The sequence below is a fragment of the Molothrus aeneus genome, chromosome 2, assembly GCF_037042795.1.
Source record: "Molothrus aeneus isolate 106 chromosome 2, BPBGC_Maene_1.0, whole genome shotgun sequence".
NCBI classification, from domain to species: domain Eukaryota; kingdom Metazoa; phylum Chordata; class Aves; order Passeriformes; family Icteridae; genus Molothrus; species Molothrus aeneus.
The window spans coordinates 72,279,877-72,424,055 of NC_089647.1; positions in this window are offsets into that span (position 1 = coordinate 72,279,877).

The window sequence follows — 144,179 nt, forward strand, 5'->3', positions numbered from 1 at the left end:
AGTCAGCATATCACCAATTACAGGAAAGGACAATTGTTCTGTAATATAAACCAGCAGTCTATAACAAATGACAAATATGCTGTTCCAGAAGGAAAGCACTGACTTACAGTAGTTTCTATTATTTTAAGTGTCATTTTCATGGCATATTCAGAGAATTGAGAAACTGCAATAACAGTTTTGCAGCTTTGAAACATTTTTAACTCCATTTTTATTCCATTTATAAAATATTTTTGTGTACTATGATTTTCTCTTGAAGTACACAATATATTAAGAAGCTGATAAAATGCTGTATATCTAGACTCGGTTGCAACTGCTGTTTTCAGAATAAGTGTAGTAAGGCACAACATTCTGAAAACAATGTTGTCTTCCTGGGGAGCAGCCATCTACAACTATGGTTCTCAGACACTACATGACTCTATTACTGTGAGTGTTGCTTTATTTCTCTAAGTTTGTCCTCCTGGTAATATCTGAGGGTTGCTGATCTCCATTACTTGCTTGTTTCTTTAATTTGTCTTTTCTGAAAAGGCCAGCATGACTGTGATATCTGGCTGTTTCAGAGAAGCAGTATCTGAGAATCTTGAGAAAAGTGAAAATTAGCTCTAGTTCAGAATGAACTATAATTAACTTTACTATGTGTAATCTTAAATATTTTCTTATGTCTTCAGTTGTTGCTGAGATTACTGCATTCTAGAAAGGTACCACTAGGACATCACATAATGGCAACAGAGCAACAAAGACCTTTTCATGGCCCATGAAACTCCCTGAAAAAGGGGTGGAAGAGGCACTTGGGCTATAAAACTATCCTGAACCCTGAATAGCTTTAGTGTCATTGCTGTCAGTATCAATACAAAATTTACATTTACATTAGTAGCACTTACTGCAGTGAAGGTGCAGTCCTAGATTAGTGTTTAACTACTTGAGCTACTGAAATTTTCACATGGAATTTCATCACTGTGTTCTAAAATAAGGTACATTCCTACCATAAGACTTATATTTTAGATCATGGTACTTTGTTTTGCATTGGTCAACTATATTTCTTCTGCCACCTTGAGTTATGCTCCTTACTTTTGGACACATTATTTTTAATATGTAAATGTGTCCATGATCTCCATGAGAATCTCATGTGTGATGAACTCAGAGCTGAATAGATAGTAAGATTCACAGAAAGTAAGATTCACGTCAAGTTGGGTAGCAGTGTTGATCTGCTGGAGGGCAGGAAGGCTCTGCAGAGGGATTTGGCAAGGATGGATCAATGGGACAAGGACAACAATACAAGCTTCAATAACATCAAGTGCTGAGTCCTGCACTTCTTCACATCCGCCCCATGCAGTGCTGCAGACTTTGGGCAGAGTGACTGGAAAAATGCCCAGAGGAAAAAGGCCTAGGTGTGCTGGTCAACAGCCCCTGGATATGAGCTGATAGTGTGCCCAGAAAGGCCAGCAACTGGACTTAGTGCTGTGGCTAATTGGTATGGAGGTGTGTGTTATGGTATGTTGGCACACTAAATCTTTGCCTCACTCTCAGGATGTTCATTCAGGGTTACTAAGACAGACTGGTTTGTTACTAAGGCTAAAATTATTATCTGAACATTTTATTAAATTAATTGTAAGTGCCAAAGACTATAAAAGAGACCCTAAATGAGAGTTTATCCAGGCTGAACTGATGAGTCTTATTCATATGTTGTCAACTGTGCTATTGGCTGTTGCACAAAGATGGTGAAACTCTTCAAACATTAAAGATTCAAATAACACTCTGAGCAAATATCAAACAGATATTGTTTCAAAAGTATCAATTGTGAATTAAATATGTACTTTTACAACCTTTATCTCTGCAAACATGGAACAAAGCCACTTGTCTTTTTTCCTAATGTATCATTATATTTGAATGGATTATATTTGAACTGATAAGGAGTTGGCAAGGTCTTTGATTTTAAAAGGTGTTAAATACTCCACTAATTCACCTGCCTTCTGGTATGCATGCCTATCTAACTAATCCCTCAAAGAACATTTATGCTATTATCAGACAATTAGCCATATTACTGTCAGATTTTTTTGGTAAGGATAGAACTCCATAGCATTGCCCTGTTTCTCATACACTGGAAGTTCAGACAGGCTATTAAATGATTTAGAGATTCCATGCTCAAATTTCCTTATTCACCAATTTGTGCAACTGCTGAAAATATATACAAAATATATCCAAAATATTTATTTTGTGTTTGATATAAAATTGTAAACAGTGAAACACATGCTTACTCTACCCTAAAGTATGTTGCAATATAAGCAAGGAATTTGTTTTTAGATTGTTCTGTGGAATATTGAAAATATTCACAGAGGAATGGAATTAAGAAAGAAAATGTAAAACAGGATGACAGCTTTAACTTTCTATGCATTTTTCATCCTTTCTTTAAGAACTATTTATTTAAGTCACATGGTAAATGACTACATTTTCTGTAGTCTGGTTTGACATAATGAGGTGATTAACACCTAAATGTACGTACATAAATATAGATGCCTACATGTGAACCAAAGTCAAAACTCAGTTGTATAAAAAATCTTCCTGTGGACTCCATTTAAGATACATTAAATGAGGGATCTCACCTCCATTCCACATGTCAGGTCTCTTATCTGCCAACTTTGTGCAGCTGCCTCTGATACACTAACATCTAAAAAAAGAAGTAAAAAGCAAAAAATAAACCCTGTTCCTCTTTAAAGGAACCCAGAGTTATTCCACTGATCAGATGTATTTTCTGCTTTAGCTGAAAATTCAGCTTCCCACACTCTCGTTAACTCTAGGAACAGGATCTTCATTGATTGTTGTGTCAGCTTAGTAACATAGCTCATGTTTAGACATCTGCAAATAAGCACTGATAAGGAAGCACCTGAATAGTGATCTGAACCCAGCCCTTATTTTACTCATGGTCTCCACACTTTCCCTTCCTTTCCTATCTTTTAAATGTCTTACTTCTCCTTTATGGATATTACTTCTCTTCTGTAATTTACGACTTTGGTTCAGTTACTCTTTGGGCCCTCAATAGCATCTAAAATACCCTGGAATGTCCATGACATTTCTTTGGGACTGGCGGACTTACAGTGGACCAAAGTCCTGATCCAATAGCTGGGTGCCAGGACAAGCGTTTCTGGACTACAAACCCAGTATCAGGCTTTTATGTCATACAGATGCACTGAACTCTGCTGCTGACCTAGGGCTGCTTATATGCAGGTATCATCAACTTTGAATATGCAACAAGAATCAACAGAACATGCCCAATAAGCAAAACTAAATGCTTGTTAACAATTTTGAAATTGTCCAATCAATATCCATTGATCTATTACACACTTAGATTCTGTTGCAAACTTCATTGAAAATTGATTTATATTGCTTACCTAAGTGGTTTTGCAAGAACTATCAGAGATTTCAAAAGACTACAATATCTAGTTATATCATCTGGTTAGCCAAGGGTTTACCAGTAGGGTCTTTGAGTCATAAATGACAATACAAGCTCAGGAATATCGTGTATGGTACTTAATGTCTCCTGACCTCTTAATATCTCCTGAGCCAATAATCTATGGCTACACAAAATAGGTATCTTGCATTATTGTGCTTTTGGCAGTTTTCAAACCACTTTGTAAAACTTAAGAGAGGTGAAAACAACCAACAGAGAGGGAGACACTTTTTCGTTGTGGGATACAATAAATGTATTGAGATATTTATATGTACCCCATATTTGAGACCTTCCAAAGTCATTTATGAAAAGTCTTTAATAATAAACTGTTAATTCCTTGAATTCACATCTCAGATTTCAGGTGATAGTTATTTAGCAAAAATAAAACAAAGACAGAAAAAATAGCTACATTTAAACAATACCAGCAGAATTTTGTTCCTTGTCTGTCCTTCTTGTTAATCTTCTTTTATTTTATTCAATTATATTTCATCTCCAAAACCATAATAATATTGTATAGTATTATGTATAATGTTTACAATGTTACAATTTTTCATGGCAATAATGCTAGTTTACCATTTACATGAGAAAAATATAGAGGCAGAAAATTTAAGTGTTTTTTTTGTTTAAGGGTTTTTTTAATCTAAAAAAACTATATTTGTGTTTTTAGCAGTAAAAAAAAGAAACCTGATATAAATTTAACTTTTTGAATTTGATAAGAGATATGCTCCAACTCTAGGGTATAAATAATTTAAAACCACAGGATATAATTAATTTGAAAGCACAGGAAAGAAGGAAATATTTTCTTTTTTTTTCCTGCGAAAGACTTCTTAGGAAAAATTAAGCACTATAAAAAACTTATTTGGGGAAGACTTCAACTTGGACTGATTTGCTTTGAGTTGCACCTTAGAAATATAGGGAGGAATATGGTTGACCATGGACTGGTATCTATCCACTTTGATGCATCCTAGTATTCTCCAGAATAGGGAGCTGACAAATGTGACCTAGGACCTATCTGTCTGGAAACTTGCAAGTAAAGATCTATGGGATACCTTAGGTCATGTCAAATAGTAGAAAAACCTATAGTGACTTACCTGGATATTACCTTTTGATATGCTGAAATCTTCTATATCCCTGTTCAAAAATCTTTACTGTTTTTCGGGATTTTTTTTTCAAACATAAACGGAAAATCAGCAACTTGGTTTGATCCTACTACTTGTCAAATGAGATTAAGGCACATGTAGACTCTGACCATCATTAAAGTCAAAATGACATATATATTCTCTAAGTTATGTTGTATAAGGCCTTGTTGGAATTTTTGACTGCATCTTTTGTGACCTGGTCTATATCTGAGTAAAAGATGCTACTAAAACATGCCAGAGTGTGTAAACGTTTGTATGAGTCTGAATGTTAAGACAAAATACCTGTGAGACACCAGTCTTCTTAAGTAGCTCATTGAAGCCACCTGGGCTCCACCCAGTCAGGAAATCTCAAATTGCTGGAGACATCTGTGCTTAGACAACTGAACTGTGTCATAACATCTCTTCTGTTTTGTCACCTAATGACTTGTGATTTAGATTGCTCTTGTCACACTAAGGAAGGTTGGTTTGTCCTTCTCATGAGATCCAAACCTTGATATAAAATATACAATTGTATTCAATACAAATGCTATTTTATTTTTAATTAGCTTTCTGGATGTATTGCTGTTTAACTTATGAGCATTATTACCTTCTATTAGCACTATTAATATACAATATTTATATTGTTAATGTGTCCTTGACAATTGTACTTTTTTTTATCATCAGTATAGCAGTAGCCTCTGAGTGTTACAGAACCTCATGACACTTCAAAAGTTTAACAAAAAAAGTCTACCTTTAAAAGTATATATTTAAATTGCAAGTATTTGTTTTGTATACTATACTAATAATGATAATGTAGTTAATTATTTTTGAAATTGCAAGTTTCTTTTCCTATGGTGCACAGTTAGCACAAGAGTTTTTTTATCTGTTTTGATGTAGTCTTGTATCCTTTATAACAAATTAGCTGTACAGATACAATTGCTTTTTTTTTTCTCTTTTATATAACCACTACTGTTAAGGTTAAGATGGTTTAATCCTAAGACTTTAGATAGGTTAATTCTAAGGTCATTTTCACTTTAATGATGTTTAGAGTCTACATGTGACTTAATCTCATTTGACAAGTAGTAGGATCAAACCAAGTTGCTGATTTTTCATTCACTTTTGAAAAAAAAAAGGAAAATCAATAGATTAAGATTTTTTAACAGGGATGTAGAAGATTTCAACATATCAAAAGACTGGTTTAAGTTCTTGGGTGTATTTTAAATTGAGATTTGTGCAAAATTACCAATGAAAAAAATCAACCCTAGTACTGCTTCAACAAAATAAAAGTAGCAGATATGCAACCATTATAGTACAGTTTCAAGATCAGAAATAATTTTATTGGCATTTCTATGTGTGTGTGGCATCTCAATGTATGTCAAAGACATGTTATATTTATCTGACCTAATTTCAGGATCAACTCAGCTGAAGCTTCTGATTAATGATTTCTGTTATAACTCCTGTTAGAGCCACTTTTCACTTCTTTGTGTACAATACATATCATATGACAAATCTGAAATTAATTCAAAGAGGAGAGGGGGGTTTAACATTGTATTATGAATGATATTTATGTTGCATGAAATTAACTATATGCTTCTCCTTTGTTTCCTGGGTCAATTTTTTGCCAGTTTGAGGTCCAAAATATTTAACTTATAAAGACATCACTTCTCTGAATTCCCTCACCTTTCTGGATCTGACTTACACAGATGGATCATGTGGTCATACAAAGTCAATGGAAACAATGAAAGAGGCATTTACATCTCTAATTCTGATAAGATTTCCCTAATATTTATTTATTTATTTAATTATAGACATTTGTGATGGTTCCATGAAGAGCATGTTTACTTTGATCCAACACCTCACTAATATGGCTTTCTGTCTTCTGCACTATTGCTGGCCTGTAGTAATCAGCTTGATCCATGGCTGTGTTTCTCTCCCCACAATATCTTTGGTATTTTTAACAACTTTTTTGTTTTCCCCTTCGTTTTGAAAAGGAGACAGGTAGTAGGGGAAAGATAAAGGCTTTTGCCAAATGATGTATGTTCTTTTAAAAATCTGGTAAGAGCAAGGATATTTGGTTCCCAGTTTAAAATTATTTTATGCTAAACAAAATACTTTTAACAGATGTGAATTGATGAATATTTAATATGAAGTGCAAAATCCCTTTTGATAGTGCCTTCTCTGGGGTGTTACTGAACAAGCTGGCTTGTACTGAGCAATTAATCATATTATTAATATAATTTTATATTATATAATTATTAATACTGAGCAGCTATAAATAAGAAACCCAGGTGGCTCCATAAAACTGGCCCCTGGACTGAGAGGAACTTCAACCAATTACGTTCCATCCTCAGCTGCAGACATCTCACTGGTCTGGGAGCTGGGCAGTGTAAAAGATCAGATCAATGAGCTATCCAGACGAGGTTTTTCAAATTCCATTTATAAAGAGAACGTCAAGAATAAACACTTTCTGTTGCCACATGAACAGCAGGTGAGTGGTTGTCTTTTTCTCTGACCCACTCCCCCTGCATTCACACTGGGGCATCAAGCTTTGTCAAGTTTAGCATGTTTATGTTGGCCAAACATGAAAATACAAGGCAGTATCTGCTCAAAAAAGCTTCATAATAGAAAGCTAAGACTAATAACTTATAAATATGAGTTTTAATATTGTCATCACCTCCTGAAAGACACCTTAGGAGTTGAGCAGACTCTTGCTGGTAAATCGGTTGCACTTTGTTGCAACTAACTTACCAGCATTGTTTGAAATGGTCTGATGTTCAACGTTTCTGCGCTTCAGGTTCCATTTTGTTCTTTTTTAGGTTTAAGTAGTTTCATATCTTTTCATGTCAATGTTTTTGCTCCTGAATCGTTTACTTACCAGCTATGCACAGCTCAACATCCTTACATCTGTCATAAATTTTTTGTTTGTGCACATCTATTTGATATACCTTTTATTTAATTTTGACCTGAAGATACCCATGGAAGATGCACAATATTTCTTCAAGGAAGCACATTTGCAGTACTCCCTGTTGTGACACTGGCGTCAAATTTCTTCTTTTCTTGACATCAGTACTTTTGTAGTTAATTCAAAATATTTCTGACATCTTAGTCTTTGTGGCTTCTGTCTTTGCATGAGAACATTTCAAAATATGTTCCAAAGTCTAATGAATATGCTGGATTGAAAGCAATGTTTTTGAGGTTTAAAAAGCAATAAGAAAATATGCCCTTGCAGGAAGATCATACTCAGAAAGGCTTTGATTTTCCTTAAGCCTTTTGAGTTCATGGCAAAGAGGAAATTAAATACTGTCTGGCTTCACTTGTCTTGTGTAGTTTTATCCAGACAGACAAGTTGTTAGAGTATACTGTGAAGTAAATGCATTTTATTCTAAGGAAATTGGTTAATCTATTAATCATAAGTGAAATATTTTTAAATAATAATGAAAAATTTTTTAAAGTGTAGTGGAGTGTTGATGTTTATGTTACATGATTTTATTTGCTTTTCCTAACTTACCTTTAATTACATTGTAGTAAATATGGCAAAGTGCTCTTAGTGCCACAGCACCCACAACTGTATCTTCTGTCCAAGAAAAAGGAAGCACAGATAATATTATGTCAGTGGAATTTAAGCATGAAAGTTTCTTTTTTTTATGTAGACAACATGAAGTGATAAAAGTGAGATAAATAGTAAAAGTTAGCCTTATTTTTTAAATAGGAATCTATGTTTTGTTTAGATGTGAATTACAATAAGTTAAGTATTTACATCAATACATTTAGCTCTGTTTTGGGCTACTTGTAAGTTTCGTAATAAATTCAATACACAAATTTTCTTGGGCTGCTTCTACTCTATATTTTTAACTTACCACTATTTCTTTGTTAAACACTGTTATATTGTATTCATTTACAATGAAAGAATTAAATTGCATCAAGCCCTGAGGTCCCCAGTACAACATATGAACCTGTTGGAGAGTGTCCAGGGGAGAGCCATGGTCAGAAAATGACTGGAGTCATGGTCAGAGAAAATGATCAGAGAGCTGGAGCACATGTCCCATGAAGACATGTTGAAAGAACTTCCAGGTGGTTCAGCCAGGAGGAGTAGGCTCTAGTGACCTTAGTGCAGATTTCTGGCAGCTTCACTTCTCTTGTGAAGTGAAGGGGGACTTTTAAAAGGGCCTGCAAGGACAGGACAAGAAGGAATAACTTCAAACTGAAAAAAAGGGAAGCACTAGGAAGAATTTCTTCACTCTGAAGGTGATGAGATGCTGGAACACATGGCCAAGAGAAGTTGTGATGCCTCATCACTGGAAATATTCAAGGTCAAGCTGGATGGGGATTTTAGCAACCTGATCTAGTAAAAGATGCCCATGGCAGAGAGCTTGGGCTACCCAATCTTTAGGGTTCCTTTCAACCCAAACCATTCTATGATTCCTTCTCTTTTTAGAATGTCTTCAAACCAGGTCTGCTTCTAGGTAAAACTCTTCACCTTGTCTGAGCCAAGACTTTGATATAAAGTTTCCCTTCTCTTGAGAAGTCAGATTGATATGATGTATTCTATATTCTATGCTGAACAGAAGAAACTAAATCGAAATTCTACTATTCATAGCTGAAAGTACATTATCATCCAGGACCAATAAGCTTAATTCAAAGTCAGAAATGTGCATTATCTAGAATGTCAGCTGCCATAAGAGGGAATGCAAGAACGATATTTCTCCTCCCACACAGTAGCAAAAAGCTAGAGTTATGCTGACAATTAGCAAAACAGATGAAATAGCAGGAGAGGTTAAATTGACTCATATATTAGGACAAAGTAATAGGATAATGCAATTCTCAAATATTTTGACCAGATTTCAAAATAAAAAATGCACAAAGAAAATAATTTGGGGGTTTTTTGTTTGTTTTTTTTTTTTTTTTAATAGGAAAAAAATTTGCTTTTAGAAAGTATGATATCTGTAGTGGATGGTCACAAATGATCAAAGCTAATATTGCACTTTACATCTTTAAATTTGCCTGGATGCTTTTACTGCAACATAGTCTTTAGCTATTTCATGTGCTGTTCTTTTCATACATAGATTGTTAAACTTCTGCAGAGTTAAAAATTCTTGAATACAGTGAACAGTACTTCCAACACAGAAAAGAAAAAAGTAGAAAAACTGAAAAAAAAAGTCAAGGATAACTGAGAGCTGACTTCTGTATAAGGAGAAATTAAACTAACATGCTTGAGTTTGGAAAATAAATGATTAGCAGGGGAAAAGAAAGAAAGACAAGAAATAGGAAAGAGGAAACTGTTTGCTTTTTCAACAGAAGATATGTTTCAATGAACAAGAGCTGACAAATTCAAGATGAAAAGGAAAGCAGATTCTTCACAAAACACACAATTAAATTATGAAGTCCTTGAAGAAAGAAAGTTAGAGCAGTTTAAAACCATTTGAAACCATTCACAAAAATAAAATATAACTAAGGTTATGACCAGAGCACACCATCCTTTGCTCAAAAGGTTTCTGAACTGCCATTAGCTGGAAGCTAGGAAGATATTCTGTTGAAATGTCACTACATGTAAGTCTTTTATTTTTCAGAATCTGCTCATTCATTTGTATTACCATGTACAACAACATTGTCTGTTGTTGGGATTCTTTTTTAATACTGTCCTTTGTTAGTACAGAATTTACCACTTGGAAAAAATAAGAATTTGTGTGTAAATACATGAAAAGTGCTTCAGAATGCAAAGACACCACCGTTCACAATAACTAATCCTTTGTTTAGCTGTGCATGGGCTAAATCATAAGACCCATGGTTACAAAACATAGTATAGTTTCCAAAATAACACGGCCAAAGCAACCTCAACTAGAAATACAAGTAATTGTGCTTTACCATTGCATTGTTACCTCTGTGCTGTATTTAGTATACTATCTATATAGAACATTCTGTAAAGTATTACAGCCAAATAATGTCTGACATTTTCACTTTTTCTATCCTTTATACATTGCTTTCTTCAACATGCAGAGTTAATTTTAAGGAACAGAATGCGAATTTGAATCAGTCATTTTGCAATCTTTAATTAATAAATTGTCAAGGACTTCAGCATTGTGTTTATTTATTATTTTCCATAATTATTTTACATGCATCAGTATTATTTCTGAGGTTCTTGTATTTCAAAGCTCTAAGTATGTCATGCTTCATTATTCTTCACTTGATCTTTGGAGCTTGCTGCATTGTCTGCAAGAGAGAAAAGAAGAAATGAACAATAAATTCCAATTTTAATGTAACACAGTAGAAGTGATAAATTGTTTTGGCATGCCATAGAAACCAAATGAGTTTCGGAAGATAAACATGTGTTGGAATTTATAGGGTATAAACTTCATTTTGTATGGCTGTTATAAATCACTGGACAAGAAACTGTAACATAATCAGTATCACACTTTGTTCTACTCCACCTTGGAGCATTTATATCCATCAAAGAAATTACAGCTCAAGTAGGATTTAAGGTGTCATTTATTTACAGGTGATGATAATGACAAATAAATCCTTACCTAGTGCACTGTGCATGCTCAGAAGCAAAACTGAAAGACACAGAAAAACATGTAAACAAAATAAATGCAACTCTTTTTTTTAACTTAGAAGAATTATAAGTTTCATATGGGGTGTTGGATTCTGTGGAGTTAAAAGATGATGGACAGATTTTGAGAAGATGACTACAGTACCTACAGTCTGCTGTGTGTTGGTGGACCCAGTCTGATCACAGAATATCTGCTGTTTCTCATGAGGAATTATTCCAGTGGTCATTTAGAACATCCCATAATCTGTCTTTTCCTCCAAAGCTTTGTGGTGTTTTTTAGCCTGCTTTTAAGGGATGTTCTATTGATGTTCTGAAGTTCTGTGAGGACTGCTTCAATGCCTAGTGTGTGGAACAAAAACATGGTAAAGACTCTTCAAATTCCATTATCGTTTATATTACTAATATATACAGCCCTAAAGTAACTTTGTTGTTTCATGTGGTGTCCTTTATGTGGTACCAATGAAATTCTCCTATACATGACATATACAGATGTGTTTATTACAGGTGTTTGGCAGATAAATTCTGGTTTTGTAGTACATGCTATAAGGTCTGTCTTTGTTTATTCATACATCATCCTCACATAAATAGTTTTGTCCTTCATGGCTGTTACCAAGCCTATGGCAATTTTTCGGAATGATTTTTTGATTTTATTTTTGTTTGGGTTGTGGCTTTGTTTTGGGGTTTTATTTTTTGCAAGGCGGTAGAGGGTTTTTGGGTTTTTTTCCTAATTACTTAAAATCTGAAAATAATATCATCTTAAACATCTTAAGAAGCATTTTTAAAACTCAGTGGATTATTCAATTTTTTTACAGGTGCTTCTCCTCACGACATGTAATGTTTCTTAATTTGTGTTATTATTAACTCTAGAAGAGCAAGACTGTATCCTTGCTGAATCCAGTCATGAAAATTTTAAAATCAGTCATCAAAGTCATCATGGACACAGACAGACATAAAAATACTTATACATACTTAGAGAAAGACAACTTAGTATTTTCTCTTCTAAGTATTATTAAAACAAAAAAACCAAACAAGATTTCTTAAGATTAAGAAAACTGATAAGCTACTCCAAAGAGGCAAGTTTCTGTAAATTTTTTGACCACACAGATTGTGTAATATGAGCAGACATTTCAGCCATAATGGCCTGGGAGGACTTCAACAGCTTGTTTTTATCTTATCTCTTGTTTTCATCTTGTAATGGCTGTTTTGAAGTGTACTAATCAACTGAATTAATGGCAAAGATAAGCATAAACATTGCAATTCAACAAATTTTTTTTAACCATCATGATTTATCAACTAACAGCAATTAATTTTAACACACAAATTTTCCTCTTTCTTGCTCCTTTCTTCATCTAAATCTCCACTGTCCATAAAATGAGGAATAAAATGTTCCCTAAAATTGTGTTTTGAAGAGAAATTAAAATTTATTGCCAGAAGTCTCAAGGGAGGCAGTATTTCTACATCAAGGTAATGAAAACTTCTTCTATAACATCACAATTTACAGTCTAAATTTATAGTTCATTATCTAGGATAATTATAATGAGTAGTAAAAATGTGGGTTTACTGGGTATCATACCAAGGACTCCAAGTTTCTAAGTATCTAATTCTAGTCTACTGCTATTAGAGTGTTAGATAATGAACTTAATTCCTTAAGAGGCGGAATTCTAGTCTACATAATTTTTGTAATTTTGGTCTTTTCCTTTTGACTAGAAGCAAATATAAGTGAAAATGTTTCTTTAATGAGAGATTCAGAAACTCTTGAATCTGTTCTCACAGCTGTTTGAAGGGCAGTGGCTTATTATTCAAAATCAGGAAAGCAGAAGTAGATTAACTGGTAGAAAACCAACACACTGAGGAGCACAGAACAAAAGGAAGAGGTAGAGGTAGAAAGAGGGAAGAACAGAATTATAGATGACAAAAGGTTTGAGGACAAATCTCAGGATTTTTAACTGAATTTTACTTTTTTAATTACTTACTGGTTGAACTACAGGCATAAGGGGTATAAAGGATAAGTAAACTTTTATGTTTTGGGGTGGGGAAGGAATTAGATCTGCAATTCTATACTCAAAGGCACTGAGGTGAAAAAAGATTAAGCTTGGTATATTACTAAAAGGAAGGAAGTTAAGTGAAACATAACATCAGAGCAGAACAGAATTCATTAAAAGTAGATAGCAGGTACTAGTACGACTGAACGGAAATATAAATTATTTCAAAACTCTATGTCCTTGTTCAACCCATAATTTTTTTTCTTCTGTGCTTTTGAGTTATGACAGTAAGGATCTCTTTTTTTACATTATAGCTTAATGAAACATTTTATTCAAATTGGTATATTTAAATTCATGAATATGTAGGAATCCACTCCAAAACACAGTGAGTTATAGCTGAAAGGACAACAAATTTTCACAAAAATTGCAGTACAGAGAAGAGCAACTAGAAAAATTCTCACTTACAAAACATGTAATTAGGACTTCCATGTAATTGCAAAACCAAATCCTCGAGGGTATCAAAGACACCCCTGCTCATGTATCTGAAATTACCCTTGTAAAATTGTTTGTCTGTTCAAATTTTTCCTGCCTATTAAATTGTCACATTATAATAAAAAAGCTAGAAGGGGAACATCTTAATTAATATCTATTGAAATGAGAACTGTTAATGAATTCTTTTAGAAGGTCATTTCTAAATTTTCACACTAGGGTGGTGGATAGAGACAAAATAAAGAGACATTGACTTCAGTTTGTCAGTGGAGCCTCTATTTCAGGGCTCTGCTGTTCAGGGCTCATTATGTCAAATATGTCTATGTTTTGAGATGAGGAACTAAACCTGATTTTGCAAAGAAATATGTTGAAAAAATATTTCAGGCTTGGAAATCAGAGACTTTCATTATGAAAATTTGCATCCTCTGCAGTCCCAGATTAATATTTAGGAAATCTGACCTGAAAGCTATGAGTATAGTGCTGAAATGGTGAGCTACTCCTCAGGTATGAGTGTCCAAGCTGTATAATGTTAGTATGGCCTGTAATACAGATTTGCCTTCTCCAGGGATCACATGTTCCCCAGTTATTCCTGGTCAGTTTCTCACAGATGTCAAGAGTAAGAAACCAGTGCAATAGATGGCATAGAAAAGTCTTTTTTGGAGAAGGAGAAAGTTTATTGAAGTGGGTAAAAAGAGTGCTATGCCATTTCACAAGGTCCAGAGAATGGGCTTTGGCCCTATTTAATTTGTGATTATAGACATGGTATTCACATAGCCAAACTAATTCAATATGACCGTGTATATTAAACTGAGGTATAGTATGTACCTTGTTCATAAAACTAATTTTCAGCCTAGACAGCATAGATTAGGCTGACCTAAAAAAGGTTAATGAGCCCCGGGGTACCTTTACTGTTCAACCAATTATATAAAAAAAAAGGAAAAAAAAAAAAGGTAAAAAATTAGTCCAAGAATTTGACTGCTTTCTTAAGATAATGCACTGCCTTCATTGACTCCAGAAGCAGCCTAAGAACTTCCTGTAAATTTCTATCACTGTCAATTTAGGCACCTCTAATAATGGTCTGCTGTTGCATGGTATAAATCAATATTGACATCCACTTCTGCAATGTTCAACCATTAAAATAAGCTCAAGTTTTCTTATTTTTCAAATGGTTCTGTTGGTCCCAGAGACATTTCTGAGTTTACTCTTGAGGAAGCTGCATGAGTAAAATATCAATTTTTGCTGTATCAGCTTATGCAGCTGGTGACAAAAAGCAAAGTCTTTGCATCTGGAGGGCTACAAATCTGAAGTAAACTCAGAGGAAGTATAAAAATATGAAGTTCAGCTCTAAATGGAAAACTTATGTTATTTAACAGTTGAAAAAAGAAAAAAAATCCCTCCTTTTTGTTTGAAATACATAGCAGAACTCTTGCTTCTAGTTTCATAAAAACTTTGTCTTGTGCCAAAAGAGATAAAAACATCAAATCTAAAAAAAAAGAAACAAACAAACCACAAACAAATAGCTTTTTGCATTGAGAAAGAAGGAAGGGTATTCAGTGAAGTTTTGTGGATGTTTCTTCCTTTTGTTTTTTCTGAACCTACTCTGAGGCAACAAGGTGTAGATAACCCTTCTTGAACAGGGTGTTGGACCAGGTGACCTCCAGAAGTTCCTTTCGGCCTCAACCATTCTGTGATTCTTTAACTTGTTACAAATTATGATGCAACTTTATTTGTAGTTTTGTACCAACAGCAATATTAGTAAAAAAAGCTGTACTTTCATTATCTGATGCTTGTTTCATTAAACTCCGTCATAGCACAATAAAATGGTGGTAATTTTGATGGCAAAAGGAAGTTGATATGCTTAGAAAATCCCGTATGATAATATAGAAAAGTTTATATGTTATCATTATTCCATTGAAATATTTTCTTAATGCCCAAAATAACATAAGACAAATGAAAAAATGCCTGCTTATGCTCAATATTTATAAAAAAATACTTCAAAAATACTAAGCATTCAAAGCTACATGAATTTTTTAAAAATGCAATAGAACTTAAAATGTATTTAATTATTTTGACATTGTTTAAATGTATTTGCTCAATTGATTTATTATTTTTTCTAGAATAAATTTTTTTCTGGAAAAAATTATTTTTGCCTAGGAACATTTGTACACAGAACTTTTAATTTCAGAGAAGAGTAATTGCTCTATCAGTTAAAATACAGAGGACACAAAGGAATCTTTTCCCAATTATCAGAGCATTCTGAGATGAAAAATACTGTTCTACATTTATCTAAAGAGTTTTCAACATATCACTTTATATTCACAGTTATCATCCTAATTTTATGTACTAATAAATTATCACACTTAATGCAAACACCGTCACCTACCCTAAGTAGTGGCAGGTTTCTATGAAAAAACAGAAATGGTAAAAATTTTGGTTTTTACCTAAAACCACAAAATAAAAACAAAGCAAAAAATGAAAACTGTTTTGTTTTTTTTTTCTACCGTGCCCATAGCAGACACAAGAAATGTCAATCATCAAATTTGGCTTAAGAAACCTAGATTTTTTACTACCTGCATCTGCAAATATATCGAGTATTAAACGACCATTACTTTCTTTTTTAGCATCTGAAACATTGCAACAGGAAGTTTTCCAGTTAGGAAACTCCTAAATATGAGTGAAAATATATTAATATTAATCTGGTACTAACATAATCTCCTAAAAATGTTATCATCTTGTCCAGATTAGGTAAAAATGTGAAATCCATTCATAGTTTCATAGATTTAAACTCTGGTCTAATGCAGCCCCACAGATTCACTTTCATGTAGTGCTATTGTAATTTGTAAACCTGCCTTCTTCTAGAAACAAACACTATCTCTAAGTATTATATACATTCTGTCATAGTTATGCAATTATTGACTTCCTCCTCTGTAAGAAGGGTCAGTTTTCATTCTCTTGGTGCTTGACTAAGTCCTAAACTACTTGTAAGGCAGCTGAAATTCTGAAATTAGGTTTTTCACAATGTGGCCTTTACATTCTATATAAACACAGCTTAGTGTTTTCTAATAATTTATAACTGGGGTTAAAGCATAGAACTTGTTCTTTGTGAGCAAGTAAAACTAAATTAATCTTCTGAGACAGTAATAAATGTGGACGTATCTAGCATAAATTCTGTTTGTCAGGATGATGATGACAGGAGCAAGGAGAAAGGAAGATCTCTCTTTAGTGGATTACACAAAGGTATTCAAATAGAAGAACATGTTCGATTTGTTTATTCTATTTTTCACCTTTTTATCTTTATTATACTTTTTACCAGAATAACAAAATAATTTTTTCCGGTTATGTTTTGAAGGACTTTAAGAAATATAAATCTGATGAGACGTACCCATGCCACTATACAAAAGAAAGATCATTTTGATTCTCCAGCTTTGCGGCAGGTGGCATGACCAGTAGGTAAGGGGTGTTCATTACAAATTCTTATCAGGCTGAACAAATACACCAGACCATGTGTCAAGGACTGTTATGCTTTTGTTATGCAGTGTACTTTGGCAAGTTCTGAGCTCCCACCACAAACTCCTCAGAGGCGCTGGCTCAGAAGCCACAACAAAATACTCAAAAGGTGCTGCCTAACAAGCCACAGCACACACCTCCACAGTCTCCTCATTCCCACAGCAGTGCTCAGTAGAGAGAATGCACTAGAATATGACAACCGTTCTTTGTCCAGGAGATCCCCAGGGAAAAAGACAAATGTCTCTAGTCCTTAGATCCCATGTTGGTCCTGCCATATGGATGGTCTGGAACCGGGGTGGTGAGACAAAGTGACCCAGGCATTTTTCCACCAAAGGTTTTATAGCACAAGACTCTTCCAAGGTGCTTTTACAGCATTAAAATGCTTCTTGACACAATGACTGAAATTGCAGCACGTTATATTAGCCATTAGTGTGCCCTTCAAAAAATTTAGAAGTCAATCTTTTAGGCTTTTTGAGGAACCTTGGAGAATACTCACAGCCTTCAAATAAAAAAAAAAGGATAGATATTTTAGTCTTTTGAACTGAAACTTGATGTACCAAAAGAAACAATAAAAAAATGAAAGTTCCTCAAATAGTATCTAAATGTGGAATATTAATTTAGTTTTGAGCTCATAGTATATAAAATGTCACGTATTCTTTTGGTAAGTAATGTTTCTAAGAAAATTATGTTTCATAGGAGTGTAGTCACAGATCAGACACAAGACTTAATGTTCTTTGTGGTGAGAGGGGAGAGCAAATCTAGAAACTGTGACCTAGGCACTGTTTATGAACAAATTGGAGTTTATATTTTTATGTCTTTGCTGCACTAGCTCAATGGATACATTTTAAAAATTCTTCCCAACAGAAGCATAAAATGCTACTTGCAAATTATTTTCATTGTTAATTCCTTAATTGTTAATATAACTTAGACTACATAAAAAACCTAATACAATAATGAGCTATTAGTTATTAAAATTAATTTGATACGTATCAAAGTATCATATTAACATTAATACCTTGTGCTTTAATTAAGCTCATGAAAGCCAGTACAAGATAAAGATGAAATGAGCAAACAACATTATCTAATAACATTCCTGTTGGCAATCTAATAGCATTTTCTTCTGACCATTTAGGAGCATGTTTTCTATAGAAGTCATTCTAATTGCTCCGGAAAACTGAAAAGTTAGTTGCGAAAATCAATTGGTAAAATCCTGCAACCTGTGCAAAATTTTGTGCATCAAAATAAAAGGAAAGCTCATATTTATATCAAATCTCTATTTTATGGTCTTTAGCACTTTAATACATAGTTTTCAGCATTTCACTGTCATGAGAAATTGCAGTAGTTTTTATTATATTGCTTGGTTTGAAACATTTTTGTACTTTTTTCATGTTGTTTGGAGCATTTTTTTGACATGATTTGAAAAAAGGATAGGTAAATGAGACCCAGATCAACATGACACTTTTCTAACAAGCATTTTACCATTTGTTTTCTTTCTAGCATACAGCTTTCCAAGTACAGCTAAAAGGGCAGTCAACTGAAGGTGAAGCTAAAAGAGAAGGAAATGCTGAAGATAGCTGGTCAAGGTACAGTATACACACTGAGCAAAATTGTTTAAAAAAATCTCACTTTAGAAATTTAAACGTCAGCCTATGAATGGAAGAAAAAGTATACAGCAGCTTTTGTATGGTGTTCAGCAAAACCAGGACAAGTCTAGGGACTTAAAAATCATTCATTGTTCAAATTCTTTTCAAGTTCAACCTCTAAAATTTTTGGAAGCCAAAGCTTAATAAAAAGCCAGTAGAGGACCAAGTACCCCAGTTCTTCTAGAGGTCCCAAGTCCTGATAGGCTTCTGTCATTACTTATTCCTGTTTTGCAAGACTAAAAAAATCATTTTAGTGCAACACATTTTGAAAGCTGCCAGAATTGTTGCTAAAAACCATCTCATTAGCACAAATAAGCAAAACAGGGATAGAATTTGATATGGAATCTTACAGAGAATTTAAAAGTCTTAAGAGACTCTCTTGTCAGATTTCTTCCATTGCTTTGCTGTCTGGTATATTTGTATACAGACATGCACACACTTGCACACACAGAGATATTCTTCTAAGAAAGTTTTGATTATCTAGTCTCTTTACTTCTTTGAAAATCTAGCTGTATAAAAAATAATCTTCTAACTGGTCCAGAGATTGTAAATGAAATGTTATTCTTTTCTTTCTTTTTTTTTCAATTTCTAAAAATTCATTTCTATAGGAAATACAATCTTTTGATTATTTTGGACAGAAATTATTTAATTCAAATGCATATACTAGAGCATGACTAATTAATTTTGGTTGACATATATTGATAAGATATTTTAACTATAACAGTGTTAAGAACAGCAAAGTACATAGTTATAATTCACTCTAAATTATCTATAAGAAAAATAGAGTTTGGTGGTAAAAGGCTTCCTGATTCTGTACTGGGCTTCATTTTAGTGAGAAGTTACAAAAGAAAATTCCTAAAAATCTCCAGCAGTAGTATTGCCTGGGCATGGTTTGAGGTTACAGAGTGATAACCTGAGTGAAGTTACGCTGGAAATACATGAACACATGTCACTTTTGGGGGTAAATATTTGATAGCTTGAGAACACTGGTATTGCCATCCTCCCAAGATGTGTGTGTCACTCAACTGAACTGGACTTTGAGCAATGGATCATTAAAAGGAGTGTTCTGAAGGCTTCCTGAGAACTCAAAATGCACTTGGCCAAGTGATTGACATAGTTTCCTGTCAATGTCAGAACTATCTGTATGTCAGTGAAAGGGATAGGACATATTTTTGATCTTTAGTAAAGCAGGAACAAAACAGAAATCTTTCCAAGCCCTTTAAAGTGTTACAGTTTAAAGTGCTTAGATGTTAACAAATGTGCATTAAGCAGAAAGTTCACTTGGATACCTCTTATTATTTTTAAGTTAAAATACTTCTGTAGCAGAAGGAATGGGGGTTACCTGCACTGTAAATTTATCAGTTTCTTCTCCTTTCCTAAGGTGCCTTCTCTACTCCAATGGGTCAGTCATTGAGTACTCCAGTTTTCTAGAGATGAATCTCTCATTTTTCAGTGCTCAAGCAGTTCAAATTTAATGGCTTCCTTATCTAGATGGATGAAAGCAGAACTTTTTTAAAAAAAACCTTTTATTTATTATATCAGAGCTTTTGTGTACCTAATCCTTGATTCTACCAGCAACAGCTTCATTCATAAAACCTGAGGTGTGGGATTTGTCTTTCTCTTATTATTGTCCCATTTCTTCTATACTAATAAATTCAGTCACTACTTTTCAAAATTATTTTTCTTCTACTTACAAGTAATTTCTCTGTATTCATGGGCTAGGTTATTTTTACTGCCCTTTTTTTATGTCCTTATTAATAATTATAATTTCATCGACTGTATTTTTCTTTAATATGTCAGCATGTATAATGAAAATAAATCTATTCAGGAAGTAGAATTTTTGTTAGAAAAGTTTAATTTTTTAAATTTCTTTTTTTTAATTCAGCAGGTGCAGCTTCCTTTACGTACATATTCATGCACATATATATTCCTGTATGTACATACTTCAGCCAAGAAACTCTTTAAATTATAAATACATATTTTCAGTAAGACTAGAAGAACGCTGAGGGCCTGAATAAACCAATTAATATTTTTTAAATTTATGCTATTTCTGGATACATGAAATTTTTTCTTCAGAAATGTTCTTATGGACATACAGATACTGACAGGAATGATTAATGCAGCCACTAATTATTTCACCTTTAAAATCTGGAAATTTTAATTGATTTTAGGTGTTAAAACATGCCTATCTACCTAGGTTACACACTAAATCCCTATATCTCTATTCTTTACATCCCTGAGGAGAGCACTTACACGGAATATTAAAAAAGACCTCTTTGAAGATTTCAGTTTTACTGACTATATCAGACACTTCACTCCAGGTCTTCCAAGTTCCACATTATAATATATTCCTGAAGAATCTTTCCTAAATATTTTTTTGCTTGCTTGTTTGACAAAAGCTCTTCTAATTTATGTAGATAAGAATTTCAGTCTACCTACGTATCTATGTGTCTACCTATCTATCTATCTATCTACCTATCTATCTACATATCTATCTACATATCTATCTATCTATCTATCTATCTATCTATCTATCTATCTATCTATCTATCTATCTATCTGCCTATCTATCTTTAGCCAGAAAATATTTTTGTTGTCTATACAAAGTACAACAATTTCAATTATGAAGTCTCTAGAGCACTCATAGGGCACAAGTTCTTTGATTTGACATGTTTCTCCAAATACCCTCTTCACCAGAAATGACCTTTCAAACTTTTCACTGGAGTCTTCCCAGAGCTCTCACTTTAGATCAGGGGCCACATGGAGACACATTCTTATACTATTCCTGATACTGTTTTATCCTGGTTTTACAGTATCTGAGATCCACTTGAAATGCCTTCATACAGATTTCCAGCATCTGCCAATACTTGTAATCAGTCCCTGCAACAAGCCACCCTGTCATTTTATTTTAGCACTTTCCTAGGAATGTGCATTGATAAGCTCTTCTAGGCTCATTCCATCTGTCCAGGATAATGTTTTGTTTCTTTCTTCTTTAAAAGGTTATTAATTTAATGATGGTCCTCATGGCTTTTCAAAGTTTGCAATACTTAGATATGGAAAAGAGATTAGAACAGATCAGCAGGCACTTGAAATTATTGTCTCTTTATGAATGGTAAAAGGTAATTTGAAAAAAAAACAAACCACATTTTCAGTTTAATTTGAAGGAAAATAAATAAGTTACAGGATCCCATGACATGAAATTAGAAGTAGTGTAATTTAGACTCAGCTTACATACTTTATAGTGAAATTATTTAATGATAATTAATGAACATATTATGAAGAATCCCTTTCCAAGGGAGATTTTGAAAATTGTGTTTTTCCCCATAAAGTATTCTAATGAACTTTCAGAACTTGTTGTGTACAATAAAAGATAATTATAGTTGTCCTGTGAAACAGTACTCCAAAATCAGATGGACGTTGCATGGTCTTAAAAGATGCACTCTTAGTCACATTGCTCTGGCTTCTATGTGTCAATTTTAGTAGGGCAAATCTCATTAAAAAAAATAAACAAAAAACCACCAAATGAACAACCCCCCCCCAAACCAAAATAAATAATTTAAATTTAATCAGTGTGTATTAAACAACCTGTATGAACCATAAGCAGAATGATACATAAACTAAGAAATTGGCTAATTAAGATATATTTAGCCCAGTAACCCTGAAGAAAAAAATTATATACTGGTTTTCAATGCCATGTGATCACAGGAAATGTGAGACAGGTGATTGAGAATTTTCTAGTTAATTAGAAATTTCCTTAACCAGAGAATACTCAGGAGTTGTTTTTCAGAAGCAGAAAATAGAATTCAGCTAAAGTACAATTACTTTGAACACATGGCAATTTTATTTTATGTTTTATTATGTGAGATAATATCCTGAAAATTTCTGAAGGAATATTTCCATTGAATTCTCTCTCATCATCAGTGATCAGGGCAGGTTACAAAAAAGGACGTCAGCTTAAGAACGCTTCATGGTATCATACCTGTTTCACTGGCCTCAACTCGGAGATTGAAACCACTGCTTTAATTCACCTTGAAGTCTAGTAAGTATGAATTCAAATTTGTTTGGATTCACAGCTCTCAGCACACTAAACAGATGTCTTAACTAGGTGATGGCATCCTCTTCAAAAATTGTCTCAGAAGTCTCAACCCCCTAGGTTTTTTTTTTGATTCCTACCTCACCACTTTCATTTAGACACCCTTAACTCTGATGTCTGTACCTCTCAGTCACAAACTAAAAAAATCTTGATTTCTTCATTGATAATAAAAGATATTAATTCAGATGTAAATATCCACATGGGTAAAAGCCTAAAATTAGATGATGTGAAATCCACCTCTAATTTCCAAAAAATCCTGAATTACACAGCTTGAATCCAATTTCAAGTATGTGAATCCCAGCTATATGTATGTTTCATTTATTCTGCCAAATTGCTGGCAACTGTTGATACATTAAATAGCAAGAAACTAAGTTTCTAGACTAATTAAAAAATAAGCATTTTATGATCAATGTATTCCATGTCAAAATTTTGAAAAGTCATTTTTTAATCCTTTTAGTACTTTTGAACTTCCTTAATAAATTATTTAGAGATCTGGAATGTGAAATTATGTCTTATATTTCAAGTCATCAGGCCCACACTCTACACTCTACTTGTGCTCATAAAGCAATTTCTTGGTTTCTCTTCTCAGACACAGCTGAAGTTGACTAATAGTTTCCTTGTCTAGAGAAAAAGAAACTGCCCATTTGCAGTGTGGAGGCACAGTGACATCACCAGCAGAGATGAAAAAAGGCATTTTTTCCTCTGCTCAGTGCTTGTCACACCACACATGCATTACTGTTTTCAGGTTTGGTCCCCACCAAATAAGAACATGTTGGTAGGCTGGAGAGGATTCAGAGAAGGGTCACAAAGATGATCCAAGGACTGAAGCTGCTATATGAGGACAGGCTGAGAGAAATGGGTTTGTTCAATCTTAAGAAAAGGTGGCTTTGGGGAGACCCTGTCACCTTATCCCAGTGTTTAAAGTGTGCCTACAAAGAAGTTTGCAAGGCGTCACCTGGAAACAATGAGGGGTCATGAGCACAAGTTGTTCTTGGGGAGATTCTGACTGGACAAAAGACAAAAATTTTTCATAATGCCATTGGAATAATTCCCTCAGGAAAGTGGTGAATTCCCGAATGCTGGACACTTTTAAGACTCAGTTGGACAGCATGCTGCACCATCTTATCTAGATTTTATTTTTGCCAACAAAGGTTGGATTAGATGATCCTTGAGGTCGCTTCCAATCTGATATTCTATCATTCTGTGTGTCATGATTTGCAGCTACTAACCTTAGCTTGGCTTTATACAAGAAAAAACTGACATTTTGAATCATGAGTCATCTGCTTTTTCTGGCCAGAGAGGGTGTTCTTGACATAGACCCACATCATTCCACTGTGCTGAATTGTAAAGTCTGGATGCCAGCTTTATAGAGGGAAAAATATTCTCCAAGCATTCTTATAGATCTTAACTGAGTCTCCTTTCCAACAGAAAAAAACACTAAAATGTTATCTAATGAAAATGAAGTACTTTCTGTTCTTTGTTTTAAACTATAGTTTGTCTCATATTTATTCCTGAATTAGACTAGTTTGGAGGATCTGGATGGAAGCAATACAACCTTATCCATAACCAATTCTAAGAGTCATGGTAATAAACTAAAATTATTGTTCATTATTTTTTTGTGTGTGCTTCTTGAGAAAATTCTATCAGCTTGAATCATAAATACAATATAAAATAGACTTACAATTAAGAGAGAATTAGATTCACCTCTCTTAACTTTCCTTCCCTTCCTCTTCATAATGTATCCACCAATCTTTGCAAAGACATAATAAATCTGACTCTGTGTTCCCTGGTTCTCTATCTTTTTTGACCTTTTTAGCATAGGAGAATGTGCCTGAGAATGCTGTCTCAGCAGAAAAAGACAGCTTTCTAAAAGACCAAGGAGTTGGCTGAGGAAAAGAGTATTAGTAAAGTGGCTGCTGTATGCCAAGGAGAAAGCAGGAAAGAGAATGAGGCAGGCTTTGCTTGGTCTGCGATTCTTTAGAAGCTGGTGAATTCTGTCTGGCCCCTCTCTGGGGGCCTAGAACAACTCCATAATGACTAAGGAGGCAGTTGCAGTTAATTAGCCCTGAAGATCACAAAGTAAGTTTTTATTGCTCTTCAAAAAAAACCCCTTAGATTCTCCCTAGATGTAACAAAAACTTCTGTCATTGTTCTATTCCCTTTCCTTTACAGTTTTTCTGAGAAATGATCCACTTGTTTCTTGAGTCAGCTCCTGGCTGAAGTGCCCTATGAAGAGAAGACCACACTTTTCTGATTTGTAATAGCTCACACATTCTGCTCCAAAAGAAAAGATCTCCTACCTCTCACCCCAGACAAGAGAAATTAGCACCTTTTCTTCACAGCACATGCTAATTTTGTCTGGGGTAAGGTTAATATTCTTCATAGTGGCTGGTATTGGGCTGTGTTTTGGATTTGTGTTGAACACAGAGTTGATAATATAAAAATGCCTTTATTATTGCTGAGCAGCTCTTACACAGAGACAAGGCATTTAATGGCTTTTTATGCTGCTCATACCCTACAGCTGTCAAGGAAGTTGTACATGCATGGGAAGCTGGTAGGAGACACAGCTGGCACAGGTAACTGCAGCTAACCAAATGTATGTTCCATACCATATGCTCACCATATAAAGTGGGGAAGGAAGAAGAGGGAAGAGGCAGGATGTTTGGGGTGATGGCATCTGTCTTCCCAAGTAACTCTTAATGCACAATGGGGCCCTGCTGTCCTGGATAAGGCTGAGCACCTGCCTGGCCATGGGAAGCAGTGAATTAATTCCTTTTTTGTTTGTGTGCATGGCTTTTGCTTTCTTTATTAAACTGCCAATCTCAACCCATGAGTCTTCCGGTTGCGATTCTTCTGATCCTCTGCTGATCCTGCTGGTGGGGTAGTGAGTGAGCAGCTGGGTGCGACTTGGTTGATGGCTGCAGTTAAACCATGACACATCTTAAGACAGTCTGAGAGATGCTGAAGTGTCATGAAGTCTTACATTCCATGATCCTTTCTGTACCAGCCCATACAACATACCTACTAAGAAGGAACAGGGTAATGGAAAACAGTAAAATATCTGTGTTTAAATCATAAATATATCAGGAATTTTATAAAAAGAATCAAAACTTCATTTACTGAGAAAGCAAAAATTGCCTAGAACTTAATGAGACAAACATGATGGGAAAGCGTCTAGAACTGAAGGACAGAAGGAAGAGATCAGAGGAGATTTCAGGTGGTTCAAAATCATCTAACATTAAAGACTGCAGTGAGTGGGTGAACAGGCAAACAGGATCCTTGAGGGAACAGCAATATAGAAAGAAAGACTTGCCAATACCACCTTACTTTTGTTTCCCTCAAAACCAATTTCCCTGAAGAACCAATATAGAGAAGCTCTGAAGAGAATGCACTACTAGTTACTGTGAATAGTATGAATGACAAAGCTAGGAGTGTGCTGCTGGACTTTCTCTTGTGAATATTCCAAACACAGCATCAAGGCAGAATGCCAGAAGTAGGTGTCCAATTGACATGTGTATTCAGTAAAACTGGTGTCAAGCTGAGATGGAGAAAAGAAAATATGTGCTCAAATATTGTCAGTTCTTTGTTTTTGTAGCATTTCCTGAATGGGGAGACTACAAAGAATTTCACACTCTTTCAACAGCCCAAATACATTGAATGAGACCTTGAGCAATGCACAGGTGTTTTGCCAGTATTTGTCATTATTGTCCTTCATGGTATGATACTGATGATATTCATCATATGATCATTGAATAATTTAGGTTGCAAAGGATCTCCAGGGTCATATTGTTTTCATCTTACTGCAGTCCAAAGCAAATAATGTAGTTCGAATTATCTTCAAAAGTTCCCTGGAACTTTAGACTAAAAAAACTAGGACTCAGAGTCTGTTGGTATTAATCTGCTTATTTAAGGGAATCAAAGCTTTGTAGGAAGCTACAATAATGTTTCAAAGCTGAAAAATATCTGTTTATTTTACAGCCTAACCCTTACATTGACTCTATTGAATCAGTGACAGTATGACAGAAATCTCAGAGACAGTTTGCGTACTCTTTCTTATTAATTCTATTACTGGCATCTGTCAGTCTTGCAAAGCAATATATCAAAAAGCAAGGTCAAAAATTTTAATTTTTTCTGCCTAAAACAGAATGTAAAATGTTACAGAGATATCATAGTGGGTTGACCCTGTCTGGATACCAGGCACCCACCAAAGCTAATAGATTATATTACTTCCTTCCACAAGTGGATAGAGGAGGAAAATATAGTAAAAGGTTTGTGAGTGAAGGACCAGGATTTAGTGTACCTAGTTTTTAACCATAATTATCCTCAGAAGAGATGTTCTCCCCTTGTATTCTTAACATCTATATAATGTTACTATTCTCTTCTTCATTATTGAGAATGAGTGGCATTAAACTAATCACTTGTGTGCTGATTACAAAACATTCTGTTCATTCCTCATTAACCTCTATGAACCACTAAGAAATATTGAGCTGACCTGACATATTTTCTTTATCCCCATTGTGGCTTGTCAGGCACTTAATCACTATACTTCCACAGAAATTACTTACAACTTTTTGTCAGTGTGCATTTTTATTTTCACATTGCTACACCAAAACCATGAAATTTGGAATGCTCACATGCAGGTCTAATAGAATAGAATATTTTTTTTCAAAAGCAATAGTTGCAATGTGGAGCAAATTACAATGATATTGAATATAAACAATACAGAAACAGAAGGTTCAGAAAGAAGCTCATCCTTTTTTAGATAAGGAAAATATTGACTGTGACAGCATTGACAATATTTCAAGGGTTATATATGTTGCTTATTTATAATTAAGTAAATCATAGTTAATTAGGGATAAGCTAAGAGAACCAACCCAAAAGAATTAATAAGGCTCAATTCATAATGATTGATTTACTCTCGTGAGTGTGCTCTTCTTTTCAGGCCTTCTGGTTAGAGTTCATTCCACCAAGATTTATTGCCCACATCTGTACCAACCCACATCTGAACTCTTTTCACAGTCAGTTGTGGTGGGTTGACCCTGCCTGGATGCTGGGTATCCACCAAAGCTGTTCTTATCATTCCCCTCTGCAACTGGACAGGGGAGAGAAAATATAATGAAAGACTCATGAGTTGAGATAAGGACTGGTAGAGATCTCTCACTGAATACCATCATGGGAAAAGCAGACTCTGCTTGGGGATCTTAATTAAATTTATTAATAATAAAAAAATTAGAGCATGATAATGAGAAATAAAATAAATCTTATTAACACCTTCCTGCCAGTCCTTCCTCCTTCCCAGGCTGTACCTTTTCCAGGAACTGCTCCAGCTTGGGTCAGTCTTCCATGGAGTGCCATCCTCCTGGCACAGCCTGTTCCAAAATGGATCCCTCACATGGTCGCAAGTCCTGCCAGGAAACCTGCTCCAGCGTGGTGTCCTCTCCAGAGGTCTGCAGGTTCCTGCCAGGAGCCTGCCCCAGCACAGGATTCTCATGAGTTCAAAGCCTTCTTTCAGGCACCCACCTGCTCCTCCAAGGGCTGCAGGTGGGTCTCTGCATCACCTTTGCCCTCCATGGGCTGCAGGGGCACAGCTGCTTAGTTATGGTCTTCACCATGGTCTGCAAGAGAACCTCAACTCCAGCCCTTGGAGCACCTCCTCCCCCTCCTTCTTCTCTGCTGACTCTGGTGTCCAAACCAAAAGATAACTCTGTTCCAGCTAAAACTGTTACACTACCTCAGATATAAGTGTCTACAGTGTATCTGTCTACACTTGGTGAAAAATCCTACTTGTGTCTGGATGCATTTCCAACTTTATTTAATTACTGGATTTTTGTTTTGTTTTGTTTTTATCAGTTGTTCCTATTTTTAAGCTTTTAAAAATTATTTCCTTTTTTTCCCATTCAATTTGCTTCAAGAATGATACCTGCACATGTATCTGACTGTATCTACTATTGTAAAACTATACACAAATAATTTAACCAGTAGGATTTTTATCTATATTTCCTTTTTTTCATGTTGTCTTAGCTTCTCAAAGATAAAACAATTTTCTTGAAATAAGTGAGTTGTGATGAAGGAAGCTTTTTTTCTGTATCAAGATATACGGCTGCACTCCTACAGATTCAGACTGTTTATACTCAGCTATCTTGATTCATCTGAGAGCACAATACAGAAAAAAATTGAGAAGTGGTGATGAATGATTAAAGATAAGAAATATGTAAGGCTCTCTTTTGCATATCAGCAGCACATTACATCACTGATCATAAGGCGTCATTATCCTGACGTGGAAGAAGACATATCAGAAGAATGTACCAGTCTCCATTTTCCTGGATGTATCATGAAAAAGGAGACATTTCTACAACAGGAACGTCCTTCTGCCTCCAGGACTCACTAAAAATCTGGGTTTTCTCTATAAAAAGCTTTTTTTTTTTGATATAAAATGTCTAAGTAGTTGAGCCATTATTGTATTTGAAAAAAATGAAATGAAGTAACATTGTAGGCTTCCATACGTAATTCAAGCAAATATGAATTGCACTAGGCAACAGTAAAAATAACTTACAGTTCTGGTACAATTTCCTTTAGCAGAAAGCCTCATACAATAAATTTTATCTACAATTTTAGTATACTTCTGAATCCCATACTAGTACATAAAATGAGGTAATATAGCAGCAGCCTGATAAATATTTTATATATTCTGACTGGATAAACAGATTCAGATGCATCCCAATGCATGATGACTACCATTAGTCATAGTCACCTCTTTATGGCCTCAGCCTTCTGGAAAATTTAATCCATTTGTTATGCTCTGAGCATAACCTGACAACCATGAATAGAATAGGCATTTGTTCTTTTCCTGCAGCAGTCAGGTCACAATGTGCCAGTGTTCACAAGGCACATGCAGTGTTGCTGAGCAGAGAGCATTGTGGTCACGCTGATGTCAGATGGGAAGCTGAAGTCATGTAAGACAGGTAACTGCTATCAGTGCCTCGTGGACATCCATTCCCACAGTACCTGAGGAACAACACAGACTCCAACGCCTCTTAGTCTCAATATGAGCAGACTTTGGCCTTGCTCTCTTTAACAGGGCAAAACTGAGCAGGTAGGTTACAGAAAATTAAATCAAACATAATAACTCAGCCCAAACTTTAATTGCTATGTAAATATACCCATAACAAAAGAATTAGAAAAAAGGAGAAATCTGCAAATTGTTGTGCTTTCAAATCATTAGGGTTTTATTAATGCAAAAACTGCACAGATACTCTTAAATTTTGGAAAGAACATACTGCTACCAGTAAGAACAAAACTTTATTCAGTCAGAAAGGGCAAAAGTTGAAGTGAGTATTTTATACCCAAAAAAACCAAAACAAAACAAAACCCACCCCCCCCCCCAAAAAAAAAAGAAAAAAAAAAAGAGAAAAGAAAAAAGAAAACCCAAGCAAAGAAGAGACAGAAAGAAGGGAACAGATGGGAGCAAGTGCCTATCCTAAGCATAATGAAAGCTTTTTACCTAGTGGCAGGACTGGAATAAGGTCCTGTATTCTCAAGGAGCTTTCACCTTTCACCATTTTAAAATCTCACCATTATAAAATCCCTTCCCCAAGAAGAAAAAAAATAGAAAATAGCAGGGGAAAAGCCATGCATATTGTTCTTTCTTTTAAATATTTAAATACAATTTGGACTAAAGAATGCCCGAACTATGTAAATATAATCCTATTGTGAGAATTGTCTCAGTTTTTGTAGTCAGAAAAAATCCTCAGTGCAAATAGCACTTATAAAAAATCACCATATCACTCTGCCTTTATGTAGACCAGTGATCATGTAATTTGTAAATGTGAATTTTAGCTTTTTCTGCAAATAGACTCATTTAACTCCAAATGTGTTCAGTTGGAATACAAGTGAAGGAACTGTTTTTCTTCTCTGAAAGTGACAGGACAGTTACTTTGTGTTTTCTAAATAGGACATATTTCTACTTAGGTGTCACTTAACAGACAGCAGGTTCAAATTCCTTTGTGGTTCTGTATTGCTCTTTTGGGTGCAGGTGTAAAGGTTTTGGTATGTGGAAAGAGCTGCAGGAGTTTTGGTGGAGAGAGCTGTAGGGGCGGCCTCTGTTTGGAGCCACAGGGGCTGCCCTGATCCACAGACATTTCCAGCTGGCTCCGACAGACCCACCACATGGCACAACTGAGCCCAGCAGCCACCATCGTGGCAGCTCTGGGAACATGTATTTTAAAAAAGCAAAAATTTCACATAAAAGAAGGAGAAGATTTTCTGTTCTTTTTACATTTTATGAGGTTAATAACATTTCTAGGCACTACAACACACATACAAGAGAAACATGGATCGAAAGTAATGGTAAAAGTACAGTAGTTAGGAGACTGCTCATATGCTTCTGCTTAAAGAATAAAAAATAGTTACGTAGATAGCCAGTCAAATGGAATAATAAGACTAAGCTTTAAAATCCTTTAAAGCTTCTTTATCAATCTAAATGACCCTTTATTTTCCCTCTGTACAGTGGGTGATTGGATATCTACCACACAGATAGTCGCCTACAACTGCTCATATTTAATCTAAAGTGTCTAAATCTGGAACGGAACCCAAGTGATACTTACAAAACATAGGCTTATTCCAAGGTTTTAAAATAAACTTAATTACAGGACACAAGGAACTTCTATATACACAAAAAAACCCCAAAAACCCAAAAAAACCCACCAAAAACCAAAGAAATACAAAAAAACCCAAAATACCCAAAAGAACCAAACTGAAGCTGCAGAAGCAGATGCATAGCATACTGAATTTATGCATGAAAGTGGACAAATAAATAGACATACACAGAATGACACAGAGATATCTGTGCAAACACTCATATGTTCAAGAAAAGATGTCAGATAACCTTTTAATACTCAGTAAAATCACACATTTTATGATTTTTTTACAATTTAGTGGCTTAGTTTTATCTTATATATATATGTTTATAGATCCATGTGTGTATATATATATATATATATATATATATATATATATATATATATATATATATATATATATATATATATGTATCTATAGATATAAAGCTGATTACTAAGTAATTTCAAAGTCTGGGTACTCCTTCAAAATGAGAGAAGAAATATCTCCATCAGTAGGAGAAGAATATCTTTCTTTTTATTTTACATCTAAAGTTGATGTTTTTCAGTACATTAATTCTCAAGACCAATCTTTTATAAATACAAGAGTTCAGCTTGTAATGAATTTTTAGAACGAGAGATTAGCTAGTTTTATTAACCTAGTATGCTGTAGCCTGATTACAAAAAGAAGAAGGAATTATGGGAGATTCTACAATATTTTAATGGCTCATAATATTGTTGAAGATTGGCATATCTATAATTATAAAAACTAACTCCTCTAATTCAATGCAGACAGGAAAATTCCATTAGCAACCTACAAAATAATGCACTATTTATATGCTCACACATAAAGTAAGAAAACAATATGACAAATTGTATTTCCATTTTGGTTTGTGTTCTCTTCTCAGAATGAAATACAGGTCATAAAGAAGAATGTCGGATCATAACACCAAGTAATGTCTTGAATCACTTGCTGTTTTTTTCTTATTTTTCCTTGTTCAGTTAAGCTACAAATAGTTATTTTGAAATTATCATTTTCTCTGCAATGTCTAGGTCAGTACTGCTCACTTTAACTCCTGAATCTTCTTTACATCAAGCTGAAAATCTTGCCTTTTTCAAACTATTTTGCTGGGAATTCAATAGTCTCTGTTTCCTAGCTTTCCTATGTTCCTTTCTTTCCCAAAACTGCTCGTCTTTTCTGCCCCTTATCCCTTCCATCAAGGCAAGGGAATAGGGGTGGGAAAACATAAAAGAATCAAAACCCCTTTCAGTATGCAAGGGTCATAGAATTCAACTCTTGTCAATCTCAGATTTAAGTTTGAGCTTGTAATTTTATTTTCCTCACATAATCAATAGGGAGAAATAAGCACCTAAAAGGTTGATTGATGCATCAGCTGTTAAAAGCATCTCTTGTAAAGTCAGCTGAACTATGTTTGGAGAATTCAATTTCTCTACAATGACTTTAAAAGATGTTTGAGATGTAATAGTTTTAGGTATCTGATTCAACATGTAAGATTTCCATTAGGTGATTTAGGGTTTTAAAGTCATGGTCTTGGCTTCATCTATTAAGTCAGTAGAAAGATAGAATGACATGGTTGAAAGCGTAAGAAAGAGTCATGGGATTTAAAAGAAAACTAATTGTTTATTGGTACATTAAAATAATCAATTTAGACCATGGTCTCTGGTTTTATTATATTGTATATTCATAAGACCAAAATGTTAAAAAGGGATAAAATTATTAAATGTGGAAAATATCTAAGTCTGCATTTGTTTTGAGTTTGTGGGTCTTGGGCTTTTTGTGATGATTTTTTTGTCATTGTTGTTTGATTTTAATAAACTAGGATACTCAGACAATATTAATGAGTGATGAAGCAAAAGAATTAATGAGGATGTGCATTTGTTCTTATAAGAAAATCCATGAGTCAAATTAATCCTTCATTCATCCAAGAATTGTTTGCAGTAATTGATTATTATGGTAGCTTATAGAAGAGTTCAGCTTTAGCCTATTTCAGCTTTAGCTTCAGTCATTTAAAAAATCCCCAAATTTTGCCATGAGACTTGTGATGAACAAAAAGACACAGGAATAAAGCAGATGCAGTGCAGGCATATTTTGCCACAGGACAGTTATGGGGGTAGCATTTATCTTACTAAGTGTTTGTGTCTTTGTTACAGTTAGCTGGAGTTGTTAATCTGAGACAGATTTATACTTAGGGGAGAACCACTTGTCAAAATATTACCCATGGATGCAGATGCAATCCTGAATTTGCAAAACACAGTGCAAATTAAGGCAAAGTAATTTTCTATAGAGACTTATCAAAAGCTTGGCAAATGTATGTTTGATAGAATTTTCTCTTTGTTTGGGGAAGCCTGTACCTTCTGACCAGATTAATATCAATTTACCTTGGTAAACCCAACTCCCTTTGTCCTGCTTTTCAAAGAGATGTGAAATCCATCTTTTTTTAGATGCCAAGTCCACTAGCCCTCGAAAGAAAAACAAATACCAGCTGTACGAGTGTATAGTTTGGGGAAAGTGATAAAAATACTACAATTAAAATTTAGAGATGTATGATTTTACTTGAAAGATGCTCACAACTGAAATGGAGAACAGATCTGAGGATTGTCCATTTGTTCAATGTCTATGATTAGTGGCACACCTTCTGTCACATACAAATGTATTTCAATTATAACTGTAGTGAACTGGGGCTCTAAATGAATTACTTTTATTTCCATTTGAAAAGACAAGAAAATCTTCACTATGTTGATGCTTTCCACGAGGGTAATGACACATATGTTATTTGTATTGACATTAAGCATTTCTGGGTTTTAAAATTTTCAATTATATGTTGTTTGAAACTTACTTCTATTTGTAATTTTGGTGTTGTTGTAGAATAAATGATTATTAATTTTGCAGTATGACTAAAACATACTACTGATTTCACAGATTAGGGAGTAGAATCTAGGTTGGTATGTCTTTTGAATAATTTATTTTTAGTTAAAAAAACCTCCAACACCCACATGCTCTGATACAGGCAGAATTTAGTTTTCCTATTAAAACCACTGGGAATAATCAAATCAAACCTTGCAATATTTCTGTCTTCTATTACATTGATTTAAAATTTATCTGAAAGGCATAGGAAGATTGGGTAAGAAGGAATCTTGTCTGAGTTTGTTTCATTGTATTTTCACTTACAACATATTATTGTCAAATGCTCTCAGGCATAGATGCCCCCAAATTAGAATTTATTACTGAGTTATTCTGTGGCATTCATCAGTTTGCATCTAAGATGGTACTGTTATGGTGATGCTAAAACTTGAAAAAAGTAAGCTCTGGCTTGAAGCCAAAATGAATGAATTTTTTTGTATATCTCTTAAATTTCAAACATGCATGAAGAAATTCTTTGTCCTCTCCAGTTTTTATGGATGATACTTCAAGAAACTTTCAAAAAGGTGAACACTGTTTTGTTTTCACAGTGTTGCTGCCCACGTTGTCCTCCTTGGTCCTGTAACCCATGATGTATTTAATTTCCCACCTTGTTTCCACCTCTGTTCTGCTTCTTCACCCTTGACATGACTCACCTGATATGCCTACCTTACTCCTGTATTAAAACCTCTCTTTATCATATCCTTTTAAATTATACAATTTCTTCTTCTCTTCTGCATCCAGAGTTTCCATGACAAAGTAATTGATAACAAAGTTTAGAGCAATAGTGTCTGCACATGAAGAAACACCACAGAAAAATACTGGCCATCAAATAAGTTCTAAAAAGACTAGATATGTATAGCATATTTAATTTATAGATTAAAATTAAAATCTATTATTAAGTACAAATAAATTATATAAGGAACAAGGATCCTTTCCTTATACAGCAAAGGATCTAAAAAGGAGACTGAAGTGGAGAACCCTACTGCCCTCTCCTCAACACCAAGAACAGATAAACTTTTCTTGGAAAACTTGGATATTCATAGAGAAATACATATCTCTTCTACCCCTCTGTAGAGATAATCTTAGAATCCTCTTTTCCAAAACTACATTTTCAAACCTTCCTTCCCATCCACTTTTAAAGGAAAGATGGTTCCTGCTGTTAAAAAAAAACAACCAACCAACCAAAAAATGTCTCTTGATCGAAGTCTACCAATAAGCACTTTTGCCTGCATCAAGTTGCCAAGTCCTTTCCTCAATTTCCGTACTATAAAGGACTTTCTTTTACCGCTTAAAAATATCTGATTTACAAGATTGATACGACAGTCTAAGTTTTATGGATTTTCTGGGACACCTTGTGTCCCAGAAAACAATGCAGCAAATTCCAGAGTAAAGGCATTTGTGTGACACATAACATGTAGAAAATCTGTCTTCTGGAGCTTCAAGGGTGCTACATTGCTTTGTAGAGGACATCTATTAGTGAAATGTTACTTTCACAGGGTGATGTGGGGAGTTTTCTTAACAATTTTTATTTCATGTGTGTAATGATTGTTTTACATGCAATGCTAATGGGTCAGATCTTCTTCCCTAAAAAGAAATAATGAATATGCACTGTGCTGTGCCTGTAATGGTTAGTGAAAGGAACAGGGATCTGCTCCAAGGCCATGTGACACTGAATGATTTATGTCAATGCTATTTGGGAATAATCCCATATACAACAGACACTTTTTGGAAAAATATAGCTGCAGAATTTCAGAATGAAGCTGGAGAGGTCCCCTACGTTAAAGAAAAATGAACTTTCAGGGGTCCTCTGAGTACTTTTGTTCAGGCTGAAAAATATGAGGAAAGCAAGATACCTTAATTACGAAACATTTTATAGTTATGTTTATTTGAGTTTTTTCATGTACATTTTTTAGAGAAAAAATAGAGCAACTTAAAAATGAGTGTTAAAATAACCCATCAAGAAGAATATGGAATCAATCATCACTATGTTTCTTAAGATGTTCTGGTGCTTCAACTCTCTTCCCCAGTCCACCAGGAGGAGGAGGGAAAGAGAGGGGGGTTGAGTGAGTTGCTGGCTGGTTTTTTCATCTCCATCTAGGCTTTAAACTACAACACAAGAGGAAAAATTACATTTTTAATAACAGTCCACAATTAGTTCTCAACCCTCTTACCTGAACCAACCAACTAACCAACCAACCAACCAAGCAAAAAACCCAATGTTTCTAGCATGTCCAAAATGACACCATTGTACAAATGAATGAACACAACAAGTAATAAGTGAAAACTATGAATATTTCTTCACATATTATATGTACATACTCTGTTAGAATTTAATAGTTTCATCATAAGTTGTCATCTTCTGAAGTTCTCTACCATAGCTTTAGAAAAAATCTTTCAGAAAAGGACAATTTATTCACTGATACCTATATTGTATTTCTGCCATTTCTGTGTTAGCCTTGCAGTAAGTACAGAGTTATTTATGCCACAGTTTCAAAGTTCTTCTGGCAAGTTTTCAAAGCTGCTTTATTGTTACTGAGCACCGTGAAGCACTTTTGCATCATGTTCCTGTGATCTAGCTTTCCATTTCACTCAAGTTTCATTTGCTGATACAACCAAGCTGTACACTTACTCCACATTCAGTTCTAGTACTTTGAATAAAGGTGTCCATATAGTACAAGGAAATCAAAGAATTATTATGAGGAAAATAGAAGAAATACACTCACCTCCTCAACAGTCCTCAATTTATAAGTTTAATCATAGATCAATTTGCATTGTCTTAAAGGACTAGAAGAGAAAAGCAGAAAGTCTTATTTTAATTCCAGAAATTACTGTGAAATATTCAAATTTCTGATTGTAAAAATCTTGTCATTAAGATATCAGAAATTACATTGTTTTGTCTTAAAATCTAATTATAGACAGGAAGTTTAGGTTTACAGACTTCATACCAATAAAACAACAAAATATAAAACAACCAATTTGCATAGAAGCACTGTGATGTTTCAAAACTGTATCCAGTCTACCTTGATCTCATAGACTATTGGTTGCTCACATTTGGGTCTTCAAATAAGTTTCCTAACAGTTGAGAAGGAGAGTGAGGAATTACTGGACTGAAAAGTGGCAGCTGGAGAAGTCCCCCTGGGTTGTAAGAGTTTGCAAGATGTAACTTCCTTGTACATTCCTTCTCTATTTAGTTATTGATTCAGTCTAATTACAGCAATCATCACTTCAATCTGAGATTCCTACATATCCATAGGGAAGGGTAACAAGAAGAATCGCCTTAAAGTGATGATGTGTAGTGCAAAAGTTGTTGTTAAACATTTTATGTTGTTAAACATGAAAATGTTTAGGGATAGTTCTTTTCTATGGAAGAGTAGATAAATGCTTTATAAAAACAAGAAAAATAAAGATTTTTTTTTTTAACTTATATGTGAAATGGGGTAAAGAAATAAGAATTAGATTCCTCACACTTTAGGCAGTAAAGTCAAGAGAAGCAGGAATGTAACCTTAAATATTTTAAGCAATAAAACCATGTTTATCTCACTATAAAAATGTAAGATCTTGTCATAGTTTTCTTCCCTCTCTGACACTCAAAACCATTGGATTTTATCACACAATGGTGGAGGATTAAAGTTCTGAATTTAAAGGCTCTTCTTAAACTTTTCTGAAATGGAACAGTACTTTTAAAACAACCTTTAAAAATCTTTATGTTAAAATATGCAGCATGACTTTTTACAACTCTGGAAATTTATTGCAAATAAAAAATAGCGAGCATTTTCAGAAACTTGTGCTGGTCTTCCATAACCACCAGCACTTTAAAGGGTTCAATCTTATTTATATGGATTTCTAAGAAAATGCTGCCTAAGCTGCCCATTATTGAAAATGCTGTGTGCAGAATTTTAACTCACTCCAAGCAATTCAACATGTCACTCCAGTCTTGAGGGAGAGCCACAGTGCAACTGCTTGTCAAATATCAGATTTATTTTAAAATTGCTTTAATGACTTCTACAACATCATACAGTTTTGGATACAACCAGGGCACAGGAGTGGTAGTGGGGGTGGGAGAAGTGAGTGAGCAAAATATGTGTTGTAACAGAAATAGACCAGTGTAATAAAGAAGCTTGAATCCAACATAATCTGTACAGGAAAATAAAAATCCGATTTTTTTTTTAAAGAGATATTGAGAGATTTAACCTTTTTGCATAGCTGAATCCTGAAAGAGTTGTGTCTGAAGAATCCTAAACAGAGTATCTAAGTATGGTTGTAAGCAATAAGAGGCGCCTCTGGTTGTGTATCCCAGAATAGATTACTCCTCTACTAGGAAACACTTAAAGAAACAGATATGTTTCCAGAAGAAATAGACAAACAAGAGAAATGGAAAAAATATCAGGAAATGAGCAAATATATAAATGGTTGACCCATCTTCTTGACATATATATATATATATATATATATATATATATATATATATATATATATATATTTTAAAAATATGTATACAATAAAATGTATATATGCATGTGTATGTACATATATATGAAAAAATGTACACAGATATATACATATATACACACACATAACAGCATGTATAGCAAGCACATTCTAGACAGATCCTACATTTATTTTATTTTTTTATTAGTTTTGTAGTGTTATCTCTTCCTTAAATTTTTTATTTTTGTGTCCTTTTGTCTCTGTTCCTTTTTCCAGTCACTCCAGTGCTATTATATCCCTTCTGTACATTATTATCTTTCTTTTTCTGGATGTACAGATGTTAGTCCTCTTTCAAGTGAAGGCAATGTTATCTTACTTTCTCAAAGAACTTGTACAGAAATATATTAATCCCTGAGAACCATACAACTACTTCAAATTGTTTTGATTTAGTGATAGACCTGAAATACAAAATTGTGCCTTTATAGAATAAAAAACATTCTGAGATAATTTTCCACCTTAGAAACCTAAGATGGAACCTAGTCCATTAAATTTTTTTGGCCTTATTAATAGTATAAACACACTGTCTGAATCAAGATTGTAATATTACTTAGCAGAGGTTGTATAGTGCATTGTATGTAACATATTTTGCATACATTTCACTAAAGCTCAGCTGTAAACTACCACAAAATTGTTGCTTTTTATGTTTATTTGTAGATTTTCCCATAACTTTAAGTCATCAATGACTTTTTTCTTCGTTGTTTTGTTGTTGGGCGCATATATAAATGCAATGGCATATGCATGACCAGAGAGTAGCTGACATACTGTACACGCATTCTTTAATCTCCCTTGCTTTGTTGAGCACTGCCTTCTCTATTGACCCCATTTTGCTATGCAGTGAATGCTAATACGCAGTTGAGTAGAAGAGTCAGAGGGCAATCAGATACTTAGGAGACAAGAAGGTAGAGTCAGGCTGACAGGAAAGGGTAACTGCACCAGAACTGCAGTCTTTTCCATGGAATGAAGAAGATAAAGGAAAAAGGCCATCAATCAAGTTTATGTTTGGCATGAGATTAAAAGTTTTTTGTGTTACATTATCAAAAATTTTATATACAAAATTTCGATTCACACCAGCAGCTCAGTGTGTCACTCCATTTTTGACTTCATCAGGCTTCAGAAATTCTTTCAATGGCAGAAAATAGCAAGCTTTCTACTTTAAGGAATATAGCCTTCTGTGACATCTATTTCAATTTCAGCTGATGTATCACAGTGCTCTTTAGACTGAGAAACACCAGTTTAACTAAGCAACAGAAAAATCTTATGCTTACTTACTGCTAATCTTGAAATTATTACTAATCTTATACTTTCCCTGATGTTTGTATGATCAGGTGATGTAGAACATGATTACATTTCGGTTTTTATTTTATATGTGAACAGAACTATTATGAAAAAAAAAAATACTACAGAAATCATAGACCTATTTGTTAAATACAAAAATCTTTATTTTGTGATGAAAGGAATCTTTTTTTTTCAATAGACTCAAAACCTAAGGAAAATCTTCCTTTATCATTCTCTCTTACTTTTCTTACTTGCATAACTTTCTCCATATTTAGCTGGTTTATACAGCTTCCCTTAAGCTTATTCATGAATAAATTATGAGCCCATTTTATCTCAATTTCCATATTTTTGTTTTTAATCAGTTTCTTTATCACAGTTTAGGGATGCATTTAGGCTATTTCTTACCACATTCAAACTGTTGCAGTGTGAAGTGTATATATTTCATCCCTGTCTCAGTGCAACTTTAATTTAAAAGTTAACACAATTTATATCAGTTTGTATGAGATTATACAAGTATTTTCATACTACTATTCCACTAGCTGAAACCTTAGTATTGATTCTAACACTGTCTCCAGTGATGTATAGGTTGTCTCTACTAAGAACAGGAAAGCATAGATAAGCAAAATGACTCTCTAAAACTAGAGTGTGAGTCAAGATTAGAATGAGCGCTAAAGTTACCACACATTTTTTAGGCTGTTTTAATCATAAGAACGTACGCTTATAGAATTGTAAAGGTTGGAATGAACCTCTGGAGATCATTTAGTCCAATTCCAATTCCAAGGCAGGGTCACGTGGAACAGGCTACATAGGAATGCATCCAGGTGGGTTTTGAATGTCTCTAGAAAGGGAGATGCCATGACCGCCCTGGGCAGCCTGTTCCAGTGCTCTGCCATGCCCAGTGTAAAGATGCTCTCCCTGATGTTGAGGTGAAACTTCTTATGTTTTACTTTATAGGCATTGTTCCCTGTCCTGGTGTTTGGCACCACTGAAAGGAATCTGGCACTGCATTCCTGACAGTTGCCTTTGAGATATTGGCCCCGCACAAGTCTAGTCAGCCACTGTTGCATAAACTGTGGGCCCCTGACCACTCCTGAATCTTATGAGGCTTTCCTGATTGAAGAAATCCCCCTGTGCACTGCACTAGGGCACTAAAGTGCTCATCTGCTTATTGTGCTGGCATGAGAAATGCTTACCTTACCAGCTGTCAAGTCCTTTTTGAACATCATATTAACAAAATAGTGAAGTAAAATGAGAAATGTACAGAAAGAATAATTATGGGCTGAGTGATTTTGGACTCAGAACATTGTTGTAGCAATAAGGCCACTGCCAGCCTGCTCTGCAATGGGCAGTCTTTGAAGTGTTTATATCAGCCATTTAAGCAGTGAATGAAAGCTGTATTCCTAGGGCTGAGGATTCATTCCTGATCTTCTTGTGTTTGCAGTTATAAAGAGCCAGGAGAAGATTACATTAAAAATTACTTTCATTTCAAACCAATTTGATTCCTGTAGTTTGGTATAAAACTTGTTTATTAAAACATACAGATTGGAATGTAAATTCAGAATAAATAGAATTGTAGAATCATAGACTATCTTGAACTAGAAGGGACCCACAAGGATCATTTGAAAGTCCAACTCTAGGCCTGCACAGGACAATCCCAAAAATCACTCCATGGGCCTGAGAGTATTGTTCCAATGCTTCTTGAACTGTCAGGCTTGTGCTGTGACGTGGGCTCTGATCCAGTGCCCAACAACCCTCTGGGTGAAAAGTCTTTTCCTAATATCTAAACTACACCTCCTCTAACACAGATTCAGGCCATTCCCTTGGGTCCTGTCACTGGTCACCACAGAGAAAAGAGCAGTGTCTGTCCCTCCTCTTGCCCTCAAGTAAATTGCAGACTGTGATGAGATCACCCCTCAGTCTCCCTTTCTCCAGGCTGGACAGACCAAGTGGTCTCAGTCATTCTTCTTATGGCTTCCCCTCCAGACCCGTCACCATCTTTGTTACCCTTCGTTGGACACCCTTCTTTGGACACCCTTCTTTGGACACCCTTCTTTGGACACCCTTCTTTTCTCCAGAAATAAATTTTAATTAAATGTCTTAAAGTTTTTGGCAGTGCTGCATATTCAACACAATTGTTAATGAAATGTATAACAAAAATAATATTTTCACTTTTTCTTTTCTTCCTCTAAGATGAGAGCAGATCTATATTATTCTTAAAATCAGTTTTATATTTCCATGTGTATAGAACACCAGTAGATAATTTATGAGATTTTAAGATTTGGGTGAGAGAATAAGGAGAAATGTAGGGTGTTTGAGGGCACTAGTAAACCTAAAAGTCCCTGAGCAGCAAACCTGGGGCCTTCACCTACACACCTATGGGCTCACAAGTCCCGTTTCAGCTTAGGTCTTCCTATATTATCTAAGTGATGTTTTAGTCTCAGTGATCTCCAGCTCAGCTGTAGCAGTACTGGATCCCATGGATCCTGATCTGAAGGCTGTTTTCCTGGCTAGACATCTGCTCTTTCTCGTCACTGTGGTCTTGCCTCAACATCCCAGGGCTGTTTCTGATCTTCACTCACCTCATCAGGATTGATCTTATGCTCTCTAAGCCTGAATATTACTATAAACCTGTCTTTTTCAAGTGTCTGTGACCATGGTTTTAAATCCAAATTAATTTCCATTGAAATTATTTTGTTTGCTTTTCTGATTTCCTAATAATTTACTTGCATAGTAATATTATGCAGGAACTCTATTATTTGACTAGAAGCAATTGGGAGATATTTAAGTGCATACCAGTTGATATCAGACCAAGAAAGCCTGGAAAATTTAATGGAAAGTTACAAAGTGTGTAGCATGACAAGGGTGGTGAAGCATGTTCAGACTAAGTATAACTGGCAGCATAAATAGCTTTTAAATGGATGTATAACCTTTTTAAAGGTTAGCTATCCATTCTCCCTCTTTCATTTTTATCTGACTGAAATAAAGGCCTCTATAATTCCAGTGAGATGCGAGATACTGTGGGAAATTGACTGAAAAAGGAAAAGGAGTGTATTCCTCAGTACCAGAAAGACAGATTTTGACTGTCTGAAGTTTGTTTTCAGGTGTGTCTTTTTTCAAGACATTGGTTGATTTCTTTCTCATCCCACTCTTTCCCTCTTTTATATATCTTGCCACTGTATATATTCTTTGAGCTTTGCTCATTTCAGTGTTATTCTGACCTCTGTGGCTCTCATACTTTCAAATGCTTCCAAAACTTCAACTTTCCTTCACATTGAAGCAATTCGGTAAAACATTACCATGTTTTACACGCATTGTTATAATTATGAACCTCAAAAAAATATTTTTTTCTGTATTTATAGACATACAAATTATCTTTCAAATCATCTTTATGCGCGTGTGTTCTATGCTCTGGATGAGATTTAGGGTTGACCTCTGAATATGCACTATACAATCATCCTCTCCATTATACCTTTTCCCACTCCTCAGCTTTTTCCACTTTTCCTGCCAAGTTCTAGTTTCTTTCTTACCAAACATAACATCTTGTCAAGAGCTATGTAGCGGGACAAAAAGCCAGGGGATTTGCCCTTTTAAAATTATTAGGGACCTCTCTATTTTCCATCACCTTTCAAAGATAGTAGGCAATAGCTGCACAAAGACACCTTCCACCTCTGTTACCAGAGGATGCTGTACAGGTCTGTCAATTGCAATGTGTTTTCATGAGTAAAGGTTGCTTAAGTCGTCCTTGATCTTCATCCACTGCTGATGTTTTCCTCCACCAGAAGGCCTTTCATTAATCACAAAAGCCTGAGACACCTTGTTGGTGAAGACTAAGGAGAAAATGGCATATCTAGTGAGGCTTACAAGTCCTTTTTTTTCTTTCATCTTCTACATTTAGCAAGCAAACTTAACAAAATAGCTTCACTTAAGTTTTCAGGGTTCATTTTTGAGCTAATAATTTTCATGATTAAAATTTTATTGGAATACTTTTTTTTTCCCCTCCTTGAATTTGATTTGAATACACATTACATATAATTTCACTTACAGAGGACTCTGTTGCTTTCAGGCAAAACAAATTAATTTTGTTTTCTCACGATGCAAAAGAAACTGCAAAACAATGCCTTTATTTTTTCTGTTGTTTTATTCTGTATGTATTTTGTTTATTATCATAATTCAGATTTGAAAGTATTTTGCAAATGCTTAATTAGCAGCAGTTTTCCTCTCCATTATATTGATTACATATGTAATATGTTATTTATATTGCTCTAATTATGCTAGTATTTCACGACCCTATAATTTAAAATTTTGCTTGGAAGGAGAATAGTCTTAAATCTGTATAACAAAAAAATGCAAGGGGTTCATTACTGTTGATTTAAATTTCTGAAAGATGTGGCCAGGGAGAACATTTGCATAAACCTATGTATATGTGCTATGAAAAACTAAAACATTTTAGGGATGTAGTTATTTAATTACAAAATTATATTTGATCACTTGAGAGCCTTAGGACTAGCAATCTGGAGAAATGGAGGAACAGTCTCATCACATGATCATTTCCAAATTTGACATGACAGGATCTAAATTTCCATTACTGAAATAAGTATAGAATTATTATATGAATGCATCATGTGGTATTTTATTGTTCTGCTTATTCATGGTAGTTTCATGGATATCATGTCCATTACTGGCACACAGAAGTTAATTTTGACTACAGTTCAAAGCTCAGTTAAATAAATCTGAATTTTGTGGTGTTTTTCAAGAGTATTCAGTGATGGTACTGAAATTATGCTATGCCAACATTGATACATGCTTGAAATTACTGAATTTGAGCTTCATGTGGCATCCAGCACCATTAATCAACATTCAACCCCACATTTTTTTGCCTTTTTGAATCCTTTTTAGATTTTAATTATTCATTTTTGCTACTTTTTCTTGATCCAGAACTATGAAATAACACTGAAGACCATTTTTCCCCAACATATGTAATTTTTACTTTGCATGTATCTGAGAACTCATATTTTCACCAGATCACTAGGCAGCCTTGACATCCACTTGCTGCAAAACAGATATGAATTTGAATATGTAGATTCTCAATCAATCACATTTTAAAAGGGTTTAGGCATGTAGCTATATGGTATTAAATATTTCCAGAGCACTTAAAACTTGAATTTTTCATGTGACTATAATTTTTTGAAGACATCTTCTGAAGTTAAGCCTAGGTATAAATGATAATTATTACTAGGAGAAGCAGTGTGCTGTAAAAAAATTTCGTAAATAGGACAATGGTTAATGGAAGGTTGGCAAACCTTCTCAGTAAAGTTATGGATCATTGAAATGTAATTATTATGGAGGACTTCACATGCAGATTTCCAGTCTGAAGGTAGAAATCTTACATTTAACAACTAAGGATGTACTTTAGGATGACTCTATCAACTCCACCATTTAGAATATTTATCTTTTTAGATGAATTTCTGGAAGAGAAGTTTATCATTACAATAACAGTTTTCTGGTCTTTACATATGCACAAAGGCACAGAACACACAGGATAAATGCATCTTAAAAGAATAAAAGCATTATTTTTCAGCTCACAGACACTGTTATAGATATACAAAGTTATAGATATGCAAAAGAAAAGTTATAGATATAGTTATAGATATACAAAAGAAAACTAGGATTAATGCCAGAAAGGTTATGGAAGTTAAGAAAAAAACATAGACAAAAGAAGAGAAAGATAAATACAGCTCTAGCTATAATCACAGGGATTCACCTTTCCTCCATAGAAAATCAGAATATGTAGTAAATTTTATCTATATTCAATATCTATAATTTTCCAGGGGTTCATCAGCATCCACATTTCACTATCTAGTCTGTCCTCAACTCTTTCTACACAAAGATAGCAATGTTAAGGCAACCACAGCTTTTCTGGGCAGTTTTCTGATATTGATTCAATATGTATTCACAGTTTTCTCAAGGTGTCTCAAGGTGCCTATGTGTAAAAATGTATCAATCTCAGTGTTCTGTGATATAGTTTACGTATATTGCATTTAATGTAAGATGGTAAGTTGTTTTTTCATCAGTAGCCAAATGCAAATTTTCAGCAAATTAATTCTGCAAATGGTATTAAAGAGAAGCCTTTAATATAATTGAAATACATAAAAATCACAATAAACTCAATTTCATGTGAAATTATTTTATTGAACATCCAGAGTATTTATCTATTTCAGAATGTAACAAAAAAGCATAATCTTATACTACAGGTAACTGCTAGTTATTTTTTCCCTATATTCAGAAAATAAAGTGCAATATTGAGGTGAAATGAGTCTACAATGGCCTGTCTACAATTACAACTTTTATGGATGGTTTACCTGTAGGTGATTGATAACTACGGAGTGATATCATTCTATTTATCTTTACTTTGTGCAATAAATTTATTCTGCCTATAACTGTACAAACACTTAGGCATGCAACATTTTGCACTCCAGAGAGAAGGTGTAAATCAACACCAGCTATTTAATTAATGGCTGGTGCTTTTCTGAACAGCTGAGTACCCTATTGTTACTTGGCAGTCACAATTCACTCACTTCATTCTGCTCTTGCTTTATGTCTCAGTCCTTCACAGTGGACAAAAGTTCCCCTGGTCAAATCAGAAATGGAACTGGTACACTGAGAGAGTAATTTCTTCGTAAGATTAGTATGGGGAGGTGTAAGCAAAATCATTAATGTATTAAAACATAAATTTCTAACAAACTATTGAAAAGAACTTTTACAAGTTTTCATCTTATGTTGTATCACTGTTATGTTGGTGAAAATAAAAATTATGCATCTGATTATAATGGGAAACTTTCAAAAGACTGGGTGTGTCAGTTTAGCTGTTTAAAATGTCCTAAAAAATTTAATTACAATTTCTGACATCATTATTAACCAAAAAAATGACATAATTTTCCCAGGTCTACAGTTTTTCACACAGTTATAGTAATTTTAATCCTGTGATCATCTAATAGTCTCAGTAATAGCCCTAGCATGCATAACATATATACAAACATAAATATATTTTTAAAAATATATGTAAACAGACTGCAATGTAGTGGTGATAAATTACAAAAAGTTTTTTTAATAATTTTCTGAAACCACCAATAATTACTTTCTGAATCAGCTTAGGGCTGAGATGACACTGTTTCCAGTTCCCTACAGCCTTATTGCCTATGGATTCTAGTAAACATACAAGTCCAGCACTCTCAACTCGTCTATTGATTGTGGATTTAAATACTCTCAGCAGTCACAAAGATGCATTATGAGTCTTTGTATTCTGGCATGGTCTCATTTTACTTATGATCACCTTGACATGTATAGTTGCAGCTAAATTTTAATGGCCTAAATTGACTCATGCAAGGGAACCAAAGGAACAAACCTCATATACAAAGCCAAGAATTTCTTAGTAGTCAATCAACATCCTAATTAGCTATTTATGTACATATATGTATGTAATTTACGTAGATATAATTATCACAAAAAGAGAAGGAAAATATAAAACATTATAACAGGAAAAGGATAGTCTCAATAAAATTAATGTTACAATAATTGTACACAAAACTTCTAGTGTCTACTGTTTTTTCAGTGTTGTGCTCACTCTTCCAAAAACCCTTTCATGTCCTTAGGTCAGCACTTTAGTCTTCAAGAAGATGTAATGGATTGTAATAAATCACCAGCATACTGAGTCTTTCTCAGAGAAGATGCAATAATTACAGCGAGATTTTCCTTTTCTTTACAATAACATCTTTTTGGGACTATATATATATTTATTTAACATGCTCTGCTTGCTCCTCAGTGGTTTGCACTTCCACCGAACATGCACATAAATTATGAATGGTGTGCTCCTACATGTATTGGATTCTTTTTTCTCTTTGTTACCACTAAAATCTCAGTTACCAATTTCCCCAGGCTGGATTCCTTTAGTGACCTGTAATTGACCCCTAGTATGTTGTTCAATAATACAAAAGCCCTGAGGCCTCTCGTATTATTCCATGCCCATGCTTTGAAGGCCTTTGTTGTCATCATATGCCTGCACTCTTTAAGTTGCAATTTTATTCTGTCATCGTAGGCAATTTATGCAACAGACAATAACCTCATTGTATCGGTATTATTTTGAAATCTATGATTAATTTATTATATGTTTATAACACAATGATAAAAAGTAAACAAAAAGAAATAGTTCAATTTTCAGTTCCTAAACAGGCTAAAGCAAAGCTCCAGGCAAGCCCAGGCCAGCCCAAATTCAGACAAAGCAGCTCTGACTGGTCTTAATCTTGATGCTTCCAAGAGTTAGCACAAAGCTTATTACTACAATAACAATTCTTCCTTTGCTAATCCAGTAGACTATAATATATTCCCCCTATAGACTTTATTGAATTTATTATCAATTCTGCTTATCAGGAAAAATAGATACAATCTGAAGCTTCTGTGACTCTTATGTGTAATCATTAACAAATTCAGGTGTTCTATGCAGAAATTATTTAAGTTTTATGTTACATGAAGTTCACCTTGTGTAACCACTACTTAGAAGAATTAAGTTTGCACTTTGACAAAACAGACAGAGACTGACACCAATAAAGTACTGCTCACCCAGCTGTATATCATCATCCCAAACCACTATTTAAACAAGACCTTCTTGTTCAGATTGCTTGATCATTTTGTCCATCTGATTTTTCAGGAGAGTAACAAATCCTTTCAGGAAAAGGCTTCTAGAAATGTCATGTAATTGTGGTGAAATCTCTTTGGTAATTTTAGATTTCTAATTTAGAAAATTTAGAAAATTTTCACGTCTCAGTGATTCAGTCTTCTCACCAAGAATTTCACTTTTATTCCTCAAAAAATTTACTTTTTAGGATTCATTTCTGTAAAGACACATAATTGTCTTCTCTAGACTTATTAAAATTATTATCCTTTTCATTGATGTCAACAGCAGGCTGCAGCTTTCACTTGTACACATCCCATCACGGGTGCATTCCTAAAAAGAAGTTAGTCAGAAATTGAGTATTATAATAAGGTGATTTTACTATCATAAGAAATTCTAATGTTTGTTTTGAATCCAGTGATCCTATTTCTTTCTTATATTTACTTTTCAATATAAAATCATTTGATTCATGCCCTTCCAAATTTTCAAGAAGCACTGTAAAATATGTTGAGATAATAAAGGAAGTCTTAGTGGCACATAAAACAAATAAAGCTGGGGAGAGACTAGAGACTAGAGTATATTGGAGTATGTTTATATATTGCAAAATATATCTTTATATATTTATATTTCTTTATATTTAATTATAAATATATTTATATATTTATGTTGTGGGATTTTTAATATAGGCTATGAGTAACACTGTGAATTTAGCTTTTCTTCCTACGCCTGTAAGCACAGAAACACCCAGAAGGATTAACCTGTCATTAAACTGAGATCTTGCATGTGAAGACACTAGCCTTATCCTTTTCTTGTGACTCCCAGTCATTGTGAAGGAACTTGCAGCATTTCTTTGTCATCTGAAAAGTTAAAGATGCAGAGTATGGGCTGGTATAGAACAATCTTCATTTTCCCTGGTTATAGAACTGTGCATCCTTCCTCGCTCTTCTCCCGTTTCAGTCCTACTTTGTTCAGGATGAGTGTTCTACACAGAATGTACAGACAATGAATAACAACTATAAGATTTTGAAGTTCACTTAAGGATCTAGATACTAAAGATCACCTAAGTAAATGAAGCCTTTACCCTTTTTTTGTTCTATATGCTGAAGAAACATTTCTCTATATATTTCAGCATAGTCCTTCTCATTGACTTTGCTGAAGGTTGTCTTTTCATAGCTCCTCTTGAAAGAACACTGCTTCCTATAAAGTCCCATCCATCCTTAGAATGTCTTCTATAAAAAACTACATGCTGCTGCAAGTCATGATATAAAATATAATTTTCATTTTAAAAATATATAAATTGTATTATTAACAAGATTTAGTTTGGGTTTAAAGAAATAATTTTGCAAGATCAGCCCAGTAGACTAGATTGGAAAAATTGTGCTTTCTATCAGAAATTTGTAAAAAAAGTCTGTAACTTTTGAAAGATGTTTTTCTCAAAGAATGATTTGGAAGTTTAAAATCAGGTTTTTGTCAAATTTAATTTTGCAAAATTAAAGTTGGCCAGAAGTGATGGATGTTTTATAAGTTTCACTTCTTCAAAGACAGGAAAAAATTATGAGAAAGCAGCAAATTAAATAATATATAAGTAAAAAATATTAATGTATACATATATTAATAAATACACAGAGAGTAAATATATTATTAAAATTCTTTTAAATACTATTGCTTAGAGTAATAGTGTGCATTTTTGTTTTAATCAGTACTACAATATCATTAATAATGACAATTAATATATCCTTTTCCAACCCACTAAATAATGAAAAAATAATGCTATCCACTCCCTCTTATTTTAATATTTTTTAAAGAAATTTAGTCAAATTATATCTATACGACTAATAAAATAGCAATACTTTGAAAATATTTTGGAATACCTCATTCTATATTCTATTACATGTAAAAAAAAAAGTAAATTTAATTAAGTAAAGTCCACATATCACGCTTTGAGACTTGGTTACCTGTCTATCTAAGCTGTATAAATGAAGAGTTCATTGTCAGGACAGTGTGCAAAAACCTTCTCTTCATTTGGCAGCAGGTTAGAATTTCTAATGAGCACTAATTATCAGCAGCCTCCAAAATAAATCTTAATATGCCATAAAAAAACCTGAACCAAAGTAAAATTCTCAATACCAAGGCTTAGATTTTAATGGTATTACTGTGTCTATTTGTTTTGAAACTGATAATGCAGTTAATGAAAATAATGATCACAAAGGATTGAGGTAGAAAAGAGTTTCAACCTTGAAAAAAAAAATGAAACAATCCAAAATTTGCATATTTTGAGTGTGTGGGAGGAAGGGGGAAAAAAAAGTACTGGATTTAAAGAATTGACTAAAGAAGTAGGAAGAGATAAATGTAGAATGAGTCCCAGTTATGCAATGTTTTCTTCAAACATGTTTTATTCAAAAGGAAATGCAGCAGCAAAGTAATAACAAAAGCCTCTCCAGGAGCTGAGGGGAGTATTAGCAAACATAGTTGTTGATACCTCTGAAGCCCTTAGCTAGGAAAGACGGATATCCTGAAATGAGTCAATAACATACACAGAAACTTTTTTGAATAAAAAAGAACATTAAGCTCAGCCTGTTGAATCAATCTTAACAGAAACTTATATGAATATAAACTTGCAACAGTGTAAAGAATGTCATCTCTTTAAAGAATGCTATCTATTGAAATTAGATTATGCGTTTGAAACTCCAATTTTCATTTCAAAAGCAAAGAAATTTAAACTGTTCGACTACAGTCTTCTCTAGTTTTTCTGGGAAAGGTCATAAAATATATGATGAATCTGGCAAATAAAAATCATTAGCAGCAACAGAAAACCAAAAAGTACACTTTCACTTCTGAATAACTCAATTACTCACTTAATGAAAATAAGTTGTAAACCAGCACTAGTGAAGTCACATGTCAGATACTGTGTTCAGTTGTTTTTTCTGTCTCTAAATTCTTTGGATTTGGTTGTTTTTTGTTTTTTTCGTGTAAGATACTTTATTGTTTGCATCAGTTAGGTACAGAGTGAAGCCAAATTAATGACCTTTTAACTCATTTTTCATTCTGTGCATACAAAAGAGATTTTTTTTTCTTAATTCTGTTTTAGATTCTTTTAAAATAGAAGTATTCCATAAATTCTATGCTTTACAGACACACAGCTTTGTGTATCCATCTAAATTTAATTTTTGCCACTCTCACAAAGGCCCCAAAGAAAACTGCTCTACAGTTAGTAAGTACTTCTAATATTTGTTTTTGTATTTTCAAAATTTAGTTATTTTAAAACCAAAGATGATCAGATTATCATTAACATTAAATTTTTAACAATTATTAGAAAACACATATATTTCTTAATACTTATAAATACCAATTTTTTATTGAGAAAATAAGAATCATGTTACTGGAAACAAGGGAATGCAAAATATAGGGAAGAGAACAGAAGTAATCTAGTATAAAGAACACAACAGTGTAAGGACGATGAGCTATGAATATTTGTTTAGGGAGTTTTTGTTTAGATGTGCTGCTGTTGTTTTAGTTTATGAAACATCTAAACTTCCATTAACTTCAGGTAAGTGGGCTTTGCTTTTTTTGGTTGTTTTTAAATCAAAGTTGGACACTGGTGACCCCAAAACACCTGGGATGTTCATCATAGTTTCTACTTAGATTTGGCCACTTGACTTTATTAAAAGTTGAACTTAAAAGAATCAAAACTGATTTCTACTATCTGAATCTGTTGGTGCTACGAATTTCTGAACAGTCATTCAAACTGGAATTGTAGTCATGAAATTTACAATGAAAAACTAGAAAACAAATAGAAAAAGTATCTAATACGTGAAGATAGGAAAATGCAAATGACTGAAGAAAAGTAAATTGAAATCACATTAAGCATTAACTTTACCAAAAATATCTATATTTTATTAGAATTGCATAGTTTTGGTTTTTTTTTTAATTTAGTGACATATGCAGACTCATTGGGAAATCTGTCTTTAAACAATGGGATTTTCTTGAATTTAATTTCATCAATGTTGCAAGAATTTTTGTGCATTGTAATTCTAATTTGTATTAATATTTTTCCCCTTAGGATTTTGAACACAAAAGTGTATATTCTTTTTCTATTAATTAATAAATCCCATAAACAAACCCAATTTCAAATAAATAGCTCTTTCTTTATAGCATTCCACATTAAAATACTTAGTTGCATTTTCTATTGCAAATGAATTCCTCTAAATGTAACAGGTTTTATAAAAATAAGTATCCCTGAGATGAAATATGATTGGTATTTAGTTCATTATTTATAATGATTCTTAAAGTATTTTAAAATTTATACTACCTATTGAAAAGATTAAAAATATTGCACATATGATAATCAATTTTTATTGTATAATTTTTGAAGTTTTTTCCTTGTGAATGTTTAGTTATTAAAAAACATTGCAATTAAAGAGGGAATAATTTGTGCTATGTAAATATGATTCAGAAAGCATATTATACTTCAGAAAGCAAATATAGTTCAGAAAGCATATTCAAACCTAAACATTTATGGTTTTTTTTTTAATATTTTGAATTATGGCTCAGAAAGGCTTCCTCATCATCCTAAATGGCAGACACCATAAGGAAAATTTGAAGATACACAACAGATGAAAAAGAGATATTTCTTATAGTAATTATCATCAAGTTAAGTTTAGAGAAAAAACTATACTTTATCAACCCTGTATTCTTACCTTTGCTAACAAAGATATGTGTAGAACAATATCTATAGTGTATGCTTGTTCATACCATTACATGGTTGTCATAGTGTTATATGGTTACCTCATCCAATTTTGAAGTAAGAGCATAGCAATAACTCAAGTAAATATTGCAATAAGATTTGGTAAATGCAAGTTTACAATGCATGCATATCATTTTTAAAAACAAGATTTCATTTTCCTACCAGCTATTTCTGAGAACAGCTGCTCCACAAAATATATACTGCACAGTGCAGTTCAGTCACTTGAAGATGTTATCAACAGATGTTTTCAACATACTGGGTTTTTTAATGTAAATTGCTAACTGCTTTTGTTCAAGAAAGTTTAAAATTCCAGCTAACATTGGAAACTATTTATTGAAATCATCTACGCCATCACTTTGGTCAAACAAGGGTTAAATTCAAAGTTATATCATGTTGTCCCCTCTCCCTCTCATTATAGCTCTTGTGTAAGTCCCTAACAGTCTCAGCATAAGTATCTCCTTCAAAGCAAGATGAGTATCTTAAGACTGGATTTCCAATGGCTATAGCAAGACTTGGTCTACTCTGATCTCTGTGTCACTTCATCTGGGTGACATTTCAATTTAGGAGCCTGCAACCGGCCTGGATCATGACCAAAAGACAAAAACCAAGAAACAAAGCAAATTATGAATACTGGCAATAGTATACTTTATGTAATCCTACATGTGAAAAATTCTCTGATTAATTATGTGGCATTTAAAGAACACCCAGTCTTAGGTACAGAGTTTTTGAAAATTTGCAAGAACTGTTCCAGCCTGGCTCAGGATTCATTCTTTTCTCAATCAACAAAGGCACTCTGGAAATTAAAATATGAGTTTTACTTTCCCTTAAATTGTATCTGCCTTATGTTCTATCAGATATTTATTTCTTTTACATTATTTACATAATCTCTCAATTTTATACATATTGAGGATTTAAACAGGTGTCTTCAATGGCACAATATATTCTCACACATTAATCACAATTATAGTATACCTTGAAACAAATGAACAAAATTCTGTGATGATTGACAGTATAATGGGGAAAAGAATTGTTGCAATTTGTATAGTTGCACTTTAAAAAGAGAATTATTTTTTGGCTAAGGTCCCTAAAAAGAGGATCCTGTTTTATAGCATAGCACAGTAATCATGATCAGATTCAGTATTTATCTTATTTTTTGAGGAAGAAGAGTTACTAGTGTCAAGAGCTACAAAATGGTCCATAACTGGACAACAGCTGTACCAGCATAAAAACTGAGAGTGGCTATATGAGGATATATCTGAGTCTTGCTTCCAAAGTCCTTCATCTTCCTCTTGCTAGAGACCCATGGGGACACCTGGGCACCTGAAACTTTATGGGGTTCACCAAGGCCAAGTGCAAGGTGCTACTGTTGGAAATGTGAATTAGAATATATGGACTCACTGATTTAGCACACGTTGAGCAGCTCTGTCACTTCCACTGCAAACACTGCTGCTTTGGGAGGAAGCTCTTCCACTTTGTTTCTTTCCTTAGTCTTTCTGGTCTGCTGACAGCATAGTTACTATCCTATGTTGATATTTTATTCGTTAATCTGCCTTCTGACTTTTAAAATGGAACTTCTCTGCCAGATATTCCCTTGTCCTCACAACACTGAGAGTTTCTCAGAAAGGGGTAATTTTTTTTTTTAAGGAATGCATTAATAATTTGCATGCTAACTGTGCCAGTTTTCTTTCTTTTCTGATATCAAAGGTTAGTATTCAAATGCAAAAAAGCCATATCTGAACTGAAGGTAGTGTATGGAATTCAGGCATAGGTGGTATTTTTCTTTTTTTTTTATTTCTCATATAACAGGACAGTTGATAAAATGAAAAAAAACTATTTTTTTAAGGTTTCCCTCATGCAATATCCTTCATGCTATATGTGGCTATCATGTCTATCACACTTCCTCCTATTAATGAAAACACCTTATTCCCCTCTTAGCTAGAAATGGCGTCCGATGTTTTTCCATTCCAGAAACTGTATTTCTAGGGAAAATAAGTAACAATGGATGCCCTGCAGTTGAAAAATATTAAATTTTAATCCCTACTTACACTCTGAGGACTAACGTAGAGGATCATGTCATCACAGAAAAAAAAAGACGTTTTGCAACTTTTGCAGATAATTCCCTCAAAAGATAGCTCCTTCCTGAGGCATACTTAAGGGAATTATAAAGCTTAGTTCCAACTTTTTAATTCCAAAAAATTTCTATGATCATTCCTAGAAGTTTGTATCAACTCACTGTATCTTTTGAGATTAAATTTTCACTCTCAATCAATTTGTCTTTCTGAAAGCCAAACAGCTTTTATTGAAGAAGAAGAGATGCAGCAACACTCATTTCATCTAGCAGATGAGATAATTCAGCTCTTCTCATATGCACAAAGGCTGTTTCACCACTGTGACAGAGGAGAGAGGGAACTAAGGACTAAAGTTAAGTCCAGGAAAAAGGAGAGGTGGTGCAAGGTGTTTTTAAGATGTAGTTTTGTTTCTCCTTGTCCTACCCTTGTTTGATTGGTAATAAATTAAACTAATTTCCTCGAGGTCTGTCTGTTTGCCTGTGACAGTAACTGCTGAGGGATCTTCCTGCCCCTACCTCAACCTCTGTTTCAGAGGTTTAATGTAATTGAAGTGCAAGGGGTAATCTATGGCTTTGTAAAGAGTGAGCTGTGTGATCAGGTGCAACTTGTATGAATAAATTTTATATCACACTGCAACAAAACATACCTAATTTGTATTACAAGCCTATTGGAAACTATATTGCGTTTGCTGTTATTGTAAATGACTCACTCACAGCTGTGTTCTGAAACCTTAATATTAATATGGACAATCTTTAGATTTGAGCTGCCACATATCTTGACAGAACATTACATATAAGGACAACTGGTTTTCTTTTTAAGAAATGCTGACCAAGGATGTCAACATGAGCAGCTTTTCAGCCTCTTGAGCAACATTCTTGCCAGTCAAGACTATCAGCTGCTGTGCAACCTACCATATTCCTTTGTGTTCCTCCAGAGACCCTGTTATCTCTTTAAATCAGCTGCTAACAGTCAGAAACTTGCTGTCTTAATGGCTGAGTGTAGATTAATAAATATTTTGGGGTTTGCTTGTGTTCTCTCTTTGTTTAATCCACTTAGTTTTTACCTGTCGTTTTATATGTTAGTTACAGATTGTCTTCAGGTCTTTTTGTTCTCTGCCTGCATCACCATATACTGTGGAGAGTAGTGGGAGGATTTTTGTTTGGCTTGGCTTTTGAAGAGTTTACACGTGAACAGAAAAAATAAAAAAAGAAACAAACACTAAAAACAGGTAGTATTTATGGACATGTGGGTTAGATCTACCATATAAAAAGCAGATTACATAATTATATTCTAGTTTGAGTTCTAATAGCACTGTCAGTCTAGTGAAAATAAAAAGGTATATTTTAATAAGTTTATGATGAAAAATCATGTAACCTTATCTTTTCTCTTCAAAAATGATGATTAATCTTAGAAATAACTTCTATTCATCAGCCTCTGAGTGTCTGTCCTCAATTATTAAATTTGAACTTCCTGTGTTTAAAATTGTAATGGAGGATCTTTGTCTGCTGCTTATTAATCACAGACACAGAGCATATCTCACTACTACTCTTTCCAATAGAAAATATAAATTGCTTGAGGTTCTTTTACTGGCTTTGAAATGTTTCCATAGAATTTACAAGTTGTGTGTTTGATAAATTCATGTAAGTTTTTATTATCTAGTAAGGGGAGAGAAAAGGAGGCACAAGCCAGATGTGTGAACTGAGAGTTCTTGTAAGATGATTGACCTACAAAGTAATTAGAAAAGACTAAACAAGGTGAGTGATGAATAAGGAGGATTTACTTAGTCACAAATAAAGAATAATTCTTATTTGCCCTTATTCACTGATGCTATGTAAAAATATAATATTGTATTATTTTCATTTCAGGTAAGACTATGCTACCATTAAATACAATGGTCCTCTCCTGCTATGTGGGGGTGTAGAAGATAGTGTTTAAGAGATAAATTTCCAGTTTGCATACATGACAGAACAAAAAATTATTGAGGACCAAATGATGCAAACAACAAATAGTGGAGAAGAAGGTTGTCTTGCCCTTTTTGAAATCAGGAAATACTGAATTAAACTGTATTGAATCTAGATGCCAAAGTTGTGGTAATAGATGGCTGCAGGGGTGGTCTCAGTGAGGGGAGACTGGGGCTGCCGATGTTGGATATGCCACGTTCCAGATGGCTCCAATGAACTCACCAGAGGGCACAGCTGAGGCTCTCAGCCAAAATAGTGATGCCTCACTTAAACATACTTAAGAAAGGATAAAAATGTCATGAAGATAGATGAGGTTAGAACTAAGATTAAAGCCTGAAGAGAAGGAGGAATTTTTTCCCCCTGCTGTCTGTGCATAGTCCAGCCAGCTCTGGGTAAACTTGTGAGGAGGTAGGAGCAGCAGAGAGCAGATGTTATCAACACAACCCCCATTTTCCATCTTCTCCTGAACTGCTCTGGTGGGGAGAAGATAGAGGAATTGGGGATCAAGGTGTGAAGGCGAACCAGGGAATAGGGGGAGGAAAGAAGTTTATTGCTTGTGCTTTTGTTTCTCACTATCCATATCTTGCTTAATGGGCAATAAACCAAATTGTTCCCAGTCTGAGTCTGTTTCGTCTGTGATAACAATTGGTAAGTGATCTCCTTGACTTCATCTCAAGCTATGAGATTTCTTGTCTTTGTGTTTTTCCTGTTTTTTTGTTTTTTTTTTTTTTTCTCTATTGCCTCTGGCTTTTATATTCCCAAGTAACTATTAGATGTGAAGAAGCCTTGTTTTCCTGGAAAAGGCTGAATAACTGTCTGCTGATTTGAAGAAGCAAATGAATTAGTTTGATTTGCTTGCATATTCAGCTTTTGCTTTACTTATTAAAAAGTCTTTCAACCCACTAGTTTTCTTGCTTTTGCCCTTCTGATTTTCTTCCCTGTCCCACTACTGGAGAGTGGGATGCTGCATACATCTATTAAACCTGTTCTGATTTAAAACACTACACCACACTCTGTCAGATAAGTCCCAGCTTCAGCCCTTTTAACAAAAACCTAGTATGTAGAAACTAACATTGACATAGACTCCAAAACAAGAGAAATATGTGGTTGTGTTACTTTAAAAGAAGCTTAGACATCTCTATAAGATAAAGTCATTCCTTCCTGTAGGACAAAAGCTGATTTGAAATCTGATGACTTGCTGCAGCACCAGGTTGCAATTCAGGTATGCCGACTCTTTCTTATGAATTATTGGCTCCATGCTCTATCTGCCTCTTCAATGGACAACTCAAAGCAATACTGTATATTCAGAGGCATGTTCTTGCTCACAAGAAAAAAAAAACAAAAAACACAAAAGGTGATTTATCTGTCTTTATTGCCAATTTATAAAGTTGAACAAGAAATCCTCTTCTTTGTACTTTATATAAAGAATTCATACCAATTTATGAAAAAAGCAAAAAGATTTTGTACAGTTTAATATGAAAGAAAGAGAGGAAGAACATAAGAAAGAAATTTAAAAAAAAGAAAAAGAGAAAATTACAGTCAGACAAAACCAGGAATGTTTGTCTTTTTTTTTGTTTTGTTTTTTTTGATAACCCAAGAGGAATTTAAAGGAAAAAAGTATTTGAAGTCTATTTAAGACGTAATTCTATAGTAGAATTGGAAACCAAAATCTTTGAATCCTAATGGAAGTTCCATTGCATTTTAAGTGTGTCTCTGGCTACCTACAAAGTTGCAATGCACATATTAAGCATGAACAGAGCCCATGGCACAATATGGTATGAATTCAATTAATGTAGATCATGTCTTGTGGTCTTTTTCATTACTCAAGTGCTCTCAGGATGCTTTTGGTGCTCTTTGTATTCACCCATGCTAATAAAATTCTCTGTGGTTACATATTGGTTACAAAGCATAGTAATTTTCTAAGTGAAAAAAAGGATCTTATTAAGCTATATATTGCTGTTAGTAATGTGACTTTTACTGCAGGTGTCAGAATGACTCAGGTAACTATTCAATGAATCAGGCCCCAAAGGAAAATGTGAAGTATCACTGAATTATTGCTGTCAAAACTTACAGAGGCTTTATATTACACTGACAGTATGTGCCATTAAAAAAAAAAAAAACAAAGGAAAAAAGAAACAAAGAACAAAGAAATTGTATCAGGCAGAGAAAAGAAAAAAGCAAATCAACTACAAACAAAAAGAAACCCAAACAAACAATAAAGCAAAACCACAGATCTTACACAAATATTTTTTCTGCTTTCCTGTAAATCTTACAGTCTTCCTTTTTTTCCCATTTGGATCTCAAACATGGTATTGCATCTGATTGCATTATTTTTTTCCTGGTTTTGAGTTATTTCTTCATTCATTAGAAAACTCTGTAGAGGGTAACTACTTCATTCTTTTATAAAAATGTGTATTTTTTAAAGGTGGTAAAACATTACAGGTGACATTTGCACAGACACAACCAGTCTTGCTACAATTGGATTTACACTGCAGTTTATTGGACACATATTGACAAGTACTGGCAGCTGTTAAAAATCTTATTCTGTAATACGGTAAGTTAATAATAGTTCACAACTGAAAATTTAGTTGGACAATACATGCTGGATCACACAAAGGACTAGGAAACTAATAAAAATTTTAGTTGCTTTCTTTCACAAAATCATGACGCATAAAAAAGGATATAAGTAATAAAGAACTTTGTCTTCTAATAGCATAAACCAGTGAAACCATTACAGGTGGAGTTGCCTTTAAGCAGAATTCTCTGTCCCTCTTTGGTCTCTGTTGTAGATGGTAATTGATAGTAACATTCTCATCTTTGACCCCTCTTTTAAATGCATGTAGATGTTATCAGGTGTGTTAAGCAGGTGTTGCTTATAGAAATCTTTTGCATTTTATATCCTGCTTGGCAATTGTTTAAGAAAATGTAGTGCTGGAGCTGTAGGTCACATCTTACTTGGCCATCAGTCTTGTAGTCTGTGTGTCCTGAGGTGAACTTTGAAATCAAGTAAGGCCCACCTCCCCATGTGACCACCAGAGACCCCAAAGAGGCCCATGCAGGCTCAGGTATTGCATAAGGTCGCACAAACTGAGTGATTATGCATCTGAGTGATTAGGCAATAGCTATGTACAAGATAGGTGGGTTTATGTAAACCTTACTGTGTGTTGTCTTCTGCTTTCTCCTTGGTATGCTTGATTTGTGGAAAACTTCCACCCTGTGCGGATTAATTCGTGTCTCATTTTTTAACCTGACTCATTGTCTGTATTCAGAGAATTACCAACATTCAGCCACAACAGGAAAGCTCAATTGCAAATGAAGATTTAGGGTTGAATACATCAACATTTTGCCCTAGTATAATATATGAAGGAAAAAACACATTCAGGAGTCTTTTGAAAAAATATGGATTTCACTTTTAGTACTTCATATTTTAAAAACAAAAAAAGAAGTTTTCAGATTCTGAGACTTCTTAAGAGAAATTCAGGTTATGGGTTTGGGGGTTTGGTGACTTTTTTTTAGATGAAAGATCTGAAAGGAAATGAAAATTTCAGCAGCTCTTCTCAAGTGATATTCATTTTGTACGAATATTGTAACTCTCAACTGAATTAGACTATGGAGAATTTAATACAATAACCTGGCAACACAAAGCATTATAGTTTAATTTTGTGTGTATATATGTGTTTTCTACTAGTTTGCTTTTTCCTGTTCAAGCATTTTCATGTGCCCTAAGGCAATCCCAACACATGCAGGATATATCCCTGCTTTCATTCTATAAAAATACTGCACTACTGAAATATAAAAAAAAAAAAAAATCCTCACATTATTTTAGACACATTTCACAGAAAAACAACATAAACCAACACATATGGTTGTTTTTATTTTGTTTATACAAAGTTATATAACTACAACCCTCTGCTAGATGGATGTGCCCTTAGACATAAGCGGAAAAGTGTTTATTTAAAATATATTTAAAAGATGTTTATTTAAAGTCTTTTAAGACATTCTTTGGATGAGTAGCTCAGCCTCAGAAAACTTGCTTGTTAAAGCTTAGGTTAGAAAAGGTCTATTATGCTTATAGAATCTTAGTTATTCAAAGAGAATTTAGCACACTAAGCAGACTAAGGATTTGTGGGCAGAAGGAAAACAAGAGGCTGCCTCAGAGAAAGGTTCACTCTTGTTAGGAAACATCAAATGAAAAAGGAAAATAATGAAACAGAAAATGATAATTTGTTAGAAAAGCCATGCACAAGCTATGAGCTCTTAAATTCTGCAAGAACTCAGAGTACCCAGAAGAACAATTACAGCTATAGCACTACAAAACAGCAGATGTAGGTTCTTCACAGTTCTTAGCCCATCAGAGTTCTTTTATTTACTTAGGAATAAAAGGGCTAATAGCTTTTCAGGACTTTATGGATGTGTCCAGTCTTGAGTTTGTTTCAGTTTAGTTTTAGCTGCAACACCACATTGCCCAGCAATCTGATGACTGTCTTCTAACTTGCTTGTAGCTTCAGCTTAGATTTATGCAACTGTACCAAGGAATTGTACCACATATGGTAGGGGTTTAATAAAACTTAATGGTCATTGAAGGTAAAATCCTGCATCAGGGAAAAAAGAGTAGTGTTAGCAACAGACTGCTTGGAAACATGAAAGGAAGAGAAGAGAAAAGAAAAGAAAAAAGAAAAAGAAAGGAAAATAAAAAAAGGAAAGGAAAGGAAAGGAAAGGAAAGGAAAGGAAAGGAAAGGAAAGGAAAGGAAAGGAAAGGAAAGGAAAGGAAAGGAAAGGAAAGGAAAGGAAAGGAAAGGAAAGGAAAGGAAAGGAAAGGAAAGGAAAGGAAAGGAAGAAAACTATCACCACTACTGACACCATACTACCCTTGACAAAGGGCTCTGGGTGCTGGCAACTCACAGAAGAATTGTATGATAGGAAAAATATCCTTTGTCCTTTGACTGTAGGTGCTTAGAAAGGTGAGTATTTCAATGGAGAAAAGGGGAAGATGCTAGAATATCTGTGTGCACAATAATTTTAATTGCATTGCTAGTTATGATGCTATGATTTAACAATTTGACTGAAAAGTGTTAATATCAGTGTAATTAGATTAATGATATCTGCTTGTTGCATTTTTATTACACTGTTAAACATTACTTAGACTATGAATAAATTATTTTATTTTCATAAAAGATATAATCCCTGTTTGGTCACATGAATATTCTGAGTGTGATAAAAGTTCATTCAGGTATGAATACTATTGTAATAAATAAATATTGTTATAATAAATACTGTTCTTTTTTACAGGTTTGTATGTGTCTTGTACAGCCTGAATGTGGTTGTAATTGGTCTTTAAGCTCTCTCAGAATTACAGAAGAAACAAATAAAACATTAATGTGTTTCTGAGTGCCTGGAAGGACATACTAGATGAAAGGATATTTATGCCATTTAGTTTATAAATCTAAGTTGTTTAAAAGTTACTTTTGATGTATAAAATATGCATTTCATGCCCATGTTTGCACCTCCAGGTATGCACCTTAACTGTATGTACGCTGGCATTCAGATGCAAGCCTTCTCCTCTGCACCCAGTTGGAAAATAAAAAAGGCCTGCTTCATAATACAGAGGCAACTGTTATGTTGCAGTTCCCTGCTCTGGGTGATCTGAACAGACTCTGTTCCAGAGCTTCGATGCTGAGCTGTGCCCAAGAAGCATCTACTTCTCCACAGCGATTAAAATGAGAGCATATGCTCTTAACTTAAAAGGAAAACAACATGCCTAGGGATATTTACGCTAAACATTCCTCTGACTTTCTATTCTGCTGGCAGTAATGTTATGAGACTTGTTAGGCTAACAAAAGAGAAAGGGAAATCCATGGAAAAAAGTCTAAATCTGTTTAAGGAAAAGGTTGCTTAGCGAAAAGGGATAAAATAATTTAATAGCAAAGTCTGGTAACATTTCTAAATTGCTTGAAAGAATAAGAATTTGCAGAGGTGTTATGGATCAAAGCTTAGGAACAAAAGGCCATGTAGGAATAATGGTATAAAATCTCTATAAAATCAATTCAATTTAATGGAGCAAACCAACCCGTTAATTCAATATAACAATGTGTGCTGATATAACCAGGTCTAATATATCATATACAGCTTCAAGAAGATACATAATTTTCCACAGATGTTTAAAATACAGTGATAATAATTAATTTTAATTAGTGAGTCAATAATTAGTGATTAATTAGAGACTCCATTATTTGATATGCTAAAGGAAACAGAAGAAGCAAACCCATATATCACATCAGGTAATGAGCAGTTTGCACATATATTTTGTAAAATGAAAAAATGAAAGCATGACACCAGAAAGTGTAGAATAGGAGACTTTTTAGAATTATCGCTTGACATTTTTAGGACAGCAGTCACATTTCCAGAGATATGCAAAATAAAAAATAACTTTAAATGCACCAAATTTCTATGCATATTTCTGTGAGCTACTCAAAACAAGCATCTATTACTCATAATCATAATTTATTCAATTCCAGTCATGCAGGTATCCATGAATATGTACTTCTTAATCTTGAAGCCACTGCCATTAATGTCACCAGTGTAACCCAGTAAAATATGAAACAGTTGTTTAGTGAGCACAATATGGCATTATCATAATAAAAGCTATCATTCACAGATATTGCTGTTTCCTTTTGAAGGCTTGAAATAATGAAAATCACAGTATCTTTAAGCAAAAAGTGTGTTTAATGGCACATTTCTGCATATGATGCAGTTTTCCATCGGATGTTTCTCCACTCATTGTTGAATACTAAGGCTTGAAAGTGCCCTCAATGTAACAACCAATGTCCTCTTCTTCACTTGAGATACGTGTCAGTCAGAATTGGTTTTACCAGTCACAGAAAAAAAAAAGGCATTTGTTGGATTCTGTCCAAAATCTTCCTTCATTCACTTGAAAATACCTCAACATTTTTAATGTGAGACTTATTTATTCCAGGAGCACTGCATGCCTATATGAAAGACTGTAGGCTTGTGAAGAAGTGAAATCAATGGAAAAGTTTATGCAGCTTTCAATAAGGGCAGATTTTAGCAGACATGGAGGAGATATAAGAAATTTTGTTCCTTTTCTACATTCAAACAGTAAAAGATAGGGCTTTATTTTTACCTTGATTTCTTAAACTCAGGTAAATTTAAAGTTGTAGCCAGAGATGTGACATCATTAAGATGTGTATAATCAGAACAGAATAGGAAATGACATTTCAACGGATTGAAGAAGTTTTTGGTTTTAAATGAAGGCAGTCATTATATCTACATATTATATATGCAAGCAGTCATATCTACTATGTACACTTTGTATTCTAGAAATAAACAGATGAGAAAAAAAAGTCTGATTTCTTTTTAACTGACAGGCAGAAATATACAATATGGATTTTAAGCTATACAGAAAGTGTAAGCAGAGTAGGGAGGAAGATATCCTGATGTAATTCTTTATTTGCCTCAAGAAGAATTATTATCTGATAAGAAATACACTGAATAAATGTATCTAAGTATCTGTTAGAGATTTCAATGGTTTCATTTTCTCATTATGCTAATAGTCATCTGAAAAAAATCACTTTCTATTTTCCCTGTTAATAGTTAGAGGAAGATATTAATGTATTTTTGAGGTGCTGTTAGGGAAGCACTGAAGCTGTCTGTACACTGGTATAATTTATGGGAAATAAAAGCTACATCATTAACTGTAGCCAAATATAATTTTTTAGATTAAGACTTTATAAAAATTATAATTTTATTCATACTGGATGATGTAATGCATGCTGAAGGATGTATTGATGGAAATGCATTTTTCAATATTCAGGCATTTCTAAGGGATTTGTTTCTGATAATTACAAACTATACTCTGAATGTCATGTTAACTTAGAGATTCAACTGCTAAATCAGCATAGCTGTATTTTTGTGGTTAGCGTCAGACTTCAAAGGTACATGAGCAGATGTTGAACTTAAAGTACTCCTGTAGACTTACCAAGGTTAATGAATTATAGGGTAATTTAGCACATACTGCATTCTCTCTAAATAACAATGCTGAATCTCATCATTTTCTGTTTCTCCTTGCTTTGACTTGTTTTTTGCATAATCTAAAATATTCCTGATGGAGTCAAGAATTGTATTGAAACAAGGACACGTCTTTAAAGATACATTTAATTGTCTGCAGTGATAAGTGTTTGTTTTATTACATCTTGAATGAGACCATCAGTCAGTATCTGAGCTACAAATTTTGAGAAAAGAATTAGTCATGCTCTGCTTAGTCTAATTTTTTACCAAATTTAAGGGGGACAGAGCATAATAGCGATGTGATTTTCATAAACCAATAATTAGATGTTATGAATAATAAAGTTTGGTAGAAAACTTTATTCAAAAATGTTTGGTAGGTTGTGTGTCTCCATAAAAGAGCAATTTTTCAGTTAGCAGAGGTGTATATGGAATAAAACTGGTATTTCAGCATCACTGTTTGGAACTCAATATTTTGCTATGACTGTTCTAGATTAAATTTATATTAGGGTAAAAATGTATGGTCCTAGGAAATTTATAAAACGAGCCTATGTTTTAATATAAATGCATAATAACACAAATGTAAATTTTCTTAAATTAACTTTTACTGAAGAGAAAGAAACCTTTTTTCTTTCTGTATGAAACTATAAAGTGCAAGAATCTAAATCTTTGATAAAAAATGTTTTATACTGTTTTCAATGAAAAAGACAGCTATGGTGAGAGCTTGCTTGTAATTTAAGTATGTGTACATTTGAAAAATTAATGTCAATTTTGTTTTCCTGTGAAAAGTAAAAAAAAAGGGTCACAACTCACAGATTACAACAACACAGTGTAAAGTGCTAGTATTAACAACACCAAATGAGTCAATTACAAATCACCTGCTGTTCCCATAGTTTCTAGACAGAGGAGTGTTGAAATACATATTTTGATAATATTTAAAGAAGCAGATAAGTAATACAAAAGATTTCTAGAGAACAGATATGTTTCCACATATAGCAGAGAAGCACCTGCTTCTAGAAAAAAAAATTATTGTGATGGAGAAAGGCATAGAAGTGGTGGCTATAGACATACAGAGATATTTTGCATTTCTGACACTGGTGCACTCAGACAGCTGGGCCTACCTGTGCTACACCACTACATGGGGGGGGACCCAGATGACCTGGGGACCCTGCAATGTGGGACACAAAACACTCCCACCACCTGTGGGGATCCAAGCACCCCAAGTCCATTCTGTTTTTCCCATTGTGATAATCACTAACTGATCTCCTGGTCCGTACCATGAGCTTTTTCAAATTACTTGCCCACCTCATCCAGCTGGGGTGGGAGAGTCATAGAGTGGTTAGGTGGGCTGAAGTTTGAGGTCAACCCACCACAGTTCTGTGGCTGACCACTTCTTGCCCCAGCTCACAGAATTGAAAGGCAAATGCAGGAGATCACTGGTGCTTACCTTCCCGATGTATTTATGGAGAAGAGTCTTAGCAACTCTGTTTTGTTTGGCTGAACGCTGCTAATTCTTAGAGAACAAGTCATAGAAAAATACGTTTTGAAAGAGCATACTTTTAAAATAAAGTCTTCTAAAGGAAGAGCAGAATGTACTCCAACCATACTAAAATTGCATATAAGTAAAAAGAAGTTTTAAAAATGCCTTTAAAATTGACAGATACTATAAGTGAATATCAAATTGCTTGTCCAATTACGTTTAGTTGAATGTGGACATTTGACTCCGACAAATAAATTTTATTCATGTCAAGAGGCTTTCATTTCCAAGTAAATCAATTATTCACTATGGAAGCATGAATTAAGTTTTTACAACTGAGGCTCTTAAATATTTTGAATTCATTTTACATTTTGCTTCTTTCCTTGTTATGTGTAAAATTAGTTAAGGGTTTGTGGGTTTTTCTAACTTTTGTGAAAGTATCTTTGTATGTTTATATGCTCTTCAAAATACTGGAAAAAGTTAGATTTTTAAATAAACTTTCACAGAAAATAAATGAAGATAAAAACTTGGCAGGATTCTGAGCCTACTCCCATCTTCTCCAAATTTTTTGGCTTTTATGAAAAGAATTAGAGGATGCCTGAAGAATGGCTTTTCCTTCTCTGGAGAAGTTCTTCTAGGCCAAAGACTTCACCTTGGATGCCCACCTCAGCTGCAGTATTACAGCAATGCTTATGAGCAATCATGGACCCTGTTGGTCTGGATATGCACCCTGGCAGTGACCTGAGGGGCAGTGTCCCAACCCATGCCTGGCCTGTCCCCTGGGAGGGCTGGGACAGTGACATGGGCCTTGGCCACACAGCGCCAAAACTATGGCCACATGGGGGGACCTCCAGCCCCAGGGAGTCGCTGATCCATGCAGACCCCTGGCTGAAATTTACTTTCCATCAGAAAAAAAGAAATTGCATCATGCAAAGAAAAGGATAACCAAAGAACTATTAACTGATGAAATTACTATATTGTCATATGGTAGAAGAAGCATGAACTGTGAAGCTTTCTAAGATTTAATGATTTGATTTCATGTTAATGGTCTGTTGACATTTAAATTTTTACTCTCATGTCCACCTTTTTAAATTTGTAAATTATCCCTTTATTCTCTCCTCAGAAATAAACTCAGTGGGTTTTTTATGTTCTTTTTTTTTGTGTAGACTTTTTGCTGTTTTTTTTTTCTTTTATTCCATTTTAGCTTTTGTCTTTAGTAGTTTGGTAGTTTTAAAACCCAGATCAGAATATTGTGTCAAATATAAGGCAAAAGACAACACTGCACTTCTACATCTACCCATTCAAGAGCATTCCACTGTGAGTCAGAATCAGCAATCATTCTGATAATAGCATGTCTAGACTCAAGAAAAACTCAAATGTGACAGTGAGATACCCACAGGAAAAGTAATCTTGCAGTCCTTAGCTTCTCACCTAAGCTTCCCTCTTCTTCCTGTAAAACTACTCTGACATGAATCCCAGGATGAATGTCGAGATATAAGTACATGCTGTCTTGAAAAGGTGAGCAAATAGAAAGGCAAAGAGTGATTTAGTAGTTCTTCTTCACGCCAGTACCGTGATCTCTGTCATGAAACTGCTTTAAAGCAAAATTCACAGCTTGATTTTCTTATTGCTCACTTTTGAGTAGGAGCATGCAGTCATAAGCAACACTTACTCTTAAAATATTCATCCCAGTTTTCTCTTAATAATAAACACAAAATAAATTCCGTCAGGAAGCCTGACAAAGCAGAATGTTTACCAGATTTTAATACTGGAGGGTTAAGCGGAAGGCTAATAGTTAATTTAATAACTAAAGAATTATAGAGGTTTTCAGTTCACAAATAAACTGGGTAATCTTTAATCAATTAAACTTAAAAAAAGGAAATGACAGTAAAAGACAGAGTGCGTGGTCATCCTTAAAATAAATGCAGTAATAGAACCACCTTCATAAATATTGGGACAAAGATTGTCCAAGGCAGATCTTAAAAATTTGAAGAACACCATATGTGCTTTCAATTCAAATAAATTTCAGATTACCTATAAATGTGTAAACATAATTTGTTAAAGATTTAATGTGCACATTGTAAATGCCCATAAAATAAACAAACAAACAAACAAACAAAAAAGCCAAAGAGCCATACTACTGCATACAAAACACTTAACAAAGGGAGAAAACAAGTAGTCCTATCAGGAGAATGCACTCAGAATTTTTTCAGTAAGAATTTCAATATACAGTTAAGAATTTGCTGCATCCAGCAATCTAGAATAAGTTACTATCAAAGTGCATTAGATCCTCAATATATATAACATAATAATGAATATATTGTCCTATAAAGCAAATCCATAGAGTAAATAATATTGACATCCTTTAATATGAATGTATTACTATTTGCTTAAATATTTTGTGGAATAAGGATCTCTTTAGGCTTTTGTGTAAATGACACTTTACTAAACTGGGATCTATTGCATAACTTTCCATGCTGGTTTATTTTAATAAGAAAAATAAAAGAGTAAAATGAAATATGTTAAATTAAATCTACCTAATGTTGCAGAAAATCCAGAGCCTTTATTTTCTCATTCTGACTATTTGATTTTGTTACATTAATATTGAAGTGCTGCATCTGTGTTCATATAAGTAGTGTAAGTAAGTAGGTCCTTGTGTGTGCTTATATCCACTATATTGCTTATTACTAATATGTTTACTGAAATATTTCAGTATTCAGAAGAGCTCCTGATCCTTTTATGCACACAGATGTTGGAAACTCAGGGTAAGAGTTTTCTAGCATCACTGGGGAAAATAAAGGTCCCAATCACAGAATTTTATTTTATGGCCAGAAAGGATTTCATAACTGTTATAACTGAAATATTAACAGTGTTAATCACAGCTTCTTTCTCTGGCCACGCTGGGTTTTAAATGTCTTTAAAATAAGTTTTCTGCTTGAGAAATTTGAAGAAGAAAGTTTGGATGTCCAGATAGTACAATAACTGATGGTAGTAGGTGTCTGCAGAGAGTACTTATGTATCTCCGGAAGTTCTAGACACCCAGTAGTGAAATTGATTATACCTGCAAGAGTAATGTGCAGACATCCAGAGCAGGAGGTGGAAAACCAAAAACACATGCAGTGAGAGGATGAATGCAGAGAGTGGATGCCTGTGTCTCAATGAATTCAGAACAAGAGTCAGCGTCCTGAGGTCAGTGACAACTGCTGTCCTCTGAATAGTATTTTTTCTTTATTGTACTATTTCAGGCAGAAGAGACTAATTTCAAAGCCCTATTCAGCTTGAAGGAAGGTTGCATGTAAACTAATTTTTCAGAAAATATTTTTAATCAGAAGACTTTAGGCAATGTTGTTGTCGAGTTAGCATCCCTCATTCTTAAAGCAGCACTTCAGAGAATCTGTAAAGAAGTATGACTTGGCAAATTGGATTGAGTGAAAACCATTTTCACTTAAATGTTATAGCATTGAAATTTGAAATATCTTTTAAAAGTTTTTTGTATATATTTGTAATCAAAGTTTATGATAATGTCCTGTGTATATTAATTGTGCTTATCTAGAGATAAAAAGCAGAGAGACCAAAATATTTCTAATTCAACTAACTTAGCTAAACTTTCCAAACAATGCTGAAAATAGTTTTGAGGTGTGAGTATCAGAAATTTTAAACATGAGAATAGGATGCAGCTAATTCTGAAATGTATAATAATATAAAAAGGAGTCACTGCATTGGAAAAGGGTAGTCTGAACTCATAACCTTAGAACAGCAGTTGATCTCTGCTGGTCGATTGACAAGAAAAACATCCACAATTCTTGCTAAACTGCCTGAGCTACAGAAAACCTGTGTAAAAGCTTTGGTAGCAAACTCAGTTTTTGACCTCTGATGCTCACATCAATCGCAAAAATGTTTCAAAAAGAGCCAATATGACTGTCATAGCATTATTACTGATCTCTTTCAAATATGTTACTTGTGTATACGTGCTAACTGGAACTCAGATATCCTTTTTTTATGGAGCAGGTGGCAAGGTTCTCTTCCCCATTCTTTATCTGCATATTTCCTTATTTTGAAATGTAATGCATTATTTACCACATGGTACATTATTGTAAAGTCAATTACTCTGTCAATTTAAATTTTCACAATTAAAAAAAAAATACAGGTAAAAAGAAAGGTCTGTTGCACCTGTAAAGTAGAAATGTGCCAATTAATTATAGCATTTTGCTGTTTTTAATCCAAAAGTAATTATACTAATAAAACTACATGAGAATTTCTGTATTCAGTAGGCCAGTAAGATAGCAACATTCATAGTAAAAAGCCACAACCTTTTTTGCCAATTTTATCTCACACATTTTGCCAATTTTATCTCACACATCTTTTAAATGCTACAATGAAAGCGATCTCTAATTTCCTTAAGCATGTGCATATATCCAGGTGCAAAAACCAAAATGTATGAAACATAAAGGACAGAAAATCTGAAAGAGTCTGGGTTGAAATAATTTCATAATTACTTCACTAAAGGAAAAATAAGTATGGGTGTAGGACTTGAAGAAGCCAAGAGAGCTCAGTTAATGCGTACAACTTTTATGCAAATTCAGTCTTATTCTTTCCTTCCAAATCACTTACTTTAGTCAATCAGTCTTTTCCACAGGATTATTTGCTGTCTCATAACTTGTCTTGTTAAAGCAAATAGGGAGAGAAACTGAGGAGTCTATGAAGGTTTAATCTTCCATACTTAAAATGATATCATCCTCATAGCACAGTAACTCTTCAGTTATAAAGCTAGAAGCAAAAGAGCAAAAGACAGGATTAATGAAATTTATACATGAGGAGCTCCACTCTATGAGTTTTTCACAGAGTAGGGGAATAAACCAAGTGGAAAGAATTGCAAGAAATGCTTAAGGAAAATATGAATCTTGTTCTGTCCTCTGATGGGTGATGATGACCTGAAAGATATATCCATGGAATTGATTACAAGCACTCTATAATTAAGGTCAATACTTTTTGTTTCATGAAGTTTTTTTTATTCAACTGAATTTCAATTGCAAAATGGCTAAATAGCTGCAATATCTTAGTGGGTTTTGGTGCCTAAAGAACTTATTATATTTAGTAATTTTTAAAATTTCTTAATTTTTGTTTAGCTAGACATTTTTGAACAATTCTAATAGACCTTCAGGAAGCTGTCATTCAGCAATTGCTTATTATAATTGCTAAAATCTAAAATCTAAATTAAATTAAAATATTATCTCTTTTTTTTAATTCACATCATAGATAAAATTCTTGTCAAAGAAAATACTGGGAATAATGCTTGAGTTTTATCCTTTCTGATTCATTTCTAGGATATATTGGGGGGGTTTTGGTGGGGGGGGGATGGGGTTTTTTTGGTGTTTTTCTTTTTGGTGGGGGTGTCTTTGTTTTTTTTTTAATGTGAGTCTTCAGTTTATTAGAAGGTTTTTAGGAAAATATTTTGTGGTTCAAAAGGTATAATAATATTTATATGTTCTGTAGACTTTTTTCGAAAGAGATCTATAACATATTGACTTCCGGCAATGAACTTCAGTGTGTTTTCAATCGTGACAGAGTTATAAAATAGACCACAAGACATTTGCCCAAAACAGTACATCATGAAGAAAGGTAGAAAAGGCAAATTTTAACCTCTTGAAAGAAGCACAAGAGAAAAAAAAATGTTGGCCAACCATGGAATCTTTCCTAAAAGTACATTTTTTCATTATGAAAGAAAATCAAATACATTATAACTATTGATTGTGAAATATTTGATGTGCTATTAGAAGTAGCACCTGATTTCATCAGAAACCTTGAACCCCATGAATAACAGTCATTTTGTACTAGAGAAACTGAGCTCCCACAATCCATTTTATTTCTTTGCATGTTTTGGTTCAACAGTTATTTATACAAAATGTTTCTTTATGTGAATCAGTTTCTTGTCACTCATTACCTATAATTAAATGTTGGCCATTTGGGACACAGTCAAGGTGATTGATACTGGATCAGTAATTTGACCTTCTACTAGAGAGTTTGAAAAGAACCCAAACTTACAGCAATTCTAGAGCTCTGTTGCTGACACTTTCTCACTGTCACATTAAATTTAATTGGAATTGGAGAATATACAATGTGTTCTTAGCTAAATCTTTTATACCTACTTTCTGTGTAAGCAGAAAACCAAGATTTTGTCATCAGTCAAAATAAGCTCCCCACTGAGTCTAAATGAAAAGAGTAAATTTATTTTTCTTTAGGAAAAAAAAAAACAGCTTCAATTTTGTTCTTCAAAATGGGTGCAAGGTTAGCCAGGCCTACAGGCTGGCAGGACCATAGGTGAGTCTATATTCATCTTATCTGACAGTTCCATTATTTTCTAAGTAAGCCTCTGTTTATGCCCTTACACATTTACCCCCAAAATGATTATACATTTCAATAAAAGAACAAATTTCAACAAAAATAAATCACAATACAAAATTATTCTAATAAGGCCACATTAAAAATGTGATTTAATGTTGAAATTTTGTTAAGATTATGAAAGGAAAAAAAGTATTACTACTGATGTTAAGTAATCTGGTCTTTTCTCTCTGCTCATTTCCCATTGTTGCCAGGGGAGCACTCCAGAGCTCTTTCATTAGGGCACACAGACTGTCTTCTCACAGCGCTCCTTCCCCAGTGTCATGTAGGGTGCCCCAGCTCCTCTGACTGCAAAAGTTAGGCTCAATTATAATCAGGAAAAATAGGATTATTGTGGTGATATGCTAGTTTGATCAGGCAGCTCAACATGTAACCCAAAGGCCACACAATGTGATTGCACTTGCATGCTTTTTCCTGCCTATTCTGTTAACCTAACTTCACTACATGTTAGTTCAAGTCTGTTTTCTAAGCATTAAAACTTTGTAATGGAATAAAAAAATATTTTTTTATGTTTATGAGTAACTGAGTTGTAAAATTATTTCCATTGAATTAAATGTAGTATTTAATGTGAACTTGCATTTCCTACTTATATGGGCACTAAGCCTTATCTATGGAACCAGAGAAAATTTTCACCATCATGTAAAGCTAGTTAACAATAGCCCAGTGATTTGCACAATTTCACAAGTTAAGGAAATGCACAATGATTAGTTCTGCTGCTTTATTAAATATTTAATTGAACAATTAACAGTTGAGTTTACAGTTTAATACAGGAAACAGATGCCTGTTAGATACACATTAAAAAAATATTTTGACACCCTAAAATATGTGTTTGAATTCCTCATCTTCCATGGCTACAGAACACTTATGTAGTCCAGATACTTTTGTAGTCCAGATACTAAGTGTCCTGTGCTGGCTAGGCAGCAGAATGGCGTGTCAGGTATGTTTTGGCAGGTCTGACACTCCTGACAGAGCAGGAAGGTGACATTATTAGAAGTCTGTATAATGGAGGTCACTTTCAAGTGTGAGGCAGATACATTTGCTTCTTTAAGCTTCCCAGCTGTGACAAAGGATTATGAAGAAAAGTCCCTTCTTCTAGACAGAGTAGTTAACTCGAATTTTATCTCTGAAAATGTAGACATTTTATGTGCAATTCATTTGGTTTCTATTTTCTGTAAAGAAGCTTGTTTTTAAACTGAATATATAAAATTCTATTTTTTTTTTAATCAGCTGTTGGATTTTGTCATCAGCAAAAGAAAAGTTGTTAAGTCAACAGTTGAATTTTAAGATAAAATATGTTCGAAATTTAAAGTACAGAGAGAAGAGGTCAAAAGTGACAGCCTTTACTCTGAGGATAATCTGGGGGCAAAAGTTTCAATTTTAGTTTGAATAAACTGTGTGTTTCTCCAAAACAACCCTATTTTCCCCTTCTAGCTATGCCTTATTTCAGTCCACACTATGATCCTGGAGTACATTAATCAGATTACTTTCAGAAACAACAAAAGCAGAGGGCTTGCTGGGAAGGGGTCTTCAGGGAACTCCAACCACAAATGGACTGTCAGCTCCCAAAACCTGAAGTCAGCATCCCTGAAATGTGCCAGTGTAACATCCTCTGCAGTGAATGCTTTTCATTGCATATCCATTCCTCTTCACTGGGCTATCTCTTGATGTAGATAGCATGGGTGAATGACATTTTAGTACAACTATAGGTTTATACTCTTGTGCTCATTATAATTGAAACATGCCATGATTTATTCTAATTCATTGTAAATTCATGTTTTAGTTTAGAAGTTGCACATTAGTTTGGATTCAACGGCATAATGTATTCCAATATTTTCATACTGTTAGCTTAATAGCTTTGAAACTACAAGAATTTGTGGGACAAGTATCTAAGGCAAACTTCATGCTAAATATCTCAAAAATTTTGAATCACCTTGAAATGAGAAAAGTGTAAGTTCTCTTTTCTATTTGTTCTGGGGTTTTGTACTTATGTATGAATATTTTTAATTTTAGTTACTATATCACCTTCTTACTATACCATCCTCTGTGATAATTAGAAGGAATGTTTTTGTAAGTGTTATGGCTTGATTTTCAAACGAGAATGTTCTAAAATGTTCATATAAAACTTTATTCATAAGGATCATAAAAGTTTAAGGTCTAACAGCCTTTGATCTCTTAGAAGGTCTTCATGTACTTGTTTTTATTTGTTTGTTTTTAATTAGGAGTAAATGATATTCACAACTCAGCAAAAAGATTAGAAAATAATTTCATGATTTTTCTGAAGGAGAAACTTGACGACAAAAGAATAAACCAAGTTTACAAGGTCATTCAGTAGGTTGGTGCAATTACTGTGTTCTTCAATATGCACAGTTTACCAACTCTCTCCTTTCTTCCTTTTTCTTTGCATTCACATTTGTCTTAAAGTTTCAGTCTACCACTGTAGTTCTTTCAGATGAAGAAATGTAGGAATATGTGCTCTAGCCTATTCTTAACAGCAAAACAATTAATTCTGAGTTGTTTGAAAGGACACATAAGGACCACTAATTCATTAGAAATTTAAATTAAAGATTTGAAGTCCAGCTTTCTGGAAATACAGGTATATCAAGACTGAAGTCCTAGGTTCTGGTAATAATATACAGGGTTTAAGATTAGGAGCATGTCAGATTATCTCTCATCATTTCAGAACAGAAGTAGTTAAGATAATACTGCTCCCTATCAGTAGAATAGATACTCTGCAGTTACACTGCAGATAACATTTTTAGTTCTGTTTGCTGGGATTTTTGTTAAAATAATTAACATGTATTTGGGGTACTTTAGTTTTAGAAAATGATTGGGATATACATGTAATTTCCTTTGGGGATGATATAGATGCTATGCTGGATTCTGCACCCAGGATGGGGTAACTCTGGATGTCCACACTGGGGAATGAGACGTGGGAAACAGTGGTGAGGAAAAGGACCTGGTGGTCCTCATCGACAGAAAGTTGAATGTGAGTCAGCAGTGTCCTGGCAGCCAGGAGTGGCACCCGTGTCCTGGGGGGCATCAGGCACAGCATTCCAGCCAGGCAAGGGAGGGGATTGTCCTGCTCTGCTCTGCACTGGGGCAGCCTCACCTCGAGTGCTGGGGGCAGTTTTGGGTACCACAGTATAAGAAATAAAGCAATTAAAGAGTGTCCAAAGGAGGGCAAAAAAGATAGTGAAGGGTCTGGAGGGGAAGCCGTGAGGAGTGGCTGAGGGTCTGTTCAGCCTGGAGAAGGGGAGGCTGAGGGGAGACCTCATTGCAGTTACAGCTTCCTTGCGAGGAGAAGAGGAGGGGCAGGCACTGATCTCTTCTCTGTGGTGACCAGTGACAGGACCCAATGGAGTGGCCCGAAATTGTGTCAGGAGAGGTTTAGTTTGGCTATCAGAAAATGTTTTTCATCTGAAGAGTGCTTGTGGACTGGGACAGGCTCCCCAGGGAAAATGGTCCCAGCACCCAGATGACAGAGTGCAAGAGCATTTGAGCAATACTTTTAGGCACATGGTGTGACTTTTGGGGATGGTGCTATGCAAGGTCAGGAGACCATTAGACTCAATGATCATTGTGGATACCTTCCAGCTCAGCATATTCTGTGATTCTGCGAAAAGTTTTGCTGAACAATGGAAACATCACAACATCTGGAAAATAAAACCAAACTAGGAACCATAACAAGGCCATCTGCCAGGGTCAGCCACCGATGACAAGATGTGGTTTATTTTGCAGATATCCTTAGTTTCTTTCACTGAAATAGTCAAGGGTCTCTTACAGGAACAAAGTCTTGGATAAGGGCTTTAGACGGATCAGATATAGTTGAGTAAATAGTGATGTTAGAGAGCTAGGATGAATTTTTGTAGTACTGCTATGGACAAAAGTAGAGTCATAAGCTATTTCATAAGCATAAACTCTCTGGAGGGTGCTGAAATTGTCTCCCCATGTGGCTTTCTTAGATTTCATTACTCTGATGAAAATGAAGTAAATGCAGAATATAGGTGAGTTGGTTATTTTCTAGTACAATCTTAATCAGAAAAATCAACAGTCTGCCCTTTGCATAAAATTTGTAGAATTTCCTAATTACTGCTGGCAGATACAAAATTGTTTGTTAAGTACTTTTCCAAGAAATAAGCCAGTTTATTAACTATTTGAAATAGTTAATTGAATCTATTTTCAAATAATAAAATTTGATACTTGAGGGAGGTTACAAAATAAAGTTTTCTTGAAACATTGATGGAGAGCAGATCGAACCTTTTGTGGATTAGATCTTTATGCAGAATTCTTCCTCACTCCCCATTACCTGTGTGGGATGCTTGTAGAAATGTTGTTCCTTCTGTTACAGAAAATTAAGATAAATATTAAAAATATAAAGGGAGTAAATCCCCATTTCAAGTAGTTTCCACAATAACAATTGTACACACACAAAAAAAAAAATAGTTACCACATGTTTTTTTGATAAATTCTAAATCTCATACATTTTGTTGAATTTTGCTAGAATGGCCATATGGCAATTTGAGATAATTGCATTATACAGCCTTTTAGCATTTAAAATTCTGATATGTCAACATGTTTGTTGTACTTTTAAAATAGCATCATAATGCATTTCAGGATTTATCCTATGCATAAAAAGTCATTTACTATTTACTACATTGGAGCTTTCCAGAAACATCATATAAGACTTCAAGGCACAGATACTCTTTGGATATCTCATAACATGTTGGGAAATATGTAATTCAAATACAAAAGCAACATGAATTGCTACAGGCTTTTAAGAAAACAGGAATTGTTACAGGATATGTATGATTTCAGAGATCTTCCTTAAATAGCATTTTTGAGACAAGATGGAAAATAAACAATATTTGTTATCTTTTTATTACTCAAGAGAAATAGTGACTGGTTTCATAATTTCTCCTTTTTTATGTAAGCAAAAGATCTAGGGATTTCTTGATTTTGTTTGTTGGTTGGTTGGTTGGTTGTTTTTTGTTTGGTTTTGTTTTGATTTTGTTTCTGTTCTTTTGTGGTTTGTTTTGGTTTTGGTTTCTATATTTTGTATAAATAGCTTTGATTAACTGTTTAAGTTTATGAAAGTTATTGTATGGGTAAACCTCCTGTTATAAACTCTATAATTATAATTTCCTTTCTTTATAATTTTAATTTCCTTTCCAAGAACATATACAACAAATGTTCTCAGGATTAATTTACAATACGTTTTGATATATAGTTAAAAAGAAAGACACTGGGAGAAAAAGAAGTTTAGTGGTAAGCAATGTTCTTAATACACTGCATATTATTTTTGAAATACAAATGAAGTTAGATTTAAATAATTTATTAAGCACCTAGAATTAAGATATACCCATGAAATAAATTAGTGACAGCACAATTTACAAGTGAAAAATCCAGATCTCTCAATCTATAAAACTCAGATCTATTATTCAGTACTATTCAGCAGAATTTATCATTGAAAAACAAAGCTTTTATTCACAAAAGCTCAAATGAGAGTGACTTAATAGGAATAGGTTTTCAATTCATGATAAAGGACGAGCTAGTGAATGAGACAGCACAATTCACAGTTTAAAATGTTCCTTTTTCCTGTTAGATTGGTTTGCTGCATATTAGTATAACCTAAAACTTAGTGTTGTTCAATGCCACATTATATTACTGATTCAATAAAAAAATGTCTTTTTGAAAATTTATTCGAAACTTTTAAAATTGTTCTAGTGAATTTCTTACTATATGTTTTAATATTTTCTTGTTGGCATTTTCTTGCATAGACATATTAATTTTCATATCTAACTTATTTAAAAAATACACATAGCATGGTAACCAGTTTCTTCATAGTATCACATTATGAAAATGGTTTGAGTTACAAAAAAAAATGATGGACCTCATAGTTAGCATTCTAATAGCAAGTAATCAGAAACTCTAAACCAAAATAATTTAAATTTTAATTAAATGAAATGGCAGATATCACATTGTGGAAAAATAGAGCATGGCCATGTGAATGTCAGCTTGTTGCTAACTTACCATCAATGTCAACCTCTTTGAAGTTGGTTGTTCATAAAAGTGAGGTTGGAAATGCTGATATTATCAAGGAAAGAGGTTGTTCGAGGGGCAAATATGCATTTGGATATGTTGGTCTGTCCTGCCAGCTCCTGTGCTTAAAATCTTGTTAAAGTAGGATGTTTCTCTTCCCTGGTCTATCAGATATGCTGGAAGCTGGATATTAAATCCAAAATATCCAATTTTAGAAGACCATGGTCACTCCCTTAATCATCTTTATTTCCATTCTAAGAGGATTTATGCTACTGGATGACAAGTACTTTCACAAAACTGACATAATTTTGGCTTGGATATATGAAAATTGAGATAATTTTAGTATTATGTCTCAAAAAATTTGCAGCATATTTGATTTTTTTCTACGCACATAATTTTTATATTTTGAATAAAATACCATCACATGATGAAACAGATTTATGTAATGGATATCAGAATATGATGTGTTCCATTCCTGATAAAAATGAAAATATCAAAACCTAGGTTTAAAATGCTATGTAGTTTTTTTATAAACAAATGTGTGTGTGTGTGTGTGTGTGTGTGTGTGTGTGTGTGTATGTATACAAAGATAGATTTCTTTAGTGTAATAAAGAGGGTAGCAAAAGGGGCAAACTTCTGTTATACTTTCATAGCACAATTTATATTATATTTGGACAACTTCATTGTAAAACAATTTATTTAGTGTTTCACAGTGGACTTCAAAATAACTCCTACCTTTCTTGATATAGCAACATTATGTTCTCAGCTCATGTTCTGCAGCTGCCTGTCTAAAAGCCTGTGGTCATTTCAGATAATTTCAAATGACAATCATTTTGCCCTCAGTATATATGCAAGGTCAACAACAAAGAAGAGCAAAGAAAAACCCCAATAAGAATATATGAGATGATAAGTCATAAAATGACATTAAGCAGATCTGTGTTGGTAAAAAATATTTTAAATTATAAAAGTGGATATGATGTCCATCAGTTATTTCTGTAACACCTTGAAAATTCCCTCAGAGGAATAAAGGGAAAAAAGTGTAAAAATCCTTGTCCTGCTTTAGAAAATTATGCACATTAGTTCTATGCTCTCTTTAACAAAAAATGTAGACCATTCTATTCATATCTCCAAGATACATAATTTTGTCAATTATTTGGTAATTATTATCCCCTATTATAGTTTTAGTGGGGAAAAAGTCTTGGAACTCTGAAAAAGTGATCTAGAATTCAAACAATATGACTGAACAATAGATCCACAAACAAAAATTATTTTTATTATCACATCTATGCTGATATTAATTCACTGACTTTTGTCCCATAATTCTGGGTTTGTATAGTCATTAAAAATAAACACAGAAAACAAAATATTCAACAGGATGGGTGAAAAAAATGACACAAAACACAGAACAAAAGGCAGAAGTACCCTAAAATAAATTGAAAACATGGAGAGATAATATTTTTGTTTCAGGAGACACATCATTAATGGCTAGCTACAAAGAATTTATACAAATTAAGGAAAAAAAAAAACAAAAACTTGTGACAATCCTGGTGTGTCTGTTATTTGAAAAGCAGGATTCTGCTCCAGATTCAGACTCAAAATCTGCCAGTCACAGAACTAGATGTCTAGGCTCCCTTTTAAGCCAAACAAGATGTAAATGCTGTCACTACGATCTGAACAGCTGTTTAGTGCATCATAAAATAAATAATTTAGACAGCTGTGTCACTCTTTAAGCTTCAATGACTGCATTTTCTACAATGTAATTCAGTTATCCATTCATAAATGCCTAATGCTCTTTGAGGATCCATAAGGCTTTGGAAACATATGCACGAGGTTTGCAGGAATGAGACCAAACCTGCACAAAATCTGATCCCTCCAGGGACAGCTTCTGGAGGCAAGAGAAAAAATGCCAGAGCACTTCAGGCAGTACCTCCTAGTTTAATTCTGCACTACCCGATCAAGTTTCAACTCCCTCTTCAGTCAGAGTGGAATTTGAACAGTTAAATTATCAAATTAATTTCTAAAATACAGAATGGCTTACGGAGAAGATGCAGGAGACAAGGATTAAGGGTAAATTGTGGGATTTGCTGCAAAAAAGAACGTGAAAGAATTCTTTCTTTGAGATTCCACATTAGAAACAAAATCAGCTGCCGACTCTTAAGGGTCCAGTGACGTTACAATACAGTAAGATATTCAGCCTGACTCCTTGGTAACACTTTGGAAGGTCTTGTGTGTGTTTAAGTCCTGCACCCTTTTATTTGTGTCTGGGTCTCTTAGATGCTCGGATGAAACCTATGTGGTAAAATTAAACAAACCATATATGTTTACATCCAAGTCCAGAAAGAAGTGATGGTGATGGAAAATAGTCAGGTATTCGCATTCATGGTCACTCTGAACACACACACACACACAAACACAGACCCTCTCCCTTTCAGTCATCTCTGACAGACAATTTGGTTTACCCTAAGGTAAGAACACCTGGTAGCTATTGCAGGTGGAAAGGCCCTGGTGTAATTAATGCATTCCAGAGATGGAGGAGATGAGATGTTTGTGATTGACTTTGGTACTCATCAACCTGCAAAAGTGTATAAAGGGTTGCTGAAGACTCAGCCAACTGAGCAACCTGGCCTCTGAAGGCTGCAGGCAGCTCCTGGCCAGGTGCCCCACCTGAGCAGGATATATCCTAGCAGGGACAAGGAATACTGACTCCTGTGTGGGTAAGTAAAATAGCCCCAAGATTCAGTAAAATGCAGACATAAAATCATAAAGCTGCCACATGGTGGCTTTCTAATTGTGAATTCTGCAAGGCACCTCTATGTTTCCAGTTGAACCTGTTGATATTATAATACTTTAGACATAAACTCTAGACCTAATCTGAGACTAAGTGGACCAAGCCACACATAGGCTTCTTTGAGAAGTTTAGAAAGCAAGGGCATCTCACTGACACTCATGACACATTGGGAGGGGACCACAACCTGAGCACATTGCAATCCATTGCAGTAGTGCAGGCAACTGCATTGGCAGTGTATAGACATCCTATCAGCAATAATTCTAATCACAATCATCCACATAATCTTTGTGTCCTGCCTCTCATGCCCAGCTGAGAACCTTCTTTCAACTACTCTGCTATATATGGTTAGGTATCTTTCAGACAGCAAGACACCCATTTGGGGTACAATTTATGTCATCATAGAGTAAATATCTTAACCTGATTGGATCATTTGTGCACTAAAGCTTTTATCTCCAAAGGAATTCTGAGATAAGCAGTTCAGATACAGCTGTCAACACTGCAAACATTTACACTGAGATTCATTAATCCAAATGTAGAATTAAAAATATCAGTGTGGACAGTGAGAAATCACTGCCCTTATCACAATTTTTTATCAGGCTCTGTGTCAATGGGAAAGACATTGGTTTTAGGAAAAGAGAGGAAATTGTTGTGTTTAGCTCTATTAAAACTTGAAGCATGGAAATGTTTCTAAAAAATTTATAGGTGATATGTGTGAAAACACTGTATTCTTTCTCAGGCAATAGAATATATGCAACTTGATCTTAATAGAAGAATACTGTATAAATCTTTCTGATTTGTCTAGCATGAAAAGGCTTGACATTTAGAAGATCAAGTAATGTCAGTAACAAAATAAAAAATGTCTGAAAATTACTATTCTATCACACACACACACAAAGCTTGAAGTGCTCAAACTGTAATTTTTTTCTTGAAGAGAAAGGCATGTGTCCTTAAAAAAACCCAAATGTTTCAACCAATCAAGCAACACAAAACAAGATGAATGCATTAATAGATCAATCTAGGTGAAAACTTAAAATTTTCAAATAAACTTCAACTGAAGTGTCAGGTCTCAGAAATTATCTGTCTCCTGAATTACTGTGTAAAACCAATAAAGCAGACATTTTAGAATTCATTTTCTCCTCTAAATCAGATAATAATTAAGTGGTCACCTTGAGAAAAAGCAAGTGCAAATAGAAGGGAGGAAATATGAAGCAAACAGAGTTATAAATGTTAAAGGCACTGTTATGTAAGTAAATATGAAATGCTTGCTAAGTAAAGTAAGTAATTTGAATGCATAATTAATTAAAAGCTATTTAGATATGCTCAGGTTTGTTTGTTTGTTTGTTTTTCATTTGTACTTTTGGATTTCATTTAAATGTGTGGTCATTTTATATAAGTTACTGACAGTTACACTTGATCTGAATTCTACTGCAATACAGTACATGGGTGTAGATCTGGAAGGTTATTTCCTTTCTGTATGTGTAAACACCTTAAATGACTTCTAGTAAAGATATCAAAACATTAAAACAACATTCCCGGCTGATATAAAGGGAGGAAATGAGCATAAGTGAATCTGACAAAAAATCATTGTGAGAGAATGAAGTTTGATAAAGTTAAATGGAGTAGTTTCAAAGCAATGATGCAGTTAGAAGAATTAAAATTACCGAAGTTATTAAATTAAGAACAAATGAGCTGGTAAGTGTAATTTTCCTTTATAAACAGTGTCCCTGGGACAGATAAAGACAGGCAGCTGCAATACTGTGACTTTCTTATTTCTCAGTGAATACTGAGGGCTGATGATGTAATCATTGCTGCTATCAAAGAAATTATCAAATATAAAAAATTAACATGACTACTCACTCTTTGGAAGAATGCTGAAAAAATGTTTGCTCTCCTTATGGAAAAGTGTATAATATCATTCACATGTTTAGATCTCTTCTAACATCGTAATTTAGTATCTTATACAAGGAGGGTGTTTACTCTGCCAAGGTCCTCAAAGACTCTTAATCATCTTTTGATTAATTTAGTGTAATATAGAATCTAAACCCCTTTTTTTTTTTCCTTAATATCTGCTGGAAAATACAGGATGATGAGCTTTGGAAAACTTGTAACTGCTAGCAGGTAATGCATGTGGTTACACAAAGGTTCATAAGACATTTTCAACACAGAAAGATTCATTAGTGGAGTAGATAGCTCATGGCATACATATGATTCTAGTGATTAAATTATTAAGGTTGCTCTTGGGGAAAAAAATAAAAGGAGTGATAGAGTGAGAAGAGGGAGACATATGAAAAAGGGATGAGGAAGGAAAGAAAAAAAGAGAAAGGGAAAATGTTGACACTGGAAAGTGTCAGGACGGAGAGAGATGGGGCCCTGATGAGCATCCTTCTCTGGAGGCTCTCTCCCATGCATGAAAGGTTAGAAAGAAAGTGTGAAGTTCTTTCTTTTTTTTGCCATGCTTCTCGGTTAAGACAGCAGAGTTGTCATTGAAGTCCTTTTAAATTCCTTTGGCTGATCTTAGGTATGATGTTATTAGTTTTAACTGGAGTAAACCATTCTGATGCAAGTATTGGACCTTCACTGGTCTCTAGGTGTCTATGCCTATTCTGTATTTAGTGTATTTAACAAAATAGCATTAATCTCTGTACAGATGCCTGAGGGACACTGTTACTGATCCCTTGTTACTGATCTCCTTCTGGACATTGAGGCATTGACTGCTACTTCCCCTCTGGATGTGACCTTGTCCACTTAACAATCCACTCATCAAATCCATCCCTCTCCAATTCAGAGAGAGGCAGGTTTCTGGGGGACCATGTCAATGGTTTTATGGAAGTCCAGAGGGATAACATCCATAGCTCTTCCATCTGATTCATCTAACAAGCTAAGTCTGAAAATGATTGTTCTGCCAGAGATGGGCAGAGACACTTGGTCTGGACAGGTAAGAAATGCTCAAGTATTATAAAACACCAAGTAGACCTTCCAGCTAAAAGTGCTAGGTAAGTATGGCTACGGTATGGCCAAACCAATTTCAGATTTTATATAGCCACATGAAGGAAAGACCTCACCTTGTTTCAGGATTGATGTACATTAAGTACATATCAGATGATTTCCAAGTACCTGTTTTTCATGAAGTGTATATAGATATGCACACATACATACATATGCAAATATCCATATGTATTTATATGCATATATATATATATATATACACACATATATATATGTACATTTGAAAGTTTGAACCACATAACTTACTAAGCTTCTCATTTAAATTTAGATGGCCCTGAATTATGCAAAAATAGTGTGTACACGTCTCACTGGTGCGCACATAAGGCTCCTGAATTTATCTTTGTCTTCTATCATAGCTATAAACACATGTTGTGAATAATCCAGCTAGAATTTATAATTGCTCCTTCTTTCAAATGATTTTTAATACTTTCATGTAGTTAAACTCAAATCCTCTTCCACTCAGATATTTATCAATTATTTCCATTTATGAAACTAATTTTACAAGTTGGGCGACACTGTTGTGAAAAGAATTCTCTATTAACGAAATCACGTTAAAACCAGAATGAATTCTGAGGTATGTTTCATTTCTAAATTGACAAGAAATATGACCTGTTTATTAAAACATACGAAAAAGTCCTTTTTAATAATATTTCAAAACATTCACATGACAACTGTGTATCCTCTCTTAATATACGTATGTTATACCTCACTGTGTTATTGCACTGATTTAAGCAAATAGATAAACAGAAGAAACAAAATTAGAGGCTATAATTTTTAAATTGTTCTATAATTTTTTAGTCCAGTATTAAATTTTTAATGAAGTTATTTATGGACAATACATAGTGTCTTTTTGGGAGGGCAGAATGTCTACAGTTGTAAATGTCTTCCTAGTATGAGATAAGAGCACAGTAGATTAAAAAAATGTTTGTGATTGTTTCTTTTTTAATAGAAACACTGTGTTCAGTTGGCTATAATAAAGAAATTGCCATATTATAGCTAAAAAGAACTGTAGTAAAAACAAAGAAGGCATTCAGCAAAATATTTGCTAATTCCAAAAGTTTTAAAAGTTTACACACAAATAGGTTTCTAAATGTTTCAAATCAAAGTACAATACACATCATTTTTTTTGTAAACAGAAAATCAATCTACCTAACAGGGATAAGCAACAGCTTAGAACATTATTGGCATCATTATTGAAAATACTATTTGAAATCAACAATATGTAGGTACACATGTAAGTCCTGCTGTATTTATTGCAAGCCCTGTTTAGAATGATGGATTTAATCCTGTACTAGGATATCTTTTGAAATGAGGCCCTAAGTGAGTAGTTGCAAAAAGGCAAAAATTCTTCAGCACAGACATGCCTAGAGCATGCTATTGTGCTGAATGCAGATAACTCTGAGTGCATGCTGGACCTTCATTCATGTCCTTGAAACACGGCACACAGTGAAAGAGACTTGCAAAGCAGGTGTGCCTAGTGGACACTTAAGGTTTAATAAGCTTTTCCATGAAAAGATTAAATTTAATTATAATATGTTTACATGTTTAGTCTGAGTACATTTGTCAACATGAAGAGTGTATTCATATTACTTCTTTGCTGACATTATTTATACTTTTTATTCTTCCCTTCCTTCTTTCATTTTTCCCCTTTATTTCCTTTTTTCTTTCCTATTTTTTTTAACGCTTGATCTTCTTCCCTATCTCCTGAAAAGGACACATTCCTATATCCCATTTTTGTCTGTCTCAAGCCTCCCCTGCATACAGTGCATAGTTATTCTCTTTTTTTCTGAAGATCTAAAATTGACTTGTTTTGTCTGGCTTGGATTGTTCCAGAATTCTGGATCATAATGTCCAACTTCCTCAAATTTTAGTGGAATACAGTGCATTCAGTTCTAACAGAGAAGGGAACAGAACAATGTGCAGTACAACAACAAAAAATACTCTTTGTTTATTTCTATAACAAATGATATAAAGGAGTGAGCAGCATAAATCTGATATGAAAGTCAATATAAAAACTTAAGGTCAAGACGAGAGATCCTAATATTATATGAGAATATTGTTTTAATGATTTCTTGTCATCATTGGTAGTCATTTAAGACATTTACACGTACAGGTTGAAAATTAACTTCCAGACCCACACCCATGCACAATATTGCATTAAAATTAAGATAGAATGTATCTATCAGTAACTTACATAAAACAGGCATCAACAAACCACAATTAAAAAAAAAAATACAAATCACAAATTTAAACAAAATCCAAATAGGACAAAGGAAAAATATACACTGAGCATATCTAAATAGCTTTTAATCCATTATGCCATCATTTCATAAAGAAGGAAATAAAATAGGAATATATATGAACCTTATCAGTTTTTAACAAATGTAATTTTTAATAATACAATTGTATTATGCACTTAAGTAAAACATGATTGTTTCATAGTGCTGTGTCCTATTTCCATCCCCGCATCTGGGTATCTGGGTTTTTTCTTCAAATTTTTTGCATTATTTTCTTTTCCTGTAGATTTCAAGAGTGCTAAATTAATCCTGAAAATACAGGATAGTGCAATGGTAGGTTTTTGATGAACCTCCTTCAAAACCTATTGGATCAGCTCAGAATATCAATATGCTCTAAATATCAGAGCTGTTAACTTAATTCATATGTCTAAGACAAGTAAGGGAGGACAAGTAAGGGAGGAAAAAGATTCACATGAAAGATTGTACAGGTAATGCATCCACAACTGCTTACCTCTATTCTGAAGAGTCCTGCCTATGTGACATTTTCTATATGGAGTCCAGTCCCCTTAGGACATGCTAACCTAACCACTCAGAACATGACTCCTGACACTTTCTATATTATCCATGATTAAGCTGTACATAGAGCTGTCTCTGATCACATTGTGTAGACGTGAATGTCGAGTAAGCAACATCTACTTTATTCCTTTTCTCACAGTCAAGATGGTGCTTTTTCCTGTATTTTCTCCACTCTATGGAGTGCATGATACACATGGGCATTGGCAAAAATGCTTACAAACAGTTCAGCTGCATGGCAATTAAATCTGTGTCAACATTTTTTAAGAGTTTTGAATTTTAATGTCCTATTAAACATTCAATCTCTCCTCTCCCTTTTTTACAAGATTACCAGGACAAATTCTGAGATGTTTGCTCAAGAGAGAAGTGGACAAAAAAGTGAATTGTTAAGAAAAATATTGCTCACAAAAGGGAAACTCTGCTGAACTGTTTTGAATGTGCAGAATAAGTGAAGTCCTTTAGAAAACGGGACAGTGGAACTGTTTAATATCATGTGATATGAGCAACAAGCAATGAAAATCTGAGAAGGCGCAGCATGTACTTGGGCAATACAGAACAGACAATGAATCATGCCAAAGAATCTGGACATTTCATATTTTGAATATTTCTTAATTTTTCTCTCTGTTAGACTTTTTTATTTGAATCAGGAAGTTTTTGTGTTTTTCAACAGTAGAAAGTACTGCTCGAATTAGCTCAAATTTTATACTTCTATATCTATGAATTATATTTTAATAGTTTTTCTTCAGGGTTTATGCATTTTGTAGTTAATTCAAAAGTTCATTAAACATTTTTAGTCATTTCAGAGATGTTAATGTTAGTCAAATCACATTGGGACATGGCAATGAAATCATATACAAACATTCACTCCACCCATCTAAGCTTTAAGGTTAGACTAAGTGAAGCAAGGGCTAATCCTGAGATGAGGCTTTAGGATCACTATAGTCTCCCTGGCTGGAATTTGAAGTATGGGCTAGGTTAGTGCACAGCTGTTCATATATGAGCTTATAGTGATATTCAAAGACCTCTCACATTGAACACAGTTCCTATTGTTTTGCCTGTTTGTTTCTTGTTTCAAACAACTGCAGAAAATTTACCACTTGCAAAATATTTATCTCAATGTGAACAGCTGCCTCTAAGCTTTACTATAATATACTGGATACAGCAACACAAAATTTAACAAAAGAAAAAGAACTTTTGCAGGTTAAACTGTGAGATTTTATGTAAACCTTCTGGATGCAAACAGTGTTTTGATCGCCATCCCAAAAAGCTGAAGACAAAGAAGGACTATTGGTCATGTAGGTAATTCTTCTGAAGACCAATTTATGCATATGCAGTGACATTGTTTGATCACAGGAAAATAAATAGAATGAGTAAATAATTTTGGTAGGAAATAAAATTTATTGTTGCATAGACATAGCTGTTCCACAAAGCTAAGGAAGGGAACACATATTTTTCCTGTGAGGTTTTCAATTCTAGCCACATAAGCAGGAAATAAAAATGTCCTCTATTTTCTGCCCTATAAGGTTGTTGCTAAAAATGACAGGCTTGCAACTCCCCCTCTTTTGTCTGTCTCCCCTACCACTATATTAGTGTGGGTGAGTGGGTAGACTGCAAACTGCAAAACCTCAGACTGATCTTTCTTTTCTAGCAAATGCGAATTTCATTAATTGCCATATTTCAGATCCTTATTCTTGCCACATTCCTGGTCTAGTTTCAGCAATGACAGACATGTTTAATACATACAAGATCAAAACAAAATAATAATTATAAAATATTTCAAACTATTTTAACACTTCATTTCTTATTTAATTGAACTTTCAATGTGTGTTCAGAGGTATTATGCACCAGACCCCAAAACAAAGACATTTAATCAAGGTAACTAAAAAAAAAATAAAAGAGTAATTAGAAGTACTCTGTTTTGTTACAAGCACTGTAAAATTAGAAGATAGTTAGACCAGAGTATTTATATTTTATTTTCAGTCTCTTTACAGAAGTAATAGCGAGAACACATAAAGAAAGTGAATTTCCAGGAATTTTTTTTAAAAGAAAAGATGGATATTTTGGTTATGAAAGTGAAAAACTTTCCCCTTGGAATATCTGGAATTACTCTGAATTTGCAGTTTTATTTTCTAACTGAATAAAATGCAAATATCAGATTTTGTTTCAGCTTACTCAGCATATGTTCCTTTCTCTTTATTATTTTTCACAGAAACATAGAATCACAGAATAGCTGAAGTTCAAAGGGACCTCTTTAGCTCACAGAGTACAGCACCCTTCTCAAGCAGAACCAGCTAAGAGTTGCCTAGAGTTGGGTTTTGAATGTCTCATTGGTGCAGACTTCAAAACACTTCTGGGCAATCTATTTGAATTGTTGGTTGGCCACACATAAAAAAAAAAAAAAACAGCTATTTATTTTAACATGGTGGCACAAGTATCAGACTGATGTTTGAGCCCATTTCCTCTTGCTTTATCATTAGATTCCACTGGATAGAGACTGGTTACATATTTTTTGGTCCCTGCAGGATGGCCATTATGCATATCTACAAGATTCCCCCTGAACCATCTCTTCTCTCAGTTAAACAGTCACAGCTGTCTCAGCCTGTTCTTCTATGAGAGATGCTCCCTTCATGGCACTTTGCTAGACTTACTCCAATACATCCACGAACAGTTTGTTGTATCATATCGTAGAATCGTAGAAACAGAGAATGGCTTGTTTGGAAGAGACCTTAAAGATCATCCAGTTCCAGCCCTGGGCAGGGACATCTTCCACTAGACAAGGCTGCTCAGAGATCCATCCAGCCTGACCCTGAAAACCTCCAGTGATGGAGCATCCACAGCTTCTCTGGACAGCCTGTTCCAGTGCCTCACCACCCTCACAGTAAAGAATTTCTTTGTGATATCTCATCTAAATATAGTCTACATAGTCTCAGTTTAATCACCCTGGCCAAATGTAAGGTTCTTTCTTTTGTGGCTTTTAATGCTTTTTGTTGTTTTAGTTAGGTATTCCTGTTACTAAACTCCATTAATTTATATAACAGTTTTAGAAGAATATCCAGAAAGTAGGATATATTCATAATACTAACGCCTGAAAGACAAGTCTTCATTTTACCTGTCTCATGAAGACTGCTGAAACAATTGCTTGAACAAGAAAGCCCTTAATGACACAAGAGGTATAAAAATGTTAGTGAAATAATGTTGGTTTTGGTTTTTTTTAATAATGAAAATAATTAAAATTTTGTAAAATTATCAAAAGTAAGAGTGTTTGCTTGCTTTTGGGGCATTGGAAAAAAGTTTATTTTTCTAGAAAAAGACAGTTATATCACTTGATTTTATTCTTTCTGTTAATAAAATGATTAGTAATATAGAACTATTCTGCAGAGCCTGTTGGTTCATTTTTCATTCATACACACATGAAAAGAACTAGTTTGTCAAAATATTAATTAGGTTTCTACTTGACCCAAAGTTAGATACCTCCACATATCCTAGGAGATGGCAAAAATAGTCACAGCAGGGGAACTTACCTCTCAAATGTTACTAGCTGAAGAGCTTTGCTTCCTGTTATACAACAGAGGCATTAAGGGTTTATTAGATAAAAGCAGCAAGACCATGCTGTTAACAGTATGAGCAAGCAGCAGCAAAGTGAACAAATTACAGGCCCTCCTGCATTTAGATTCTATATTTTTTTATCTTTGTTTTTTTCTTTTGAATCTCTCCCTCCTCTTGCTGTTTCTGAACAAACAATCTCAGTAAGAGCACCTCAAGATGTTAAAATATTTCTTTCTCCTGTCAAACATATGTTTTTCTTTTCAGAAAAAGTATGCTGAATCTCTCTTTATTTCCCAGGAGCTTGGGGGCTCTGCTTTCTAATTAGAAGACTTCTTCCTTTTATGGTTTAGACATTTGAACTCAATGTAATTTCCATAACTGAAGACTATTTCTCAGTGTATGAACACCTGCTAACTGCATGTATGGCATTTCTATGCAGAAAGGGGTTTGTCAAAGGGACCACAGCATGGTCAGTACAAAGTCAAGAAAGGAGGCTGTTTTGATGATTTTAGTTTGTTAAAAACAGATATCATCTGACTGGTTAGCATTTTTGGATGCTAGTTTATACCACAAGAATGATATAAGTACCTAAAAGGAAGATGATAGAGGTAGAAATGGCTGTTACAAGAAAATATTCTTATGTAAATATGTAAAATCGATTAATATTTGATTAATAAAATTACCAGTCACATATAGTATAGATCAGCAATTATGATTAATTTATGTAACATCATCATGGCACAATTTTGCTTTTAAGATACTTAACTCTTCTAAAATGTAGGTAGTCTTAGCATATTGAATTTTGCATAACATTGAAATTTGACATAGCTTTTCTTTTAATGAAGCATCAGAGATTAATGAATTAAATAAAGATATTAAATGAGTAATTGACTGAGCAAATTAAATTGAGTTATTGTTGCAAATAAGCTAATGCTAAGTTTATCAATGACGCTGAGAAAGATACTTGATGACAAGAAAAATATGAACTTGCATCAACACAGTTAAACAGCTGTTGTCAAATAAGTGTGAAAATATTGCGAAAGAAGTTTCCGTGTCACATTTGTTTTTTTCAGTCTGGCCTCTCTTGTGACTAAGCCTTCTGTTAATTAAAATCCCATTTAGTTTTCTCTATTGAGCATTTTCTATATAGCTTAAACTAATCAGGCTAGGTCAGTTTCTTAATAGCTTCTAAAAATGAGGTTGAATGAACACTATATTTCATAATCTTAATCTGCAAAGACTCCTCATTAGCAAAGATCTTCCTGAGCTAATTCGTTATGGGTTATTCTCTTTGGTAATTATCTTAACATCTAAATACCTTTAGACCACTTTAAGTGAATACTCCCTAGCACTTATGCAGATATGTAACACTTCCCTTCAATTTAGTGAATTTTATTTGGACTAATAGAATTATTGCAATTTCTTTTTAATATCAACTTGTAAGATTTGATCAGCTCTTCATAAATATTTGAAGTAGTTAGTTTTTTCTTCAGTTTTCTTCTGTCAGCATCATCTCTACTGCTTTTTGATCATGACAGAGAACACTTCCATAATTACTTCTTAATGGTAACTGATTTCTTTTGCTTGGTTATATCAAGGGATACAGTGTTATTGCCTTCATTGTTCCCTTCCCCTCTGTTTTATATTTTATGTCTTCTCATCCAGTTTCTATTTATTTAGGCTTTAATGGTAAGCAGATATATTCATTAACTACTATCAGACACTTTTTTTCAGTTAATTTTTTCATTTTTCCCTATATGCTGAAATCATTGTATGTTCATTGACTCAAATAACTGTCTACTGCTATTCAGTATCCAGGTTCCAAACTGAGAGACATTAGAGGATCCAAAGCAAATGAAAATAAAAATAAAATCAAACTCAAAACTGTAGGGAGTTTCTTCTTTTTCTTTTGTAGTTTGAGATCAGGACAGGAACACTGTAGCTGCTGCAGAATAATTCAAAATATAAACATCAAGGTATAGTAGAAGTTACTGTGGCTAAGCAGCTAAGAAATTATTTTGTCAGTCTCATAAGAAATAAAAACTTTACAATTAATCTCATTTTTAAAAGTATCTATATTCATAGTTTTTGCCCCAGAAAATATTTCTTAGAAAAACATTTTTAAGACAAAGTCAGTGAATGGCAGCCAAAGAGATATTTTGGTAAGAGTTTTATGAGAATGAATGGGACAAAGGAGCAGAACAGACATGCAGATCTTTAAGGATATCTTTCAGAAAGTGCAAGATTTGGCAATCCCCAGGATCAAGAAATCAGGAGCGGAAGACAAGATACAGCCATGGCTGAGTAGGAAATTGCTGGTTACACTAAAGGGAAAGAAATAAATGTGCAGGCAGTGAAAACAAGGACAAATAACTTCTGAAGAGTGTAGAGATGAAGTGCAGCTGTATAGAGATAGGGTGAGGAAGGCCAAGGTGAAGCTGAAACTGAACTTGGCAAGGAATGTAAAGAATAACAAAAGGGCTTCCACAAGCATGTTAACCAGAAAAGGAAGATCAAAGGAGGTGAATCTATTGATAAAAATTCTGCTAAACTGGGAGCAACAGATGAGGAGAAGGCTGAGGTACCCAGCATTTTTTTGCCTCAGTCTTCAGTAGCAACCTCTCTTCCCATACCTATTTAGTGGATGGACAGCAGCACAGGAATTACAGGAGCAAAGTTCCTGCCACAGGAGGAAGAGAAGTAAAAAAAGATCAGGCTTGTGGCCACCTGAGGAACCTAAATGTACATAATGATGAAATGAGATGCATCCCTGAGTCCAGTGGGAATTGGCTGATATAGTTGTCAAGGCACCCCATGATAATTGAAAAGTCATGGTAGAAAGGTAAGGTCCCAGGCAGGTGATTAGAAAAGGGGAAACATTGTACCCATCTTTAAAAAAGGCAGAAAGGAGGACCCTAGGAACTACCCACCTGTCAGTCTCACCTTTGTGCCTGAAGATCATGGAACTTACCAAAGAGATATTTTATACCAATATGAAGTCATAAACAATAAAAGGTTAAGGGAAAGGAGGCAGGGAGCACGCATTCATTATTAAGGCACTTGTCTTGAGAAGAAATGACTGCATTTACTGAGGCCCTACTTTCCAGGAAATGGCTGGATGTTGTCTTGTGATGGGAAATAGAGAATAAATTTTTGTGGTTTTACTTTTGTCCATCTTTCTGTATTTAACTGCCTGTATCTCAATCCATGTTTTGTTTTTTGGTTTTTTTTTTTTCTCCCCCAAGCATGCTGAGGAAGGAAAGAGCTGCATGGTTAGCCAGCCAAGCTCAATCCAACACATTTAGTCAGCTTTTATTTGATGGAGAGAGTGCCTTTGACCTCTTCCTGAGAAATCTGTCAACCTACCCAGCCTTCTGTGCTACATGGGAGTTCTGGGGCATGGACAAAGCCTTGTCTTTGATTTGCTCCCTGAAAGTGTTCCACCAACTCAACTCTTAGCCATTTTCTTCATGTTAATGCTACCCATACCTTCCCCACCCAGGAAAATACCAGCTAAAATTTTCCTCCACTATTTGAGCTTTGGGCAGACATCAGACACTGAAAATTGTAGCTGATGTAAATAAACACTTTGCAATGCTCTACAGCTGAGAACAAGATGCTATAATAAGTGGGTTTAAAAAATTGAAATGGTAATCTCTCTCAGTAATATATACATAGAAATCTATGGTTTTGTATTTTTCTTCAATAATTTAAAGTACATTGTAATGTACAAATGGAAATCTCCAAACTTTTTAGCACATAAATGAAAGAATCTTTCAATTACTGCAATTGAAAACAAGCCAATGTTTTTCAGAAGCTGCTCATTTTACAGTGGAGTACTTGCTTCTTGTCCCTAGTTCTGTCTTCTCATGATGGTAGAAAAAAACCCCAAAAACTAAAAATTACTGCCAAAAAATTATTAAATATTACTAGAAGTCAGGCATTTAAAATCATCAAAACTGTGCTGCATTGATACTCTCAAGTGATTAACAATTCTAGCCTCAAAGATAATTGCATACATTTTTTATGGTATTTCTCTTAGCTAGGTTTCGTACTCTTTAAGTTTGGGGTGGAAGAAAATCATGTACGTGTGATGACATGCAAGTTGAAGTGACTTCATATGGACTGCCACAAAAGTGGCTCAATTTCTTTGTTCTTGTAGTGGGGTAAGGAAATTATAAGAGGAGACTAATACTCCTTTCTCAGGGAGTGAGATCAATTTCACTTCCTGGCAGTTTCTAAATTGTGTTTGCCAATTGTGACTGAAATTATGGAGACAGATGATTGCTGCTCTCAACCTTTCATTTATTCCAAGGCCACTGAGTGAAGTTGTGCACTTCTTTTAGGCTTTCCTGCTTTGTTTCAATTTACAGGATCTCAAGTTTCATTTCTCAAAGACTGGAATGGAGAAAAGTGCTTCTGAAATCTTTTGTATATACAGGGTTAGCACACTAGGGATCTTGGTTTTCTCCTGTGTCTTCTTTTTCGCCTATTTATTTTGAAAGTACAATAATAAATGTTCTATGGAAGACATGATCAGAAGGAATATTAATCATTTCCATAGACTGAAACTTGATACTTCATTGTCTTTACTAAATGATTCATGCAAAGTATGTGTGCTATTAGCTGTAACAGACTGGACCTAAGTTGCATTACTTCTATTTGTGCTTTCGTGCTTCCTTTTTAGCAAGATCAGTTTAAATTTTAAAAAGTTCTCAAAAAAATGAAATTTTCTCAAATTTAATGTTGAATTTTAAATTGAGATTTTTATTCTATAAAGATCTTATTAAAATAAACATATATGATTCAAAAAGTCTCTCCTGTAAAGTTTTTTATAAAAGACAATTACATCATCCCGAGCAGACAGCTAGAAAAAAACCTGAAATTATTAAGCCCCTCATCAAATTTCAAAACCTTATTGTTAGAGTGTTTCCCCTTGAAAAGGAAATGTAGAAAAGTTGTAACAACATTAAAAAAAATCCACAACCAAATAAACCCAAAACGGTCAACATGAGGCAGTTGCTACAATTCCTGGGGCAAAAAAAAAATGTGGAAAAGAAAAGATAAATAAGAAACTTTTTTTTAATTTTATTTATTTATATTTTTATTTTCAGCAATGCAAATATACAGTAAGGTCATTACTGTTAGGCAGCTAGAAATTTTCACTAGTTTTGGTCTTTGTAAGCAGTTTTAATTTGCACTGGAAAAGCTTAAGGGGCCTTCCAAGTACAGAAAGATTAAGTCACTCTTCCACTTTCCAAAGGAGACTCAGCCTTGTTAAATTGTCAAATAGGGAGGACTAAAAGAGCTGCTCAAGCTAAACGGGAAGTCAGTGATGATGAATTCTGGTCATCTCATTCAAATTTTTAGCCAGGAAGAGAGCAGAGTGCATCTATTACAGGTGTTACTGTAAAAGACTACAAATTAATTCAAAGGAAATTACCTCAATGTATGCACAGAAATGTTCAAGGACTGATTTTTTTTTTCCTAAATACTGTGTTTAAATAGCAAATAAATTTTATTTGTAAATATAGTAATTTTAATCAGTTAACTGCCACTGCATACCTCAGATCTTAAAAGAAAGGAGAAGCTATTATGTTGATCAAGAAATATGTAATTGTCCAAGAAAAAATACCATAGGAATGCATGCAGATCTTACACAAGGTTAGTTTGTTTTCTATTGTTAGTATTACTATTATTAGTTCTTTAAATTTAGATAAGCAGTTTCAAAAATCAAAATGATGGGAAAAAAAACCCACTTCACAGAGTTAAGCTTGAGTGCATTGATTTAAATCCTAGCTCATCAAAATGAGAAGACAACTTTAGCAATATACAGCTCTATAAGAAAGCCCATCAGAGAGGGACTAATGGCCAAATCTGCTCTGTCCACAGCAGAGATTTGAAAGGCTTGGCCTGCTGCTATCAGCAGGAACAATAGTGCTTGGGATATTAGGTAGTGCTGGAAAAGAAAGGTACAGAGAAAGACAGTAAGAACTGCCAATCTTCTGGTATTTACCCCACTGTTTTTTCATTGTCTGAATTTTACATTTATCATCCCTATTGCAAGCTTGATTCTAGTCCTCCTTCCTTGGGACACCTACTGATACATTTAGGGTTATGTATAGGCATTTCTTTTCTTGTTTGGGTATTTTTTTGGTTTTTGGGGTTTTCTTTGTTTTTTGTTTTGGTTCTTTTTTTTTTTTCTTTGCCACTGCTGAGAAGCCTTGTTCTTGCTGTCTTGCAGAGAGAATTTGTCTGTTGAAGAGATGAGACAATCTGTCTTATGGCTAACAGTCCCAAAAGGACATGGTGGTTGTAGAAAATAATGAGCATGAAGGAAGAAGAATATAAACAATCCTACTCCCCACAAATGTGGCCTGAGTCATCCCTTCCTGGGACAGCAAGTGAAAAAAGAAGAATACCAAGGAGACATAAGGAAATCTTGGAGATTTGTTTTTCACATGTTTGTTTTTCACATGTTCCTCAGGAGATATTTTTCTCAGTTATAAATGACTGGTAGCTTTTGCTCATCTGAGCACAAAAAATTACAGAAAATGAATGTTACAAGAGACTACGGTGAGATATATTGGGGGTCATGAAAATAAAAGTTAACTGAATATAATTTGCTTGTCATTACTGGGAAGAAAAGAAAAAATTCTTTTCTAGATGTCTCCAAGTTTAATCTCTGTTTACAGCTGTGTTCAGTATTTTGAATCAAGATGACTGTACTACTAATATAGATATTGATCATCTCTTATTTTTAGAAAAAAATTTCATATACCTTATGTAATAAATGTGTTTCACACAGATAAATTTACAATAAAAATTTATGCATTTGGCATTTCCCAGGTTGTGTGTTATTTATATGTTCTACAGTGTTTACTTCCAATCACAAAATTCTACTAAAATAAAAATGGAAATAAAAGTGCATAAATTCCCACTTACACCAGTTATCTATTTAACTGATTTGGAAATATTGAGATGGCAATTTTTTACTGTTATATTTAAATAAACTTAAAGGTGTTTTCATGCTGCCAGGGAAATCTAAAAAGTCAACATTTTATAGAAAGGAGTTGGTCCAGTAGATATACTCCATGTAAATAATTGTTAGTATCTCTGATTAAGGAGGCCAAAATAAATTTATCCTGACGTTAAATAGGATGATGATAACTCACAGTGGAAGAAAATATGCTGCCTTTGTATTATTTTTAACAAACTTTGTTATTATTTGAGTAATTAATTTTAAATCCTCAGATGGTTACTAAACTCAAGTGAACTTTATTTAAAATGTATTCATTAATTTTCATGATGAATGCTATGTATGTGAAAATATAACATCCCTCCTGAGCTTTATTATCAGATAAAATTAGATCTGAAATGTGTATTTGAAAAAATCTGAAATTATAACATAAAGTAGTTTTTAAGATGTACTTGCACACAGGTTTTATGGAAACTTGAGGAACAATAGCTGTTTTTGTCCTCACATGATCATCCAACCCAATCAGTTATGCTCCTGTTGTAACACAAAATAGATACTTAATTCAAGCATTCTCTTGCTGATACCTCATTCTTGTTTTACCTCAAGAAGATTCTTCTAGCTTTCTCCCTTCTTTTAATCTTGTGCAAATTGTATTAAGATGAAATCACAATCACCTTAAAGAATAGTTGCAGCTGAGTTGTTTTCAGTCAGTACTTTTAAATGTATTTTATTGAAGACATGAAAAATCCAGAGAGGAATCCCAGTGGAAACTTATCACCAGTAGCCCTGGTTTGAGTTAGAGCTGAACAGGTATTCATGGGATCATCAGCTGCCACATATTCAGCACTGCTTCTGCTGGTTGCAGCTTAGTTTCGGTCTTTTAAATACTTCCCTTAGAAATTCATGCTGCTGTCAGCTAAAACAAGCAAACAAAGTGCCACAGCTTTCATCATCTGGCTATTTGATAAATATTATCCCCAGAAGATATCTACTTTTGTGAAATTTTTTCACAGTTTCACAAATGAGGTTTGCCTGTCTTTTTTTTTTTTTTAATATGATAGTGGCTATGATTTTCTGTGCTGAACATCTTTGAATCATTAAAATGAAAACTAGTATTGCTTCAGAAAAAGTTTCATGAACCCCGGCAATTTTCAGAATGAATAGAAAGAAATGTGTATGCTTTGTGGAATTTTACATGTGTGGAATTTTACACAAACATGTAAGAAATTGTGAAAGAGATCGAACCATGTTATCTACCTCCAGGGCTAGGCAGTAGGTGAAATCAACTTTCCATGGTTATATTGTGGATGAAGTTCTTAGTGGGAGATACACAGCTGTAGATAGTTACCTAACTCCTAAATGATTATACAAGGCACAGAATCGTTGATGCTCTGTGGATTTACTCTTAAGACATCAGAACAAGAATGAACAGTAATGGGATAATATTTTTTTAAAGATACTTTTCCTGTAATGTGACTTCTATTAACACACTAAGCAAACTTTGCAGTAACTTCCCTTCTATTCCTTCCATCTAATTTTTTTATTGTAAACATGACAATAAAAAAAAAATCAATGTATATGACAGCCGTGTTACATTTAGTCTTCATATTTGCTTGCTTTTAAAAAAAAAAATTAAGTCAATATTTCAGTCTCAATTTTTGTTAACCTTATATACACACATAAATCTGTAATTGAAAAAAATGGAAATAAAATCTGAGAGGATTTTGTTCTGCTAAAATTCAAAATTAACAACAGAGTTATGTTTAGCGACATTTATAGACAATGCAAAATTTAAAAAAAAAGCCAAACAGTTTTAGGGCACAGTTCATTTTAGGGATTCAGCATCTTGAACATTTTAGGGACTTTGAGGTATATCATACAGTCTCCAGATGCACTAGAGATTGTGTGTCTCAGAGGTCCTTTTTTCATGCCTACCAGTCCTTCCTGTCTAAGACAACTAACTCTGAACTAGATATGAGTATTTTGCAGTTTTTCTAATTCATAACTAGATAGGTTATTGGGGCACCTCACTGCTATGGTGAGCATACTCGTGCTCAGCCTGAAGATCACTATATCCTTGATATTTGTTATCTGCAGTAACCAATGAACAATTGCTTTGTAATTGCAACTTGAGCATATTCTACTTCCTTATAGCTCTTTGAGCTTGGCTAAAGATGTTCCAACTAAACTAAGAATGGTCTGTAGCAAAACACATGATGCTTTCTCAGAAACCATAGGATACTCATTTTGGCTTTCATCTACCTTTTTAAATGAGTTCAGCTATCCCATGAGTCCTGCAGTGCCTGCCAGCACTCTGTGGGTGTCCTAGATGGCATAATAAAATATCAGTAAAAATCACTAAAACATCTACATTTTAAGAATAAAATCCTATCTTAAATTCTGTATCTGGGCTACTGATTCTGACATACTTTTTTCTTTGAATAAACAAGTTATCACTAGTGTATTACTCACACCCTCTTAAAGGGAGTTATATAAAAGAGAGAAGAAGAATCACCTTTTATACAATTATCTGATTAATTAATTTTCAACATGTGCATGTTTATGAAGTCACCTGAAGAAGTCTAGCTCAGGCTTACACATTCAGGAATTGATTATACAGTAATGCATTGCAAAACCATTATGATTTCATAACCATGTCGTTTTAATTATAAACATTATAGTGAAAGTAATAAACATTAAAAAGAGGAATATGTTGTGTGCCTTTTCTCCCTTAAAATAATAAAAAATTCTTTTAATAATTTAACAAATGCACCTATAATTTGCCAAATGCTAGTAAACATGAGAAAAGTCTTTAGAGCCTTTTCTGATAGGAATATTCAGTTTTCTCATGTATAAAATTCCCAGTCACTGCCGTGCCAAGGGCATTGAATGATCTTTACAGTTGCTTCCAACTTAGACTATTTTGATTCTATTATTCCTTTTAGCAAGTGAATTCCTCCAGCTCTGAATTTGCTAAAGTACTATCTCTTGAGGAGTTTCAGATCTCATTAGAAATCAGTAGACTCTTGAGAGACATTAACATCTCACAAACACTATAAACAATGCCTTTTCAATCTTTATCGAAGTTGTGTTCCCTGATAATGCTTGTGCACTGAGATAGATTAAGAATATAAAAGGGAGAAAAACATTTGAATACACGGCCTTTATAAACAAGTTCTTTCAAAATGCTTTGCAACAAGTGAAATTTCTGTCCTTTTTTTTTTCAGTTAAAATAAGTAAATCTCTAAACCATCTTCACTGATAGATAAGACAACATGAAATGAAGGTTAACTTTTAATGAATAACATTTTGTAATAAAATTTGTACATGTCATTGAAATATGCTAGCATAGAACTTTACCTCCAAAAACTGGTAAAATTTTTAAATTTTAGGAAGGGATCCTGAATATTTTTATGCCATTCATAATGTTGATCTTGGCCCATTAAGGGGATCAGCTTGGATCAAACTTCTAGCCTCTTTACCAGAAAGAAAACACCACCATTCTTGCAACACGACAGAAGAACTGGATATTAAATAAATAAGACAAATTCTGCAGTGGTCTTACTATGTTACAGCAGTAGGGAAATTTCAACATATTGCTGGATGGTAGATGGCCTCTGGAGACAAGATCTTCAGCTTAAAAAATTATCCCATTAATATACTCACCCTCGCCAGAGCACAATACTTATTGTAACAGTAGGATTTGTTTTTTTGGGTTTTTTTTCCAAACATTACAAAAAAAAAATGCTTAAGGCTTCACGGAATGTTGAAAAACATGTGTTGTGTTTGTGCTGCTGTGCCCTCAGGTAGTGTGCAAGGACATGCAAACCCAGCTGCACAGCCTGAAGCTGGCCTCCGGCAGAAGCTGTTAGAACTGTGACCTCCGTATGGCAGGCAATCCCAGTGGCAAAAAGGGCTAGTGGATGCAAGAGAGTGAGGGGCAGCTAGAGTTAATGTCAGAGATTATTTTAAAAGACCTGTTTAAGCTTCTAAACAGACCATATTGTGGAAAAGACGTGAGCTAGCTAAGACCTGGCTGAATGAAAAAGGTTTTTATACTGACTGACAAAGGTAACATGCTGGTAATCAATACCCAGGAGGAAAGACAGCTCAGAAACGGAAAGGTGTGTTGCAGTTGTCAACGAGAAAAATGTAGGTTTCATCACTATACAGCAGAGTGTGAATTGGCTTGAAACAAAGAGGAAGAGGAATTCTAAATCATAGTTTAAAATTTCAACAACTTTAAGCTTATCCCTAGACAGAATATTTCAGTCATAAGAAGACTTCAAGATAAAAAAAATGTGTGAGCAGATAATATTTCTTGAATTCTCTAAAAGAATAGACTTCACTACAATGTGATAAAACATTGGGAAAAAATTATCTATGTTTTTTCAATTAATTATTTTTCAGTTATAAATATGATTCTTTTTTGTTAGAAATCATCCAACATCTCATCCTAATCCTTCTTCCAGTTCAAATATATTTCTTATCTGGTTTGTCCACACACACTTTCATTGTGGACAGCAAAGGAGTTGCCTTTGCTAGGTAAGCAAAAAGAGCTGAGGATTTATATTGAGCTTATGTCAGCTATCATATTTATACATTGACTGTCATAAGAGATGATTGACAGGAATGATTCTGTAGTATCCTTTGTTATGTCACCAAGAAAAAGAGAAAAGCAATTGTGTAGTAAATCTGTACTTTCCCCTGTGCAAAATACCATGAGATGGATGGTAGATGGTGACAACAGCTTTCAACAGGTCTCACAAAACTAATATAGACATTTAGAGGCAGAATGTTGCCTAGGATACGTTACCATTCTTCCACTGCAGTGCGTTGACCTCTGACATTTAGACAAGTTGAGGTTTTGCCCCTTCAGTTTAATGTATGTTTACAATATCTTTGAAAATTAATTACTCTTAACTATATAAAACATTTTCTCTGAAATTTAAATTAAAATTCAAATGTTTATGAATTATAGCCAGCAATTTATCACGCTTTTTCCTCTCTTTTTGTTTTACGGTTTTGTGGGGATTTCTTTCTGCAGAATTTCAGTACTGTGAAGTGCCATATCCAATACATTTTAAAAAGAAAATCCATGTAGAATGCCCCCATTTAGAAAAACAAAACAAAATTTTAGAGTAATAAATTAAATATCATGTTCTAACAACCTATTTTAAAATAACACAAATGCTCTCATTCTATGCTCCTTTGCTGTTATAAAATGAATAAATGATATTTGAACTTTTTCATGAGTTTTAGCATAGAAAAAATAGCATATCCTAAATGAGGGCATCATGTAATTTAAATACAGAAGCCATTAAATATCTGAAAATCACAGTTTATTCTCCATTATTCTTATTTTTCTGAAAAATAGTGAAAAGGTAAAGAACCAATCTTAGTACTTATTGATTGTTCTTCCACTGCTTCATTTATGGATATTTGCCTGAATTTTTACATTTCAGGAAAACACCATGCCATGATACATTTATGATTCATAATCTTGACTTTCATGGGCTAATTTAGGAGTTCAAATCAGCCTAAACTAAGTAGTTTAGGACCTAATTTCATTTAAATGTATTACAGCATTAATGAAAAGACAGACACCTTTAGACAGTGATTCAGAAGTGTTAAGCATTACTTCAACTCTAAATTACCCTTTAGTCATCAATGATTGCATTCATAGCTTAACTCCCATTTTCTACTTCCTACTCCCTAGTTCAGGCATTTCAGATAATGTAAATTCAGAGAAATTAGTCCTATAGTTTAAAGCCATTGCACATCAATGCATCTGAGCTTATATTCTATGGAAATTCAAATATCGTGGAATGGGACGTGGAATGCTTAGATCTCACTTAATAATGAAGATCTGAGCTGCTCCATTCCTGAAACAAAGAGGTTTACAAGCCATATTTAAATACCTTTCTTTGGAGGTTAATTGCTTGCCTTTGAATACTCCTAAATTTAGTCATTAATATTCATAAAAATGAAAATATGATCATCAGACACATAATTTTATATATACACCTGCAATAGGTAGCTACAAAATTTTAATCTGGAAATGCATTTTGGTCTACCTCAAATAATAAAGTATTCTAGAATTTTGGGATCTCTCTTTCCTTTCCCGTTAGAATGCTATAAAACTGAAAAAGACTCTTGATCTTTAATTTTAACTGGAAAGACCTTTGGATTTTCAAGAAAGTAATGCAGAAGGAAGAAGAGTCCTGGAGAGCTAACAAGAAACAAGAGTTAATAAATTTAGGACAATTAAACAGGATTCTCAGTGCATGGTTATGACTTACTGAGTTAGTTCCAGTTAAAAGGCTTAGTATTTCATTTTATATAATGCTATTCTGTAATTAAAGGCCATATAATCCAGATTTTCTCGTAAATAAATCAGATCCTTAAAACACTTGAATAGATTATGTTTTATAGTTATGTTTAACTGAAAACTGAGAAAAAAAAGTATTGCTGCTTTCAGTACCAACTGAAATATTCATTTGTCTTTTTCTTGTTATCACATTATAGAATACTGATAGCCAGAATACTGCAATGGCCAAACAACAATAGTGAATATAGGAATGATCAATCAGAAGTGTCCAGAGCAAATCTGCTCCAAAATATATGAATTTTTGTGAATTTGGTTATTTCTTATTTTCTCTGATCTTGGAACTGACCAACCAACTACCCACAAAAACTTCTAAAAGTAATCGATTTTTGTTACATAGCATACATCCTTTACTTTTTGGTTTACAGATAAGTTTTCCTCTCAGTCACATCAGTGAGCTTTATCTGTTCATTGACAAATTTGAACCCTCATCTTTTGTTTAATTATTTAATTTTCATTACATTTACCTCTAATAAATTGAAAACTTAGGATAAAAGATCACTAATATCCACATTTGAAAGTCAAAATTATGTTACGGACAATTTTCTAACTGCCTGATTTCATTAACATTATTGCTTTTGCCACTTTGACAAATATTTGGGAACAGTGTGAAGATCAGAATTAGTAGTGAAAAGTTTTGGTGTAGACTAGATTTCAATTTGTTTATTTTAGATGTGTGAGAAATTATTTTCTGACAGAAAATTCAATTTGATGTTTCAGGACTTTAGCATGTATCTGTAAGATACATTTATTATTTAGCAATTTTTGCAGTGGTAGTAAAACTGAAAGGTGAAAATTAAAATTTAAATGACAGAGCAAAACTAAAAGGTAAGGTATTTTATTCATACTAAATAGAGAAACACTGGCACTCTTTCTACAAGCTATGGTTCCTTATCCATCTTTTCTGGTCAGTTTCACCAGAAAAAAAAAAAAAATCAAGGGATACAGATATATGGCTTAACCTTTCTGTCTCATTTCCTACACCAAGGAGACTCATTGCCTTTGCCCTTTCTCAGAAAGATATAAGGTTATAAAACCAAAGCATTTTTATTAACAGGAATTGGTTTTGGAAAAAATTGTTCTTTTTCTTTAATTAATACCATTTTAATGTAATGTAGGATTTGAAAGTTGCCTAAGTTTTGATCAACCTAATTTTCCCTCTGAACTCTCTACAAACTTCCTTTGCAATACATCTTTAAGGGAACATTGATAGATAGAGGGAAAAAACGGATAGCAAGAAAAAATGCCTTTAATAAAGAAAATTAGTTTATGATACTTATTTTTGAATTGGCTGTCACTGAAATAGAATATGAAAAAATACCTATGAAGTTCATGTAGTCTGGCATTTATCTTCTTGAACATATTTATATGCTATTTGTAAGTATTGCTTTTTATATTCTGAATCAGGCCACCAAAAATATGCATTGACATAAGAAATTGTCATATATATAGAAATAATAAAAAAGAAATGTGGATTTAAAAAAAAAAGCTGTTTTTTTTAACCTGTATAATAGACTCAATTTTCCCTACTATTATAAGAATATGACTTTCAGATCTATCTAATGAAACATGGAATTCATACTGTTCATAAATTTAGTCTCTCAGGGTTGACAACACTGTAATGTGGATGTTTCTTTGCAAATGGTACAAAAAGTTAAATCAATAAATTATCTAAGTGCAAAGATCTTCCTTAAAAGAAACTAAGATCAGTATATTGTCCTTAATGCAAGGAGGAGAAGAAAATATTTGTTTCAAGCAAGACAATATCTGTCTGATAACAAAGGAGAAAATCCCTTTGTGAAATCAGCAATACAAGTCTTGAAAAGTTCTAGAAATAAAGTATTTGAAACAGAATTGCTTTTAACAAGGTCTGAAAAGCAGGACAGATACTGGTGTGAAATTCAGGGAACGTAATAGACAATCATAAAAGAACAAAGGTGCAGAGAGGACATAAGGTTAGCAAACAACTGGAGTTACTGTTATGATAAGAACAGAAATAAGTCTTTGATACAATACTGCCTCCTCTAAGAAAATAAGTGCAGAAATATTGCACAACTAGGCATCTAGAAATGGTACTATTCAAGACATTTATCCATGTTGCAAAGCTGTCAGTATCCCTGCATTTCCGCACTAAGGGGCACCAGGTTCATCAGGATTTTCTCTCACTATCACTCACTGACCAAGGATGGAAAAATGGGAGTGCTCTGCTACACTTTTCCTGTTGCAGTTGAGTATCCAAGAAGCTGTGGGCTAGGGAACATTGAGGAACAGAAAGTATTCATTTGTTTGGGTGGGGTTTATTTTAGTTTTGTTTTTTTGATTTTGTTCTTATTTTTTTTTTTGTTCTGCATTTTTCTTGGAATTTTTTTTTTTGTGAGGGGCTTTATTTTTTTATGCTGTGGTTTTTTGTGGATTTTACATGAATCTCTGCCATTTGTTTGACATAGTCTAGTGCAATCTCCAGAAGGTTTTGAAACAATGGTAAAAAAGCAGTTCAAAGTCATGAATTTTTGCATGCACAATAATCAAGTACTTATATGCATTATGATATTTAAACTTCGCACAACTTTGATCCCATACCACTTGCCAATTCCTAATTTAGAATGTGCCCTAGCCTCAGCAAAAAAAAGCAATGTGTTAAGTGTATTTCAAAGAGTGAAATACCCACTGATTAGAACAGGATCTGAACTTAAAGATTTTGCTTTATTTTAGTGCTTAAAATTTGAGCCATTTTAAGGTACCTTTCATGTATCAGAGACATCTAATAAACCAGTCTGATAAACCTTTTTTTTGTATGTTTGTAAGGCATTGACAAACATGATGCTTCATCATCCTGGGACTTTGAAAATACTAGTTTATACTTAAAATGTCTTTATTGCTTCAATTAATATTTACTCTCACTATAAGAATATGATTTTTTTAATATTTTTTTTCTGGTTTGGCTTCTAACTATTGAATCTAGATATAGATTCTAGGCTGTTAGTGTCAACCTTCCTACATTTTTGTTCCTTGGTAATTATATATGATCACCATATTCTGTAAATACTATTCTGAAAACTACAGAAATTTAAATTCTTGCATATTTAGAGCATGTTTTTAAGTGTTTTCAGGATACCAATAGGGGTTCTGTAAACACTGTTTCATTTCTTCAGCATCTGGAAATGCAGTTAAGGATATACTAACAGTTTCTTAATTAAAGTCCATATAATTATGACATAAATATTGAAATATTGAATAAGCATACTGAGCAAGGTTATTATATGTAGGACAATCTCTCTTTTAAGAAGAGGGAGCATGTCAAAGGCTTTTACTGCCTGAGGCAGAGATCTGTAGGAGCAGACAGAAATGTCTCCTGAGTTATCCTATTTAAAGCTGCCTTGAAGAGCAGTAACTCCACTTTTGCTTCCTCCCTGCTGGAAAAAAAAAAAGCACATATACCATGTATGTATGCTGTAGAATCAGCTTAGAACTAGTCTTGTGGTCTGATTTACAGAAGTAAATCTGGATTCTTGTACTATCAGTTAATACTGTTTAAGTTCTCTCCCCTCTTGCCTAGATCCTGCTTAAATACATGCTGCTGTCCTTGTCTTTGCTTTTATAACTTTTCCTTCTTCCAAAAAATTCTGGCCTTTGTTTTACCCCTGCCCTGCCTTGATTCCTGATTCCACCTCTGATTTTACTACAATAGACATGTAAGCATAAACAGATACACACATAAAAGCCTCTCCTTTCACATCCCACAAATTGTTTTAAGTAGAAATTTTAGATAAGATCCAATTAATCTATGTAGAATTAAAATGAGAAAGGATAAAGAATGTGTGTTGTTGTTCTATTATTTCTAGAGTCTCATATTGTTGTTATTAGATTTCTAATGTCCATACCTCTTTGGTGTGTTCTCATGGCTGCAGATCTTCACTGACTCCTTCTTCTGCATGCTGTTCTCTCTCAGGTCAGGGCTCCTCCAAGGCTCTCCCTGACTGGCTATCTCACCCCCTTTTATCCCAGTTATCTTCATTGGTCACAGCTGCAGCCCAATTAAGGACATTGCAGCTGCAGCCCATCAAGGGCAACTGGGACTTCTGGGGCAAAGCCTCTTTACAGATATTTAAATACATTTCCTCTACTATATTTCCCCCTTTTCTTTTACATGAATTAACAGTTGTACAGATGTTCAATTACAATACATACATTTCCCCATGACTCACAGGCCATGTACAACCCACATATTTTCTCATGACTCACAGGCCATGTACAACCCACATAGCTCCTTGCTCAAAGGCCATACTCTTTCACAGCTTCTTGACCCAAAGGCTATGTTCCATCACAGCTCTTGGCCGCCACAGCTCTCAGCTGTCTTATCTTCTGTTAACTATCATGTCATGGTCACCAATTGTTGTTCTTCTATTATTTCTCTAGAGTCTCATAATGATATTCTCAGACTTCTAAAGTCCATACCTCTTTGGTGTATTCTCATGGCTGCAGATCTTCACTGACTCCTTCTTCTACATGCTGGTCTCTCTCAGGTCAGGGCTCCTCCAAGGCTCTCCCTGACTGGCTAACCCGCCCCCTTTTATCCCAGTTATCTTCATTGGTTACAGCTGCAGCCCAATTAAGGACATCGCAGCTGCAGCCCATCAAGGGCAACTGGGACCTCTGGGGCAAAGCCTCTATACACATATTCTAATACAATACATTTCCTCTACTATAAATGTGAATTGTTTTACAACCAATGTGTGAAGACATCCACTGATGTCCAGTAAGTTCCTCCCTTTTCCCTTGTTTTTCTATTTGTATTTTAACATTATCTCCTTTTTCCTCTTTCAGTATTTCCTTCTGTAGCTCTTATTCCTAACAATATGAAATACCAAAATATTCATCTGAACAGCTTATTCATCACTAATTTTCAGCCCAGACAGAGTGATGATTCTTGGCTTCTTTATGACAGAAACTCAAGTACATTTTTGTTGTCTCCAGCCATTCATGAAAGACAATTCTTCTCTCGCTTCTTCATTAGCAATAATTTGCAGCAGGGAAGCAAAATTATTGGGAAAGATAAACAAACACACACGCACACTGTTCAGAACCCAATTCCATATGTCACCACTCATCACTGAGAATCCAAACATCCAGTTCTCATCCTTTTTCACCAAAGGTAAGATACTGTCATCAAAGAAGTGGACCTGTGGTCCTTGGGTTTTTATTTATATTCTGATTTAGTTGTCTGAAGGATTTCATACTTCATATTGCATTTTAAGAGTAAGATATTTTCTAATCAGCTAATCTTTCTAATATTGTCAAGGAAACAACAGAAACTGGAGATTTAGGTGAAGGACCAAATATCATAAACACAGCTCCAGCAATCTTCACGTATTTCCAAACCCCTTATGTCACACAAAGCCTGATCATCTATGAAATGTAAATAATTTTATCAATTTAGCTGTGTTAACTCATTATTCAATAACCCCCTTTTCTTTCAGCTCCCCTTCCCTCCCCCTTCTTTTTAAATGCTAATTGTGCACTTCCATGTCATTCCTAAAGCTGCTCACCTAAATCCAGAAGATCTCACATTTCCCCACCAGATTTCACAAAACTACCAGATTCCCTATATGTGTGTGTTTTCCCCTAAAACTATACCTAAATTACTCTAATGGGTGAGAACAACTCAGAATTATTGATATTAGGGAAGTCCTGTTGAATACAGATTTAAATAACTTCTCTCATGCTAGTGCTAGGATGCAAGGTAGTTTAGTGATTCATGACATCTGCCTGCAACTATATTACTGTGCTTGAGATGCTACATTTGTTCAGACAGCTATAAGAAAACAAAATGAAGACAAAACCACAATAAAGAATGGAAGCCTTTTTTCAGTATCGTCTATTATTCAAAACCAGCATGAGTTATTTGATTTTTGTGTTTCTTAACCACGCTGAATTCCAGTAACTGGTCTATTAATAACAAAGACTATATTGCTACTTTAATTTTAGCATCTATATTCACTTAACCATTTTGAAAAAATCAAATTGAAAAAACAACTCTCCTAATACATATATTTTCCTAAATCAGACAAACATGAATGAGTACTTTAATGATCTCAGGTGTGATTATATGGAGCTCTTTGCAAACTATAATTTTATAGGATACATATAATTTCATCTAACAGAAAATTTGCTATTCAAGTCTTACTTTGTGAATACATTCAGAATGAAAAATCCATTCAGTTTAACATAGGATTTAATGTCAGAAACCTTTGTACCTTATTTTCTACCTCTGATTTTATTTTCTCTTTTTCTTAAGTTTGTATTTGAGTGTGTGTTATTTGAACAGTTTAATTTTTACTTTTCTTTGATATTTCTCTTTTGCATATGTTATTAAAATTTTAGCAAGATACCAGGAACAGACTGGACTTAAATTTGCATAACAATATGCTTTACCTCAAATATGACATGTTTTAAAAGAAAACAAAATTCTGAGTGTTACATTTTTACTTCATTTCAGCACCCTCCTCTCCATTTCAGAAGTACTTTCAGTACTTGTCTCAAGTGCATATACTTCTAAACAGTTTTCAAATTGCAAATGACACATATAGACCCATAATAAATTTAAAAGACCTCAAAATTACATCTCAGGTTTTCAGGGATGTCAGTTCACAACCTTTGTTCTGAAAGGCAACCAAAAGGAAAAAAAAACCCAAGCATGTAAGTCTAAGAAACAAAGTACATTAGTGTACATTAGCAATGACATACTAATGGGGTTGCATAAGTTTCTGGCTGATTTGGGGCAAGGGCAGAGGAATTCTGCATCTGCTCTGAGCACATGGATGAAGCCTCTTAATATATGCTTAGAAGTAGACACTGAAAAAAAGTCCTTTAAGTTACAAGGCAAAATATTTTGCATAAGATATTAGTTAGTTATTGAAAAATCACTTTACATGTCTTTAATTTCCTTTTCATTTCTTTATTTTTTTTTCTTTCTTTGAGCATCTAGCAAAATGTATATGTATAAAACACAAAAGAATAAAGGTGAGATGGGGGACTCACTTCGCTTACTACCCATATCAATGAGACTTCTAATTCAGAATTAGCTTAGACTTCTTTTTGGGCAATGGAGAGAAATTAACATCTCTGGAGGACAACTTATCAAGCTTCCTAGACAACTAACTAAAAGACCTGAACCCACTTCTGATCCTCTAGAATGATTTAGGAACTTTGGAGACATTTTATTGAAGAGTTTTTTGCTTTTTTTTTTCCATAAAGCCTTCATCTTCATCCACAGGAATAACCTTCTTAACCTAGGATATGCCCGGGTATGAGGAGGACTCATTATCATATTCACAAACCATGGTGTAACCAGGACTGGAGGCATACCTGTCCTTATTCCTACTCTGCAGGAAATAGGATATATTCAGGGCAAAGGGATCTGCTGTGATGTTCCTATGTGGGTTTTGCACTATGGAGAGGTAGAAAGGTCTCACTATTATTCTTTGATGGGCAAGAACATCCTGTTAATGTATTCTTTGTCTATTACTTATAGTGATAATCACTTTTCCTGTCTGTATAAGCCCACAGGACTGACTAGAGAGGGGAAGATGTGATTCTTTTCTCTTTTGTAGTTACTTACAGATTGGTGGCAGGAGAGGAATTCTAGCAAAAGTTAAGTGCTGTAGACAGTAAATGTCTTGTGAGGAAAAGCAAGACTTTCTTAGAAACAAACTAACAAAAAAGTTAAATAGGTTAAAGGTCTTTCACCCTCTTGTTCTGGTCAGCAAGATTCCATTAGATTCCATTTAGATTCCACTTAGATTCCATTTAGATTCCATTTTCTATTTCATCTTATTAATTGCAGCCCACAGTACCAAACAAATAGCAGTTACATAACTGGAGATGAAATCCCAACATGCCTCACTCTCATCAGTTAGGTTTGCCCAAGGAAAAGAAAGTCCAAGAAGTAATTTAAAAAAAAATATCAAAATGGCAAATTTTGTAATAAGTAAATAATTTTGAACTCAAGTTAACGTTTTTTTCTATGTTACTTGTAAAACATACATAATTTCAAACATATTACACGTTGGTTATCCTAGCATCAGAGATTCAAAATTATGTAAAAGGAAAAAAAAAGACTGCAATACCAGAAAATAACACATAAGCCATTTTAGATTAGAAAAGAGGAGCAGTTTGGCAGCTTTTAAGTTTTTGGAAGGATGAGATGTAATCTGAAAAGGTTAATTGGTATCTAGGCTTCTCTTTTTCAACAAATTTGATTCATTTTTATTGTAATTCAGTGAGTTGTTTCAGAACCAAGCAAATATAAATCTATTATTAAATACTGTAAAATCAACATAAAACAAAGTCAAGATTTTGCCTTGGCAATATACATATAGAATACTAGTTTCGTACATTACTGTCAGAGTAGATCTTGCTTATATTAAATAAAAGACCTTGAAATATTCAGTTAGATGTTGTGCCAATTTTTTCACTGGATAACACAAAATAAAGCAGCATATGAAACAGTTTCCAATTCACTACAATAAGTGCCTGTGATCTTGAATCTTGCTATTCCAGAGTTTATGAGGGCTACTATACATGTTGCTACTTAATTTAACCTTTCTTTTTACAGTTTATTTATATATTTCAAATCTTATTAGCTGCAAGAATAGATTATTGTAATTCTCTCTGCTACAGTACTCCGAGCTCACATTATCTTCAACTTATAGTATGTCCAAACCCCTTCAACTCAACTTTTAGCCTTCATTGTTAACAGACAGTCTATTAGTACTACCTTTGAAGACTTAAAGTGGCAGGTTTTTTTCAACTAGAACTCGCTGCAACACAGGGATTCTATTTCTGGAGTCATTAAGCAAACTTAAATGCTCATATCTGAGCACCTGGTGAGCCTATACCATGCTCGTATTCTTGTTCCTCTGGTCAAAATCTGTGAAAATAAAAATCTTTAAATTTTGTTTTGTATCCCTTCTTCCTTTTTCCCTGTTGTCTTAGGCTTTGGTTGTGTTTTGATTTGTGTTGGGGAGGGGATTTTTTGATTGGTTCTTTTTATTTTTTTACATATTTCTGTTATTTATCTACAATCCAAATGTACTGTAAAAGAATATAGCTTCATATTTTGCCTTTATTTACATGTTCTGGTTTGTTTGGGCTTTTTTAAAATAAAAAGAAATAATTAGACAGATATTATGAAGCTGATAGTCTCATTATTTACAGGGTTTCAATTAAAATACTAGGTCAGGTTCAAACCTCCTACTGTTTTCAGAAATGTCATGATTCTTATTTTTATTTACCAGTTTTCAAAGTTCTGCAAGATTTCATGTACATACCTGGAGGGGTCACCAGACTCTCCTCCTTTTATATGATCCCCTAAACAGCTATGCAATGACAGGGCTTTTTCCTGTTTGAAAACATTAGTTTCCTCTGTAAAACTGATGTTAAAATATCTCTCTTTTGAAGAGAATGGAGACTAATGCTTAAAAATTTAGGCCAAAATGTAGTCTATTATTTTATTTAATCAAATGGATACTGCTTTCTTTTTTATAATACTGTAAAGTTCAGAAATTAAATTGGTTGAATGAATTTTATTTGCTAATTTAACTAAAATAAAGTCCATGAAAACTTATTATCAAAACAGGGCCGAAGGATCAATTTACTATATGTAGAGATGGGGAATGAAAAAAAATTATGTGTCCAAGAAAAAAAGATAAAACTTTTACATTTTTGCTTATTTTCCAAGACATGTTAACACACCTTTTATGAAGTGATTTTTGGAACTGTGTGTTCTCCAAAACATGGTGCTTGCTTTACTTTATGTATTATTCACAGAACTTTCAGAAGGAATTTTCAGTTAACATTCTTACTGCAATGAAGATATAATGTTTAACAAGACATTTCAAAAAGGGTATAGCTGCCTACGTTTCATTGTATCTGCTTACAACTGAAATTTTCTGTTACTTGTTCTTCTCCTGTAGTGACAAAAAAATTATTTGGATTTTGCAAGTATAGGACACTATGAATTTTAATGAGTAGCATGAGATGCTGGTTACCATTTATGATAGGAAATATTATTGTCAGATACATTGTTTGCACTTCCTTGAATGCAGAAGAAAAAAATAAAGCTGGAAATAAAAAGGCAAAAACTTGGCATGTTACATAAACCACTGCTTTTTACAGACTACAGATCAAGTATGATTGACAGCGAGCAAATTGGAATTCACTGAATAGTCTAGTATGAATAAAGAAAACCAACTTGGACACTCAAGTGATAAGTTCCATCAAGGCTGGAAATTCATGCAAATTATTTGACAGGCATGCAAAAAATGAGACAGATTACCACTCATTGAATAACAGAAACTGAACCCTGGCTGCTGCTGTTATGGTAAATGGAGCAGTCAGATGCGTGGATGTCTCTTTTGCCTCACAAAGAAGCACATTTAGAGGGCTTAGGAAAATGAAGTTATTAATACACATCTTCAGTTAAATCACGTATTTAGCCTTAAAGTTCTGAGAATGGTCTTCCTTGCATCAGGTTGGAGTCAGTTCCTCTAGTTCAAAGTTGATCTCGTTAAAGTTCTTTCTCATTAAAGGTCTTTCTCTACTGTGAAGAATGTAAGTTCCTAAAGATTATTTTCCTGTAGTTGAGAGAGGTTTTCACGAGTTCTTTTCTGCAATTCAGAGATCTTTACAAAAATTGCAATCCCTATTCATAGTTTTGATTTTCAAGTTATTATTTTTTTTTGTTTGCTGAACTAAAATATGTAGACAAATAGGAAACAACTATAGACATCCTATCTGCTTTACACCTGTGAAAAGAAGAGTGTCTCTACCAGACAGAATTTCTAATTTAATTCATCTTGGAAAAATTTATGGATGAATGTACAGCTTTTTAAAAGGTTTCATATGAATTATGTGAATTAATTTGGGGAAGAATTTGAAATATGGTACTTCATTCTGGTGCTGAAGAACAAGGATTTAAAGAAGAAAACTGCTATGAACTACAGGAAATGCTCAATAAGCCTCAAGATTATAGAAAAATTAATTTATTTCTGTGCATTTTTTCATATTTTGCTTCTGTCTTTTAAATGAAAAAAGTGAAAGATTTAGGATATTTTAGATGGCAAAATTATACAAATAATTAAAAGACAGATTTTGAAAAGTATGAATAATCAATATTATGCATTATGAAATTACTGAATTTGCAGACAAATCTTGGATCCTAGGGAACTTTTTTAGCTCTTTGAGAATACATAACTATAAAGTTCAAAGGCAAACCATTTTACCTGTATTTTAAGTTTATATACCAATTGCTGAAGAAAGTGAGGCCTTTCTTTTTCAATGTCAAGCATAATATTTCAAACTATACATAACAAGAAACATAGGAGAATTTAGAAATTTAATTAGCATTGACTGAAAGCAGACAAAATGATGCAAACATAAATGTGGACTCCACTTCACTAAGACAATAATCTTGGAATATCTTAGCTCTTGTCCATTAATTTAACACTAGAAAATAAAGTGTCACTTGACAGGAAATTATTAGAGATTATTTCTATGCCTTTTTCCCCTAAATTTTTTAATCTCTCCTGGATTTATTATTTTAAAAATATCAATTTTATTTCTAGAAAAGTCTCAAAATATAATGATTTTACCATTTTAAATTCTCAGGGCTTAAGCAAAGGCCCATTGTATTTTTCAGTTCGTATTTTTATGTTATCTAAAATATGGGAATGACTAACACAGCACAGCAGGAAACAAAGTGGATGAAAGCTTTTAAGAAAAGGTAACATTGATATCAAAATAAAAACCCCTCAAAATACAGCGTTTTAAAATTTCTGATTTTAATAACTCCTAGTCATCCAAATAAAAAGTTTCAGAAACAGAAAGATTTTTGCACACAGGGAAGTTAGTCTCCATGAAAGTATGATTACCATTCGCAGTGTACTAGCTCTTTTGCACTGACAGCTGAATTTAATTATTTTATGATGATAATAAAGAGACCTAACATGTCTGCTCATTACAGACTGTGTTTATGTCCATGAAAACCAGACAATACTGAAGCACTCACCAGACCTATTGGCCACCCAGGAAGAGATTTAGAAAACAAGTAGTTTTTACTTCTCTGCCTTAAGGCTGGATCTAGGGCAAAAGGACTTGAAACCCTGGATGCAAGAGTGGATGTGATGTAGCTACAACTACATTTCTGAGAAAAAATTAAAGTCAGTATTATTAATATTATTGTTAATACCTCCACATATACTATTTATAGAATTAGTAACTTACAGATCAATAATTCCAATATAATATAAAAATATGACACATTTTTCTTATAAGTAGGCTATGGAAAAAAAAACTCAGGATCTTGTCTTTATTTTTAATCTAAACTATGAATATATGTTGAACATAAAACAAAATAACTACTATGACCACAACAATGTTATCAGGTGTAGCATAAATAAGGCACCCTTTCCTGGCAGTTCCCCTTGCCATGACCCTTTAGGAAATAGATCTTGGTTGAAGGCTTGGCCATTTGCAAGCTTCTTACCCCAATCATTTTGAAAAGATCAATAGAAAGTGATTAAGAAAGATATAAAAACTCCTGCCTCTGACTTTAAGTATTATTTGCATAAAATAGCCTACAGTCAAAAAGCTTAAAGAGTCTGTTCCTATTCAAATTTAAGTCAATGGAAGCAGAAATTAGGTTTATGAAACTTGCAAAATTTTATTGTTTTTTTTCATGTACGATATAAAAAGATTATGTTTCACGCTTGATTAAACTTTCATAAAGATGAAGGGTTTCTTCTCCTTAGTTTCAACAGTTAACCAAATAAAAGTTTTGCTTGCTACCTTTACACATATATAAGGGAAGCCAATCTTTTATGCTTGCTAGATTTAGAAAGTAAATTTATTTTTATTATTAATGATACAGGTAGAAAATGCTATAATACAACAAAAATGATATATAATATAAACAAATATGTGAAATATTCCACATTTTTTGTATTGAAGAAAACTTAATTGTTAATATTAGCTTTTAAAATTTGATCATAATTGTGATAAACACCAATGCTAAATATGTCACACTATAAAAGTCTAAAACGACAATAAAAATATTTTTATAGAGGTTTTCAACATAAGTTGAAGTTCTGAGTCTTGCACTATAGTGAAATGGTAGATATCTTCACAAAGGGAAAAGCAAAATGTAGTGATTCTAAGTCCTTAACTTTAAGAGACGTGAAATGGGAAAGGGCACTTTTAAGTGAGTCATTGTGTCATGCCAACATCCTAATCACATTTCCTGCCATCTACAGACAAATAACTGTAAGTCATTTGGGGTTTTCTAGGCTAACAATATAAAAGCATCTCTTCTCCACCTTTTCAGTAATGAACATATTTTCTGCTCCATTACCCTCCATTAACCAGGTACCATTAGAAGTATTATGCAATATTTCTGTCATTCAGCCAGCCTAATTCAAGCATAAACTAGTGTATTTTGTTGGCAATAGGAGACCTAATAAGGGTGAAAATAGATTGCTCTACCTTTAACTCGACAGGAAACTTTTCCTGAGGTGAGGACAAAATCTTAAGGCATTTTTCCAGGCCATATCTTCCCTATGTATTGCACAAAACTGTCAGCTTTTGGTCTGGAAACTTGTTTTGAAAACTCTGTTTATCTATTCATGTATTTTTCCTTTCAATATCCTTGAACAGAGGGGTCAGGAAAAAAATTCAGAAAAAGTGCACTAGATATAATTTTTTTCTCTGCAATTATGAAGTGCCTTCAAGATATCTCACTTCATTAAACACTAACTGCTTGGAAAGAATAATAAGGTATTAAAATGTTAATAAAAATCTGGATATCATAATTTGAAAATTGTATAGCATTTCCAAGCCACTTTCATTTCCATTTTTTCTTCAGACTTGCATTCATAGAACACCAAGCAAACAATTTGTGCCATATAATGAACAGAAAAATAATGAATGGTAAATAATTTTTATTATACTGAAAAGCTCCCTAGTTCATCCAACACTGTTAACTGATCTCTAATTACAACATGCTATGAAACCTGTATTTAAAAACAAATATGGGATTGTCAGCAGAAAAATACTGTAGCAAAGATATCAGTTTGTAATACACAATCATATTATTTCTAAAGCACCCCATTGACTGGTGAATTTAATTGGATTTTAGATGGCTGATAGAGAATTTTGAGATAACCTCACTTGACATTCTCATAAGCACTAAGAAATAAGAAGTCAGGAAATTACTGTGGAGCAGCAAAACTAAATACAGGAACAGACACACGAAGAAGTAGTCAAAGTGAAGTTACTGAATTATTTGTTGCCAGTTTGGAAAGACACAAGTAACCTAACAAGCGTGCAGAAAGGATTTTTTCTTGCATTGAGCACTGTTCAATTGCTATAATAATTTTCTGTATAATAAAATATAGAATATGTTTGTCAAATACGCTGATCACAGAAGTTAGGCTAGGGAACATTCAGGAAATGCAAAGTTGAACTTTTTTTTTACTTCCTTGTCTTTCTGTTTTTAATTTATTTGTGTCACATGATGAATACCACCAGGGGACAGATGTAGATTTCAAAATTAACAAAATACAAGGAAAATATCTGAGACAAATAACTTCCAACACAGAGAGGACAACAATATTCTTAGAGGACAACATGTAAAATAGCAGTGAGGTAGAGACCATGATGTAAACTATGATGTAGACATTAGATGTAAATCAGTAACTTTTAGATAGATGTTAGATACATATAAGTAACTGATTTATGTCACAGAAATAGAACATATATTATTTTCTGAATGTTTGTAACTGCATTATGGACACCCATATGTGTAATTCATCCTAAATTTTTCTGCTAGTGTAACCAGCTCAAATGTGGATAAGGATGGCTAAAATTAAGATTAACATTAATGCTCAAGACTGAGGATACCAAGACTATTTTATGAACATACTTATATTCCGAAATGAGGGCTAGCATCTTGAAAATGAAATATTTAGAAAGACATCTCTGTGTAAAGGGATATGCAGTCATTCTCAGCTTCTAAATGCTCTTACAATCTATCATTTTTCTGTTTGGAGAGAAGATAGTCAGAACTAGAACAAAGAATTTGACTCTTTCTGGACTCAATGGTCATTCTTGAGTCTTTGGATACATATATACTGGTGTGAAAAATTCTTCAAGTCATGTTTCTAGGCACATGGTTCTTGTCATTTGTACTCTTTGTCAGATTTTATGTCCTGCACGCTTTTTCTTGAGCTATTTATCAGTCTCCAAAAACTGCTCTGTGAAATTTTCTATGAGAGATATGAAGTCCAAAGCTATCTCAGAAGACCTTGCTTTTGTATAAATACAACAATTTAAGGATATGTGGAATGTAGGAACACTTTATTTATTAGGCTACTTCTGTAAGGATAAGACAATAAACCAAACACACAAACCCTCATGAACATGAGAAAAAACAAAGATAATAAAAAAACCCCATAGATCTCAGGCTGCTGGCTGAAGGGCCACTAAAGGAATAACTCAAGTGTAACCTTGATACTTTACAACTGATAAAGTTATCATGGGTCTCATAAAAAAACCCACAAAAACTCAACCCTCTTTAAGAGACATTTGAAGGGACTTGAGAGACTGCATAAAACTTCTGAGGTGAGGCAAAGAGGAACAAATATTATTGTATGATGTTCAGAGGAAGACTCAAAAGAGGGATCAAGGTAGATCTCACAAGAAAAATGATAAATTGAAGAACAGGGAGGCTGAAATGGGCCAGTAGCATTTAAGAAAGGATCTTGTGAGTACACATGCTCTGAAGAGCCTGATCACCACAGCCTACTCTCTCTTCCCTAAAGTACATTCTTAAATAATTTCCTGTGTATGTGTTCTCTGTGTGAGACAGTAGGAAGCTTAAAATTGAACTTTGCAGCAAACAGCATGACCAGGCCTGCTGCTGGGGAAGCCATAAGTGAACCAGCTATGAGACAGACTTGTTATGTTTGTATGTATCTGTATGTGTGTCTGTGTGTTTACATGTGAGTCTGATCTGCTAAGCAAGATTAGAGACAGAACAGGTGGTTCAAACAGGCTCATTGTACTGCTGATGTGTACGCAAGCACTCTGTGTGTGTATGTGTGCACACAGTGCTGATAAAGTCTCAACTCTCCTGCCTGTCCTGCTGGTGGTTGGCCATGTTTGCAAAGAGAACACACAGAGATTGCAGATTGAGTGACCAGTATTACCACAGACTGGATCTGGAAAAGAGGAATAGAAGCCGCCTCATATCCAGCAGAACAAGGAAGAAGAACCAGTCCCATCTCTCTTACTTGAGTTCCAGAACCTCCCTCCTAGCACCACACTGTCAAAACCAAAACTTCATCCTGATGATGGTCAAAAACACTGTACAAACCAGTAATTTTGTAAACTTTTGTAAAGGTCCTTCTACAGTTCCCAGGCCAGTTCAATGATTGACCATTATTTGTTTGTATGAGTTCGTTTTACTGATCTGCCTTGTCAATTTTCTTCAACATACAGTTCATTCTATAATAAAACTGAAGAGCTTTACTTGTGTAGACAGTTTGTTTTAGCATAGAGAATGGAGGACATTGAGGTGATTAGCTAGTAATGAAAAAAGTACAAGAGACAAGGTTGTGCTAGCAGCATTATGGATAGAAATAACCAAGAACTGCAGTGGTGACAGCAGGTTCGGTGTGAGATATCAGTGGGAGGGTGCTGACTTAAACCATGTTCTCATCTTGACTGGTGTATGATGTACTGTGCACGTCTTTTTGCCTGTGGACCAGCTGTGAGTGAAGTAGGTGAAATGAGAGCATGGCAGGTGTGATGTGTTTGAGAAGCACTGCAGGATGTGATCTGTGAAAGGGTGAGTATGAGCTAACATTCAGCTGGGACAAAGCCACTGGTTTGCATCTGTTGTATGCTTACAGTGGATACTTCTGTCAAGATGACCCAACTGATTTCAGAGTCCAAGAGCATGCTCTGGCCTATTTTACTTACTAATAGGGATACTGTTCTTAGAGTAAACACCAGAATTAGAAAAGGTTGTATTAATCATAAATTAGCAAATGTATTTGAGATTTTTATGATAAAATACAAAGCACAAATTAATGTACTAGAAGTTAAGTCAAATAATTTCAACGTACCACAGAACTATAGAACATACTTCTGTTTGAAGTCAATCCATGCATTCTCCAGTAGTTGAATCTCTTAAAAATCCTCATTTATAGACAGGAGTGAGTGTGACTAGAAAAATGCAAAAACATAATAGCAATATACAAAAGAAGAGTAATTTTGTCCTTTCTCAGGCAAAAAAAATCCTTCTTATTAAATTCATAGTAATTGAATCTTTTTATTATTGTCTGAAAAGATGAAAGAAACTTTAAACTTTTTAAAATAAGCACTGTTTTTAAAAAAGTATTTCTCAAGCATTGACTTGCAAGAAAATATCTGGGCAGCATACGCTTCTTTAAAATTAAAGAGGTATTTTCATTTTTTTTACCACTTTCACTAACCAATGCAATTAAAATATAATAAAAAAGATTTTTGAGCACCACTCAGCAATGTAAAACTATACAGCCAAAAAATGAGAAGTTTTAAGCAGATGATGAAAGCACTCAGATGAATACTTATAGGCTGAGTTGCTAGAAGAAGCATTACCATACAAGCTTTCATGTGCCAGAATTTTTTAGAAGACTAGATACATAATGTTCTATCCATAATACATATGAGAGGCAAGCAAAGCTCTGTAAGATTCTACTTATTAAAGAAAAAGCAAAGTCAAAACAGAGTCTATGTCCTATTATTAGGCTGAGGAGAAATTCTAGCAAAACTTTAGTTTTTTGAGTTTTGACCCACTTCTATGTCTACATAATGTATATAAAAATAGGCAAAACAGCAATATTTTGAGAGATTTTTTGAGCAATAACATTATTTAAATTATTTCATCTTGGTCAAAACATAAGTTCACATTCTCAATTCATGCTGAATTCACATTAGTTGCTGTTGATGTTTGTGATCCAGGACCATTCTAAGGCCACAATGGCAAGTACAACTTATATTCTATAAGCAATGGCTTAAATATTTCAGAAAAATAAGTTCTTATGTAGTGAAGGTAATTGTCTCCCGCAGCATGTGGGAGTAAGGGAGTAAGGTAAGTCTGCTATGAATAAATATTATTCTTGCTGTCAAAGAACCTTCCTTCCAAAACATCACCACAACATCAATACCCTATACACCTTCAGTAACTTAATGGTGGTGAATGTAATTTCAAAAATGCTATTGTATCAATCAGCCATGACTTTGTTCCATACAGGAGTAGAATTCTCTATATAAGCTTCATGATTCATAAGCATGAATCACTGGGTAAAATATGCAAAAAAACATTCAAGAAAACAGATTTTATGGATGTCTGTGGCATCTAGGCAACAGGCATCCTGTGAGGAAGCGGTTCATAATTTAGCTTTATAAACAGTGATATTACTTATTATTTCAGTTATGTGATGTGCCTAGCACTAGAAGGAAGAAGGACTGTCACAGTCATATACTCCAGTGATTCTTCTCCATTAGTCTTGCTAGGACAGAGCTGTTGTCAGGCAGTCTGGAAGATACACGGCTGAACATTATGTAGATTACATTGTTTTCCATGTCAGTTATGAACTGTAATTAGACATTAAGCAAAACATACAGTGACAAGAATAATGAGGACTGTGGGTACTGCTTAGAGAAGTTACAAATTATCTATACTGGAGAAATTTGCAAACAGAATGTATAAATATCTACTAGTAATTATTCAAGTGAGATTATTTACAGGGAGAAGCAATTTCCTTCATTCAGCTGCAAAAATAGGTAAGCCTTCAAACTGCCAATGTGTCTTTAGGTCTGAAATAAAAAAACAAAACAAAACCAAACAAAACACCAAACCAAAATAAGCAAACAAAACCAAACAAAAAGTCAAATTCAGCAATAATAGAACAATTTGCAAATAATGTAGTTCTACTGCTTTGAAGTTAGTGAATATTCTAAATAATCTCTTGAGGCTACAATTTTCTATTTTGCAAGTAGTTTTAATTTATCTTGTGCTAATTACGTAAGACTAAGTTGCAAAGGATCTTTTCTGCTCATTAGCCGGTGGGTTCTCTGCAGGATTGGCTGTATCGTTTAAGATTTTGGATTCTTACTCATTTGGCTGATGGAAGAATAATCAGAGGTCCACATTATCACAGAAGTATGAAATAATAAAGAGACCTGAGGTCAATCTTGCAGATCAGGATAAGGATCAGGGACATTTGAGTATATCTACTGTAATGTTTGGGGTACCTTACAAGTACCTAATTACATGAGTTCGTATTTTTCTAGCGTGAAGTGCTGAGATTTTTGGCAGAGAGCTCTCAGCAGGTAGAATGAACTAATTACTTCTGATCTTTCATTTGCACTAATTTTTTTTCATATCTGTTTGGCAATACATCACTTTGTTTCTCAGATTTAAGGGTGATCATTAGAATCACATATTCTATCATTCTTGAAATTCAAATGATTTAAGACTGCTGTTCTTTGCACTAAGGATGTTTACATGACCTCCTGTCAATGACCTCAAGCAGAGTTAGGAACACATCCAGCCTGCCACTTCCCTAACTACACAGGGCAACCAGGAAAAAGTTTTGCTGGAGAAAATAACTTTGTTTTCTAGCTTCAGTCTGACATGGTCAGGCAAAAAGCTGCTCCACAAGTATCCTTAACAGACCCAAGCACTGTTTTACTTCACCTTGTGTTTCTCTTTTTCATTTTCTTCTCCTTTACCACTCTTGTTCCTTTACAAATAAACAGCCCACTTCTCTTCCCCTTTTCTAATGGCCATGTTTTAGCAGACTTTATAACATTATTTGGTGTTTATGATTTGTTTGTTCTGGCAATTTCTACCTTGTTCAGCAATTCTGCTAAGCTGCTGCTTTTGTTTTTTGTTTCATACAGTTTCCTGCAGTATTTTATGCTGTTGTCTTTTTAATGGAACTCAGGGTCAGAGTTTCTGTATGCATTACTCCTACCTCATTATCTGCAGCAGATTGTGATTCCTCATATCACTGTTCTTCAGAGGTGCCACATGTCATATGTATTCACTATAACATCCTATGTCGTAGTTCGAATATTCCTATACTTTTGTGACATTCTGTCATTTCACTGTCTGGTTACACAGGTGAGCAATGGTGGGGAAATAGTAAATACACAATTTTTTTTAAAACTAATTTCACAGTTGCCATTTTAGAAGTAGTGATGAGCTAAGGCATTGAGTCACGATGTTGGAAATTGTCTGACACATGATGTGGCAACCATTCAACTTAAATATTTTCTTTGTTCAGTTCTTCTGCTGTGAAGATAAAAACTAAGTGCATATCAGTTAATGAAATTGGAAAAATTAGATTATATGCACTGAGTTTAAAAAGGAATAAAGATACACAGATAAAATTCTGGACATAACGATTTAAATTAAGGGTCCTTTCTTTCTAGTTATCTCTTAATAAGAGAGAAGAGATCCGTTTCTTTGCTTTTGTCAATGACACTTTTGTACAAGGGTACTAACAACTGATTAAATATAAATAATTGGACTACAAGACTTTCAGTACAAAAATAGCTGTACATTTAATTATTGAATTTTACAGTAATTTTTTTCAAATAAATGACTCAAAGAAAAAATTTGTGGACAAAAAAATATGGATTGATTACAGGGAAAAATGAAGAACAAAGCTTAAAGAAACCAGTTAACAGATCAGCAATAAATTAAAGGTGTCTCATTACTTTTTTTAACATGTAATGAGCTTTATCAAATGAAAATGTTCAATCTAGGAACTTATTCAGTACTTAATATGTAGCATGCAGCAGTCCTGAAAGTCTCAAAGAATGGATGAAAACTTTCTTTCACTCTTGCATTGGTAATACATTTTGGTTTTCAAGTTTAACCACACAAATTTTGACGACTGAGTATTCCTTAAACAGTTTGTGCTCATCCATTGTGTCCTGCAAGGAAAGGACTTTAATAGCAACTGAAAGACCACTGCAACTTCTGTTTATTTGAGAGATGGATATGAGAAACAATATAATTATTTTAGGTGCATACATTCAGAGAAATCGTACCTGTATGTATTTTTCCAGTGTTTCACCAAAGTTACAAAAAACAGGATAAAATCCTTCTTCTGTTTCTACAGTGATCAGATCATAATAAGGTGACATATGGCTTAGTCCTTCTTACTTGATTGTAAAGACTGTCTCAACTTAGTCTTGTCCCATCAGATCTTAGCAATTTCTTTTGCAGGAAAAGAAAAGCTCGTTTGGCTTCATCTGGCTTCACAGACATCAATAGCCTCACTTTACTGAAAGGTAAATAACAGCCCTAGATATTGGGCTCTTGTTTTTTAGATTTCTGAGCTCTTAAACATTTCAGAGTGTTCAGGCTGAATGATGGTGGTGGTCTGTGAATCCAATAAAATATGCAATCATAAGCAATTATTAATATAAGTGCTCTTATGAAACAAAGCCTGTATAGCAAAATAAGAGATCCTGGAAGTGAGATGAAGCACTGCACTCTCGACCATGGATCTTGTTTAACAGTTAATCAATTCCATGGTTATATCTGAGTCTGCCTCAGCTAAATCTCTTGCGTGGCCTTAGTTAAGTACAAACAGTATCATCTTACCAGGAGTAAATGGCACAGATAAGTCAATCTATGAAAAGAAATGAAGGCCAAATTGCTAATTTTACTAAAACATTTTTGTTGCATGCTTAAGAGCATTAACATTGAATCCCTTGTCATCTTGTTCAATAGGAATATCACAAATAAACCCTGGAATTGCAGTTCACAACTTCACAATTCTTTTCCTACTGTCTTGTAAAAATTCACCCTTACATTCCAACAGCACCAGAACTGAGTAGCTCTAGCTAAAACCATGACTTCCCTTACGTGTTCTAGTTACTACCTTTTTCAGGTGCATTTCTCACATCTATGACAGCTAATTTGAGAGAGAATCTTGTAAGAAAGAAAAATCCGAGAGAGAAAATATATAGTTCTTTCCCTTAACTCCAGATTTGTACATGCTTGCCAAAAAAAGTCAAGTGCTTTTCTATGTTGACTTTCTTTGAGTTGTAGAGCTTCCAGCTCTAGTCTGGGGTCTCTTTGATGGTTTTTGGGTTTTTTTCAGCTGTTGTTATTTTTATTAACAGAAACAATATTAGTTCTTTTCGAGTACTAAATGCCTTCTTCAGTCTCTATTAGTTCTTTTGGCCATCTCTGTGTCTAAGAGGTGCAGCAAGGGACAGTGACAAAGAACATAGATTAGGAAATCAATATCTTTTTTTCTCTTACCTTTCCCTGGCGAGACAGATGCACAGTGGATAGGACAAGTATCAACAGACACAAGGTGGAACACTGAAAATTCCCACCACATAATAGGGAAAATAATTACCACAAGAGCTGTAAACATTGGAAAAGGTTGTCTTGTAGGGTTGAAGAATCTCCAGCCTCAAGGTTCAAGATTTAGCTTTTGAGCAGAAGTTTGGATGATCTTCAGAGGTCCCTTTGTCCTTAATTTTTCTGTAAACCAATGTGCCGATGAAAAATAAATAGAAAATACATTCATTAATTTCTCTCACTATCAGTTATTGAGTATTTGGGATACTGTGCACATAGGTTTGGTTTTTTTATTGCTTGTGGATTTTTGTTTTATACTCTGCTCTATCACTTATGCATAACACACAGTCCTCAGACTAAAATTAAGGAATATTGTGTATCACAGTACACAAATCCTCAGAGGCAAAATTTGTGTGATTTAGAGAAAAGGATGAGTGCTGTGCTCTTCCTTTTATACTAAAACTTTCAATGAGCAATTAAAAAAAGCTAAAGCTTAAAATTACTCTTATGGATATGTTAATTTGTTTCTGCCACAGTTAACCACAACAGGATCTATTTAAAGAACTAGGTTGCTACTTTCTTCTCTGACACCAATTCTATTCTTTTTCATTGCCTTTCACACCAAGGAAGAAAAAAGTCAGTTGGATTTTGTTAAGTTATTAAAATTAAGTTGGATGCCTTGTTGGAGCAAACAAACACATATACAAAACCAACCAACCAAAACCTAAAAAAGAAGTCCATCCTCACCTGCTCCATTCTACTGCTATCCAATTTTATCTCAAGGAAATTCAGTCATAATTGGAATGATACAAGCATATATTTCTCAGTAACCCAGGGAGCAGGTCCTCTTTTTGCCGTTGCCAAAATATTCTGTCTCCCTTCCATTTTAGAACATGAAAAGCAGAAGAACAGCAGTCACAACTGCAACATCCAGCTGCTTCATTGTTTTTTCTTTCCCCTGGCTGTTGTCATAAATTAACAGGTTCCCTTGCTCAGCCTCAGCTGCCAGGAGAGGCATCTTACTGAGATGCCTTAAGTCATACAGCTACAAAGCTGGTACAACTGTCATCCCTATCCTTACAGCAGGGTACAGGAAAATTATAGTCCCCTCAGTCTTATAACAGTCCCTGCAAAAGTTATCAAACAAAGGCTCCTCTCATAAGTTGAATGAAATCTGTGACTGGGGAAAGCTAGCCTGGATTCCTAAAGGGCAAATCATTCTTGATATCCTGAGGATCTTCTATGACAAAGCAACCTACTCAGTTGATATGCATCAAGGGCTGGGGCATCATGGTCTACCCTGATTTATCCAAGACTTTCAATAACATTTCCCACAACCTACTTCTAAAGAAGCTGATGCATTATGGCCTAGACAAGAGGACTGTGTTGTACTCTCCAGTGTAATGAGACTGAGTTGATCTCAATATTTTGGTACAAACTGACTAAAAAAATATAACTACAAGTGAAAATGTTAGAAAATATTTAAGTGCTTTTAGTCCCTAAATTAAAGATTCACTAAACATGAAAATATGCCTAAAGAAGATGAATCAAACAGGAAAACTCCCCAAATCCCAGGTCTACAATTGTTCCCATCTTCAGGGGTTCCATACTGTTGTGTCCTTATCACAAAGGTTTCATACCTTCTTGGTGTTTCTCATGGGCATCTCCTCAGACCACTGCCTCTTTCTTCTTCTCATAGCAGCCAACTGACTCCAGTTCCCTTCTCAACCAGCCAACCCCACTCTTTTATAGCACTCTGCTTCTCATTGGTTACAGCTGTGGCCTGTTAAAGTCAGGCCTGTTCCTACTCTCTGCTAATTGGCCCAGCTGCAACTCCTTAGGGGTAAGATTACTTTCTACACTATCTTCATTTTCTTATAGTCTATCCCCCTACATACTGTATTTATAAAAAGGTAGTTTGAAAAGAAATTTCTCTACTGTTCATTATATTCTTATTAGGTGAAATCCTATTACAATTACACTAAATAAATACCATTTAATATTTTGTTCTACAATATAATACTAGAGCCTACCTCCTCCTCTCACTTATTTTAAGTAAATAAAAGTACTTCTGGGTTTAATTCTGTGACCCATTGACAAAATAATTTATTGGACTATAAGGACTCTCTAGAAAAAGGTAAAAATCTTAAGAAGCTCAAAACTACCACAACTTATCCTTCAGGCTTCAAAAAATGAAGAAACTTCTGAGCATTGTACAAGTATGGAAGAGAAGCCTGTATTTCAGTCCTTGAATAGAATTAATTTCTCATTTTAATGAACAGCAGTGTAGTTAGATAAACAGATTTTCAGCAGACTATACTAGCCACTAGGAAGTAGACTTAATACTTTCTTTTCTTGCTTGCTTTTTTTTCTCTGATTACAATTGTCTGAACACAAATACTAGATGAAGATGGGGACTATTTTCTTCTTGAATGAAATGTGGACCATTTGAAGCACTCAAGCTAACCTTTACATCTACTATGGTTTTTTTCTGACATTATTTCTGTGTCATTTGACTGCCCCATGCTCTTCATAACAACCTAACATTATAATGCAGTTCTTCATTCCAAACTTAGGAAGCAGGAAAAGAGGATGCGTATAGATTACTAGTTATCCACTTTGGGGACTAAAAGTACTTTTTTCTTTCAAATTGTTTTCAAATAATATGGAAGTATGGTGCAAAAGAGAAATTGAGATCAAGAGAAAAGAATTTTCAAAAACCAATTTCGACAGATTGTGGAATACTAGCTGGGTGGACAAAATGTGTGCTCCTGTGACACATGAAATCAGATTGATTACTCTTCAGAGTAATAATTTTCAACACAAAAGCAGCTTCAATAGAAGGTAGAAAGAGTAATCTCAAAACTAATCTCACAGAAATTTTTGTGATTATATCACAAATTGCATGCAGGGAGTTTATAGTTTTAAAATCAATTTATCTGTCCATTAGGTATAAAATACAAAGTTCCTACTTTTTAACCTACAATTTGAAATAGTGAAGGTGGAAAATTCTTGGCACAAAAAAAATAATGAATCAGAAAGTTGATTTGCTGTTAGCAACAAACACTGTAGAAATTTTGAATTGTTAGATTTAATTTAATTGTTAAATTAAACTCCATTTAGGTGCTCAAAGTTCACTAGCATCTACATATGCACAGGAAAAAACCTGCTGGAAGTTATTCACATTTAAAGACAAGACAGTTTTGTGCATTCCATTTAACTGCTTCCATGCTTCTTTGCTAATTCTCCCCCAGAATTTTGTCATGTACAAATAATTTTTTTCACATGCTATTCATAAGATTTTTGGCCAGGCAAAATATGGTGGGTGCACATCTTTTGGTAAGCCAGGGAAATCCATGTCATTCACAGGACCATACATTTGCCAACAAGGTTATAAAACGCTATTAGGCATAGCAGAATATGTCAGCTGTTTTTAATCTTTGCAAATTCAGGTGAAATTTTATCAATAGAGATCCAAGAGAAATAAGCAGATTTATTCAGTTATCTTTTTTTGTTGTTTAACCTTCACACGATGTTTGCTGAAATTAAGTTCTCTAGTAGCAGAGGAAAATATGCATCTTTCACTAAATATTTACTCAATAACAAAACTAAAAGTAAAACTATTTTGCCTTGAGCAGAATAGCATCCTTTCAGGTAAGTGTGAAATTAAAGTTGCAACTCTTATTCTGTGAATGAGATAGGTAACTCCAGATAACCATTATCTTTTCCTTTCCTTTCTTGTAGAAGTGATATAAAAAGAGATCAAACATCAAATTTTGCATGTTATAACTATATATTGCTGAGGAGAATATCAGGAAATAATGAAAGGAGGAAAGGAACATTCTGCAAAACACAGTGCCTGGAATGACATTAGTTATCTACAAGATGCAGTTAGACCTGGTTCTACCATTTGGAATCTCTCAACACCATCTTCAAACTGCTCCAGAAGTTAAGGTAGGCCCTTAAGTCAGTCACTTTAAATAACAGGCTGGGTTCAAGTGCTTAATTTTTAAATAATTACATGAAGGGTACCTCATTGTGAGGTGAGTACTGAAGCTGTGCTATGAGCATCAGTGTGTGTGCAGCTAACTGAGGCAGCTCACACACACAGCAGTTTGTGCAGAAAGGCACAAATCCAGAGCCAGCAGCTCTGTACCAAACAGCATACATACATCCCCAGCTATGGTGGTGACATCATGACAGGGCATGGTTCCCAGCTGCTGTTAGAGCTATTGTCCCTGTGACATCCAAGGCTTGACCCAGATGAATCCTCAGAAAGAGGGTTCAGATCCACAAATCTCAAACTGCAGGGAGTGCCTGGGACAACTCACTGAGGTTAGGCCAGATGGTTTTACAGCTTGTAGCAGCTGTGCAGTTGTCAAGACGCTGTGCCACCAAATGAAAGATCTGCAGGAGGAGGTCAGCAGACTGAGCAGCATCAGAGATGAAAGGAAAGCAGTTGAATGGCTCTTTTCCAAGAAACTGCAGCTTCAAGAGTTCAAACTTCCAACTGTAGAAGCGAGACAGGCAGATCTTGTGCATGTCAGGGTGTTTGACATCCCAATCATAAATGAAAAGGAGCACCCAAGGTTCACAGCTGCCCATGATTGAAATTGACTACAAAAGTCAGAGGGTCTGCAAAGGCTTACAAAGTTTTACAGTAACTTACACACTTGGCATGGAAATTGCTTTGTTAGTCCCTGACCTCCTAGCATAAACACATAGCATATGTTTTGGATAACAGGGTAAAGTGAAGGGAGAGAAATATGAATTAAAAAGAAGGGAGGAAGAAGGAAGGGTTGGTCACTGGGTCCTGGCTGCAGTGCAAATTTGTAGATCCAGCAGAGTCCTGGGACTCACACAAAGGAAATGTACTGGGCTTGATGGGAGTACCTTGTTAGAGAAAGGTTTCCCGCTTTCTATGCAAATTAGTGAACTACAGTCTGTTCTTCTAAACCTTTCTGGAAATGGGTTGGAGGGCTTTAGGGGTGTTTGGTGGTCTTAATCCCCCACCATGTCCATGCCATTTTCAGCCTCATTCTTGCACTTGTGCTGCACTGTGTTGTGCTTATTTCCAGGAACTAGAACAAGGACTTTTTCCCTGGAAACTCCTGCCCTCTCTCCATGTCTCCTGCCCTTCTCCAGCCATATTCTGTTATTTCTCACAGAAGTATTATTAGCAACATTCCTTGGCTGTTGTGACCCACAGTACTTGGTTGGCTCCATGTCTCTCCAGCTATTAGCATTTGAGATATAACATTATCAGCTTATCTTCTGGGCTTCTATAGTATAGGGTGGCAAGGAGAAACTCCCATGATAGCAAAACCTGGAAGCTGGCACCAAGAAGATGGCTTCTGTTGTTCCTGCAGACTTGTACCTAGAGAATGTGTTCACTGTCCTCATAGCTGATAAGGAACAGAGGGCACTCTAAAAACAAAAATTCAGAGCCAGCTGAGCCAGAGCTACACTACAGCACCAGGAGAAAGTGCAGTGTTAGTAGTGGGAGACACCCTGTTGTAGGCAATGGGGTTTCCAATCTCACTTCTGATGAGGGTAGTCAAAGACAGGAACAGCTTGGCCAGAGAAGTTGTAGGTGTCTCATCATTGGTACTATTCAAAGTCAGGCTGGATGGAGCTTTTAGCAACCTGATCTAGTGAAAAATGTCCCTGGCTGTGGTGGAGGGATGTAATTAAATAATCCAGGAAGGTCCCTCCCATCCTAAACCAATCTATGATTTTATGATTGATATTTGAGTGGCTCTCCATAAATTATGTATGACACATTATTATGTCTACTGTAAAATTTTATTGTTCAGGATAAATTTATGGGATCCAGACTGATAAAATTCAGGATGAAACTGTGTTATCCATATCTTGTATAGTAGATAATTTGATTATCATCAGGATTGGAAAACAAGCTCCATGTTATGGCAAATGTTAAACATACCAGATATTTTACTGTAATTTACTCTGGTTTTATTTGAATATTCCAAAAACACAGAGAGGTAATGATTAATTTTATATTCCTGGGGTTCATTTTAGAGAACCTACCACAAGAAAAGGAATTAATTCCAGTTCTCTAACTACTTTGAAATAACGAATTTCTAGCTAAAGGGAACTATATCCAGAGTAAACTACAAAGTTACAACAGCTATTAGACATACAACAAACCAATGAATCTGCTTTCATTAAAATTTAATCAGAAGCATTCCTTACTCCTTTCTCAACCTCAGTTAGTATAATTTTTTCCTGTGACCCACCTACTATATAAAATCTACTTGAGGTTGTATTCAGTAAAATAACCCCTTCTTTATGTATTATATCAGCTGTGATCTTTAACTGAGTTTCTGAAGTTCTGAAGTAAAAACATTTAATGCTTTTAATGCCTGGAATTTTTTTTTTCTTTTTTTTCTTTTTTTTTTTTTTTTACTGTAAGCTGTAGTGAGTCAAATTTAGTTGTCTAAACATAGTTACCTAGTGACAAGTTAAGATAGGTACCTGAACTCTCCATATGGGACTGGCAGTTGGAACACAAAAGATGTGTGAAATAATTTCTTCTGGCAGTTAGAAGACAAGCAAGATGAGCCAATGGAGCTCAAATGGCTTCAGAGGTTGCATAATTATAGGCAGGTGATAACATAAGTTTCTGTATTTTTACTAGCTAGTTACCTTTGCTTTACTACTTTGAGCTGTAAAACTCTTTGTTATACAAGTATGATCACCTGCTTTAAAGGATTATCAGCTCCTGGCATCTGCAGGTGAGTATGCATCTTGCTGTTTTTACCTTTCTGTTGAGGCAGATCAGCAATTGTAGATATTTCAAAATAGCAGCACACCCTCTAGGAATGCAAGCAATATGAGATGTTACTACAGGCACAGCTGCTGGTTTTAACCTATAATGCATGGATTTTGTGTCACAGTGATAATGTTCTTTAAAACATTTCCTCTCAGCTCTCCAGCTCATCAGAATACTTCCCTAACCAGCCTCCAAAAACTGTCATCCATATCTTTTCCCACACATTTACAGTATATTTTCTTCCACAAGCAATACAGGATGTAGAGTGTGCAATTAACAATTCATTGCTTGGAACTGAATTAAGAGAGTGAAATTCACTTGCTGGCTGTTCCACTATACATGACAGGCATCTGGCAACAGGAAGTTTGATCAGAGTTCATCTGGCATCATCAGATTGTCTTTTGGACAACCAAAACATTCGTCTTACTATTTCAGGATTGTCACTGGTCATTGAATGTGTGACATAAATAGCTGTTTCATGTAGTATTAAGTCTGCTCTCTGGACCCTGAATTTTCCTTCAGGTTTCTGAATGACTAAGTACCTATTTGTTCTGCTCTGAATTCTGTGCTAAAATAAGCTTCTTCAGGTGTATATGCTACAAAAAAAAAATCAGGCCAGAATTAAGAGGTCATACAAATCAGCAAAGTATGATCTTAATAGAAAAAGTGTCAATAGAAAGAATCTGATTAATGGGAAACAGCTGAGCATCTGTTCAGACCATGTAGAAGTATTTGTTTCATTTCTGTTTTTCATTATAGAACCATACAAAGCTGAATCCTCAGCTTGACTAACTCTCAAACTATCTCAAATGCACAGAACAAGAAACAATTTTGTTTTGGTGCAAATTATAAAGTACCAGATAAAATCTTTGTTGAGCTGAAAAACAGAGAGGAATGTCTTCAGGGAAGTGAGAAAAGAGGCAGAATTGGAACTATCCAGAAACCAAAAATGGCACATATTCATTCAGTTCATAAGAGGAGAAATGTGTTGCATGACTGTATGCCAACCTGAAAATACGTTTCAGATTCTTCAATTAAAACACTGGAACGTAAGACTCTGCCTCTGCGTAGGGCTTATGGGTTACCTACAGTTGGTTTGTCAGCCATTTTTCCAGTTTGAATCCAGAGGATTCAATTCAATTCAATCCATTAAACTGAACATGAATGGTAAAAATGGGTTTATGCATCACACATAAACCTCCAAATTACACTCTAGGTGGTTGGTTACGCTTAAAGTCAAAACCTAAAAAATTAACATTGTCAAATGCAGTCATTCACTAAGTATTATCATCATCTATATTGCATAGGGAGCCGAAAGCTTGCTCATTGGACCAATTCATTACTGTTTCCAAATCTCTCATCACAACAGAAAGTAACCACAGAAGTTATAAAAGTCTTCAGTGTGGTAGATTTTGCATGTGATCTCATAATATTTGTAATGGCTAATTACCTTAGGGAATACATTTAAACACATAAACCTCCTTGTCTTATAAGTCTATATTAACTTTTCTTTGAGAAATCAACAGTTTTAGGATATAGATTTATATTTCAATCATAGCAGGACAAACCACTGGCTAGAAAAAGAATCTGCTAGCTAGGGCAATTGATAGAAAGAGAATTCTAAGAAATCAGCAGAAATGTTTGAATAGAGAAAATGATAATTGAACAGTTCTTTAAAGTGAACTTTTAAATATCCTTTTCATTAAAAAGAACCAGTGAAACTCTCCATTTCCATTCACTGTTCTCAAATTTGTCTGAAATAGTACACAAGCTGATAGAAAAAAAGCTGAAGAAAAAAATTAGAGTGTGTAACAGAGCCACATAGCTGCAGACCAGTTGCAGGGCCAATATAATACATTTTAACATCTGTTTACTCAAAAGTAGCTCTTAAAGGTTAACTATCATGCAAGATAATCAGTAATATTTATGAATCATGTTTCCATGATGAGTGGAAACACCCATTACCCCCTTTACAGACACCTGACTTTCTGGGCCTAGAGGTCCTGCCCATTTTGCCATCACATGAGAGGCTTACCTGCCTCATCTTGTCCCATGTGATCCCTGAATCCCAGTGATTGGATGCTAACTGAAGCCACATGTTCTGGATTGCCCCAGAAGTGTGTCAAGGCATTCCCATGGCCCACCAGTGTGATGCCATTTTGTCACATGTGATTTACAAACGGTCTGTGATCCCATGGTTGCTTCAGAAGACTCTGAAAGTCTTCATAAATGTGTATATATATACACATATGTACATGTATAAAATTAGATGAAGGATATATATTTGTTTAATTATATATAGTCACATATGTATTAGAAATATAAGCTTACAAATGTTTGTAAGTGTATTCCTAAAAAGGATGTAAAATGTGTATAATTGCTTTTATATAATCCCACAAAATTTTAAAAATTATTTCTATGCATGTAATAAAAATTATTAATATAAACCCATGTTGTCATTAAAAAAATATATCTAAAACTATAATTTAATCTGAAAGATTTAACTAAGTCTCAATGTGAATGGAAAGAAAAAACAACTTAAAACACATCTTGGGCTCGCTACTTCAGTGGGTTTCAATAACTCCTCACCCATTGTGGGGATGGAAATCTTAAGATGGGCAATGTGCCACTGAAGAGGGTAGGGGAACATGCACAAAACTGAACATGTCTGTGGGTCAAGTGATGACTCTGGTGAGGCCAGCAGTGAAACAACTGCTTACACTGTGTTATGAAAGAGGAAACCATCTGGGGGAGTCTGGCCAAGAGGCTCCAAACTGTCAGCTCCAAACTTCCAGAGTGACCACACAGAATTATTGGGGAAACCTCTCAAGTTTGTGCTGTGCAGGATGATACAGGTATCGTGGTCAACTATAATGGAAAACCAGGACAAGAAGACAATATCTTATGAGCTTGTACAGAAAAATCACTGATGTAATTCTGAAAAAAATTATATAATTCAGAAGAAATTACAAATGGACTAACTATTTAGAAACACTGAATCATTAATTATTTAGAAACACTAGTTTTGTTGAAAAGGACATTTAAAATCGTGTAGCTTCAAACCCCTTGCCATAGGTAGGGACTTTCCACTAGACCAGCTTGCTCAAAGCACCATCCAATCTGGTCTTGAACACTGTAGTTATGAGGCATAGCTTCTACAGGTAACCTTTTCCAGTGTCTTATCACACTCAGAATAAAAAATGTCTTCCTTAGACCTAATTTAAATCTACACTCTTTCTGTTTACATCTATTCCCCCTTGTTCTATTACTACATGCCCTTTTTAAAAGTCCCTCTTTATAGTAGAGGAAATGTATTGTATTTGAATATCTGTATAGAGGCTTTGCCTCAGAGGTCCCGGTTGCCCTTGATGGGCTGCAGCTGTGATGTCCTTAATTGGGCTGCAGCTGTGACCAATGAAGATGACCGGGATAAAAGGGGGTGGGTTTAGCCAGTCAGGGAGAGCCTTGGAGGAGCTTTGACCTGGGAGAGAACAGCGTGCAGCAGAAGGAGTCAGTGAAGATCTGCAGCCATGAGAACACACCAAAGAGGTATGGACTTTAGAAGTCTGAGAATGAGACTCTAGAGAAATAATAGAACAATAGCACCTCTTCAGCTTTTGTACAGGCCCCTTTGGGTACAGAAAAGCTGCTAATAGGTGGTTCATGTCTTTCATCAGAAAAACAGATACAGAAAAAAGTCTGTATTTCCTATGATCTGAAATATATGTACAAAGTGAGGCATATGTTCTTAATTACAGTTTAGCTCTTGACTTAGCACCAAAAACACAATTGGATTAAAAAAAAGGTATTAAAAGGAAAACTGAAGGAGAATAGAGCTTGGAGGTGATGTGTCTTGTGTTTTTTATTGTGCTTCTTCTGGATGTAAAGTTTTGGGGTTACAGATGCCTAAGTGTGTAACACCAAAGGTTATGCTGACTATTTTTTAGTTACCTAGCTTCTGAAAGAAAAAATGGATATGTAGCAAAGGATTTGAGATGATGAATTCATGTGCATGTAAGTTCCCATCCCTGAGTATGTTTCATAGGCTTTAAAGTTTTAAACCGTGAAACTAAGCAGCTTCTCCGAAGCACTGAGATTTGAGGGTTGAAAAGGTTATTTCTCCATTTTCTTCTACAGTGCTGAAAATCAAAATTGTGCAGGCCCTCATGCACAACCAGAATATTATGGAGTGGAACAAATTGTAAAGGGGTAGAAATTTTTTTGCAGAGCCCATAGCTAATAAGAAGAAGGTTTTTTTTCACTCACAAATGGAACCAAGTTACTGCTGTCAACAGGAAGTGAAAAGTTTGAGGTAGGCCTGAAGTTTACACAAGAATGAGTTTAGTGTTGATTTATAGCCTATGTAGATGGGGAGCTTGAAGAATTTTTATAAACAAAATTCCCACATTGCTGAATCCTAGTTATGCTCGTTTTGGTGGTAAAAAATTTCTGCATATATTAAAAAACAACCCAAATGAAAAGATCATTCCTAGAAATTTAATAGCTTGTAGTCCTTCAGCAGCAAAATAAAATAATATCCTCCTGGGCACTCTGGAGTTATACCTGACAATTTTTACAACTCAGCAGCTTATTTTGGTACACTCACAGTAGAAGTGTATCCACTTTATGGTATTTTCCTTGTGGTTACTGTCAGAGTAAATGGCAACCAATTCTTCTTGTACTGCACCTGTGCTGAAACCCTTCAGAGATGCTCTATTTACAGACATAATACATGGATACCTATAATACTGCTGAGGTAAAAGAGACCTAGAAGAGGCACACAAGGTTTTTGAAATATATGAAACTTTGCCTTTTGAAGGGAGTCCAAAATGTTTGGATTTGGACTTAGAGTGAGTTTTCCTTTTTGTGTTGTTTTCTTTGGGTTTTCTGTTTGAAGTTTTTGTTGGGGTTTTCTTGGGCTTTTGTTTTATGTTTTGGTTGGCTGTATTTTTAGTGGGTTTGAGGGTTTTTTTGGTTGGTTTTTTGTTTTGGTTTTGGGGGATTTTTTTGTTTATTTGTTTGTAGTTTTGTGGGGTTTTTGTCATTGTTTTTTTTTTTTTAGATTACATAAAACTACCTTCATCAGAAGCAGACAGCTTAAAGTTGCTCTGTCTAGTACACAGATGTTGATAAAAACCCCTGATCCATCTGATGCAGAAAGAAGCTTTTCCTTTGCAGCCTGAGTGCTTAAAGAAGAATCCCTCAAAAGAAAATAAAAAAAAAATCTGTTTTAAAAATTTATGTGGGATTTCTTCCAGGGATTTAATTTCCCCCACAGCATCATGATAATAATTGAAATAATATTTTGGCTGACTAGGGTAAGATTGTCGTTTACAACAAAACAAGTACTTGCATGAATGAGGAGAGAGAAGTGGATATTGTTTACCTCAACTCCAACACTGTATCACTTAACATCCTTATAGGCAAACTGAGGAAGTGTGGACTGGATGAGTGGACAGTGAGGTGGATTGAGAACTGGCTACATGGCAGATCACAGAGGGTTATAAGCAGTAACAGAGGATCTGTTTGGAGGCCAGTCACTGGTGCTGTCCCCCAAACTTCAATACTGGGCCCAGTGCTGTTTAACTTATGCATCAATTGCTTGGATGAAGAGACAGGGACCTCATGAAGCTCACTAACAACATAAAGCTGTGATGAGTGGCTAATACACTAGAGAGCTTCTCCAGTGTAGCCATTCAGAAGAAACCTGACAAGGTTTCTAACAAGCAGGTTTGAGAGATGGGCAGAAAGAAATCATCTGGAATTCCACAAAGACAAATGCAGCACCCTGCACCTGAGGAGGAATAACCCCCTGCATCAGCACAAGCTGGGGGCCAACCCTGCTGAAAAGCAGCTCTTCAGAGAAGGATCTGGGGCTCTTGGTGGACAACAAGCTGTCCATGAGTCAGCAGTGTGACCTTGGGGCCAAAAAGGCCAATAGTATCCTGGAGTTCTTTAGGAAGAACTTTGCCAGCAGGTTGAGGGAGGTGATCCTGCCCCTCTACTCATCCCTAGAGAGGCAACATCTGCCGTAATGTGTCCAGTTCTGGGGTCCTCACTACAGGAGAGACAGGAACCTCCTGGAGCAGGTCACAAAGATGATTAAGGATCTGGAATATATCTCTTAAGGCTGAGAGCTGGGTCTGTTCAGACTCAGGAAGAGATGCCTGAGAGGGTACCTCATCAATGTCTATTAGTATCTGAAGAGAAGCCAGGCTCTTCTTGCTGGTGGCAAGCACTAGGACAAGAGGCAATGGACAGAAACTGATGCACAGGAAGTTCCACCTAAACATGAAGACGATCTTGTACAATGTGCAAGTGACCACCCACTGAAACAGATTACTTAGAGAGGTTATGGACCCTCCCTCATGGAGAGATTCAAGAACTGGATGAAATCCTGTGCCAAGTGCTCAAGGATGACTCTGCTAGAGCAAGGAGGTTTGATCTGATGATCTGTGGTATCTTCCATCCTGACCCATTTTGTAATTCTGTGTTTGAGTGTTGCTGACAACTGCCATGTCATTTCTATAAATGTCCTGTATCCTATCTGGGGAAAGAAATATAGAAGCATTTTTATGGTAATCATTTTATTTAAGCTTAATAAAATAAATAGGGTTATGATCAATTATATGGCAAACTGAGTATGTGAGTGGTGAAACTGAAAACTTTTTCTAAGCAAGTGCATCACTGAAAGGTTAGTAGCATGCACATTTTTTGAAGAGTTACAAAGAGTCACAACTTCCATCAAAAGCAAAAGCCATTTATTATTTAAAAATCAAGTTTTGTCCTTAACAGGACACGTGAAATCTCAACAAGACTTGGTTCTTCTGAGAAGAATCTGAAGATACGACTAAACCTCCAAATGGATATCTGTTAATCTGTACAAATACTTTTAGGCATGTAGTGCCTTTTAGGCAAAGAACTGGCCATTTTTTTCCTGACAAAAAAGCCAACTAGATACATACTGGTGTGGGGAGGAGAGGGAAGATCACTGTGAAATATGAGGAGATGAACTGTTATATCTGATTGTGCGAACTCTGGTGAGTAAAGCCCCTGAAAGATTTATTTTTCTCTCAGGTTGACCGTTTCAGTCAAGGCATTATGATCAACAGATTCTTGTTCTAGAGACTAGACAAATGCAGAGTATAGCTCACAGGCAAATGCTTCCCAGAAAACTGTCAGGAAATTATTTTTCATATGGCTGTCAGTCATCTGTAAGAGCTGCATGTATTCCCTCATACAGCAGCTGTTGTGAAAATCCAGTGGCCCTGAACTTTTTTTCACAGTACAGGACTGGTTATGACCAGTTTATACAAACTTACCACTGGGGAGTTCATAAAACAAAAACTGACTTTGCTAAGCAACAGCTTAAATTTTACATCCATGCTAATTGACAAAACCTTTTCTTGGAAAAACAGAATGGCATTCAAGTCTACTACCCTGGGTCTTCATATCAGTGTTGCTTAAGTCTCTAAAGATGACATCCATCACGATCAATTCCTGCTGTTTGTTTGTGCTTTTATAAAACAAGCTTATTCAAAAGAGTGTAGACATTGTCCCTTATTTGCAACTGAGAAGCAACTTGATTACTGCACAGTACAAGTAAGATTTGCTGCTTTGTCTTAGAAAGTTCTCTTCTGTGGTATACAGCTGGATGAAAATAGTTGTCAACACATAGTTGACCAGACTTATAAGCAATTATCCCTGTCATTCCATGATTTAACCTATCTTGCAGCAAACATAGAGCAGAGTGTTGTCCCTTTACAATCCTCTCCATTCCCATCCAACATGTCCCGGAATTCAGATTTTGGCAGACAATAGTAGGATCATCTCAGCTTACAGGTTTTCCTTGATGCTGGTCTTCATCAGGAGCACTACAAACTCGGCTTGAAATTCATCTTTATTTCAAGAAATTTGGAATATAAACCCATCCCTATTAAAATGTATCTCCTTTTCTAGTAGCAGAAGAGAATCTGTATTACCCATTTCTTTTGCACCGTACAACAAGGTTTGTTTTTCTATTTCACCTTGCCCTCAAAACCCTGCTGCTTGATACTTCTTGAACTTTCTCTTCTAATGGTTTCAGGCTGCATTTCCCTCCAGAAGCATAATGTGTTTCAGTTTTAAATACTTTTCAAGTAGCTTTTCACGAGTTTTCTTTTCACCCCTACTTATACATGTTACTGTGACTTTGCCTTTTGTATATGGCAGTCAAAAATGGCAGGCCCTGCAGAGGAAGCGAAGGAAGACAGGGTATGCTGGTCTTGTGACTGGGAAAGGTGAGCAACTTCTACCCCCAAACAGTCATGTAAACATAAACCTGAGTGTCATGCTGTCATTCCTTTCTTTCCACACATGGATAACTACTTTAGCACTCTCCAGGTACCTTACATATTCTCTTATACCACAATTTTCAATGAGCATGAATGTTACGCTCAATCTTTGCTTCTGCTAATTTGCCTGACAGATTAAATGCTTTTCATTCCAGTGAAAATTAAAATACAGCATGGAAGGGGAAATAAATTGATATTCCTCCAAATCCATGCCCATGCTGAGAGAGAGATAGCCTCAGTGCTTTTGGGCATCTGTGGAAATATATCATGTGAGTCTTCTCCCTAGTCCTAATGAGGAATTGTGATTATTAATTATAAAGAAAACTTAAAATTTCTAAAAATTATTCTGCTTATTCTTCACTTTTGGGTTTGATTAAACGGTTTTAGTCATGGGGCTTTTGTGACATTTTGCTTCTTTTTAGGGGTTTATGGAGTTAACACAGAGGGCACTAAAGAAGCATCGAAGTACACTTTGAAATCTAGTCAGTCCAGATCTCCAGTCTTGTTTACCAATCCAAACAGTATTTTAATACATATGCAGGAAGACTTATAAAATATCTAATATGAACTAATTAAAATATAGTGATTAAAACATGAGATTGCACTTTTTAAAAACAATAATTAGGTAGTTGTGAAAAGAAGAATGGGGGCGAAACTAAAGAATACTGGAAAAGTATTGGCAAGTGACAAAAATTGTGGTCACCAATCCTGATTCCCCCCCACAGAGTACAGGCTAAGGGGGTTATGAAACAGAGGATAGAGCAGAATGGAAAGTTATACAGTAATATACAGTTATAACAGTATGGAAGTTACAGGGGGAGGTGCAGTTGCTACTCCCTGGAGGGAATGTGATCAGCATGCCAGACTTGACTTCCCATACACTATATGAGAGGGACTAACTGGAGGGTGGAGCAGAATGGAGACACCACCACTAGGCTCTGTTGAAATCCTTGCAAGCGGGGGAAAATCAGAGGTGTCTCGTAGGTGATAAGCCATATAGCAGCTGTCAACAGAGGGAGAAAACAAATGTCCTACTGTTGAACCAGCAACCATGGTGAAGACAGAGGCACCCAAAGTTACCCACCTCCAAGGTAGAACCACCCTTCATTGTCAAAAGTTATGAGTTTGTCTTACTATCTCTGCACTTTTATCTGTATAATAATCAGCAAGTTTATAATTCTAGTTTAGAACAGCATTTTTCTTACTATTAGGCATCTAAAGCTGCATTGGAGGAGTCTGTAGGAACATTACTCATGATGAGTAATGATTGTCATATATGCCTCTTATTCCACCTACTATATGATTACTTTGCACACATCACTGGAATGGCATTTAAGATAAGCAACAAATAACTTAGTGCTATTTGAAAAAATAAATGGAAAATAAACCTAATTTAAAATATTTATTTATTCCTGTTTTGCATAAATAGCTCACCTAAATTTAGACATCTATGATAGAAACACCTGAGACAGGTGGCTAGGTCTTTATTGACAGTAGATGGATTGACACTTTATAATGTGGCTCATGATGTTTTCAGATGTCTGTTTCAGATTACATGTGATATGTCTTAAAACTGCATATTTCTATCCACCTCTGCAT